Source organism: Mustela erminea, chromosome 10 (assembly GCF_009829155.1).
Source record: "Mustela erminea isolate mMusErm1 chromosome 10, mMusErm1.Pri, whole genome shotgun sequence".
NCBI lineage: Eukaryota > Metazoa > Chordata > Mammalia > Carnivora > Mustelidae > Mustela > Mustela erminea.
The window spans coordinates 97,946,886-98,065,254 of NC_045623.1; the positions used below are offsets into that span (position 1 = coordinate 97,946,886).

Here is a 118,369-nt window from a genome sequence, read left to right on the forward strand (position 1 = left end):
GGAGAGTTTCTGTACCAGTGACGCCCCCTGCTGGAAGGTGGGCGTATGGCACAGCGGAGCTCTGGCACACAGAAAGGAGCTCTCCTAAGGTTTCTGCCCCTGGAGGAACAGAAAGGGCTCCAGGCTCCAAGATTTCTAGGACCTGTCTCCAGAAAGTTCTTTAACCCCCAGTACGCCTCTCTCTAAGCTCACTCCCACTGTCCCAGCGGAGCCCTAGCACAGCCTCCCATCTGCTCTTAGGAGTCCCTCCTGCCCAGTCTCACGAAAAGCCAGAGATCCTACCTTCCATGGCTCCCTAGTGCCCAAGGAATCCAGCCAGAAGGCTCTCTGGCCTGGCCTCAGGCTTTTCTTGGCCCTGGCCCCCAAACATCTCCCCACCATGTACCCTCACTCACTGAGCATCCACACCCACCTTCCTTGGCTGTGCCCTGTCTCCCGCCAGCAATGCCCTCGTCAAACTCTTGCCCATCCCTCAGAGGTGAAATCCAGAGCCACCTCTTCCCAAAGGCCTTCCCCTCTTTCCTTAGCTTGATTTAAATTTCCCTCCTCTGTGAAGCAGTGGCTGTGCGTCCCAGCCCGCCCCCCAAGAGCACCTGTATCCCTTCACCTGGCAGAAGGCTCTCTCTACTGCAGACCACAGGCCAGGAATGCTCAGGAATCATCCCACCGCCACCCAGGTGCGGCCCTCCACCGACAAACACCCCAGCTCCATCACCCCTCTTGGGGACAACTCTGAGTTCATGCTCCACGCTACCCCCCAGAAACTCCCCCCACCTCCTGCCCCCCAAAACTGCAGTTGCCTACACCAGTAAATTGGACACCCCTTTCCCTATTGACTCCCTAACCTTTCCTGCTTCAAGTCCTCACTCCCCTACTGGTGCTTCCTGGGACAGCCCGTCAAATAAACAATTTCTATAGCAGGATCTGCTTCCAGGGAACCCACCCCAGGCCTGTGCACTCCCTCCACAGTACTCAGCGGATGGCTTTGCTAGAGCACCGGGCAGCAGGGGCCTTGCATGATGTCCACTAAAACCACAAGCAAGATGGATCGAGCACTTTCGACGTGCCCGGTCCTTTTTATGTATCCTCTCGTTTGCAGCTCACAACAACCTGGGAAGTGGGTGCCGTGGTGACCCTGATTTCACAGTTGAGAAAACCAAGACTCGGGTAAAACGATTTGTCCAAGGTCTCCTCAGCTAACAAGTGGCAGGGCTGGGATTTAAATCCAGATGGATGGATTCTAGAGATGGAGAATTTAGCCACGTGTGGGCTATGGCAGGAATAATGATAGCACCTGCCTCCACGTAGTTGTGAATGCCCGAGAAGTGTTCTTATAGAAAGGGCTGGGGCGGGGGGGCAGGGAACTTCTGTCACCCCTGCTAGATTGCTTATAAGGATGGACTGTGTCTATGGACTCACGCCCCTCCTCCTGCCCAGCCCAGTGACGATGCATACTCAAGAATGATATTAAGTGTTTATTAGACTGAATCAACAGTCCAGGCTCATAGGACCAAGGCAATAAGACAACAGGACAGGTGAAAATGTTGAGGCTCAGAGCGCCTAGCAAACTGTGTGACGTTGGGCAGGTCGCTGTCCCTCTCTGGACTTCACTCCCCCTTCTTGGGGTTGCAGTTGCCCGTGTCTAGGGAGAGGGTCCCTTGTCACTGATCCACACAAATGGAGTCCCTAAGCCCTAATTCCAGCCATCCAGTGGGAAGAAGGTACCGAAAGCTAAAGGAAGGCTCTAAGACAGAAAAAAGCACCTTCCTTCATCTGGCAGCGTAACACTGGCTGGTACCATGCCTCCCCTGAGAGAAACGTCCCGCCTCCCTGCTCCTAAAATGGGGATCTGGCGCCACCTCGTGGTCATCACTTCCTCCTCCTCCACCTTTTCCTTTATCTCCTGCCAAAGAGCCCACAGATGCCCTCTGGGAACTCCAGGGCATCCCACCCTCTTCACCAAATATTTACTATGCTTAGGCATGAAGGCACACCCCAGAAGAGAAAATTACGAGCAAGGGGGGCCACAGACCCTGCCTAATTGTTTAGAAGAGGCTAGACCAGCCCTTCCAACGGAAATATGCAAGCCACAAATGGACGTCTCATAGGCAAAGTAAAACTTTCCCAAAGTTACATTTTTTTAAAGTCAAAATAAATAGGTGCGAATCATTTTAGTAATATATTTTATTTAATCCAATAAATACAAATATCATTTGCACGTGTAAACAATTGTTTAAATCACTTTTTTTTTTTTTGCATACAAAGTCTCCAAAACCTGTATGTGTCTTACACTCACCACATGTCTCAATCCAGCCAGAAGCTGCCTGCCACATTGGACAACACCACAAATAGACTGAATCCGTTTACTCTGGTCCCTTGGTGGCTTGTCAGAGATCTGACCCTTTGCATACAACTTCTTTAGGATTTACCTTTGCAGCTTTGTTTCCAGGGTGTGGTGGGACTCATCCAAATTCTGTCCTAGTGAGCTGCGTTTGAATCTTAAGGACTGGGGATAGGATGCTGTGCAAGTCGTTTTACCCTTTGAAATGTACAACGAAGGTAAGAAAATACTTACCTCTGAGGTTGTAGCAAGAATGACTGGTAGGAAATCAATGCCCCATAGAGGGTGAGCTAATGCACCAAAGCCTTAGCCTGCTTTTTGGCACTGTGATGGTTAACTTCATGTGTCCATTTGGCTAGGCTGTGGCACCCAGTTGTTTAGTCAAACACCAGACAGGATGTTGCTGTGAAGGTATTCTTTTTAGATGTGATTAACATTTCAATCAACCATCTTTGATATATGTGCTGCCAAAGCGAGCACTCAATCAAGAGTCTTCAAGAAAAGCAGATCACCTCTGCACTGTGGGTGGGCCTCATTCAATCAGTTGAAGACCTTAAGACTGAGGTTTCTTGGAAGAAGTCAATTTGCTTCAAGATTGTAACATAGAGGGCGCCTGGGTGGCTTAGTGGGTTAAGCCGCTGCCTTCGGCTCAGGTCATGATCTCAGGGTCCTGGGATCGAGGCCCGCATCGGGCTCTCTGCTCAGCAGGGAGCCTGCTTCCCTCTCTCTCTCTCTGCCTGCCTCTCCATCTACTTGTGATTTCTCTCTGTCAAATAAATAAATAAAATCTTAAAAAAAAAAAAAAAGATTGTAACATAGAAATTCTGCCTAGGTTTCCATCCTGCACACTTCAAACTCAAGACAGTAACATCAACTCTTCCTGAATTTCCAGCTAGCCTGTGGTCCTGCTCTACAAATTTCAGAATTGCCAGCCCCAATAATTAGCCTGAAGCAAATCCTAAAATAAGTATCTCTTGGGGCTCCTGAGTGGCTCATTTGGTTAAGCATCTGACTCTTGATTTTAACTTAGGTCAGGATCTTAGGGTCATGAGATCAAGCCCCGCATCAGGCTCTGAGCTCAGCGGGGAGTCTGCTTAAGATTCTCTCTCTCCCTCTCCCTCTGCCCCTCCCCCTCTAAAAATCAATCAATCTCTCCCTCTCTGTCTCTCTCTCTGTACACAGACACACATTTCCATAGGTGATAGTAGCCCTGGAAAGCTTTCAAGTGTGGAGCAAGTCACACTTCCCTCACATTTATACCTATGGTATAACTACTTTGTTCAAACCACTGTATAAATGTAACAATGTAACTTCCTAGCCCTTCCCTTCTCCCAAGTGGAATGGCTTACAGGACTGAGGGCTGGGGCAGAAGTGAAAGTGATGCCCCATCCCAGAGCCCCTCCTTCACTGACCGGCCAGAGAAACCTTCCAAGAAAGTGGGATCATAGGATGGGCTTTGCCAGGGAAAAAGGGAATTGAGAGAACAAGGAAAAACCCAGGGTGTGGGGAGCTGCTCTTGAGGACAGGGTGGGGGAAGGTCCGCTGGGCACAGAGGAGCTACCTCGGAGGTGGATGGCCCATCACCTCCCCACTCTGACCTCCTATCAGAATGTCTGTCAAATTCAGCTCACGTAGTATCCAGCGTGATTTTCCTAAAGCACCCATCATGTCATTTGCCATGTTTCAAGGTCCTTGCAAGGCTTTCCTGTGATCTTAAGATAAAGAAAAACATCCTTCTGATGACTTCCAAGGCACTGTGTGACCTGGTCAGGGCCAGACCAGCCCCTGCCCTACCCAAAACTTGGCCAGATAGAACTCACTAGACCCTTGTGTGTGTACTTGCTTCTGTCTGGAGCACTCTTCTCACCCCCTCCTCCCCTGCAGCCCACCCTCTAAGTCTCTCCTGGAATGTCTCCCTCCCCTCATCTACAAGGCAGCCCTGCACCATTCCTCTGGGTCCCCAAGGCCCTGGCTCAGTGGCCCTTCCAAAACTTCTGTATAGAGGGGCCTCAGATCTAATCTGCTTGGATGGCTTTAGGGGGCCTAATGGTGATGTAGGGGAGCAAACTTTGTCACCCCAAAATATGCCATTTTGGCATGCTTGTTATTTTAAACTGGTTTTTTTTTTTTAAGATTTTATTCATTTATTTGACAGAGAGAGAGATTACAAATAGACAGGCAGAGAGAGAGGGGAAAGCAGACACCCCACTGAGCAGAGAGCCCGATGTGGGGTTCAATTCCAGGACCCCAAGATCATGACCTGAGCCAAAGACAGAGGTTTAACCCACTGAGCCACCCAGGCACCCCTAAACTGTTTTTTTTTAAGAATGTGCAAATCTGAAAAAAGAGAGAGAGAGAGAGAGAGAGAGAGAGAAGTTCTAAAGAATCAATAGAAGTTACCATTTTATCAAAGATATTTAATATGTATAAGGGAAAGTTCAATTTGTAGGGTGTCTCCCTCTCTGTACCAGAAGGAGGTATTTAGGATGACCCTAAATCTCTAGAAACTCTATCAATGTGAAGACATGGACTTAAATCTGCCTAAAAACCTGACCTCTTCTTGACTGTGCTTTTCCTGGTCACCTCCCATAACTGACTCCCTACCCCCAACATCTTCTTTCATCTTTAGCTGGAGATGGAGCCACTTCAGGAGTTACTCGGTTTCCTTGAACCTCCCCCCTGTATACAGAACTTACACATCCTATTAAATTTTGCTTATTTTTCTCTGGTTAATCGTTCTCATGTTGGTTTTAGTCTGAGACCAGCTAGAAGAATCTCAGAGGGTAGAGAAGTTTCCCCCTTCCCCAGCAGTGATCAAGGACACTCCTCTGCTCCTGCCCGCCCCTTCTCAAGAAAGGCCACAGCAGGGGCACCTGGCTGGCTCAGTGGGTTAAAGCCTCTGCCTTCAGCTGTCATGATCTCAGGGTCCTGGGGTCCTGGCCCCGAATCCTGCTCTCTGCTTGACGAAGAGCCTGTTTCCCCCCGCTCTTTCTGCCTGATTCTCTGCCTATTTGTGATCTCTCTCTCTGTCAAATAAATAAGTAAAGTCTTTAAAGATTTTATTTTTATTTCTTTATTTGACAGAGATCACAAGCAGGCAGAGAAGCAGGTAGAGAGAGAGAGAAAGAGAGAGAAGCAGGCTCCCCACTGAGCAGAGAGCCTGATGCGGGGCTCGATCCCAGGACCCTGAGATCACGACCTGAGCCGAAGGCAGAGGCCTTAACCCACTGAGCCACCCAGGCACCCCAATAAGTAAAGTCTTTTTTTAAAAATGGCCACAGCTACTTGTTTTTCTGTCTCAAACACCTGGTGCCCAGTACAGCCTGGCACACGGGGGCACTCGCTAAATACCACCCACGCCCTGCTCCGCATTCTTCCATTTGCTGTCTGGCTGGGTGACCTCTCTCCAATCTCTCCCCTTCTCTGAGTCTCCTGAGCTAATCAGAACCTTGCTTTCATCTGCAAACTCTGAAGTTCTGGACACCATAAAGGGGGAGGATTATAGCACCCTAGAAATGCATGCTCGTGATAAATTGCAGAGGTTTTTTAAGTTGTTATAGAACAGCATGTACAGTCCAAAATATGCATCTAGAAAATAACTGCCATCTATTAGACTTAGCTGGAGCTGGGCTCTGGTGCACCAAGAATGTTACTGTCTGTACCACCTCATTATTCCTTACAGCCCTGCCCGCTGAGTGTTGGGGTCCGTTATCAAAGAAACGAGAATGAGACAAAGTGAAAGTTATGCAAAACCTTATTCTATACCAAGCATTAGAAGTCAGACTGACCGGCCAGGGCCGCCTCCGAAGAGAGCGACCCCATCCCGATTTCACAGGCTGGTCTTATAGGGCATAACCGCAGACCCAAGGTACGTGGCTTCTATTGTTAAGGCGTTTGCTCCCAGAATCAATACCAGAACCATACCAGGAACTACGGGGGCGTTTATTCCCGGAATGAAGTCCGTGGATGTAAACAATATGTCTACCTAGGCAATATGGAGTTGCTCTGGCTAAGCAGGCCCTAATAGTTAAACAGGTTTTAAAATTAAATTTAACATTAACTTGTAATGTTAAAATTAAATTTTAACATTAAACTTAACACTGAGTACCACGAGCATCTCCTATAAGGAAGAAGCAGCTAAGGTCCAGAACGGTCCCCTAGCTAGCGAGGGGCAGAACTGGACTTGACCCCAGCTTTGCCAAGTCCAAAGGCCATGCACGGTCTTCACCGCCAGGCCAGTTGGTTCCCCTGCACGGTCTTCACCGCCAGGCCAGTTGGTTCCCCTGTGCAAATTGGGAATAATAATAGCTCCCACCTCATAGGGTTGTTGGAGGATTAAACGAGCTAAGAGGTGCAAAGCCCTCAGGGCGGCTCCTGGCAGAGCCTTAGGGCTCAGCCAGCATCATCACCCACAGCAAGCACCGACTGCCTCCGGGCGGGCCCTACAAGATCACACTCAAAAAAGGTAACAGTGGTATCTCTGGTCCTGAGGTCCTGGGTGATCATATCTTTTTTCTTTTTCTATACTAATCAGGTATTCATTGTATATTTCTTTCTTCTTAAATTCTTGCATAAATTATGTCCTCAGTGAGCTGTCCCTCCTCTCAAAGCAGGCTGTGATGTCTGAGTCACCTCCCCACAACCTGGCACAGGGAGCCCCCCCAGGGACAGGATCATAGCACGGAACGGCTCAGAGGAGCCCTCCCAGCCCAGGCTCTCCAACCACACACTTGGCAGGAGATGGAGTTGCGGGTGTGGGGTGCAGATCAGTGCCAGGAAGCGGCCCACACTAAGCCTCTTCTTTGTTGGCATTCCCCAAAAGACACAATGAGATGCCTTTGCAGCTCTTCCGGGCCCCAGGGGAGCGGCGGGAGCAGCCGTGATGCGTGAGACCTCCGGCCCCGAATCCCCCAACAGCTGTGACCACTTCAGCTATTTTAAACCCTTGGGCACCAGGAGGCTCCCCTCACACCGACCAGTGCCGTGACCCAACTGCAGGCCCTGAGCCAGGGGTAAGAACCCAAATGTGGGTCCACTGGGTCCAGGTTGGATTTTTGAAGGAGGAGGAGTTTCATCTTTTGACTGCTTGCTTTGTACCAGGCGCTGTGCTCGTGTTTCCCACACCTTGTCTCATTTAATGCCATCCTCACACCTATGCGAGAGCTGAGTCGTTCCCAGGCCCCCAAAGGGCAGGGTGAATTGTCCAGGGCTTCATGATGCGGTCCCCACAAAGGAACTAGAACTGGGGTTTCTTCATCTACCAATCAAGAGACAGCATTCCATCTCTGCCCTGACCTGCTCTGTCCCCCAGCCCCTTCCCCCATGGCCACACAAGTCCCTACATTGGCTCTGCCCCTCTTGGGAGCTGGGAGGTGGAGGGTGTTGGGGTCTGTTATCAAAGGAACGAGACTGAGACAAAGTGAAAGTTATGCAAAGCCTTATTCTATACCAAGCATTAGACGTCAGACTGACCCGCCAGGGTTGCCTCCGAAGAGAGCGACCCCCTCCCGATCTCACAGGCTGGTTTTATAGGGCATAACCGCAGACCCAAGGTATGTGGCTTCTCTTGTCAAGGCATTTACTCCCAGAATTGATACCCAGACCATACCAGAAACTACTGGGGCGTTTATTCCCGGAATGAAGTCCGTGGATGTTAACAGTATGGCTACCTAGGCAATATGGAGTTGCTCTGGCTAAGCAGGCCCTAATAGTTAAACAGGTTTTAACATTAAATTGGCCCTAACAGAGGGCAAATTCCTTAACATTTGTGCAGCTCCCTTTCTTCATCGGGAAAGTGGCGGGGTTATGGGGAGGGTACAATGATCTAATTCTAATACATGAAAAGTACCGCTGGGACAGCGCCCGGCATGCGAGAAGAATGCATTAAGGACCCGCTGTCATTCCTTCTCTCCTGGCAATCACCACCCCTTGCCTGATGTCATCACTCTCCTGCTCCAGTGGTGACCTGCCAGGGCCCCAGTGGGGGTGCGGCATTCCTCCCCCCAACTCCAGGGCCCTAGTTTCTGGGCGGGTGAGATGAGGTTGCCATGCTTCATGATCCCCAGGAAGGGGGCACCCTGGCATAGACCCTGGATCTGCCACATAGTAGAGACTCAAAAACAATTCTGGGAGAGGGGTGCTCAGACGAGAACCCCCCCTCAGGGGACCCTCCAAGTCAGCTCCCAGGTGCACAAGCTTTCCCCTCTTTGGCGGGTAGCTGCCCTCCAGCCGTCCCCTGAGTCTCACTCCCATCAGAAGTTACCAGGGTCTCTCTGGCTCAGTGAGCCTTTGGGGGCAGATGCCCCCCTCCCCAGCCCAACTCAGACCTTCCCCCTTGTCCACCCACATTCCTCCCAGATCCTGGCTGCCCGTGAGCAGCGGGGTTCTTCACCATCTCTTAGTCTGGGCCATCTCAAGAAGGCTGCTGGGGTCAGAGGCTGGGTGTGCCTCAGCTCTGGGTACTGGTCAGCCCCCACCGGCTCATTCAGGGGCACCCCATCCCAGGGCTCCATTCCCCCAGCAACCCTACCCCCTTCTCAAACAAGAACCCCCTCCAGCCTACTCCCTCCTTCTTGTAACCTGCGTCCACTCTGACCCCTCCTCGCTGAAGAAGTCACCCAGAGGCTCCCACTGCACACCCAGCCAGCGATGCCTTGGCTTGGCGTTCTGACCCTGTAGGCTGCTGGGTTCCCCTGCCAACTGCTCCCCGTTCTCCCTCACCGTAGGGGGTGGATGGGGACGTCAGCTTGTCTCTGGCTTCCTGGCTTTCCTCCGGACACTGCCTCTCCTCCCTTCCCCTTAGTCTGCAAACACCTCCTTTAGGAAAGCTCAGGTCCGGACCCCAAGCAGTGTGAGGGCGCCCACTCCCTCTGGGCTACCACCACTTCCTGTCCTCGCCCCTGTAACAGCTCCACGGCTGCATTATCTGCCCTGAAAAACTGGGGGCGCCGGGAGGGGAGCCCGGCCCTGCGTCCTGGCGCCCGGTAGCTGGGGGCCCACTGAAAGTATACGGAGTCAGTAAACCAGCCGTGGAAAGGAGGAAATGGGCAACCGCCGACTTCACCCCGATTACAGACCCGGGGATGGGGAACGCGAGTGCGCGGGCGATGGCGCGGAGGTGGGGGGAGCTGCGGGAAGGGTGGGGGCAGCTGCCGGAAGGGTGGGGGCGTGGCCACGCTTGACGGACGGGCCCGCCCTCTGCTGCGAAGCGGAGGCCAAGCGGCCGCCCGGTCCACCGGCCATAAATAGAGGCGAGCGCGCAGCCAGACCGCCGGCAGCTGGAGTGGGCTCACCTGCGGCAGGTGCTCCGGCAGGTGCTCCGGGCCGACGCGACCTGGACGAGCGAGGACCGGCACTGTGGGAAGATGCTGCGCGAGCGGACCGTGCGGCTGCAGTACGGGAGCCGCGTGGAGGCGGTGTACGTGCTGGGCACTTACCTCTGGACCGATGTCTACAGGTGAGTGGGGCCCCCGCGACCGCCGGAGACACCCCTCCCCCCCGCCGATCCCAGAAACCCCGAGCCCCTCCTCGGATGTGGGGACGCGACGTACTTCCTCCAGCGCGAGTTGCTGCTCATCTTGAGGCCCTTGTATCCAGAAATCCTAAGAAACTCACCCGGACGACCGACTGCCCCCAAACCGACAGCCTCCCCGAAGTCCTGACATCCTGTCACACACCCTAACACAGACCCCCTCCCCTGGACCCCAGTCTTCCCATGGTCTGTCCGTCTGCAGCCCCTCACCCAGAACAAACCGGGAGACCCCTAGTCTTTCCCCTCGCTTTCCCCTCAGCACCTCCCTTCTCCCTCCTAGGCGCTCCCCTTCCTCTCAGACCCTTCTGACTCACCACCCACCTCAAAGCAGCTGAGCTTCCTCCAGGATCTGCTGCGGGGAGGCGGGTACGGCCAGGGCCAGGCCAGAGGGGAGCTGCCCTGGGGCGGAATCTGGCCCTGGGGGTTACTCAGGCTCCAATTTCGCCCTGTGGGGGCTGCTGGTGGTTGCCTGTCCCCAGGCACTGGCTGTGAGCTCCATGTCCCTGAATGCCTTCTCCTGACTTCACGCTGGAGTTGGGGAGGACTTGGTTCTGCCAGGCTGCAGGGTGCAGAGGAAGGGTCTTTGGAAGAAGAGCGTCCCTGACTGCACCCTGTTCCCTCCCCCTCCTCTCTGGCCCCCAAATTTTGGCGGAATACAGGGTTTCTGAAATAGCAGGAGATAGGGTGGGGAAATTGAGGTCATGACCCTCCCCACTTCCCCCAGCCCCCAGGAAACAGTGGGACCCCATGGTCCCCCTCCTGTATTCTGTGGGTCACCCTTGCGAAGGTGTGGCTGGTGTGTGCAAAAGGGTGGAGGGGGAACCCTGGCAGGATCATTCCGTGAGCATTTTACCAGAGCAGCCCTCTCCTGTAAGCATGGCTAGAGTGGGACGGGCAAGCGCTGACAGGAGGGACCATGCGGGACTCTAAGGTAGGACCCCAAGATGATAACCTTGGGCGGGTCCCCTAACCTCTCTGTTCCTTGAGCTGAGCTGGAGCTGCCGATGTGTTTCATTTTCCCCAAATCATTCCGCCATCCGGAGTACCCGCCTCCCTGGGATCTTCGCCAAATCCCAGCCCTGCGTCTCCCCACCCCCCTCCCCAGCCCATTCTCGGTCACCTCCGGTGGCCCTGGCAGCCCTGCCCAGTCAGTCTCCTGCCACCCCTTCATTAGGCTCTGGCCACGCTGATACCATTAGGACCCCAGCCTCCTCCTGTGAGGACAGAGGGTCCCATCACCATGCAGACAAGGCACCCTCTCTGCTCATCGGCCCCTGGCCTCAATTGTGCACATGGAAACTTCAAGGTGGTTTCTGAGGGTCAAAATACAGCAGAGGACTGTGGTCCAGGCCTCGGTGGCCTGGAAGGGCTCCCCTCTGTTCCCCACCCCCAATCCTAAACCAGGCACTGCCAGGGAGCGGGCGGGGAGCCAAGGCACTCAGGTCTCTAAGCCTCAGCTGTCCCTATACCCGCCTGTTTGTTCACTGGAGCACTTTCGCTGCAGCCTGAAAGGCTGGCATGGTGGCTCTGGTGGGGGGATGGGGAGAAGGGAGGGGGGTCATCCTTAGGCCTCCTGCCCTCCCCTGTCCTGGCAGAGAGAGGCCCAGCCCCAGTAGGGAAGTGTGTGGGGGAGGGGTGGACCCACCATCCTCCCTCTGGCAGGGGGCAGAGGTGTGATGATCCCCTTTGTCCTTTCCCAAGAAAGCCCCCATTGCCACGATGACCCTCGTCCTCCAGCTGCCCTTCGCTTAAGACCACCCCCCCCCAGAGTAGAAGCTTGGTCTAGACCAGCACGGTCCAGCAGAAATAGCACGCCAGCTACAAAGAGAGCCGCAGGTGTACGTTAATTTCCTATCACCCACAATTTTTAGGATTCCAGTAAAGAGGCAAAATTAATTTTCATAGTATATTTTATTTAACCCAAGAGATCCAAAATACTAGCACTCCAACATCTAATCAGTTTTAAATGATTAAGGAGATAGTTTACATTGTCTTTTTCATACTAAGTCTTTGAAATTCAACGAGCGTTTTACTTTTTTTTTAAGATTTATTTATTTATTTATTTGACAGACAGAGATCACAAGTAGGCAGAGAGGCAGGCGGAGAGAGGAGGAAGCAGAGCCCTGTGGAGCAGAGAGCCTGATGCAGGACTCGATCCCAGGACCCTGGGATCATGATCTGAGCCGAAGGCAGAGGCTTTAACCCACTGAGCCACCCAGGCACCCCCAATATGTGTTTTATACTTAGGGCTCGTCTTGGTACAGACTCACTGAATCTTGGGCGCTCAGTAGACACAGGTGCCTGGTTGCCACCATCCTGAACAGTCCAGGCTGGGGTTCCAACCCTCAACACTAGTGCATTTGGAGCCAGATAATTGTTTGTTGCGGGGGGCTGTCCTGTGCAATGTTCAGCGACACCCCTGACTTCTAAACTCTAGATGCCTGTAGTAAGTCCCCTGTTGCTGTGACGACCTAAAATGTCTCCAGATAATGGCAGCAGCCCCCAGCAGGAGGACAAAAACACCTCCAGCTGCGAACCACTGGTTGAGTGGAAGGAAGCCTCTTTCAGAACGAAGGAGATGGGCTGTTACTCCTCCTGCCACTCCTAGTATCTGTGGTGATAAGGACTAGGGTCCATTTTAATAATAGCAGGGATTTTAGTGAGCCCTTGGAAACCAAATGCATTCTCTTGTCTCTTTCTCACCACGGACCTTGGGGGTCAGGCTGAGATCATCTCATTTTCTAGATGAGGAAGCAAGGCTCAGAGACGTGAGGCCAGTCGCCTGATGTCAGACGGGATTCGGGTCCGGCTCTGTTTGACTCAGAACCTGTGCTCTTACCCTCCACTGTATTCTGTGTGACTTTTAAACTAGCAAGTTGAACTGGGTGACCCTCTCAGCCAGTGTTTCTTCCTCCCTCCAGAATGCCTCAAGACCCTCCACCCACCCCCTTTTGACCCTGCACTTCCTACAGAGCCCTTCTGGACCCAGATACAGGTTCTGACTCTATATCCCACATGAGTCCTCCCCCTCCGCCCAGGGCCTCCAAGGAGAGAGACATCAAGGGACAAGGCCTTGTGGACCCTGGACCCAGCTAGTAAGGGAGTGTGTTTGGACCCCTCACTTCCCGAGTGACAAAAGTGAGTGAACAGGTCTCAACACCCACCCCTTCTTCCCAGGGGCTCGGGCCCCCTTTCCTGAGATGCATGCATGGCCCCCCTTTCCCACAGACACACAGTGGGGGCCACAGCTGTGGGTGAGGAGGCTACACGGGGGGGGTTCTCAGCAGACCCTGTGGTTGACCCACCCTCTCCCAGCCACACTGGCCCCTGGGGGTAGATGTCCTGACCCAGGCACTTTCTGCGTGCTGGTTTCTAGTGAGCTATAAGTAAATAAATGCACAGAAAAAGGAAGTCGGTTTTTTTCCTAGAGATTTACTTTGCAGTTGTTAAAGGTACTTGCTGTTTCCTTCTCTCCATCCCAAGCATCTTCTCTTAGATCTGGTACGTGTACGCCTTGCCCACACCATCTCCCCCGACAGTCCCTTGACTTGCCAGATGCTTCCTCACTGGGGCTGGCCCCGGTTCCCCTCTGCTTCGGGCTTGCAGCTGGAGAGAGCAGAGAGAGAATGGCTTCTCCATGTTGATTTCAACCTCCCCGCTCACCTCTGGTTTCCGTGAGGAGACACCCCCAGAGCCAGGAGGGATCAGAGAAAGGGCAGCCTTGGAGTCTGGTAACGGGGGTGATCACACTGTGCCTGATTGTCCCACTGACCCACAAACCGGGCTGTGTAGACAGCTCCTCCTCTCCCTCCCTTGGTCTATGCATCTGTCCAGGGGAGTCAGAGGCATACCCTTCTCTCTGGTGGAGAAAGGTCAGGATCTGTTTCCTAAAGCCTGCAGAAGCTTTAGGACACAGAAGACCTTAACAATGGTCTCTTGCCTCTGTGGAGCGTTCTCCTAATTACAACTGACATCAGGAAGAGATGGGGGGTGGGAGTGATTCCCCCGCCCCCTCCCGTGGGATACCCCAAGGCAGAAGCTGGCCAAGGGTACCAGGGCAAGAGACGCGAGCACAGTAAAATGCTGGGGAAACAGAGAGGGGTACAGAGATGTACCCCACCTTGGGGAAGAGCCTGGAGAATCAAAATTCACCATCTCACTCCCTTGACCCTTCTTGGACTTCCTTCTTGTTTCTTGGTTGGTGTGAGTGTTTTAGAAAGTATCCTTAGGACAAAGGCTAAGGATGGGGGGTCTGTGATCCAGTTAGAAGCATTAGAGAACTGGGGTGCCATGGTGTCCCCATCCCTGAGAGTGCCAGGCCCTGCCTCACAGATCCCATCTCCTGCCAACTACCCTACACACATTCTACTCTGGCCACGTTAATTTTGTGGATGCTATTAGCTCTTGACCACACTAAGCTCATTTGTGCCACAGGACCTTTGTACGTGCTGTTCCCTCTGTCTGGAGTACCATTCCCCAAACCTCTGCAAGCCTGACACTTCATCCACCAAGGCTTAGCTCACACATCACCTCCTCTGAGAAGCATTCTTCATTACCCTCATTTCATGACACACTATCTCAAGCCCCAAGCATTCTCTGCCTCCATGCCATTTTTCCACCGGCAGATCTTATTTACTTAATATTACTGGATAACATTTATTGAACATATATTCTGTATCAGACTGCGTTCCTAACACCTTCCATACTCATCTCACATGTATTTAATAATTTACATGTGTTTAAACCTCACAACAATTTTAGGAGTTAGCTACGGTTGCTGGCCCCCTTGGTTGGGGAAACTGAGATAAGGAACATTTGTCCAAGTTGGCACAGCAGGTAAATGATGGCACTGCCTGACCCCAGCCCCAGACTACTCTGCCTGGCTGCCTTCTAAGGACTTATGTTTGGGGTGTTTCCCCTCCACCCTGCCTTCCTTACTCCCCTGTACCTCCAGCCCTCACATCAATGAAGGCCTCCTTCACTGAGTAAATGAATGGATGGATGTGGCCAGTGATGCATGTAGATCGGCCCGTCACTGGGCTGAGCTCCCCACCCCCAGCCTCAAGGGATGAGCGCTGTTGGACTGGCCAGTGGAAGGTCAAGGGCATGTGGCCGAGCTTGGCCAGAGCAGCACTTGCTCCTAAGGAATAAGGCCAGATCAGGTGGCCTCATAAATTAGAACAGCACCCAGCACTCTCAACCCTAAAAAGGAGGTCTTGCCAGGAGCTGTTTTGCAGCTCTGGTTTCAGGCTAGTTCCTCGGGGGGAGGCAGGGTTCTAAGGAGGACCTGGTACCCTGCGTGTGCAGCCCACAGACCCAGACACAACTGGGGTCCCGCAGAGGTTTCCCTTCTTGCCCACGGGACCCGCCATCAGGTTGGGAGCAGAGTGGCAGGAGCTCACCACTGTGTCAACCCCCCAGCTGGACAGGGACACCTGTTAGATGGGGGAGGTAGGGGGAGGCCAGTTTTCAGAGGCAGCTCTGCCGGCCTAGCCCTGCCAGGCTCCATGGCCAGGGGCTTTGACTGGCCCAAGTCTGCCTATCTAGGTCACATGCCCAAGCCTTCGGTGTCCCTTTTCTGGGCCTCAGACCCCACCTTCAAAATAAGTAGGGGTCTCTAGAGGTTCCTTCGGGCTTTCCATTTGCTCCTCTCCTGAGCCAGGCCCAGGATTCCCCATCCCCTTCTAAAGGACCTTTAGGGAAGACTGTAACCTCTGGACCTACCCCCGGAAAGGGAGCAGCCAGGCCAGGGGTTCAGGGAGCTTGAGTTTGCATCGCACTTGGCCGTTACTGTCCCTGAGACTCAGATCCAGTGGTCACACTTTGCAGGTCTGGACACGCTCATCTGTGAAAATGGATGATACTGACACAGACCTCCTGGGGTTTCAAAAGGATGGGCGGAGAGAGATCACGTGGGCCAAGGGCTTAGACCAGTGCCTGGTGCATGATAAACACTCAGTAAGTCATTATCATGAATTAGTACTGGGATTATTATAATATTATTAAACCAGTGATGAGCTTTGGCCTCCAAGCATCCATAACATTCACAGGAGAGAAAAGTTGAACAACATTTGCATGAGGTGCTGTTTAAAGCATCAACAAAGTGGGGAGGGAGGGAGGACTCCTGGCAGATGAAATCAGGGAAGACTTCCTGGAGGAGGCGGCAACCAAGTTAAAGGATGGACAGGGGTTCACAGGGTGACCAGGACATACCACGCAGGAGCAACGGTGCCTGGCAGGACTGTTGGGACACATGCAGACAGAAAGGCAGAAAGGGCATAGACTCAGTGGCCTACAGTGCAAGGGTGAAGAGTGTATGAGCTCAAACCAGGGCTTTGACTGTGAGGCTCAGGTGTTGGGCTTTGTTACATAGGCAGTGGGGATTTTTTGAAGCTGTCTGGAAAGAGAGTGATCCCAGATTTGATTGTTTCTGCCCTAAGGAGAGGGGCCAGCTAAAAGCACCAGTGTCCAGGGAGAGAGGTGGCCGAGGTCACCAGGCAGAGAAGGGGACTTGCTGAAGGCAAGGCCTTTTCAGGGCAGCCACCCACGGGGCTCCAGATCTCTAGTCATGCCAAGCTGAGGCTTCACCTTCCTCCTCTCATCCGCGTCCTTGAGGGTGCTCACCCTGGGCTTGCGTGCCGGCTTGGCACCTGCGAACCCCTTAGACTCCTACAAAGACCGGAGGGCAGGATGTCACACCCGCGGCGCCAGGAGCCGGGTTCGCTGGAGCGGGGGGTGGGGGGGGGGGGTGGGGGGGGTGGTGATCCCTGGCTGGTGTTAACGAGGCCCAGGACAGGTGGAGAAGCTAGGAGGGCCAGACGCCAGCCAGAAGCAGGCACATCACACCCTCCAGCCTGGGGCTGAGTGGGCACCCCAGGCCTGCAAGGCCAAACCAGTAACCTCCCCACCGAGTGAATGAAGACCAGAGAGGCTGACTGGCTCCCCAGAGGCCCTGCGTGGGGCTGAGCAGCTGTTAGACCACAAAGCCTATTCCCCTGGGCTGGGCTCAGGAAGCAACCCTCTCCCACATCCAACACTGCGTTCCAGTCTTGCTCAAAGTTCCTTTGTTTACCAGCCATTTCTCTCCATTTCCCCAGCCACCACTTTGTCCCACACCACCATCCTGACTCACCCAGACAGCTGTGGGGTCGCCCTCTCCCTGAGTCCCCTTCTTCCGGCGTTGCTTTCCTGAAATGCTTTCCCCACTTTGCACCCTGGGTGATCTGTCCTCGGGGCAAGATCAGTCATGACTGCCCCCCCCAGAAGCCTCCGGTGCCCTCAGTGGGGAAGGCCAGCTCACCACCACAAGCTACCTCCCCTCCCCTGACCCGCCGCCCCTCCCCCCACCCCCCAAACTGCAGCCGCAGTGATCTTCCTCCAGTCCCTCCAACACACTGGGCTAAGATCTACCTCGGCCCCCACCCAGGTGGTCTGTGCCACCTAGAAATTGCTCCTCTTCCTCCTCCCTTTGTCCAGTTCACTGGTTCTTAAACTGTGGTCCCTGGACCAGCAGCCGTAGCAGCAGTTGGGGACTTGTTAGAAACACAGTCTGAAGTTGCGATGTTAAGACCATGCCTAAGGGGCCAGGCTTGGTCCTTCCCCAGGTCTGGTTTGATAAATGCTGGTGATAGACCACGTCTGATTTATATCCTGCCTCTTCTGTGGGAAGTGCCTGGGATTCTAGGGATCTGATCAACCTCAAGAAATGATAGCACATTCAGCATCATAGCTTTTGAAGATGACTGTTGTTAATTTGCCGTTAAATGAATTATAAAACTGGGGAAAGAAATGCAGTTTCTTTCCATGATGTATATGTACAGCAAGTCATCGTGTTGGACACTTTAAATATATATAATTATATTTGTCAATTGTTCTTCTGCAAATTTGGGGGAGAAAAAGAAAGGTAAACCTCATTTCCCAGGTCCCCACCCTGGATCAGCTGAGTCAGAGACAGGATGGTCCAGCAGCCTGCATTTTAACAGATAATCTGCATTTCCGATAATGCAGATGCACACTCCAAATTTAAGATCCGCTGGTCTAGTGAACTCTTGCTGTCCTTCAAAGTATAGAGTTAGACCCCAGCTCCAATGCCACTTCTTCCAGGAAGCCCTCCTTGACCTGCAGGCCGGGGCTTCATGGCACCCCATGCTTCTATGTTAGAGCCATTCTCACCCCCAAAACCACATCGTCAGCTGTGTAACCCACAGAAAGTTCTTCTCTTCCACTAGAACATGTACTCCATGGGCCCAGGGAACCTGTTCTCTTTTGCTGATCTGCCCCCCAGCACCGAGAACTGTGTCTGGCACTTAGGAAGTGCTCAGCCAATGCAGGTTGAGTGACCACATAAGCAAGCCCTGTTCTCCCAGTCCTTCCCGCAGGAAACACCTAGATTTACTGTGAGCCTGGACTGGGCCAGGGGCTAAAACAGGAAAAAGAGACAACCCCCACCTTCAAGGACCTACAAGGGGAAAAAACACGGATGGAGACAAATGGATTGAGCTGGGTCTTTAAGGAGGGATGGTGAGTCGTCTGGCAGAGAAGTCAGAAGTCAGGGAAAGGAAGGGTAGAAGGAATGATATTTGCCTGGGATAGTGCAGGCTGCAGAGGCTGGAGAGTCATGCTGAGACCCAGGGACGGAATGTCACTGGTTGGGTCCCATCTTTTACTGTATTGTCTGCTATCGAGGAGCCACTGAATATTTTCAAGCAGGAAAGTTGCCTGATTTCATTTTTTTAATCCCTCTGTGATACAGTTTGGGAAACCAAGAAGGGTGAGTTCAATCATTCATTTATTCCCACCAAAGAATATATGGAGGGTGTGGCCTTGTCCAGGGCACTGGGGTGCAGTGGTCGGCGGAACGGTTGTGTTCTGGGGACTGGCAGCCTGTCCCAGGCACGCTACCTTTAGCCTCCATCCCATAAGCTGGAGGTCCTGGCCACCATCAATACCTTCATTCTCTCCCTCATTACCATCCTGGGCCCCTCCCTGCAGCCCCCTGGGACCACTGAGCTACCCCCTAGCCCCTGGTTCTCGGGTTTCTGGGGGATGAGTTCTGAGCCGTTCTTCCTGGGGAGGGAGGCAGCCAGCAGGCTCTGTAGAGGACAATGGTTGCCTTTGTTGCTTCTGCCAGAGCCTCTCCAAGAATAGCTGTTTGCTCAGCTCAGAGCAGGGCTGGTGCTGGGGTAGAAGGGTGTGGGGCCCAGGCGCTAACCCCTGGAGCCTCTCGGGTCTCCTGCAGCTTCTCACCAGCCCAGAGGAAGGAAGGAGGCAGGAGGCATCACTTAAAGCAGCTATGGTCAGTGTCCCGTCCTAAAACGCATCCTGTCTGTGAGTTTAGAAAGCATTCTTTTTCCTAAATAGAACTGTATGCAGAAACCCAATCTGTGAAACCAGGTGACATCAGTGGCTCTACTTAATGGAGAGTGGGGACACAGCCAAAAGATCCCCAGCTTTTCCCTGCTTCCCTCCTCACCCCTTTGCCCAGGGCTTGCCCCCTCTGTGCTGCCCAGATGCCAGCCACCAGCCAACCTGGTGCCACACTCCCATGTCACACTTGGTGAAACTGAGGCAAAGTGCCTTGCAGATAGATAGAAGGTGGCAAACCACTACCGACAGGTGTCCAGCCTCTGATCAACCCAGTGGCCCCATGAGGAGCTGGGAAATGTAAAAAGGGGCAAATAGACAAGAAACAGGGTGGCTCTGGAGCTTTTCTTTCCACCTCCTCTCCCAGGCCCAGGTGTGGACTGCCAGACCCTGGTCCCCACTCTCCTGCGGTGCCCACCCAAGACCAGTGGTCTCTGCCACTGTTGGTAGCCTGGGTCATCAGAGAGACCCTGCGAGACTCACACTCATGGCCCCAGCCACTCCAGGGCTCTCACCACCAGGCCACATGGCTGAATGTCCAGACCAGTGGTTCTCAGAGTATAAGCCTGGACCAGCATCACCAACCATTCCTAGAAATGGTAGAAACACAAATTCTCAGGCCCCACTGCAGACCTGCTGAATCTGAAACTCAGAGGAGGGGCCAGGCAATCTGCATGCAGAAAAAACATTCCAGGGGACACTGCTGAGCTCGGAGAACCACTGGTGGAAACCTCTCCAACCCCTGGCCACAGCTGCCCAGCTGAACCTCCACCCGGCCAGCCAGACTCTCCAGGGAAAGGATCTACTAATCTCTTAACAACACCCACAGAAAAACCAAGCAAATAAACCAGGAGATTTAGACTGTACCCCTGGATGATTCCGATGCCCAAACATAGTGGAAGGCTATTCTGGAACCCAGGAAGGCACGGCCCTCCGAATAGCACGTGTGGCTTTGAGGCAGACACTTGTACCTATGTCTTATTCCCAAATCCCATGAGAATCCCACCTAAATCCATCTGAGCCCTCTTCAGCCTCTGGGAACCTTCAGACCAGGGGATGGATTTAGCAAAATTGTCTGCCCTGGGCACCTTCCCTCCCCCAGTCTACCCGTCCTTCCTGCCACCTCCGCTTAAACCAGTGTCTTAGGCAGTAACAAATACCTCGGGCTGGGTGGTTTAAACAAAGAAATTAATTTCTCACAGTCCCAGAGGCTGGAAGTTGGAGATCAGGGGCCCCTGTGGTCCTATTAGGGTGGGACCTCTTCCTGGCTCACAGGCAGCTGTGAGCTCACACAGGCTTCCTTGTAGCATGGGAGAGAGAATGATCTCTCTTCCCCTTCTTACAAGGCGACCAGTCAGATCAGAGGGGACCTTGCGATCATGATTTCATTTAGGCTATCTTCTGAAAGCCCTCTCTTCCAATGCAGTCATGTCAGGCGGGGTAAGAACTTTGGCATTTGAATTTGGGGGGCACACAGACGTGCCTACAGCAACTGAATCAAACTAGTCCGTTTCCTGCCCTGAAATCTTCATGGCTTTTCAAGAATTCCAAGGATACTAGGACGCCTGCGTGGCTCAGTCCTTTAAGCCTCTGCCTTCGGGTTGGATCATGATCCCAGGGTCCTGAGATCGAACCCCACATCGGGCTCCCTGCTCAGCGGGGAGCTTCTCCCCCAGCTTGTGCGCTCGCGCGCTCTCTCTCTCTCTCTCTGACAAATAAATAAAATCGTTAAACAAAAAAATAAAAGAATTCCAAAACTATCAGCCATTTGTAGATAAACCACTCCAGAGCCCCTAGGAATGACTCTCAGAGGAGGGAGTTCCAAGCTGGGAGAGGAACGTGTGGCCGGAGGGGGGGGGGGGTCCGTGTGACAGAGCCAGCCCATCGCTGCCCCTTGAGGACTCAAGTCCCAGGCTCCTCCCCTGGGCAAACCCAGCGTTGTGACACCTGCCTCGTGCCCTTCCTCTGCCTGCAGTTCACATCCTGGATCGGGGGTGGGCTCTGCCTTTGGTGCAAATTCGTTTCTTGGTCTAAGCCTCAGTACCCACACCCTTAGGGCCCCACATGGCGGCCCATCAGAAGCACCAGGAAGTCTGTTAAGAATTCAGATCCCCGGGCCCGCCCCCGAACATGCTGGCTGGGTGGATAGAAGTCTGCCCCCAGGGCTCTGTATTGCTACCCAGTGTCCTCTCCACTACGGGGTGACTGTGGTGCAGCTGGGTCCTTGGGGTCCCGCAGACCTGGCTCTCCCAGGGGTCCGCTGCAGCCCCGCCCCCCCCCCAGGAGTCTTTTTTGGAAACCCCTCGTCCCACCTGCCCTGGGATCCTCCCCGCACCATGACCCCCTCTCCTCTCTCCCCACAGCGCGGCCCCCGCCGAGGCCCGGACCTTCAGCCTGAAGCACTCCGAGCGCGTGCGCGTGGAAGTGGTGCGCGACGGGCAGGCCGAGGAGGTGGCGACCAACGGCAAACAGCGCTGGCCTCTGTCACCCAGCACCACGCTGCGGGTCACCATGAGCCAGGCGAGCGCTGAGGCCAGCAGTGACAAGGTACCCTGGCTGAGGATGTCCTCCAAGGGCGAGGGCAGCGGGAACCGGGGGCGGGGCTCAAGCAGCGTCACCCAACGCAGACAGAACAGAACGTGCGCCACATTTGTCACTGTCCCGTTCCTAGCATCCATTCTCAAAGAACAGAAAGATGCAGGCTGCCTCCATTTTTATAGTACGTTTTCCTTAACCCCATAGATCACGTATTATTATTTTGACATGATGCTAATATTCTAAAAAAAAATCCAAGAGATGCCCTATGTTCTTTTTTACACTAAGTCTGTGTCACGCTTTGAACACATCTCAGATCAGATTGGCCATGGGACACCCCTGTGGCTGGTGACTACCGGACACAGAGGCTCAGGGCCAGACCGTGGAACATGGCTTCATGGAATGTTAAGGCTGTGGGCTGCTGAGTGATATATTAGAATCACTGGAAGTTACAGCCCCAAATGTCCTTGGCCACCTCCTGTATTAAATGGGGTGCTGAGTGCCCACGCAGTAGGGCAATTTGCCCAGTGGTAAAGCTGAGACCTGACGTCTCTTCGCTGGGTTCTGTAGTTATGGACTTCCGATGCGCCCCATGGCAGTGATGGCGCTGGGCATTATTTAAAGAAAACTCCTCAGCCCTACCCCTGGATGCTTAGCAGGAGCAAGTCATATACCATGGCAGATATGGGAGGGCGGGTAGACAGCAGAATGCACCAGGACTCATAGGTAAGCAATCAGTACCCTAATGCCCTCTAAGAAGAGGGGAGCCCCCTATCTGTTGGAGAATTTGAGAGAAGCAGTCCACCAACCCAGGAATGCTTCCTGGAGGAGAGGGTTTGTGTGTTTGGGGAGAATTGGCTTGACAGGCTCTGAGGGGTGAGTCAGGGAAAGGGGTCACCGCAGATTTTCCTGCCTGTGATCTGTGATCTCTGCTCTTCTCTCCCTCCCAATGCACCCCCTCCCTGCCAAGGTCACTGTCAACTACTATGAGGAGGAGGGGACTATGCCCATTGACCAGGCTGGGCTCTTCCTCACAGCCATCGGTAAGTTGGTATGACTGCAGCCTGTGTGCTTTGCTCCCCGGGGAGGCTGACCCTGCTGCCCTTCTCAGCGGCACTTGGCCTGAGTCCGGTGCTGCAGACCTGACACTCGGAGCTTCCTCTGAATAATGCAGGCCTGAGAAGTGATGCCACGCGTGCCCAGGCCCTTCTGTCCTGGGGTGAGGGATGTCCTGCAGGAGGAGGCGTACCCTGGTCTGCTGGCACCTCGCCCCCCCTTGTCAGCATCCCCACCCCAGGCTCTGTGGGCCACTGAGAAGAAAGAGCAGAGTCTGTTCCTCCCCTGCCTCTCCCCTGCAGCCTGGAGAAGAGCTTGTCCGTCCTAGTGAGGGAAATGGCCAGTCTGCTCTGTCCCTAACAGTCCCAGCTACCCCCTTGCCCTCCCTAGATCCTGCCCTGGGAACACAGAGAGGCAGCCTGGTTCCTTAACTCACCTAGTCCTAGCCTTTCAGTTGGCATGGAGGACAGGGAGGCCCAGAGAGGTTAGGGAACTTGTTCAAAGTCACACAGCATCTCCCTGGCAGGTTGGGTCTGGGGCTCAGGACGATCCCCCTCTCGGGGCTCTTCCCATCTGCACAGCAACCCCCTGCCCGGGTTCGGGGGCTCGGGCGGTGTGGTTTTCTTCCAACACGCCCCTCTTCTGCAGGTGAGGTGTTACTTTTACATCTTCCTTTTCATCTTAATTACATAATGTTTAAGCCAGGAGGACATGTCAGGGGGTCGTTCTGTCTGTCCAGCCTTGACTCAGCATTGCTCGAGCTGCCCCACAGCAGGGCGAGAGAACTGCCAGCTGCCGAGAACCCGCTGTGTGCGGAGTGCTTTAAACATTGCAAAAATGTCTCGTACTTACTCAAAACCTACTCTGGGTCCTGTACGGTGCTGGGTGCTTCAAAAAGGAGGAGAAACACCCGACCTTTCTTGATTGCTGACTGTGTGCCCAGTTCCGGTCCTTCAATGTCATGGTCTCAATCTTCTCTTCCAACTATGGCCAGGATAGATAGAGGACTCAGAACCTCCCCCCAAAACAACCAACTGCCACTCAGCTTCTCCTCCTCCAACCACCAGAGGAGCAGCAATGTCCCTCCGCCCTCGGCTTCTTCCTCTGTGGGTTTTGTTGGCTGGTCACCCTGACCCTCTTTCTGCACGGGGGGAGTGCCCGGCCTGGGGCTGGGCTCCTCAGGACACCCTTGGGGGGCCCCAGAAGAGGGTCCTCATATGCACACATGGCCCCTCAGCGTCTCAGATGACATGCCCTGAGGAAACCTAATCCCACAGAGATGGGGACACCTAGGATGTAAGCAGGAAGGGCAGTGGCCAGTGGTCCCAGAGGGCTGACGCCACCATGAGCGAGTCTACCCCCAAGCCAGGCAGACAGGAGAGATGGCAAAACAGTGCCCCGTGAGGAGGCAGGACTGGACCCCCTTCTCATCCAAAGGACTGGGGAGCTTGTGTTCGAGGGAACAGCAGGTTCCACAGACCAGTAAAGCGTTCACCCCGCCCCCAGTAATAAGCCTGACATTGTTGGTGCTTGGCCAAGAAGAAAAAAATATGTGAATATTTATTTATATAAATATAAATAAAATAATTTGCCAACAACTATCACCATCATTGTAACATTTTTCACACTTAAAAAGTAGGCAGAGGAATCATTCCAGAGTAGAAGACAGTCCCTTAGATTGCCGAAATAAAGTCTTGTGGAAACCTCACCCGCTGAACTTACGTTTCCTGTTCTACCAGGGACCCTGGGGGAAATCGGTTCCCCTCAGGGCCCGCTGGTCTGTCTGACCCTCCGGGTCTTGTCCTTCTCAGGCATCTATTCCAGGGGCCCTGAGCCCCAAGCCCTGAGTAATCATTGCCCCTTCCTAGGGAGGGCACCCCAGAGGCAAGGAATACCCCAAAAGTTCCGGGATGGGGGGCTTCCCCCCCAGGGATATATCAGAATCCACCAAACCCTAGCTCTGCCCTGAGCCCCACACTCCTCACCTGCCCCGAGGGAACCACAGTGCCCTTGTGCACAGTGCTCACGGAGATCCGAGCATGGGGCCTGGGGCAGACACTCAGTCAATACTTGTTCTTCTCGCCCTTCTGCTTGGGGGAGCCACATTTTCCCTCTACCTGGGCAAAGCTGAAGAACCCTATTGTCCCTCAGTCTTCCTCCTGGGACTTGGAAACAAACCCATGGTGCCCTTGGCCAAACCAGGCCCTTGGGCTTGGCTCCCAGTCCTGCCAAGGACATGCTGTGTGACCTCACCAAGTAGCCCGCCCCTTGGGACCTCACTTTCTCCCAGCTGTAAAACCAAGGCTTTGAGCCCGTTGACGGCGCCTTCAAGACTCCGGGTAGGACTGAGTTGCAAAGTCCTTCCTGTGAAGGGGACTGGGGGAAGGGGGTGGTGGGAGACAGAAGAATGGTCTCCCTGTCTTGGCTGTGGTTCTGGCAACAGGAGCAGGCCATGAGCCTTGAGAATTATTAGCCTCATCCTAAGGACCTCATTTCTTGTGCCCCCTCCCCAGAGCCTAGGCTGATTGCCCTAGTTGGCTGTGGGGGAGAAAGTCCTGCTTCCCCACCACACCCCGTGCTGCCCAGTTACGTAAGAAGGGCAGGCATCCTGCCCCTGCCCCTGCCGCTGGGGTCCGGCAGCCTGCCAAAATGCTTATGCCTCTGTGTCAAGCCTGAAGCCTCGGTGTCTAGATTCTCAGGGCAGACTACCTTGAACTCAATCCCAGTGACATTTCCCATAAATCTGCCCCACACCCCAGGTGCCACCTGACCCCTTGGGGCTATTCTGGGGAGCTGAGGTAGGATTCTGAGCCTCTGGGAAATGTCATCTGGAGCCCAGATGCCCCGAAACAGCTGTCCTCACCCCCCTCCCCTACAGGGAAGACAGAGCTATCTCAAGACAGCAGAGCTCTGGGGGGGTCACGATGGCCCTGTCCTCTGTCCCTGCAAGGATCATCTCTGTGGAAATCTAGTTAAATGCGACATTGGAGGGAATGTTGAAGGGGAAAAGCCTGGGCGGTTGGGAGGTGGGTGATAAGAGAGCCCGATGACGTCATGTCTGAATTTTGTAACAGGAAGTCAGTGAAACTTGTCTGAAGTTAAAACTTGTCTCAAGGGAGAGCAATAAGCATAAGACTTGGTATTCTGGAGATTTCCTAAGGCCGGTGAGAGGATAGAATGGCCAGGAAACTGCTGTTTTTTAGGTGTTTGGTGCTATCTGCAGTTGGCTTGTTTTGTGTGTGGGTTGTTTTGTTTTGTTTTGTTTTGCATTTTGTGCAAATATTCCATCGATAAAATTTTTATTTTTTAAATTTTTTTTAGAGATTTTATTTATTTTTTTGAGAGAAAGAGAAGGAGCAGGGGGAAGGGGGTGGGAAGCAGACTCCCCGCTGAGCCTAGAGCCCGATGTGAGGCTCGATCCCAGGACCCTGGGATCATGACCTGAGTGGAAGGCAGAGGCTTAACCGACTAAGTCATATGGGCGCCCCTACATCGACAAAATTTTTTAATTTAAGGAATTTATCATGAAGTAAGACACAGTTAAGTGCTTTTTAATTTCTCTCCTGTGACCGACTGTGTCCATGGACCCACCAACAACCATGGTGTGCTGCCACCCTGAACTAAAGAACAAAGTCCCAGGGCTGCCAGGGTGGGGATGTGGCCAGCTCCCCTGGGAATGGCCTTAAGGAGAATAAGCCTTGGGTCTTTGAAGGCAGACTTGGCTTTTAGAAACAGCCCAAGGTGGAGATCAGCCTGAGTCAGTGGAGAGGAAACGGGCCAAGGTCAGGGGTCTGGAGTCAGAGGCCTGAGTGGGATGCCTGGTTCTCCACTCTCTGGAGACTTTGTGGGCATTTCCCTGCAGGATGCCTCGGTCTCCCTGTCTGTGCGGTAGTGGTAAGTCGTCTCTGCGGGTGTGACTAAGAGGAGAACACGCGATGGATGGGAGGCACTCTGCCTTGGGAGAAGGGAACTGCACCCACAGAAGAGATTGTTATCTGCAAAAGCAAAGACGGGGGGTTCCTTAGGGAGTCCAGGACTGTGGCTGGTTCCCAGGGAGGAGCTTCGGGAAGCCAACCTCCCTGAAAGGCAACACTCACTGGGGAGTGTCCAGTTGGAAAGTTCATGAAGGTCTGGAAGCCAAAATCAATACTGTTCCTTCATCAGAGCCTTCAATCTCTTTAACAGCAAGCAGCTGGCAGTACCTGCCTCCCCACTTGGTCTGGAGAATCCCTACCCGGCAACAGCCTCCAGGCTATCTATCAGCCCAGTTTGCTGACAGATAACGTCTCGGAGGCTGGGTTCGCTTACCTCTACAGTCGTGGCAATCATAATATTTATCTCATCGGACTGGGGACTCCAGGGTAGGCAGATGTCCCGAATGCCCACCGCTGGGTAGAGCGCCTGGAATGAGGGGATGCTTAGTGATGATTTATTGACAGATGGGCTCGATCGGACGAGCTTATCTAATAATCACGACCTATGGCACCCAACTGACAGCCGGGCTGCAGAGGCTGGGACGCTGGGGTGCTCCCTCTCCCAAAGGACCAAGCGCCCTGAGAGTTTCCCCTGTCCTGCCTCCTTCTAGACCCAGAAAAGCCCCATTCAGGGAATCAAGAGAGGACTTGTGTCTTATCGCCAGGGTGAGCCGCCTCAGGAAGGGTGACATCAGCAGCCCTTCCTGTGCCAGGACCCTCCTCCCCACCCCATCCAGGGACAGAGCGCGCCTGCCAAGGGGACAGACCAGGAATGCATTCACTCCCACCCAGCTCCCGCCTCTGTCCAAGTCATGCTTCGCGTGAGGCCGAGCCCACGGGGCATTTCCAAGACCTGGCCTCAGCTCATCCATTGTGTGACACTCCGTCACCTCGGGACAACTCCTCGGCTCTGCCCTGCCCTGTCCTGTTAGTCTCTAACTCGGGGGACCATTTGGCCTCCCAAGGGACATTTGGCAATGTCTGAAGACATTTCGGTTGTTGCAGTTGGGGGATGTCACTGGCATCTGGCAGGTGGTGGCCAGGGATGCTGCTAGACATCCTCCAATGCAGTAGAGGAACTAGGGCTCAAAGAGGCTGTCCAGCCTGCCCAAAGTCCCACAGCTTATAAGCAGAAAACCAGGGTTTGAACCCAGCACTGTCTAACACTTAATCTTGGGCTCCTTCCACTGCCCCACATGGTTTCCATGAAGCTGGTCCCTAGGACAGGCCTAGAGATACCAAATACCCCTTCCCCAAGAGAAAGAATAAACAGGGACCCCAGACTGAGACCTCTATCTGAGAGCCTGGCTTTCACAGGCACCCTCAGACCAAGAGGGATTGGAGACCCAGCTTCCCATCCAAGATAAAACCCTGACGGGAGGCGGAAGTTCTAGAAGAGATCACACACATGCATGTGTGCACACTGCCAGGACAGACGGAGAAAGGCAGTCAGGAAGGCCTATGAAAGTTTTCAAAATCTGAACTTCAGGTCAGGCCAAACGCAATGTGTCCCAGTTCCGCTAATGCCGCCTGTCCACACGGGGCACGTGACTTGGCGTCTCTGAACCAAGTCTCCTGGACCTGTCTCGTGGGGCTCATCCACACACCACCCAGAACCGTCTGCGGAACCATGAAGGCTGGGGGGATCCCTGCCCTACGTGATCGCCCCTCTCCAGGCCGTCATGTGTGAGGTTGGCACAGTATCCACTTACATCCTCCATCGGGCGGTGGGGGGCTCCCTGAGATGGCAGCAAGACCCTCCCCTTCCAGGGACCCAGGGCCCAAGCAAACGTGTGAGCTGCACAGGGCTTCCTCCCGGCCCTCACCCCACCCTGCCCTCTCTGGCAGGCTCCACGATTCATGCGTGTGTCTGTCCGCAGAGATCTCCCTGGATGTGGATGCAGACCGGGACGGTGTGGTAGAGAAGAACAACCCGGGAAAGGTACCGAGCTACCAGGGCAAACGGCCCCGGACTTGGTGGGGAGGCTCCCGGGGGTGCAAAGCAGAGCCCCAAGATGGGTGCTGCGGTCAGCCGCGGTCCTCCCTGCAAGCACGGGCAGCTCCCCTTTTACAGAGGAGGAGACTGAGGCCCAGCGCAGGCTCCCACACAGCATGCCCATGGCGGAACCCACAGAGGAGCCAAGGGCCTCACAGCCGCAGCTGCCAAGCACCTTCCCGAGTCGGTTCCCCGTCCACAGGACAGGACACCCGGTTCGTAGAGCTGTTGGACGGCGTCCTGCCACAGAGGAGGCATTCGCTCTTATGACTCGGCCTTCTTTTTCATTTTAAAACTGACCGAGGGAGACCCTCGGGAGCAGAAGGCCGCGTAAACCATTCTCGTTCAAGGCGTGTTATCTTTAAGGGCGCACTGATACCCCCTCTCTTGTTTTATTCACCCATTCATTCATTCATCCCTGCATCGGTTCCTATCTTCATTCATTTACTCCCTCTTACCCTGCGTTCCACACTCCCATTCTGCTCCCCTGCAGAAGAGCATTTTAATGGCTTTGGTGTGTTCCTTTCCATTCTCATGATTCTTGCAAAACACACCGTGTGCTTGGTGCACGTGTGTCTTTAGCCTGCGCAGCACAGTGTTCTCCGGCTCCTTCGGCTGTGGCCTTCACCCTCCAGCCAGGGTTTAAGCTCCACTGGTTTTGCTCTGTGTACATGCAAGGTTCCTTCTCCGTTCCATTTCCCGGCCTTCTAGATCACTTACATTGGTGGCTTATGTTACTTTCAGAATAACAACCCAAAGCCTGTTTTAAATTACATGTAGATGGATACTTGCAAAAGTTAAATGAGCACAGCCCAGGGAGAAGCCTGGGTCCCAGCAGCCAGCTGCAGACTCTCTGTACCTGTCTGTAGGTACAGAGACCTACAGGTGTGGGGGAGCCCCCTCTTCCCGGCTCCTCCATGGGACTCCACCTTCTGTAGGGCGCCCGCTGCAAGGAGATGCCGAGTCTGTGTCCATGGCCAAGCCACATGACAGCAGACTCCACGGAGGCCTCCACGGCACCCTGCCTCCCCCAAGCAGCTCTGCAGCCTTGGTGAAGTCCCACAGTCCTACAGGTCTAGACTTCCTTGGACTCTCTCTATCCAGGCCTGTGGGGCTTTGTATGCTCTCCCCTTGTCCCATAAGTATTTGTTGATGTTCCCGGACTGGTCAGGCCCTGGAGCTGTAGAAGGAAAGAGTAGAAGTCGGCTGCTGCCCTCCGGGAGCCCACGGTCCAGGGCAGGAGGAGGGAAGAGGGGCCACATTAAACAGAGTGACACAGGTGACCGTCTCATCACAATTGTCCCAAGCTCGCCTCCAAAGGGAACATCTGTGGGGCCCTAAATGTAACCCCAGTGCAGCTGCTCAGGACTAGAAACTTAGAAAGTCTTCCGGAAAGAAGGGGTGGTCCTGCCAGGACCCCAGGAGTTGTGGGGTTGGTCAGGCGAGGGGAGACTGACAGTGTCGGGAGCACAGGACCTGTGAGGGCACCTGCCTGAGAGGTCCTGAGTCTGTATGGAGGGAGCAGAGCGAGCCACAGGAAGGGGGATGGATGGAGAGAGGGCCGGCCTTACCCTGCCTTGCAGCCCACAGTCAGGGATTGGGGCTTTATCCTAAGTCAACAGGGAGCCCCGGACAGGGCTTACAGCAGGAAAGCAACATGATCTGGCTGGAGCTTGTTCTAGTAAGGCCCTGGCTACAGCGGAGAGAACAGATCACCTTGCAGGTCCCGTTTGGAGCACTCAGCATGTCTGGAAACAGCTGGGTGTCCGTCCATCCAGGCGTCTCCCCTCTGATCCCCCCCGGGGACTCCAGAACCTGTCGTAGAATGCGAGCCTCCTCATTCCTCCGGCCGCCCTCCGTCTGCCTGCCTCCACCCCTTCCAGACACAGGCACACCAGGCTTGAGGCTCATAAATGCCCAGTTCCCATCTCTGTGTCTCCTTCTGCCACCATCCTCCTCCTGAGCTTGTCTCTGGTGCCTGCACTGAGCCTCTCCAGGCATGAGACGTGGGGTTCACATTTGCCACGTCACCCCTGCCTCGATGCATGGTAGCTCTGTTTATCCTCATCCTGGGACTGTCTCTTGAGGGTCCTGTGGGGTCTGCAGCAGAACTCGAATCAGCCAGAAGGTAGACAAGAAGGTGCTGAGCTCTTTCCCTGACATTGCAGGCATCCTGGACCTGGGGCCCTGAGGGCCAGGGGGCCATCCTGCTGGTGAACTGTGACCGAGACACGCCCTGGCTGCCCAAGGAGGACTTGAACCATGAGAAGGTCTACAGCAAGGAAGGTGCCAGAAGGACCCACGCTCGGAATGGGTGGGGGGATGGGCAATGGAAACACACATGCTCAGTCCTGGGCTGGGCCAAGACTGAGGCAGGAGTGACCTTCAGTCTCCTGGGAATGGTGGACTCCAATAGCCACTCTTGGGGCACCTGGGTCACGCAGTCTGTTAAGCATCCAACTCTTGATTTTGGATCCAGTCATGATCTCAGGATTGTGAGATCAAGCCCTGTGTCCAGCTCTTTGCTGGGTCTGGAGCTTGTTTAAGATTCTCTTCCTCTCCCTCTGCACATCCCTGCTCTGCTCTCTCTCTCACTCTCAAAAAAAAAAAGAATCCATTCTTGCTAAAAAACAGAAAACAAAACTATTAACAAGGTTCAGTGGGAACCATGGTTTTGTAACAAGAGTTACACGTACACAAACACATAGGGAAAGGACTGGAAGGTAATGCCCGGAAAGTTCCACAGGTCATGGTATTAGAGAAGACAGCCTGTTGTTGTGCTTCTCTGTGGTTCCTACAATACACATGTGTGGGGTTTTCTGTCCTGATTGGAAAAGCAACCATTATTCCTGAGCTCACATTGCAGCTGCCTGTCTCTTAATTCTAACCTCCTCTGTATCCCCCGCGCCAGACCTCAAGGACATGTCCCAGATGATCCTGCGGACCAAAGGCCCTGAGCGCCTCCCCGCCGGATACGAGATAGTTCTCTACATTTCCATGGCGGACTCGGACAAAGTGGGCGTGTTCTACGTGGAGAGTGAGTGACCCCGGTTCAACCCCTCTGGAAGTTTCTATCCATTTGGTGCTCACTGAGCTAACTTCCTCAGGGCCCCCGTTTGCCCTCCTGCTCCCCAGAGCACCCCACCCCCTGCACCAGCAGCCATGACCTCTGCAGGTGCAGGTGACTGGAGAGGGCCGGGACCCGCTTCTTAGTAATGGTCCCTGGGAGCACCGTTGCTGTCCTGTGAAGTCAGGAGGCCCCAGGGATAGGCCTCTCCTCTCTCAAAGGAGTTGGTGCTGATGGGGTTTATGCACAACCCAGAGCCCCTCTCTCCTCTGGATGGTGACAGGACATCCTGGGCCCCAGCTGTGTAGGGAACATGCTTCTGCCACAGAGCCAGTCCTCACAGCCCCCTGCTCCGGTTCATGCCTCCTGTAAACACGTGTTGAGCCCCCTCCGCACCCGGCACTGTTCTCAGTGCTGGGGTCCCCTGCAGTGAGCTCTGCAGTCACACCCCACGTGTGTCTCCCTCTGCCACCATCCCTCTCCTGAGCTTGGGGGAGGGGATGGTCTGGGCATGATAAGGAACACAATGAGAGAGAATGACACCCACCAAGTACTAGGGACTTTCGGGGGCAGAGGTGAGGGATCGCAGGCCCTGGGCCGTCCAGAAAGGCCTCTCTGTGCAGGTGACATTTGAACTGAGGCCCAAATCCACAGTGACAAGGACCCAGACATTCATGAGCTGAGGAAAGAGTGTTCTAATTAGAGGAAACAGCACACACAAAGCAGAGAGGAGTGGAACCAGCTTGGAGTGTTAGAGGAGCAAAAGGGAGAGACCAGAGGTGGGGGATGTGTTGGAGTCAAGGTCAGCAAGCTGGACAGGGACCAGGGGCATGAGGAGCAGGCTTGGATTTTATTCTGAGAGCAGTGGAAAGCCATTAGAGAGTTTTAAGCAAGAGACTGTCAAGATCTGATTTATGGATTAAAAAGCTCTCTCAGCAAAATAGTTAGCTTTGCCATTTGCCATGATGCAATGCATCATGGCATGCAATTTGCGAGGTGGGGTTTCCCCTGTGTGCCCAGCTGTCTGGGGCCCAGGATCTCTGGCCTACCTCTGGGGACCACCTCTGGACAGGCCTGCTAGCACCAGGACAGTCGCCATGAGGAGCTAGTCATGGGAGCCCCAGACCCTCACTGCAAGGAGTGATTGAGCCCGGACAGCAGTGGACAGCTGCCACCCAAGGCCAGTCCTGATCCACCCTGGGCCTAGCAGTGGCCTCCCCGAGATTGGAATGTCCCCAGAGTCAGGCCGGCTCTGCTGCCCCAGGGGGCCGGAGCTGTTGATGTTTGTCCCGTCCAGTCCAAGGCAATCGCAGAGGATGGAGCTGGTGGCGCGGCAGGAGGGAGTGGTACAGAAGAACCCCCACCTGCTCTTCTCGACCGTGACATTCAACTGGGACATGCAGTGTGCTGCTAATAGTGGCACCTGGCCATTATCTAGAGGGTGCTGCTCATTAAGGGAGTGGATTGTAGTCTGGCCCCATAATCTCATCCCTGCCCCTCCGTTGCCATCCGAAATGGGCCCTGAGCAGACAGACGCCCTGAGACACTGCTGTTCCCCAGTCTGCCTTATAGGGCTGCTGTCCTGTGGGGCACAGGAGGCACCTTACTGATGCAGTGATGAGTCTAAAATAGTTTTCCCATGAAATATGGAATCCTGGAAAGAACGGAGTGGGGAGTAGGATGGGGAGGGGGGTTCTCTGTCTGTGGCAGTTTCCCTTTCTTCTGTGCAAACATTTCCAGGTTTCGTCAAAATCTGAGTACACCTATGCGGGAGAGTAGGCCGTATTACACAAATGTTTCATGTCACTTGGGTCCCCCAGGAGCAGGGAGCTGGGCTGAAGGCCAAGGGATCCTTAGAGGGAGCTCTGGTGCCTGGAGGGTTCAAACCCTGCATCTGGACAAGTCTACTTATCAGTCTGTGACTTGGGTTCAGCTGTGATGTGACATGGGGATGATGGGGGGGGCATGACAGTCCCTGCCAAGGTTGGTTACTAAATAAGGACCATGTGTGAGACACCCGGTGCAGGAGCGGGCCCATGGAATGCCCTCTAGAGATGGCCCTTGTTGGTTTGGCTGGGATCATTCTGATGATTATGAATTAGAACCCTTGCAATAGACAGAAGTCCCCCGTGCTGTTAGGAAGACACTGATGTCTGGGTTCCAGCCTCAGATTCTGCCCCAGGATCCTGAAGTCGGGGCCTGACTTCTTCCAATAACAATACAGTGACCAGCTTGTCCCCGTTTGCCCAGGACTTCCCTGGCTGTCACAGTGAAAATCCCCCTCCCTGGGAAACCCGAGTCCCAGGCAAACCAGGACGGTCGGTCGCACCATCAGTGAGTCTCCTTGGGCACTTGGGAGGTGGAATGGCTCCAAGGTTACCAGAAGGGTTTTGCCAAACCAGACCACGCGCTGGCCGGTAGGGCCAATGCCTGGGGCCAAGGAGAGGTCAGGGTGGCTGGCAGGCCCAGCGAGGGGCATGTGGGCTGCTCAGAGAAGGGCATTGTTGGTTTCTGCAGGGAAAGATGGCCGTGCTCGGGCAGCCTGTCCCAAGCTGGGGGCGGGGGGAAGCAGGCTCCTTGGGACAGTGGCTGCATTGTTCCCAGGACCGAGTCAGTCCTCCCGGAGCTGGCCCAAGCACCAGAAAGAGATACGTGTGTAAATCCCAGGCCACAGGAGGGAGAAAATCACCTGCAGAGGAGTGAGAACGTGTCCTTCCACCTGACCCAGCCTCCTGGCCAGACCCTTTCCCTCCCCAGGCCCAGGCAGATTGCCCCACCACCTGGAGTCCTGGGGAAGCTTTGGAGGTTTCTGCAAAGACAAGCCAGCTTCTGGGCCTGAGATCTCTCCCCTGAGCCTCAGCGCAGGCAGCCTGAATGCCTGGAAGAGAACTTTTTAATTACAAAGATCCTTCTGGATATATTCAGCAGTTAGGATCTACTGAGGGCGCACCCTGTTGTTTCCGAGTGAGAAGGACTTCATCTTCTCCGTCAGCTCCTTGGCACGTCCAGGGTCTCAGCCTGTCGGCCTCATTTCTTGGGCCCAGCCAAGGGGAGGAGAAGTGAGGTATTATTTCTTTGCCTTCTGCTCATAAGCCGTTCAACATAAAGGCCATGAGTTTTGCAGAAAGGGGCGTGCCAGCTCGGTTCAGGCGCTTGTCTTACACTACGGGTCCCGACTGTGTTAATGATGGTCACCCATGGTTAACAGGTTTCCCTAAGTTTCTAATGCTGTGTCATTCTATCTTGCAATGACCTTGTGGCTAGGTGATATTAGCCCCACTTAACAAATGGGCAAACTGAGGCTTGGGAAGGTTAAGTGAATTCCCTGAGGTTTTGCGGCGTGTAAAGCCTGGATGGTATTGGAACCCAAGCCTCTCTGACTCCGGAAGTCATAACCAGCAAGGTCACATGCCCTCAACGAGATGTATAACCAGGGTCCCCCTGAGCACATTGTCCTACATGAGGAGCTGTCCCAAGCCCAGGCTTCGGAGTTTCCTCCTTTTAATCTGCTGGTTTTCAGCATACACCCTGTTTGCACGAGGACCGACCCACGGGTGACTAGTGATTAACCATTACCGTTGTTGCTGGCAGTATGTCCTAAGCTGAGCCTGATTCTGCCCTTCCAGCTCTGCGGGGCATAAAGAAACTCCTTCTGGAACTACATAGGGTTCTGCCTCCATGCCTGTGGCAATGCAAGTATCTGTCTCCTCGCCTCACCGTACCCCACCTCTGCCACCCCAAAGGGCATCTCAAAGTCTCCCTTCATCTGCTCACATGCTCCCCGTCCTGCCTTCCTTCCCCCCCACTCCCCACCCCAGTAACCTGCCCAGAGCTCTCGCCCATGTTACCACACTCCCCACGTCCGCATTGTCATCGGCCGAGCACTGCTGTTGGACAGACAGAAGTCTAGAATCTTGCCCACCACCCCCCTCCCCCAGAGGTTGCCCATGCTGGGAACAGAGTAGTAATGCTGCTCTGGCCTGGAAATTCTCCTGTAGGGAGTGGTGTGGAAGACACCGTTCATTCCGTAGACATTGACTAAACACGACCTGTGTGAGGCTGGCACTGGGCCCAGCCAGGCCTGTCTCTGCCCTCAGGAGACAGTCTCTCAGGGCCGAGAACTAAACACTGAGATCAAATCCCCTCAGAGGGGCTGTGATGGGCAAGGAGGAGACGTCAGAAGCTCCACACGGACCCCGGCTTGGTGTCTGGAGGGTCCGGGCGTAATTCCCAGAAGGGACCCAGTCGAGGCCTGGAAGGAAAGAACAACTCTGCCCAGCGGAGGGAACGGCACTGGAAAGAGCTGGGGGACGCCAGTGGGACAGACAGACGCACTGGGGAAACCTGCCTTTCCGCCCAGCCACGAGCCAGTACAGCCGGACACCATGCGTGCAGCTTTACGCCAATGTGACTTTCATCACACGGACAGGAATCTGGGATATAAATGGGCACCTTGGGGTTTTGCGTATAAAAGGGGAGGGGAGCTTGGGGTTCAGAACTGCACATGAATTTGAGCCCCAGCTTGGCCACTTGCTGGCTATATGACCTCCGCAACCCATTTCTCCTTTCTGAGACTCGGTTTCCTCATGTGTAAAGCAGGAACGTGCTGTCCTTCCTCAGCACCTCTCAGTGCTCGGTCATCGCCTGCTATCAGAGCGCCTGGGCCATTCCTGGGCGTCCGCCCATCTTCTAGATGCCGGAAGCTAGAGAGGTGGTCCGGTTCGCACCGCAGGCGAGCGAGCGGCCGTGCTGGGACGATGACTGGCGCCGTGGCCCTTCCGGTGGCATTTTCTGCTTGTGCTTATCTCCCTGTGCCTAGAGGACGAGTCACTCTGCCCTCTTGTCCCCTGCCCCACGGACAGCCCCCTGACAGAGGCGGGGGCCTGACATGAGCCCCTCTCCCTCCAGACCCGTTTTTCGGCCAACGTTACATCCACATCCTGGGCCGGCGGAAACTCTACCACGTGGTCAAGTACACGGGCGGCTCGGCGGAGCTGCTGTTCTTTGTGGAAGGCCTGCGCTTCCCCGATGAGGGCTTCCCAGGCCTGGTCTCCATCCACGTCAGCCTGCTGGAGTACATGACCGAGGTGAGGGCTCCCAGGCAGCCACCATGAAGGGCCGTCCCTGGGGACCAGGTGGGAGTCTTTCCAGCCAGTCTCAGGGGTTCCCATGAGGCTCCAAAGCACTGGGGCGGGGGTGGGGGTTGGCCAAGCTTAGAGACCCACCCACCAACCTACCCGCACCTGCCTGCCAGGCTCCTCTGGGCTGTGCTCTAGGAGTCCTCCTGCGGGCCGTACGTGCTCCCCGGGACCCCCCCGAGGGTGAGGTTTTCTGGCGTTCCCCACAGTGGTGTGGTTTGTCTTCCTCCCTGCAGCGCTGTGGTCCTAGTTCTGAGGCACAGATGCCCAGGCAGGAAAGAAACGAGGCCATACACTTGAGGTTTTCCCTCCCCAGACTGACCGTTGACCCTAACTGTGGGTTATACCAACTCTGACCACAGGCTGAACCCATCCCCCCAACACTGCGGGCAGACATGGCACTCACCATTGTTCTTGGTTTGGGGAAACTGGACGAGAAGGAGAACGTCCGCCCCTCTAGAGGGGAAGCCCCCTCACTTAGAGTGTGTGCTGCTGACAAGGCCTCTTCTCACAAAGACTGCAGCCCCAGACTCCCACCTCTCGGGCCCAGCCCACTTTGCTCAGATATAGGGAGGGACCTGGCTGCCCTCCTCGACACAGGGCCCCCTCCCCATTGTCACTTCCAGAGTACTGGGGGCAGGGCACAGTGGGCTCTGTAGAAGAAGAGGCTGAACCTAGCTTACATTTATGAGAATGGGCTCTGGAGTCTGACTGCCCAGTTCCAAGCCCAGGAGACATTGGGCAGCTAGCTGAATTTGCTCCCTGTGCCTTAGTTTCCCCATCTGTAAGACAAACGGCAGAAATTTCTGCTTCCTGGGGTGGTTGTGAGCATCCAAACTTGTAAGAACTCCTTCACAAAGCATCCTCAAGTCCCTCAGAAGAATAAAGGCAGGAAGGGTAGCGCTAACAGGACGGGACAGAGAAGGGCTTCTGCCCCCATCTGTGCCTGGAGTAGCCTGGCCATCGGGGCCTCAGACTGGCCCCTCCAGCAGGCACCAGCGGAGACTCACAAGGCAGACCCAGGCAGGAAAGGAGAGCCAGGGCCCTAGTCCCACCTGCTCCCACGGTCTCTGCCAAGGGCAGGTGCCCATTTCCTGTAGCTGTTCAAAGCCAACTACACAAAAGAACCCCAGAATCGACTCATTTTCCCTCAGGTTCCAAGCAAGCTTCCTGAACCTTTACTTAAAGAACCATCTGAACATAGAAAAACTCCCCCGAGAAACATGAAAAATGCTTCACCTGTAGAAAAGGGCAAGGTCCCAAAGCAGAGACAGAAGAAGGCGTGGCTGGCCCGGCCATCCTGTGGGCAGGTTTCAGGACGGGGACTTTGATGGGGCAAGACCCAATAGGGGTTGAGAGTATTAGGGCAGCAGCCTGACCACCTGGGTTTAAATCCAGGCTCCCCTCCTGACTAACCACGTGAAAGAGGTCTGTGACTAGAAGCCTGTGACTCAGTTTCCCTACCTGTAAGACACGGGTTATGGTAGTATCTTCCCCCTGCAGTTGCTGTGAGGCAGAAATGAAATGGCATGTGCGGCACTAGCCCAGGGCCTGGTATACCACAAGTAATCAATAAATGTAGTTTTGTCATCAGATTCACCCACTTTAGGAAGCAGACGTGAAAGCTACCCTGACCAGACTTTCTGGTCCCCTTCCGTCTCCCACGTCCAGGAGATTCCCCTGACGCCCATTTTCACGGACACCGTGATATTCCGGATTGCTCCATGGATCATGACCCCCAACATCTTGCCTCCCGTGTCGGTGTTCGTGTGCTGGTAAGCTATGGCCAGGACGCAGGGAGGTGGCACGGCCAAGTGGCTAAAGCTGGGGCTTTACGGACAGACAGCCCTGAGTTCAGAGCCTGGCTCTGTCCCTTACCCCCTGTGTGACCTTGACCAACTCCCTTGACCTCTCTCTGCCTCTGTTTCTCTGAAATGCTGACATCACAGCATCACTGTGGGCACTAAATGAAGCAGGTCAAGTATTAACCCACGGTCCTGGCTCTTGGGTATGCTATAAAAATAAGGTCTGTCACTCCTTTTCTCATTCTTGGCTTGCATCGTCTGCTTGGGAACCTCCTGTGCAATGGATATTCAGCTCATCTTATGCAGCTTTTTTTTTTTTTGAGCAGCTATTATGTGCTAGACATCTGCAGCAAGATGAGAACCAAGAGAAAGTGCCCTACAGGTGGCTGCTGGCCATGATGAGAGGGCCCTGAGGCCCTGGGCCCATCCCCCTGCCTCTGGGCTAGACAGAAATTTCCAGAAAGCTGGGCGGGTTGGGGGGTGGGGGAAGAGTGTCCCTTCTCGTTCGTGACCTTGGCAAATTCCATGGGTGGAGGAATTTGTCTGACCTTGGCTCCAGCAGCCCTCGCGAAGGTGACTAGGAACCCATTTGTGGCCTCATCTTCCTAGCACAACCCAGAGGTGAAAGCTGCTTGTTGCCACCTCAGTTGGACTGGCCCTTGACCCTCCTCACCCTTCCTCCTGGCCTCCCTCTCTTCCCCAAACTTCTCAGCATGAAGGACAATTACTTGTTCTTGAAAGAGGTGAAGAACCTGGTGGAGAAAACCAACTGCGAACTGAAGGTCTGCTTCCAGTATATGAACCGAGGGGACCGCTGGATCCAGGTGAGGCCCTGCAGGCTGGGAGGGATGTGGTCCAAGGCTCAGGCAAGAAGAGTTGGATTAACATCAGTACCCTGGCACCCAGCAGCTCCATGGATTGGAATTCTTCTATTGGGTCCTACATGCCTATGTGCACAGAGACAATTTGTAGAGACAAATGCAGCATTGTTTCTTGAAGTAGCAAAAGACTGTCCCCAAGAGAGACTGGGTCACTATATGAGCAGATGCCTTACCATGGAGTACTACACAGCAGCAAAAAAGAAGCCAACCTAGAAATACAGAATGCACTTCCAATGGAGATGTTACTTGCAGGAAATGTAAATAGGATGTTATTGATTATGTTTTAAGAAATGGGGTTGATAGGAGTCAAACATGCTTGGAGCAGGCAGAGACTATTTGGAGAAGGATATATAAGGAACCCCTGCCATCGCTTGCCAGGAAGGAGAACTAGGGAGGCCGGCTCATCTGACGGCTCTCCTTGGTGTCCCCACAGGATGAAGTTGAGTTTGGCTACATAGAGGCCCCCCACAAAGGCTTCCCCGTGGTATTGGACTCCCCCCGAGATGGAAACCTGAAGGACTTCCCAGTGAAGCAGCTTCTGGTGAGATGCTGAGGGCCACCTCAGGGTAGGGGGTTGGGGAAATGATCCTGGGGACTCTTACAGGGCAGAGTGGGCAGGAGACCTGGGGGCACCCTTGACAAGTTAGTCTATTGCCCAGCACCTCCATCTTCTCATCTGCAGAATGGGTCAGTTGGGATAGTGACCTCCATGGTCCTTTCCTTGGAGAGTTTTCTCAGAGGAGAGCATGACACTACCCCATGGCCTGGCACACCACAGGTGCTCAATAAATGTACCATTGTTATCAGTTTCACCCACTTTGGAAGGCAGGAATGAAAAGCACCCCGACAAGACTTCTCAATCCCCTGGGTAAAAAATTTACTCATAAGGGACTTTTCTCCTAGGAAATGGAAACTTATGGGAAAGGGGCAGCTCCTGCTCTTGCCCCTGCCCCACCCCCACCTTGCAGAAAAATCAGTTTCAAAGAGGAAAGTTAGAGTTAAGCCATTGTCAAAAATTATGGTTCCAACTTCAAAGCTCCCTGAAGCTGCAGGTTTCAGTCTGTGGGTTTGTTTGTTTTTTTTTTAAGCAATCCAACCCCCTGATTCTAGAGTCCATTACCACTCCCACTGATGCCCTTAGCCACTGGTGGAGTGAGGGCAGAACCAAACCTCCTTCTTTTGTCCTCACCTTCCACCTTGAACAGGCAGGGGAGGCGAGGACAGAGCACGGAGCAGAGACTGGGATAGATCAGGGACTCTTCCCAAGGTCGCACATGGGACAGCTTCCGCTAGAGTTGGAAACATTCACAGGCTCACCTCTACTTCTTGAGAACTTAACCTAGGGCCCTCACCACAGGGAGACGGTGCTAGAGCCTGGCCTGGCATCTTGTCCCACTCCTTGACCTGAGGCAAGCAGCTGAACCTCGTCAAGCCTCAGTTTGCTCATCTGTAAATGGGGCTAGAAATGGCATTCCTCTCACAGAATCATTGTGAAGATTGAAGGCAACTAGAAGGCATCCTCCTACTCCTAATACAGTGTTCCTTATTAGCTTCCCTTCTGGTTGTCATCCCACAGCCCTGGACATTGTCCTTGGTGAGGACTGTCCACTTCTTCCCACACTGGGAGGGGTAGAGTCAAGCTGGTCTTCAGCAACGGTGGCCACAGGCCTGAGAACCACGGCCTCCCAGCTCCTGCCCTCACGGTGTTCCCGGGCTGTCACCTGCCTTTAATGTTCCAGGCAGGCTTGGTGCCAAGGTCCACGGCTGCATTGTTCGTGGGGACCTGGGCCAAGCTCGGCTTTGTGCTGCGTGCCTGCCTGCCTACGTGTGCCCTAAAGCCCAGCTGCCCCAGCTTCCGGCAATGCACACCTTGCCATCTGGGGCTCCCGGGTGAGAAAGCGCTAAGCTGTAGACATCCACGCCACTGGGCATGGCTGTCCCTTGAGCCTCTCAGCTGGGTGAGGATAAGCCACATCTTCCCACCCCAGGGGATTTTTTTACCAAGAAGTTTTGTCAGGCAAGCTTCGTTCCAGCCCCAGTACAGGTTCCCAAGCAAGGGCTCTACTGTTTCATCAAAAAGTCCTGAAAGGAACCTTAAATTCAAGGGTCCCTGGGGTTATATTGTGCACCAACTCTCGTTTCCTGGAGCTCTGTTCAAAAAAGGATTCTGAGGCTGTCTCTAGGCTCAGGGGAGAGGAATGGGTTGGTCTATATGTTACATATCTGCGATACTTGCTTGAATCGGTCAGATGTTCCTAGGTAAGGCTGCAGGGACACACAGCCCCCAAACTGTAGGGGCTGACAACAGCAGAGGTCCATTTCTTGCTGCATCTTGCACAGATGCCTGGTTGGTGTTCTGCAGCCCTGCTTCTGAGTGCCTTCCCCATTCCATAGCCCCGGCTGCAGGTGCAATGCTAGCCTGGGAAACGCCGTTCTCCTAGCACAAGGAGCAGAGAATGATTTGGCCTTATGGCTTCTGCTCTGAACAGGCATGCGTCACTTCGGCTCACATTTCACTGGCCAAAGCCAGTCACGTGACTGAGTCCAATGCTGGGTGTGGAATTCTGTTCCTTCCGCCGGGAGATACCACCATGCATACCAGCCATGGCTCAGGATGCAAAATCCTCTTTCCTTGGAGAGGGCAGCAAGTCTCTGGGCACAACAATAGAACCTACAGGCCTCCTTCTTCTACAGATGGGGAATCTGGCTCCTCTCCTACAGATGGGGAAACTGAGGGTCAGATAAATAAAGAGATAAACAGGGATGTCAACGGCACAAAATGAGAACCAGCCCTGAAGTCACCAGTGTGTCTCTGTGTTCAGAAACAGAGACGCATGATGAGACCCAGTGCACACGTGCACTAATACGTACTTATATACCATGAGGCAGGCCCACCCTCAGCCAGCCTGCCCACAAACTCAGCCTCCCTGTGTCTTGCACCCTGCTCTTCAGTGGGACTAAGAAGACCACTAGAAACCAAGTGCCCACAGTGCCAGCCCAAAGGTAGTGAAACAGTAGTCCTCGTTGGCTAGCTGAGCTGGGGTTAAGGACCTCTGGCTACAGGAGACTAATGATGGGTGTGTGCTCCCTGCCCAGGGCCCAGATTTTGGCTACGTGACCCGGGAGCCCCTCTTCGAGTCTGTCACCAGCCTTGATTCCTTTGGGAACCTGGAGGTCAGTCCACCAGTGACTGTGAACGGCAAGGCCTACCCCCTGGGCCGGATTCTCATCGGGAGCAGCTTTCCTCTGTAAGAGAGTTGAGGGTGGGGCTCAGGGGGTTGGGGGCGTGGGGAGATGTTACTCTTTCTCTTTAGGAGTAGCCTGGGCTGTTCACACGTGGAGAGATTATCTGGGAGAATGAACCCCTTCCACGACTCTTAGAAATAAAACCAAGTTAGCCTTTATATCTTAGTATGACTTAGGATCTAATATAAAACTAAATAGCTCTTCCCAAAATGGGAGGTTGTATAATGAGATTATAAGCCATGAAAGGAAGGGACGAAGGAGTCCATAAAAGGTAACTGAAAGAGGCTGAGTGGGAAGGTAGCAACAAGTTCTTGGGGTTGCCCATACACCAAAGAGGGATGAGAAGACATGGCCCTGCCCCAAAGTGTGAGTACTTGGATCTTGGGCCTGTCCACAACCCTGTCACTCCCTCCCCCAGGTGACCCACTTCCCAATAAAAAGGCAGATTCTTCTTTGGTCAGGACAGTCGCTAGGAAGACTGAATACTATGGGTCCTCATTTCACAAAAGGGCTGCCAGCAACCTGCATACATGAGATCAGCCAGGATTTGGGCACCAAGTCCCTGTGAGCTACAACAGGGGATACTCTACCTTCTGGGAGGAGGCCAGTGCCTGTTTGCCCACCACCTCTCCTCCCTCCACTCAATAGTCAATCATCCATTCCTCTGGTATTTTCCATGCCCTAGCCAAGTGTCAAGTGTGAGCCATGGCATTCTAAACCTGAAGTCCAGCCCCCACCTTCAAGAAAACAGTGGAGATCACAGACATGAAACAGTCGGGGGCAGGGGGATGACCATATAGATGATAGAAAGAAAGGGAGCCGGGGAACCCAAATAGAGACAAATATTTATTGAGGACCTTCTCTGTCAGGCACTGCTCTGGGCTCTAGGGATACATCAGTGACCCAAGCAGGCAAAGCCCCAGATCTTGGGAAATTTTCAATCACAGTGGGAGGAGTACAGAAAATCAACATGGAAGCCAGCAAATGAGACGCTTCTGGATGCTAATAAGTTGCAATGAAGAAGGTAAAATAGGGTTCCATGGCAAAGAGTGATGGGGCAGGTGCACTTTAGTTTTTGTGGTTTTAAGGAAATGACTTGGGAATCGAGACTTGAATGAGAAGGGAGCAGCCATGGGAAGATCAGAGGGAAAGGCATTTCATATAGACGGAAGAGCAAGGGCAAAGACTTTGAAGGGCTAGCTAACACGTAGGAAGTAGAACAAGGAGGAAGGGAGGGAGAAGTGGCAGCAGGTCCAGGCAGGGACCAAATCAGAGAGGAATTTCTTGGCCACTGGGAGGGCCTTGAGTAATAGTCTAAGGGCACTAGGGAAATCGAAGACCTCAGAGAGTCTAAAAGTCAGGAAGGACTTCCTGGAAGAGGTGTCACTTAAACTGATTAAAGGTAGAAGTTAATGTAATAAAGAGGCATATGGGCTCGGGCAGATTTTGGAACCATATCTGTGCCCTAGCCCCCTCCAGCAGTCCAGGCAGGGCCACTGAGCACAGAAGATGGTCTCTTTATGTCAACTGACACCCTCAGGATCTGAAAAAGCTGAAGGCTGGGCTCCATGCCATTCATACAGACCATGGCTCCAGCTTATGCCTCCTTTTTTCCCCCTTGGGCTCAAATGCCTTCTTGCCTGCACCAGGGTCTCTCCGCCCTGTGGTTCAGGCTCCTTCCCCTGACTTTTGCTGATGCCACCTAGGATACAGGCTGGGTTGCAGAGGCTGAACTGCCGCAGACCCTCTGGTGAGGCAGGCACAGTGGGAGATCTGAAGAGTGGCCTCCTCCCCACCCCTACCCCCAGGTCCGGCGGTCGGAGGATGACCAAGGTGGTGCGGGACTTCCTGCAGGCCCAGCAGGTGCAGGCGCCCGTGGAACTCTACTCAGACTGGCTGACTGTGGGCCATGTGGACGAGTTCATGACCTTCGTCCCCATCCCGGGCAAAAAGGTGAGCTAGTCCCTGAGTCTAGAGTGAATAGGGTGATGGCGAACCCATGTACTACCAGCTCTTGTCAGCAGGGGCCAGGATCTACAGGTAGTGGACTACATGCATAAAGGAAGAAGGAAGTAGGCTCAAGTCGGTTTGCCTGTTGTCGCTGTGGCGCGTAAATGTTTAATCCGATATACCAAAATACTAGCATTGCAACAGGTCATCAATGTACAAATATAAATGAGAGATTTTACGTTCTTTGATCCATACCAAGTCTTCAAAATCTGGTGCGTATTTTACTCTTAACCACACATCTCAATTCAGATTAGCCACAATTCAGGAGTCCAATAATCACGGGGCTCGTGGCTACTGTATTTGCTGTGATGCTCTAGAGAGCTCTGGGGTATGGGCCTGGGGCTTTTTCATTTTCTGATGTGAAAGAAATGGCTGCAACTTCATACCCTGGAAATGTCGTGTAAATGGCCTGTCCTCTTAGCCCCTTGGAGATGCAAAGTTCCACCCTGTCCGAAGACATTCTGGACTCTGAGCTTTGACGTGAGGTCATTGCTGAGGTGGAGGAATTTCTACAGCAGGAAGGGCAAAAAGTATTCCCCCAAAAGAGAGAAAGCCCGGCCAGGCCTCCTTGTCCCTCAACACTGGGAGGCCTGAGACAACAGGCAGACAGGGCTCCAAGTCCCTGGTCCCTTCCCCGCTGCTGACACGGTCCCTCTGGACGTCCTCTCGCAGGAATTCCGAATGCTCATGGCCAGTACCGCAGCCTGCTACAAGCTCTTTCGAGAGAAGCAGAAGAAGGGCCACGGGGAGGCCGTCATGTTTAAAGGTGAGTGCCCGTGGGGCCTTGGCAGGGGGTGGGTAGCTGAGCCCCCAGAGGGATGCCTGGGAGGATGGGGCAGGGGATCGCTTTGCCCCTGAGCATCCAACTCCCCTTCCCTGGGTTCCTGGCCCACTCCAGCCTGTGAGCTCACTGTGGTGGGAAGCAGCGGTGGCCTCTAGTGACCCTCGCCATGGTCAGTCGAACCATCATTATCAGCAGCAGGGCCAAATGCTTCTCCAGGACCCAATGGCACCAGACACAAAAGAGAGTTAATTGACATGTGATCTGTATTCAAGGAGCTTGAAAAGGAGATAGAGAAAAACAGACACAACGCAGTTTAGGGACAGGAAGAAAAGGGAGCGTACATAGACATGAGCTAGAAGCAGACATCACCACCGTCAGTCCCAGAGTGAGAAATTACCTGCTTCGTGTAGACATTCCCTTCACTGGGCCAGATGGAGACGGGAATTAGGTGTGCTCTTAAATGAACCACGGAAAGAGGGGAAGCTGATCAGACGGAGACGGTGAGCCGGGTTAGAGAGGCCGTGACAATTTCTTCCTTACATGTTTTTCTTAAATTATTTTATGTCACTTTTCAGGTTGGTATCTCCAACCTGCCTACTCCCCAAAGTCCCATTACTAAGGCTGGCTGATACTTACATACATCCCTGCCTGCTGGATCCGAAGGCAGTGTTCCTGGTAGTTTCTGGTGTCTAGAGCAGAGGAGGTCAGTTTAAGCCCTCCGTCCTTTTTTGATTCCCCGCTGATGGGAAGTCTTTTCTTTGGATTAGCAGGCATGAGTCTGGATTTTCTGGAGGCCCCTTTATATATTAAACATACTCTAAAGCTACGCATAGGATATAGAAACCCTTCTCTTTGTAGAGATAGGTCCAAGTGGGGCATGGAGCAGCAGGGGCGTGACAGCCCCAGTCTCTTTGCCACTGACACCCTGCAGGACTGGGAAGGGCAACGGACCAGCAAACTCTTTCCAGATCAGGCAAAATGGAAAAAAAGGAGGAGGTAGAAGAGGAGGAGAAGGAGAAGAATTATGATTAATAGCTTGGGCTCTGAAATCCGACTGTCTGGTCTGCATGTGGGCTCTGCTACTAGCTGTAAGACCTTGGACAAGTCATTGAACTTCGCTGTGCCTCCATTTACCCATCTTTAATGCTAGCAGCTACCTCATAGAAATGTAGGGATGATTCCTGAGTTAATCCCTGTAAAATATCTAGAAGAGTGCCTGTCACACAGGAGGGGCTGGATGAGGGTTAGGAATTGCTAATCAGACCAAAAGCCAGGTGTGGACCAGGAGGCAGGTGCAGCAGTGACCAGGGCAGGGGCTGAGCATGAGGCAGTTCTGGAAAACAGGAAGGGTGACCTCGGGGTACCTGCTCTGCCACCCCACCCCTGGTCAGCTGCTTGTCCTTAGAAGCAGGCTCCTGGGAGGCCCAGGTACTTGTGCTACCCCACCCTCTGGCCAGAAAGAGAGCAAGACGCCACCACCTGGTCTCTGGCCTAAGACACATAGCCGCCCTGGCAGAGGGGCCTGGGTTCCCGGGGCCGGCCCTCCTGGGTCTCAGCCTGTCCTGGCTCCATCTCCCTCCTCCCCGCAATTAGCCCAAAACCTGGGGGCTTGATAGAGGGGAGAATGCAGGCTGGCTACCTGAGGCTAGACTGTCCCCTGTGACCTCTGACTTCCACAGGCCTGGGCGGTATGAGCAGCAAGAGAATCACCATCAACAAGATTCTATCCAACGAGAGCCTCGTGCAAGAAAACCTGTACTTCCAGGTAAGAGCAGAACAGGGGGCCCTAGAAGGGACAGGGTTGTGCCCAGTGACACCACTCACATCCTCACGGCTTCTAGAGGGAATGACCAAGGGGTCATGGCCCATGACAGAGGGAAGAGCCTCCATGAGCATTTGGTTCAGCCTCCTTCCTTCACCCCCGTGTAAAGCTGGGAGCTAAATGGAGGGGCAAAGGCAGGGTGTGCAGGTCAACAGAGGTCAGAAGCAGCCAGGAGACCAGGGAAGGAGAGCATAGCAGGCCGTGCCAAAGAGCCAACGGCTCTATAAGGCTAGAGCCCGAGACATCTGGGGGAGACACAGCCCTTTAAACTATGATGTGGGAGCACCTGGGTGACTCAGTCAGTGAAGCATCCGACTCTTGATTTCAGCTCAGGTCTTGATCTCAGGTTCATGAGTTCAAGCCCCACGAGGGGCTCCATGCCCAGCATGGAGTCTACTTAAAAAATAAATTAATTAGGGGCACCCGGGTGGTTTAGTCGTTAAGAGTCTGCCTTCAGGGGCGCCTGGGTGGCTCGGTGGGTTAAAGCCTCTGCCTTCAGCCCAGGTCATGATCCCAGGGTCCTGGGATCGAGTCCCACATTGGGTTCTCTGATCAGCGGGGATCCTGCTTCTCCACCCCCCTCCTCTCTGCCTGCCTCTCTGCCTACTTGTGATCTCTGTCTAGCAAATAAATAAATAAAATCTTAAAAAAAAAAAAAAAAGAGTCTGCCTTCGGCTAAGGTTATGATCCCAGTGTTCTGGGGTCGAGCCCTGCATCAGGCTCCTTGCTCAGCGGGGGGTCTGCTTCTCCCTCTCCCTCTGCCTACTTGTGCTCTCTCTCTGTCAAGTAAATAAATTTTTTAAAAATTAATTAATTAAAATAAAATAATATGACTCAAGCTACAGACCTGCCCTCTAGAAAAATTAAGTGTCGGTATATGCCCTGGATTTTTATTTATTTTAGGGGATCAGAGTCTCCAGAAGTTTGCCATGAACAGATTGACCTTCTGAGTCCCCGTCCCATTTCTGTCTAACAGCATGATTTCTGTGATCTTCTGTCCTGCTCTCTCTGTCACCCCTGTCACCGGACCCTGATGGGAGGGGCACTGGAGAGGTGGCGGGGGGCGGAGGTGAGCACTGGAAACCTCTCTGGCATGCTGGGGCCCAGGGTCTGCTGCTGCCAGAGACAGGAGCAAGGTGGACAAAGCGACAGGAGTGTCCCCTCACTCGCCTGCTCTCCGTCCCCTCTCCCCCAGCGTTGCCTGGACTGGAACCGTGACATCCTCAAGAAGGAGCTGGGGCTGACGGAGCAGGACATCATTGATCTGCCCGCCCTGTTCAAGATGGACGAGGACTGCCAGGCCAGAGCCTTCTTCCCAAACATGGTGAGGCACTCGGGACCCCAGACTTCACCCAGGCCGCTGAGGGGCAGCCAGATCAGAAGGACCCCTTAGCTGAGGCTGTTCCCTCAGGAGGTCCAGGTGCCCGTCCTGGCTGAACTGCTGGGCGTCCTCGCCCACCCGCCCCAAGCCCCTCGTCCTCACTGGGCTGCATTCCCTCCTAGGGGTGAGACGCTCATCCTAGCTGCCTCCCTGGGGTCCTGAGATATCCTTTCCCTTAGCAGATAGCAAAGTGCTTTCTAAGTTAAAAAAAAGCCTTTACAGAAAGGAAGGATGCTTTTCATCCTAGCGGAGAGTCTTCTGTGAGACGGGGGAGGTTAGAACACATGCACAGGTACACACTTGCACGCACGCACACACCAACACAGACACGTATAACCACGTGCAGGTACCTGTACACAGCATACATGCGGAGGTAGGTCACCTGGTTTTCCACTTCAGCTCTACCACATAGGAGCTGCTTGGCCCCCTCTGTGCCTCAGTTTTCTCATCTGTAAAATGGGGATGATCACAACATCTACGTCACAGGGGAGTTAGGAATGCCCAAGAGCTTGGAACAGGGCCCCGTGAGTAGTCGGTGCTCATTAAACGGGAGCTGTTGCCCACGCCCCATCACAGGTGAACATGATTGTGCTGGACAAGGACCTGGGCATCCCTAAGCCGTTCGGGCCCCAGGTGGAGGAGGTGTGCTGCCTGGAGACGCACGTGCGCTCCCTGCTGGAGCCCCTGGGCCTCTGCTGCACCTTCTTGGACGACATCTCAGCCTACCACAAGTTTCTGGGGGAGGTGCACTGTGGCACCAACGTCCGCAGGAAGCCCTTCTCCTTCAAGTGGTGGCACATGGTGCCCTGAGCAACCGGGGCGGGGGCTGTGCTGTGCGGGTCTCAGCCCATCAGTAACCAAGATTGTGGTGGGACCAGCCCTCATGGTTCTTATGATTGCAAGATGTTCTTCAGCAATAACGGTCAGGAAACTTTGGGGGGGGAGGGTGGAGAAAAGGATGATTATTTCCAGGACCTGGAAATTGCACGGCACACCTGGGGCCACACAGCAAAGTCGCAGAGAGAGAGAGACAGCCCAAGCCTGGGGTTCTGCTTTTTGGGCAGTGGAGGGTGGGGGCCGGGGGTTTTGCCACCGGCGGGGAGTGGGGTATGAGGAAAATCGAGGGGCTCAAATGGTCAGCTTTAGAAACCAGCCAAGATTTCTAAAACGAAGGAGCCTGGGGCAGGAGGAAGCCTGGCATTTTATCTAGTCCTGTGGCTGGCAACAAACATGCTTATTGGAGATGGCTTTCTTTGAAGTGGATACCTCGCAATCAAAGCCCAAGTGAGGCACTTGCATTACCAAAAAGAGAAAACACACACAACTGGGGCCTTGGCACCTCCCTCCTTCCTTCTCTAGACCCCTGGAACCGCCCCCCAGAGCTTCCCCCTGCCTGCAAAGGACTTGACAAGGACTAGACTGTCCCCACCAGGCCTCCAGGAAAGGGGAAGGGACCTGAGACATCTGTGCCTTGCCATCTCTCAGAAGGGCCCCAGCGTCCACCAAAGTCACCCCCGATGAACCTCAACTTGGTACTTCCTGAAAAGAGCTGTGCCTTTGGCCAGCCTCTGTATAGCCCTAACACGAAAAACCAAGAAACAAAAACTCTGTACCCAAACCATTCCCCAAAGAGTGCTTAGTCTCTTGTCCAAAATTGAAGGAGGGGAGAAGGGAAGAAAGTTCTGGAAGCTCTGGGATCACCAGCTCTGGCAGCCATGCTCAGAAGGTCAAGGTAGATCCCATGGAAAGGGACCCTGGGACCCCCAGACGTACTTTGAACTGCCGTCATCATTTCAAGTTTCCCACTCCCTTGGAGTGTGCAGGGGGCTGCCTTCAATTATTCATTCCTTCCCGGCCTCTCTCAGACCCCTTGGCTTCCTCTCTTCAGTGTAGACATCCCTGACTAGCTTCCCCATTCCCTGAGGGTCCAGTAATTTAGCTTAGAACCTTCCCCAGAAGTGGATTTTCTCAGACCTCTCCATTTCCAAGATGCTCCTTATACCTCATCTTTCTGTTGGACACTCGTTCTCCCAAACGCTTGTGAGGCTCCCCCCAGACCAGCATCCTTGAACCTGAGAGTGCCGTGGGTATAGATGCCTGGGCTCAGCCTTATCCTTCTCCTGCCTGGTTCTCCATTCCCCGGGCAGTCCCTGGTCTCCCTCCTCCCATGCCTCCACTTCCTATTCCCGATCCTATCCCTCCAAGCAGCTAGATGGGGACTGGTTCGCCACCAGCCAGGCTCAGACCTGCCCCAGGTTATAATTAAAGACCCGCCATTCTCCCCAGACCTTAGACCCGACATCTAAGGACCTGGGCCGGCCCCCAGCCCAACGGCCAGTTCTGGGCCAGCAGGTGGCCTTAGACACAGACTGTCTATCCCATGGAAGTTCACCAGCACATCCTCTCATCTTCACATAACCAGATTAATTCCCTGTCTCCAACCCAAAAGACTCAGTTTCCACTAAAAAAAGTTCCTTGAGGGCCAGCTGATGTCGGGAGAATAAGTGAATTATAATCCCACATTGTGGGTTAAAAAGAACCAATTTATAGCCAATGAGACCATTATAAATTTGTATTCTTGCGAGAACAGGATTTTCTTCTTGGGTTATTTCATTCATGCATTCAGCAGACGTTTCTTGTGTGTCTACTAAGGGCCAGGCACAGTGCTGGGCTCTGAGGATGTGGTGATCCCTAGCAGGCTGGACCTGGTCCCTTCCTCCTGGAGCCGGTCAGTTCTCAACATGCCATGTCCACATCTAAATGGCCAACATTTGCCCTTTCAGTGATACGCTCTTCCAAAGTGGGAACCCGCTATATTCAGGAAATGCCCGGGGGCACAGACCTTCCAGCAAGTCACAATTTTGGATGAAGGTAGAGGGTTCTTTTCCAACCAGACCTCCTTTTCCACCCAGCTGGGCCAGTACCCACCCAATAGATCAGACCCCAGAGCCTTTAGAAGCTGTTGTGCTCCTGCCTTTGGGGGCCACAGCCCCAGACCTCTGCAACCCCAGAGCTGAAAACACCAAGTGCCTATTCGAAAGTGTCCATCTGGAGACTTAGAGTTTGTCGTGTGTGTGTGTGTGTGTGTTTGTGTGTGTGTATGTGTGTGTGTATGTGTGTGTGTGTTTGGTTAATGTGGGGTTTGGGGTTTTCTTTCTTTTTTTTTCTAGCCTACCTTTAAGGGGAAGTGAGCATCTCCCATGTGGAGACAGTGTGTGTTTATAAATGTTTCTAAAGCTCTCCCCATCGGTAAGTTGGTAATTTCTGATGATTCTGGAGCCCCCAGGACTCAGACACCCATTCCCATCTTGCTTGCCCCTCCCACCCCGTGTGACTACCCTCAGCGTGCACAGCTCCCCCAGTCCCCATGAACTCATTGCTCTTCCCCATCCCCAACTTTCTATAAATGTAGACCTAAGATACAGTTCTGTGTTGCAAAACTCAGCTAAGTTCCTGTTTCGACCTTTATTTTGAAATAGCTTATGTAAGAGGGAAGGGGAGGTGCCATGAAGATGGCAAGAAGCAGGGAAGTTTCAACTTTCTGGACGAGAGACCATGACAGAGATCGAAAGATGTTTGGGGAAGGGCCTAATTAAATAGCAATAAAATAAACCATCAGAGGGGAAGTCATGTGTTGGTGTGATGTTCATTGTTGCCTCGGGGACACGGCCTGGAGTGAAGCAGGCCAGACAGGGGCACTCTTCTGGACTTGTAGCCACTATTCTTCTGGGCACAAGGTCAGGGCTCAGCAAAGGTATCTCAAGGGTTTGGAATCCCCCACACATTCAGTGGATGTGTATTCCATGGCCACCCCCAAGGTCAAGACCAATACCCACAATAAAGTCTGGCTGTGTTTTTCTGGTGGTGTTCTGCAGAAGGAGATCTTGAAATGAGCAACTGAGAACAGGTGATTTGTTATTTACTAAGTGCCTCCAAGAAAAACCAGGAAGGGAGTGAAGGGAACAGGACAGGGAAGGGGAAGAAGCCAGATGAGAATGTGACTTGAGGTGTAGCCTCAGCCTGATCACTGGAAAGCCCTGGAGCATAAGTGCAGCTCCGAGCTGTCCCACCTGGAGGCAGAGTTTTGTACACCTGCTCTAGTCAGTTGTTGGCAATGGGGACTTTGGCTCTCTGAATGGGCAAGGGGGTACCAGTAGCAATCAGAGCTGCAGTTAGCAGCAAATTCATGGGAGCTGGGGTATGGGCTCACAAGCAGAAGAGGACCTGGTAGGGCACCAAGAGTGTCTACCACTCTGGACCATATCATGTTCTTATCATATGGAATTGTTACATGAGGACATTTGTGATTTGACTCCTGGTATAAAAATCCATACTACACAGCCACGGTCTAACAGGGTCTTTGTAAACAAACTCTCTGAAGCCCTAAAAATAAAGCCACTTAGTTACTTCCCAAGCCTGGAAACCACTCCTGAGCTCTTTGCATCCCAAAGGACATGGGGGCTTCTCGTCCCTCAGCCCCGTCGGACTTCTAGACTGATGTTTTGTTGAAGCTATCTTAAGGAGCAACTGCAAAATGGAAATCACTAGTTCTCATACTCCCAGATTTAACCTGTGGGTCCAGCTGTCTGAGGTCACACTTCCTTTTTATACCCAACTAAGGTGGCCCAAGCCACAGCAATGGCAATCTTCACTGGGGTTTCCACATCCACCAATTTCTGAGACTCCCCAAGGGATGCTGGTGTGTTAAACCCAGCCCTGGTGGTGCTTTCATATCTTGGCCACTCACCTAACTCAGGATGGCTGGAAGTCACCCTGAGACTTCTAGACTTCTAGAACAGCACTTTCCAACAAAAATGTAATGCAAACTATGCATGTAATTTTAAATTTTCTACTTATAGGACATCTTCATTCAGATTAGCCACAAGGAGCACCCATGTTTGAAAGCACAGTTCTAGAATCTTCTCTGCCAGGCTGAGCCCATTTATAAGAGTAGGCACATTCCTTAAATCCCCAGAGTCCAGCAGTCTGACGGCAATGGCTAACAGAAGTTTATTATTATAATACCAAAAAGAGAAGCATAAAATAGACATCAGCCCTCCCTGGCCCCAGTGTGCAGAGCCTTACTCCTCCAGAAGGTCCTCTTGCCTGAGCTGTGGCTGCTGCCATGTTACCAGATTTGGCCTTGCCCTCAGCAAGGGGAGTACCTTTGGGAAGGCCACCTCTGCCCACTGTCAAGATGAGAATCCCCATCAGCGCCATGGAAAATAGAACAGCCTCACTTCCACAACTCAACCCTGCATCTTCCTGCGAGACATTGTCTGCAGGTCCCGGGTGAGTGGAGTCAAGGTCCCCATTATCTCAGCCCCTTCATTCCAGATGGGACCTGATCCATACCTCAGTAGAGCCAAGAGCTTGTGGAAGTGGGGTCCCTCCCCCAAAATAAAAAGAGCAGCCAGGGATGAATTCTGCCTGCCCAGGGGGACATATCCAGGATCCTCACCCAAGCGGCGTCAGGTCCAGGGGACTGAGGCAATGTTTTTGGTAACTCAATACAGTGAGTGACATCAAATGACAGCACGTGGTATCTCTTCCACCAGCTGGACAGCCAGAATAAGGACATGCCCAAGCAGAAAGCTCAGCTCTGCAGCCTTGTCTCCAGGCTAGCTGTTGTGAGAAATCTGCCTTTCCATTTGAGCTTCACCTCTGGGCATTCCAGGCTCCTTTTGAGCCCTGATGGCTGAGAAAGCAAAAGTCTGGGCTTCTCTAGCTAGTCTAAAAAGAAAGTACCAGGTTCAGGTCAAGCCTAACTGTGCCTTGGCCCCTCATGCTCTATAAGCTAAGGCCCATTTTGTCCATCGTGGGTATGCCTCCAGATGAACTTTATGGACCTGTCTCTGACTTGCATTCTGGAACTCTCCTTACACGCTATCCTGCTACTGGAAATGTTATAAGGCTTACTCTACTTTCCTCCCGCAATTCCTAGCACATAGCGCTCAGCAAAGACCTTTTATTTTTTTTAAGATTTTATTTATTTATTTATTTACTTACTTACTTATCTGAGAGAGAGACAGAAAGAGCAAACGCACGGGGAGGAGGAGCAGAGGCAGAGGGACAAGGAGACTCTGAGCTGAGCACAGAGTTCCACCCAAGGTTCGATCCCACAACTCTGAGATCATGACCTGAGCTGAAATCGGGAGTCAGACGTCTCACAAACTGAGCCACCCAGGCGCCCCAATTGCATTTTGAATGAAAGAAAGAAATGTCTGTTCGGCTAAGCAACGGAAGCAGAAAGATCAGCCCAACCAAGTGGGAGGTATTAATAGCCACCATGTCTTAGGCACTGACTACGTGCCAGGCACCTGCCTGCTTGAACTATGTGAAAAAGCCGTTTTGAAGGTCAAAATGATCAAATAGAGACGATTTCACATGATATTTCTCGTTCCTCATCGCCTCTGATTCCCCCCTACCACAGAGCCGCGAGGTTACTATCCCCACTTTACAGATAAGAAAACTGAGGCTCAGGGAGGAAGTAATTTGGCTCAAGTTTCCACAGCAGGAAGTAGCGGAACCAGGATTCCCACCAGGGTGACCTGACTCCAGAGCCCACACGCTGAACCTCTGCTCTGAATTACCCCGTCTGAGAAGCAGCTTCCTAACTCGAGTCCAATGGGTCATCAGCTCATTGATTCACAAATGTTTCTTTCACGCCAGTCATTTCTTAGCGTGGCCCATTAGAACCGTACGACAAGAATGTCCCACCACCCGCAAGCTTCTGTCTGGGGATTAGAGGATTCCAATAAATCCCTCAAAGGCACCAGAGCCCAGGGTGAAATGGCCTCTCCACAAAATAGTGTGTTCTCTCCAGGCTTTAGCTCAGAGTAAGAGGGCATCTCCAAATGAGATGCAAATTACATTCATTCATCTGCCGTCTCCATTCTTTTTTCCAATTTACAGTTACTGGAAGCATCTATCGTGCGTAAAACTAAAGTGATCATATGATTTCACACCTCAAGCAGAGTGAAAGGGGGCGCTACTAATAATTTCACCGGATAGCAGTGCATGAAAAATGAACCATCCTGGGCAAACCAGGTTCTCTCTCCTCCTTGGAAACCCCTATGCATGAGACATGATCTGAACTGAACTGATAGCCAAGTCAGGGTGACAGACAGGAGGCAGACTGATGGAATAGAGACTTGATGAGTATTTGCTGCATGGAGGAGCAAAAAAGGTACAAAAGCCTTTGGACTCACACACACGCTCGCACGCACAATTTTTTCCAGCTAGGAGAGTGACCAAGGGTGGCCCTCGTGTTCATTAGGCGAGGATGAGCGTCGACTGAGTGTAGGAATGGATGACTGGTCAGAGAAGGGAGCACTGCCAAGCTGAGCAGAGACACAAGGGGGAGTAAATGTGTGCCATGTTTCAGAAATGGTGATCATAGGGGCGCCTAGGTGGCGTAGTCGCTAAGCGTCTGCCTTTGGCTCAGGTCATGATCCCTGGGGTCCTGGGATCGAGCCCCACATCAGGCTCCCTGCTTGGCGGAAGCCTGCTTTCTCCCTCTCCCACTTCCCCTGCTTCTGTTCCCTCTCTTGCTATGCCTCTCTCTGTCAAATAAATAAATAAAATCTTAAAAAAAAAAAAAAAAGAATTGATGATCGTAGTGAAAGTCTAAGATATAGACTAAAGCCTGCTGAAAACACAAGGGTTTGAGCAATGGGGACCCCCTGAAGATTCAGGATAGCTGCAGCCACGTGATCAATTCTGCATTTTAGAAAGAGGACAATAACATATATATTTTTTTACTGCTCTTAAGCTAATAGGAAAAACATTTTTAAGAAACTACCTGAAGAACGATCAAACCATGGTACATGCCTGCATTGACACATTTGGGAGTACATAGATGAAATAGATCAGTGAGCACTGACATGGAAGGAGTTCCAAGACATTGGGGTGCCTGGGTGGCTCAGTCCATTAAGCACCTGCCTTCAGCTCAAGTCGTGATCCCAGGAGTGGGATCAGGCTCCCTGCTCAGCAGGGGAGTCTGCTTCTCCCTCTCCCTCTAATTGCACTCTCTCTCTCAAATAAATAAATAAAATCTTTAACAAACAAGAAAAAAAAAAGAGCTCCAAGACAGAACATTTGATGTCAATATTAAAAAAAAAAAAAAAAAAACCACCAAGCAAAGCCATGGATTTCTTTAGAAACATACATATGTATATACATGCAAAGAAAAAGATATGAACGCAATCTCATGAAACTGACAATAGTAATCACCTCTGGAAAAGGAAGTGTGACTGAGTGGATTTAAACTTTATCTATGTTGCTTGAAATTTTTACTTCCCGAGAATTTAATTACATATGTATTTTAAAAATTTTTTAAAGCTGCCTGAAACCCATGTCATCATTTTTATGCTGAAGTCTTTCTATCCTGATTAGCATAATCTCTCTTTTTTTTTTTAAGATTTTATTTATTTATTTGACAGGCAGAGATCACAAGCAGGCAGAGAGGCAGGCAGATAGAGAGGTGGAAACAGACTCCCTGCTGAGCAGAGAGCCCGATGTGGGGCTCGATCCCAGGACCCTGGGATCATGACCTGAGCCGAAGGCAGAGGCTTTAACCCACTAAGCCACCCAGGTGCTCCTAGCATAATCTCTTTTATTCCACTTTATATTCCCCCAGCTGGGCTTCCCACCACAGTTTACGAATGACCAGCTCCTTACAGATACTAATTCATTTACTCCTGCCTGTGAGGTGACTGATTCTTTTTCCCCATTTTACACAATATAAAAGTAATGCACAGAGATAGTAAGTAACTTGCGCAAGGTCACACAGCAAAAGACCGATAAAGCAGCATTTGAACCTCCAAAGGCCTGCACACTTAACCACTCCACCTCCCTGCTCTCTAGAAGGTAGAAATTGCTTTAATTTTTTGCACCCGTCTGACTGGTTCTGTTCCCAGGGAGCCAATGTCTAGTCACTACCAATGAGTATTTACCGCTATGCATTTTTCACATTTCATTGACACAACTCCTTCTCTGATAGAAAGGGGTACTCAAAATTCAGATTCAGCTGGAAAGGGTATTTTACCCCGGACTGTGTTTACAAAGCACACACCCAGAGGATCAAATTAACTGCTAATTTGAGAGTATGCTGGTGATGTGGCAGGCAGACGGGAGTGAGACAGAGGTTAGCGGGGTGGGTGAGCTAATTGTGTGTGTATGTGTATGTGTGGTGTGGTATGATGCTATAGGGCCCAGAAACGTGACAGTCCCCAGAAGGCTTTGGGCCATTTGCTAAGTCCCAGCAGCTGAGCTGACTTCAGCAGTGTGAAACGCCACCCCATCTGGAGTGGAGGTGGCTCGTGACTTTTGCTCCGGGAGTTCCATAGAGACTGCTCATGAAATTGGAGAAGTCTGTAGCATATGATGGTCCCCATCCCACTCAGAATATTTTGAGATGTCTAATTATATGGTGGGGTTTAGAGGGAGGAGGGTTTAGATAAGCCCTTTCTGAGGGCAGGTTGAAAAGGGCTATTAGGGAGCTGTGGACAGTTCCATGAGGCCGCGGCTCCCTCTGCAGGTGGTCCAGAGTAGCTGCAACCACCAGGATCCCCGGAACCTTGGGGAGCCTGCATAGAGCCCAGGCATCACCCTAATGGAAGACACTGACCTCCTAGCTGTATGACTTAAGTGAGTTGTTGACCCTCTCTGAGGCTCAGCTGCCTCAACCACAGAGGGAACACAAGCAGGGGGAAGAGCCCGATGCAGGGCTTGATCCAGGACCCTGGGATCATGACCTGAGCGGAAGGCAGATGCTTAACAACTGAGCCACTCGGGCGACCCCTGCCTCAACTTTTTTTTTTTTTTTTAAGATTTTATTTATTTATTTGACATACAGAGATCACAAGTAGGCAGAGAGGCACGCAAAGAGAGAGAGGAGGAAGCCGGTTCCCCGCTGAGCAGAGAGTCCAATGTGGGGCTTGATCCCAGGACCCCAGAATCATGACCTGAGCTGAAGGCAAAGGCTTTAACCCACTGAGCCACCCAGGTGCCCCATATTCCCTGCCTCAACTTTAAATGAAAGACAGAAATCCCTACCTCATGGGGTTGCTTTCATGATTAGACAATGAAAATGTACCCCAGGTGTTTGCAAAAGGTCTGATACACAGGGCCCGTGAGTCTGCCAGACGTGGCAGCTGACCTGGAGGCCATGCTGGGGGTGGGTGGTCGATTGGATGTGGCAGGCCGGAGAGTCGAGGTCACTCCAGATTTCTGACTTAGTGTTGCTGAGAAAAGAGGAGCTGTTAACGCCTCAGGTGTTACATATGATTGGGGACAGGTTGCGTTTCAGAGACCACTGGGACACCCAGATAGAGATGCTCAGGGGACAGCTGGATAAAGGGAAGAAGTCAGCTAGAAATGAAAGAGAGTCCATTGGTCAAAGGCAAACGAAATCCCAGATTTTGGATGAAAATGTTCTTGAGTGCCACCACAGAGATTAACTGGGGTGAGGTGGGTTTTTCTCAAAAACAAATAACTCTCCAAGGCAACAAAATTATCTGATATTTCTCCCCTAGATCTTATCTGATAAATCTTCCCTAAATCCTTGGCCCTCTGGCTGGGGAGGAATCTAGCCAGGTTGCCCTAAATCACAAGACCCTAGAAATATAGTTGATCATACAAATGATAGTTGATACACCAGAATGGTTTGGGTTTTAATTTTTATTTTTTAATTTTTTTTTAAGATTTTATTTATTTATTTGACAGAGAGAGATCACAAGTAGGCAGAGAGGCAGGCAGAGAGAGAGAGGAGGAAGCAGGCTCCCCGCTGAGCAGAGAGCCCGATGCGGGACTCAATCCCAGGACCCTGAGATCATGACCTGAGCCGAAGGCAGCGGCCCAACCCACTGAGCCACCCAGGCGCCCCTATTTTTTAATTTTTTTAAAGATTTTATTTATTTATTTAACAGAGAGAGACACAGCAAGAGAGGGAACAGAGGCAGGGAGAGTGGGAGAGGGAGAAGGAGGCTTCCCGCCAAGCAGAGAACCTGATGGCGGGGCTCGATCTCAGCGTGACCTGAGCCGAAGACAGACACTTAACGAGTGAGCCACCAGGCGCCCCTGGTTTTAATTTTTACTCTGGACTGGAGCTCCTGACGCAAGATTCCCACCCAACCAAGATCGCTCAGCTTTCCCATTATCCAAAGACTAAGAAAGTCTATAAAATGGGGGTAGTTCTTCCAACCAAGAAGGGTTGTTATGAGGACTAGAAGACTATTTATGTAAGCAAATCTGTAAGTGATGGAGCTCCGCATAAACTTTAAGCACGTAGCCGACTGTTGAAAAGCAATACTTCACTCACTAGACAAATGGAAACAGACAAACAAAAAAACCTCAGGTCTTACCACGGGGACACTTTAGGAAGATCTGTCAGGAGCAGGCCATGAAAACTTCTAAGCCCTGCAGCTGTGCCTTTCTAGAATCCCAAAGTTCAGAGCGGAGGTGCAGCCGTCCAGGAATTTATTCCTCCATAACTCTGAGCTCCCCAAATCCCCATGAAGCCCGGGAATGGTGTGACTGAGGGCACGTGGGCCCCTTGGCACCAAGAGCCCCTCCATAAATCAAGGTCTCACTTCTGCTGGCCTCAGTCTGCTTTTTGCAAGGTGACCTGGGCAAAGTAAAAGGGTAGTCGCTCCTCTAGGAATAAAATCTGCCTTCGAGATGAAAAAATCATGAAAAAGTCAACAGGACCAGTTCTCTGGAAACATATTCCTTGGAAGGAGAGGACGCTCTTCCTTTATCTCAGAAGACAATTCAGACAGGAGGAGCTAGAGAGACAGTGACAATCTTCCCATGAATTCACCCAGGTTGGGTGGCCCAAGAGGCCTTGAGGCAGACACAGAGGAGCCCTGTTCCTGTGCCAGGTCAGCCCCAGTGAAAAGTTAAAGTGACCTCAGCCCTGTCAACAGTTACGCTCCAGATGGCCCCCACCCCACAGCACCCCCAGGCAGCCTCCAGAATCACAGAACCCTACATCAGCTGGCCCAACACCCTGGTGATATGGGCAAGGGAACTATAGGCCAGAGATGAGAAGGGACTTGTTCAAGGTCACACAGGCTTGAGAAGTTTGGAGGTTAGACCCAGGGGTCCAGGCTATTTCATGTGGCCTCACTACACCCCTCCTTTTAATGAGGCCACAGACCAATGTAGCCAGGTTCTAGTTCAGGGCTCCCTTAGCCCCAACAAACCAATTTGTCTGGCCTTCTTAATTTCCCCAGTCACATCTCAATGATCTGTGAGAAAACCAGAGACTGTCAAAAGATGCCCTTCATATGTTAGAAAGAAGCAGGCAGAGAAGGGAAAACTTCATTCCTGACAAACACTGATACCTGCAAAGCCAACTGCCTACCTAAAGTTTGCCAGAGGTGGCTCAAGAGACCAAGCCACTTGGAGGACTGAGGTACTCAAGCCCCCAGAGGGAGGCAGGCTCTGAGATGAACCTCGGAGAGGTCAGGGAAAGCAGCTGAGAGGACGGAACTGAAGACGGACACACACGGACTTCTCCCATAAGACTACTGGCAGACTTAAGTGAGATGATGGAGCCCAGCGCTAGACATATCGCGGGTGCTCAATCAGTGGTTTCTGGTGCTATATGGCTAAGTAAGCCACCAACGGCTGGCTCCCCTCTCCCCACTATTTTACAGAGAGCAAAGCTCGCGAGCTGAGGCGTGAATGCCTGGTTGCGTCCCTATCCCACAGTAAACCTGGTGAGGGCAGGAGCTGTGCCTGACTTGCTCACTCACAACAGCGACCCAGCGCCCAACACAGAGCAGTGCTGCTGGTGTATCTTCAGATGGACGGATGGATGCGTGGGCGGATGGACGGACGGGAGGGTGGATGGATCGGTGGGTGGGTGGGTGTGCGGGTGGATGGATCGGTGGGTGGGTGGGTGGATGGATGGATGTCATCTTTGACATCCCCTCGTTTCTTTCATCAATCCTCCCAGTTTGCCTGGGACTGAGGAGTTTCTCGGGATGCAGGACTCTCGGGATGCAGAAATCAGGACAGTCTCAGGCAAACACACTGTGTCTGACAACTGTCTGACTAAAGCCAATAAGCTCATCACTAAGAGATGAGTGGTACCACTGACAATTCTTCAGGAAAGAAAGGAGGCTAACACCGAGACGGGACTCAGATCGGAGGGCTCCTCCCCACCCCACGGTCTTAGCCCGGGTTCTTACAAACACCCTCCCTTCCAGACTCCGCCCCCTGCTGGGAAGGTCACCTTTGGAAGGCGGGAGGCCAAGTGGGCATGCGCCGCGCACGCACAACTGCGCATGCTCGCGTTTTCTTTCCCCGCCTTTCCTCCGCCCATTCGGGAAACAGGAACCGCCTCCCACTCGACGGCTCCAGCGCGGCTAGCGGGTCCTGGGTGGACGCCGGCGGGGCGCCGCGGTGCTCGGTGGGACGACGGCGGAGAGCGACCTCAGGGTTAAGGGGTGGGGCGCGACGTCAGAAGCCAAGATGGCGGCGGTGGTCGGAGTCTCCTTGAAACGCCGGTTCCCGGCTGCAGCCCTTGGCGGAGCCTGCCTGCAGGTGAGGTGCGGGACGGGAGGGAGAGGGCAGGCAGGAGAGGGATGGAGGCGGCTTGTTGCTCAAGGGTCCGTGAAGGTTGCCGAGGGAGCACAGCGCAAGACCTCAGGGAAGGGGAGGACCCGCTCCCGCTGCGTAGTGCTCGGGTCTGGGCCTAGAGCATCCCTGTCCGTTATCCTTCTGCGCCTAGCCGCAGCCTGGGAGGTTGTCAAGGCGGAGACGGTTTTTTTTAAAGATACGGGAAAAAAGTTCGGAGAGGTGTCTCGAGTTGCCCAAGGTCACATGGCAAGCGAGTAACACTGTTGGAGGCAGAATTATAATCCAGACCTTTGGGCTCTAAGCTCTTTCTGTATCTTCAAACTAGCCACTGTGGGAGAGACAGACCTGCGGGAGTGGGAGGGATGGGAACTGGGAACGGAGGTCTCTCCTCCAGCGTGCAAGACCGAGGGCTCAGTAAATACGGACTGGGCCCTTCCTCTGGCGGGGGGCTGCGGGAAAGACTGGGTGTCCTCCTCTCAGTGTCTCTTCAATGTCTCTGTCTCTAAAGGGCATACAACAATACCGAGCGCGAGTTTTGGCATGGATCTCATAGGTACAGAGCTTGGCGCTGCCTTCCTGTATTTGTTTATATTACTGGGTGTGCAGTGGTACGTCTCCCCACACCCCCCTTGTATGGTCAGGAAACCACACGCTTCTGATCTGCGTTCTAAATGGGGCTGTTTGTAAGGGGGAGGGAAATTGCCATTGCACGCATTAAGGGACGAAAAATTTACAAATTCTTTTCAAGTCTGTTTCCTCCTCTGGGCTCCTCCACAACCCCTGCAGGGTGGGTAATTAACAGTTCTTACCTCCTCAGTTTGAAAACTGAGGCCCCAGAAAGAAAATTGTACTTGTTCAGAATATCATGGCCAAGAACTGATAGACCTAAATCCAGGTTTTTTTTAACATGATATGAGAAAAACTCCTGGCACAGATATGGACACAGGTGAACCATGAATTACTAGTTCCTTTCCCCTTCTTGCGCTTAGGTGAGGATATCTCCCTCTAAATACTGCTCTGGCCCTATCAGACAGTGTGTATGGCCTGTCTTCTGGTACTAGCTCTTTCCAGTATGCTGGCTGTGAACTCAGACAACTCATTTTATAGGCTCTCTGAAAAGGGGAGATAGGGAAAGAGGACCGCCTACCAGAGCCTTGAGTTTGAGCCCTCTGAGCGTTAAATTGATGACTAATAATGACCTTGTTTACCAGTTCCTTTTATAGTTGCTGAGCAAGCAGTGAGGTTGTGAGAGCCCCACCAATGAGAAGAGTTCTAAGGTCCCTCTTACATGAATGAGTGAGGAGAAGGCTAATTTCATAGGTCAGTTTCGTAATTCCAGGTGAGGCCGTTGCAGGGTTTCCTGAGGGCAGAGAAATTGAAGAGTCCCTCCTCTCCAGCTCTTAGGAATGTGCATTCGTTCCAGTAAAAACCACCTCAAAGAATCCTATAATCAGGAGCACCTGGGTGGCTCAGTCGTTAAGTGTCTGCAGCCAGAGGCGGTTTCTCCCTCTCCCTGCAACTCCTCCTGCTTGTGCGCGCGCTTGCTCTCTCTCTGTCAAATAAATCTTTTTAAAAAGCTTAAAATTCTTTTTAAAAAGAATCAAATAATGAGCTTGGTGTATTATCTAAGGTGATACTCAGGTTCCTAGGACTCTAAGATACAGGATTTCCCTTCTGAATATCTTTTATGCATTAGTCTGCTCCCGCGAATCATAGGTCTTGCCTGTAAGTGTTTGGCTATAATGTGTTTATTGATTGTGTTGCCTTATTTCTTCATCTAGATTGTGAACAACGTTAGGGCAAGTAGCGCCTTCTCTCATTTGTGTATCTCATTGCGCTCAGCACTGGCAGGTCTTAGGATACCTGTCTGCCCATCAGAATGATACAGTAACTGATGATATTGCCAGTGTTGAAAAGCAGAAATTATATTATGGTCTGTGCTAGCCACTTGACCCTCCAGTTTAATCTTACGAGGTAGATATTAATATTCCCTTCTCTTTATACAAAAGAGGATATAGAATCAGAGAGGTTCAGTAGTTTACCAAAGAACACACAGCTACTAAGTGGTAGAGCTTGGATTTAAACCAGTGCCACTCACACATTTTGGAAACAAGCCTGCACCTTCTGTTTTACTCAGGCTTATGCAGACTTCTTTCTCTTCCTCCTCTCCCATTTCCACATCTTTCTTTTCCAAATATTTGTCTGCTCTCTTGAGCTCTAAGCCTGTTCCTTAAGGAAGGTTTCCTAAAGAAATAAGCAGGGACGCCTGGGTGGCTCAGTTGGTTAAGCCTCTGCCTTCAGCTCAGGTCATGATCCCAGGGTCGTGGGATCGAGTCCCACATCGGGCTCCCAGCTCCACTGCTTCTCCCTCTGACCTTCTCGCTCATGCTCTCTCTCACTGTCTCTCTCTCTCTCAAATAAATAAATTTTTTTTTTTTTAAAGATTTTATTTATTTATCAGAGAGAGAGGGGGAGAGAGCAAGCACAGACAGACAGAATGGCAGGCAGAGGCAGAGGGAGAAGCAGGCTCCCTGCTGAGCAAGGAGCCCGATGTGGGACTCGATCCCAGGACACCGGGATCATGACCTGAGCCGAAGGCAGCTGCTTAACCAACTGAGCCACCCAGGCGTCCCCCAAATAAATAAATTTTTTAAAAAAGAAAAAAAATAACAAGCAGCCTTTAGCATGATCCAGAATTCACTCTGTTCGTCCTCTTCAGTCTGGTTCAGTCCTGTTGTTAATTGTCTTGGCACCTTCCTTAAATCAATTACACACTATGGAGTTAATCTTACATGAGATTGTCTAGAAGGCCATGCTCAGCCGTGAATACTCAGTTTTATAGATCAAGGTAGAAATGCCTTTGAAGGATCCTCTTTGAGCTTGTAGTGTAAATTGCTGGAGAGACCACAAGGAAAAAAAGAAACTTAAATTGCTCCCAGCTCCGCACTTCTGCCCATGTATATCCTTTTCTTCATGTTACTGTGGGAGAATTGAGCAGGACTCCTATGGCTAACCCTTCATTCGCGCTCTGTATCCCATCGCTTATTCAGAGGTAGTTCTCCGGGGAATCTGCCCTTCCCTTCACTGGCAGTGTTTCCCTCGCCAACAGATCAGCAGCACGCAAGCATGCTATAATCTCTCCTATTGTTTAAAAATAAATAAATAAAAATCCAGCTACCACCCCATTTCCCTGTTCATCTTTATACTGTGTGGCTTGAGCCAGAAACTGGAGTCGTCCTTGCTCTTTGCCACACTCTCATATCCAGTCTCTGAGGAACTCTTGTCAGTTTTCTTAAAACCTATTCAAGGGGCGTCTGGGTGGCTCTGGGTTAAGCCGCTGCCTTCGGCTCAGGTCATGATCTCCGGGTCCTGGGATCGAGCCCCACGTCTGCTCAGCAGGGAGCCTGCGTCCTCCTCTCTCTCCCCGCCTGCCTCTCTGCCTGCTTGTCATCTCTCTGTCAAATAAATAAATGAAATCTTAAAAAAAAAAAAAAAGCCCTATTCAAAACTTTACCTCTTCTGCCATCCACAGCCACCAACCTAGTTCAAGCCATTGTCATCTTATAGCTGATGACTGATTACTGCAATTCTTACCTAGTTTTTTTGCTTTCGCCTTTGATTGATTTTCATAACAGAAGCCAAAATGATCCTTCCAGAGCTTAAGTCTGACTCTGTCACTCCTCTGCTCGAAATCTTCAGTAGTTCTCGTCTTAACTCAGCGTAAAAGCAAAAATCTTTACAAGGCCAGGGCACCTGGCTGGCTCAGTCGGTCAAGCATGCCACTCTTGATCTTGGGGTCATTTGGACCTAGAGCTTACTTAATTAACCAAAAGTGGGGAGCACTTGGGTGGCTCAGGTTATTTGAGCCTTGGACTCTTGGTTTCAGCTCAGGTCATGATCCCAGGGTCATGAGATGGAGCCCACATGGGGCTCTGCCCTCAGCATGGAGTCTGCTTGAGGTTTTCTCCCCTCTGCCTTTCACTGCACATTCTATCTCTTTCTCTAAAATAAATAAATAAAACCTTTAAAACTAATGTATGTACTCCAAAGTTTGAATCTCAAATATACAACCCCCACCAAGTACATTTAAAGAAATTTGCTAGGGGCGCCTGGCTGGCTCAGTAGAGCGTGTGGTTCTTGATCTCAGGGTCATGAGTTCAAACCCCATTATGGGCATAGAGAAACAAAACAAAATAAAACAAACAAATAAAAAAAAAAAAAACAAGACCTTAGAATGTCCTTTGTGATCTGGCTCTCCTGGTAACTTCCTAATTCCCTTCGCCATTCCTGCCCCTCTCCCTCACTCCGTTCCCAACTACATTGACGGCCTTGGTGCTCCTCAGACAGTTGCCCACCCCAAGAGTGTCCCCTCTGCCCAGTTTGCTCTTGCCCTAGGTACAGGCATGGCTTGCTCACCTCCTCCAGGTGTTGCTCAGCTGCTACCCTTTTTTTCTTTTTTTTTAAGATTTTATTTATTTATTTGACAGATAGAGATTACAAGTGGGGAGAGAGAGGAAGCAGGCTCTCTGCTGAGCGGAGAGCCCGATGCAGGGCTCAATCCCGGGACTCTGGGATCATGACCTGAGCGGAAGGCAGAGGCTTAACTCACTGAGCCACCCAGGCACCCTCAACTGTTACCTTTTTAATGAAACCTTCTCTGGCCACCCCATTTAGAACTGTAGAATTCCAGCCAGGACCCCCCATTCCCTCCTTTTTATTGTCCCCTTCCACCCCCCATTACACGTACCCCCAGAGCCCACATACTGTCAGTGTTATCTGTGTGTGCCCCCGGCCCCTGCAAGCTCCGTGAGGATCAGAATGTACGTGTATTTTGCCCTTGATCCCCAGAGCCTAGAACAGTCCCTGGAACACGGAAGCCACTCTGTAATTCTTGATTGAGTAAGTAAACAAATGAATACGTCTGGGCCTAAGAACTTGCTAATTTTATAAGTTTAGTGTTCTTAGATTTGTTTGTGAAGATGGATTATCTTTTCGTGCTGTTCTAGCTCAGATTCGCATTTTGCCCCAGACAGAATGGGTGTAGGGTGGAACTTTGGAGTCTAAGGACCTGAGTTTGCATCCTGGTTCTTTTGTTGTATGATTTTTACTTTCATTTTTTAACTGAGAATAATAAAACTTTTTTGTTGTTGAGATGTGGTAAAGATTAGAGACAATTTAGTACATTTCACACGCGGTAAGGGCTCAGGGAATCGAAGCTTCCCCACCCCCTTCTCCTAGGACACCCGTGTAACAAATTTTTAAGATTTCTCTATTGCACGAATTTATTTGTTCTTATTGCAGCTGCCATAGTCCACCATTCCTTCACTATAGAACTACAGCCTCCTCTGGTGGTTTTGATTTCCATATCTTCTCTCCTTCCTCTTGGCCCTCCCCCCCTTATCCTACTGAGTGTTGTATAAAATATACAAAACGAGTTTAAATTAGTTGTTTAGAAAAAATCAGTAATACTTTGGGATACCCCAAAATTTATGTTGGGGCTCATTGCCTTATGGTAGTACTCTGTTTTGATGCCCCCCCCCCCGCATTGTTCTTGTCTCACATCATTCGTAGGACAAGAATTTAAATGATCTGGGGGGGGTGGACCCTAATCACATTGGGGAAGATCTGCATGAGCAAGCCTAGACCTTTGTATTTTGCAGAGCGGATATGAAGCCGACTTAAGTATCAGAAGTGTCAAGGTGAGGACCTGTGGCTGGTAATGGCCGTCACCTTTGATAAGCCTTTATGAGAGTGAGACTGAGTTTCCTGGGACCGGGTGACTTTGCCCTCTGACAGAACTATTAAAGCAGCCTTCACAGCCATGGAGCTGGAGTTGGCAACTCCAAAGTCCCAGCTTCTTTTGAAAGTTCAAGCTTTACTAATGTTCTGGCCCCCCCCCCAAAAAAAAAAAGAAAAAGAGTTCTGTGTTTCAAGGCATTTTGTCCCTCTTTCTCCCACCACCTACCACAGGGAGGGCAGCCACCCATGTCACTGTCACATAGCCCAAGTTACCTTCCAGGGCATTTATCCCAGAGAAATGGAAACATGTTCACAAATATTCATTGTAACTTCATTCATGTACCCAAAAACCAGAAACAACCCAAATGTCCTTCAGTGGGAGAATGGCTACACGAGTGGGAGTCCATCATACCATGAAACGCTACTCAGTAGTAAAAAAGAAACACTGCTTGGATGAATTTCCAGAGAATTATGTTGAATAAAGAAAAGCCAATCCCAAAAGTTTACATACTAGATGATCGCATTCATATATAACATTCTTGCAATGACAAAATTACAGGAATGGAGGTGGATTAGTGATGGCTAGGGGTTTAAGGAGTAAGGGAAGGAGGCCTGAGGGCTGTGGGTGTGGCTTTGAGAGAGCAGTCCTGGGGGTCTTTGTGGGGATGGGAATGCTCCGTGTCTATCAGTGTCGATGTTCTGGTCGTGGGTTGTGCTGTAGTTTTGGGCAGTGTCTTCATGAGGGAAATTGAGTAAAGGATTTGAGAGATCTCATTATTTCTTAGAAACACATGTGATTCTGTATCTCAAAATGAAAAGTGCAATTTTTTTAAAAAAGCAACAAATCCTGGACATACACAACACTGAATTGATCCCAGAAGCATTATGTCAAGCAAAAGAAGCTAGACCCAAGATTCTCTGATTGCATTGATGTGAAATTCTGTAACAGACAAATCTGTAGTGATAGAAAGCACATCAGTTACAAGGGATAGGGTAGGGCACTGATTTTAAAGGAAAACTAGAGAACTGTCTGGATGGATGGAAATGTTCTGTCATAATTACGGTAGGAGTTATACCACTTCATTAAAACTCATCAAACTATACACTTAAAATGGTAAAATTTAGGGCGCCTGGGTGGCTCAGTGGGTTAAGCCGCTGCCTTCGGCTCGGGTCATGATCTCAGGGTCCTGGGATCCAGTCCCGCATCGGGCTCTCTGCTCAGCAGGGAGCCTGCTTCCCTCTCTCTCTCTCTGCCAGCCTCTCTACCTACCTGTGATCTCTCTCTGTCAAATCAAATAAAATCAAAGCTTTAAAAAAAAAAAAAAAAGGTAAAATTTATTGTAATGAGTTATATACCTCATTAAATCTAACCAAAACAAGGTGGAGGCACTAAGCAAGCAGAAAGCTGATGGAGTATCTCGAGTGATCTTTTCACTTCCTCCACTTTGTCTTACATGCCACAGGGTGGCACTAACCGCATGTTCTGCCATTTTACAAAATGGAGTGGGGCGGCAGGGGGCGGGTGCCTGGCTGGCTCATTCACCCTTGATCTCCAGGTTGTGAGTTCAAGCCCCCTGTAGAGCTTAAAAATAAATAAACTAGAATGGACTAGAAGAGAATCCTGCCTTTAATTCTTTAAAAAGGGGGGAGGGGGAGAAGATGGAGTCCCTAATGGGAGACATTCAGTCGTAAAAATGACTTTCCTTTTACTGCTGATCCGAGTCAGGTTGGTGATAAAGGAAAATAGTACTTGATCTTCACTTTCATTCTCATATTTTCTCTGTGTTTCCTTTTCTCATACTGAGAGCTGATGTTCAGATTTTCAGCCTCACCTAATTCAGGACACTTTTTTGCCAGTAGGTAAGACCATCACGTTTCTTGTAGTCACACAGTTAACCTTCCCAGTTTCATCTTTTTTTTTACCAGCTTTTAAGAGAACTAGCTGGCCTGGGAGATAGTCTGCATGTGTCTGCGTACAAACCGGGGGCTCAGCTGCTGGTTGCTCTTTGGACTGACAGGATCTGACGACCGACCCCCCCCCCCCAACCTCGCTGCTTCGCATGTAGGACCCAGGGGACTTGCCTGGTGTCCTCCACTTGGATGAAAGATTTTCAAGGGCTATGCGGTGGGGACAGCATGTTTGTATTAGTTTAATGCTCAAGTTTTGCTTTTTTCTTTTTTCCTTTCTTAAATTTATTTTAAGTTCCAGTATATAATTTTTTGCATTTTTCTTCAGTTATTCCTAACCATAAATTGAACTGCTGTACGCAAAGACTTGGACCAGGCATGCTGGGAGATGTAAAATGTAACCTGTTCCGTGCTCTGAATGGTTAATTTTATGTGTCAGCTGGGCCACAGGGTGCCCAGGTAGTTGGTCCAACATTCTGGGTATTTCTGTGACGGTGTTTTTGGATGAGTTTAACATTTAAATTAATAGACCTGGGTGGCTCAGGTCATGGTCTCAGGGTCCTGGGATCGAGCCCCACATCAGGCTCCCTGCTCAGTGGGGAGCCTGCTTCTCCCTCTCCCTCTGCTGCTGCTCCTCCCTTTGCCCTCTAACTCTGCACTCTTTCTCTCTCAAATAACTAAAAGTCCCCCTTGGATAAGGGTGAGCCTTATCCAATCAGATGAGGGCATAAGTAGACCAAAAGGCTCCTCTTCCTCCAAATAAGAAGGAATTTCTCCTGCCTGGCTGCTCTCCAACGGAATATCAACTCTTCTTGGGTCTTAAACCTGCTGTCCTTTGAGCTAGAACCGTATCATCAGCTTTCCTGGCTCAACATGGGCCTCCAGGCTCGGGCTGGATTTATATCATTGGCTCTCCTGGGTCTCCAGCTTGCCAGCTACAGCTCTTGGCACTTATCCTCCATAATCATGAACCAATTCCTTATAATAAAATCTCTTCTTATAAATATGTATAAGTATATATTTTTTCATACATATGTAGACATGTATATGTATATGTAAATACACATACTTCTGATTCTAGTAGGAGAACTCTAGTATACATGCCCTCAAAGAATTTAAGACATAAAAAGACAGAACTGAGAAGAGACCTGCAAATGTTCACAGATAAGCGGGTAGGACAGTATTTAAGAACCTGGGTCCTGGAGTCAGACAGGCAGACTCGGGTTCCAGTCATGGCCACTCTCATCAGCTCATCATAAATAGTGGCTTTAAAAATGAGTATGAATTTAAATACAAAATTCTTAAGCAATAGCACCCTTTTGGCAAATACGTTCGTAGGAGGAAGCTGTTCCGGTGTAGGAAGGAAGGAGTCAGACCAGGCCTCTTCACCCAACCCTCTCGTAGCAGTCCCTGCAGTGGCACTCCAGGGTTCTGGGCTCTTGGTGCGAGAGCCGCTGGCAGAGACGGAATGTCCAGGAGATGGAATAGAATCATCCTAGAGAACAGGACTCGGCTGTTTGTTCCCTAAATGTGTTCTCTCCTTTCCTGTGCCCTGAATGTTTGTGTTTCCCCCAGAATTCATACCTGGAAACCCAACCCCCACTGTGATGGTGCTTGAAGATGGAGCCTGTGAGAGGGCATTAGGGTTAGATAAGGTCATGAGGATGGGGCCCTTAGGACAGGACTGGTGCCCTTAAAAAAGAGGAAAAGACAAGATCTCTCTGCCGCATGAGGACAGGCAAGAAAGCAGCCATCTGTAAACCAAGAAGAGGGTCCGCACCAGACACCAAGTCTGCCTGACACCTTGATCTTGGACTTTCCAGCCTCCAGATCTGTGAGAAACAAGTGTTGTTTAAGCCACCCAGGCTTCGGCATCTTGTCACGGCAGCCCAGACTGACGAGGACACCTAATCCAAAAGCACCAGCATCTCATTTTGACAACACCAGTAGCTTTCTGCTGGTTTCTCTACGTGTTGTCTGACAGTTCTTCCTTCAAGCCAGGGATAGTCTTCTCTGAAATAAACATGATTATGTCTCCCACCTGATTGTTTGTGCTGGCCTCTCACTCTTAGCATAAAATCAAAATCTTAACCTCACATCTGCCACCACCATCCTTATTCAAGCTTCCCTCGCTCGGACTTCTCTAGGGTCTCCCAGATGTGCTGTGCTCTCCCCCATCCGGGCCTCCACACGTGTTGTTCCCTCCGTTTATACACCCCACTCCTTCCCCTGATCCCTACGCATCGGGCCACGGCTTGAATATCCCTTATGGGGACTAACCCAATCTCGTCCTAGCACAAGTCTGCTGTGTTCTTCCCTCTTTATACTGTATTAAGAATATTTAATTTCTCTCTTGCTGGGGCGCCTGGGGGGCTCAGTCAGTTGAGCATCTGTCTTTGCTCAGGTCATGATTCCAGGGTCCTGGGCTCGAGCCCTGCATCAGGCTCCTTGCTCAGTAGGGATTCTGCTTCTCCCTCTCCTCCATGCTGCTCCCCTGTCTGTGCAGTCGCTAGTGTGTGCACACGTGCTCGCTCGCTCGCTCTGTGTCAAATAAATAAATTAAATTTCTTTCTTGCTCATACAGAGTAGATTCTGTGAGGGCAAAGACCGTTTCATTATGTGCTGCTTCACCCGCCCCCGGCACCTTGTCTGGTATGTGCTAGGTGCTTATTAGTATTTGTTGGATTATCAAATGACTCACTGCCTTTCTCAGGAAGACTCTTACCAGGAGGTACCTTGGTGGCTCAGCTTGTGGTCTCCGGGTTACGGATCAGAGCTCCGCGTTGGGCTCTGTACTCAGGGGGGAGTTTGCTTTAGACTCTCCCTCTGCCCTTCCCCCTCTGTGCATACAGACACTGTGTGTCAGTCATGCGTGGGCTTGTATCCAGTGTGGAAGTTCATAGTGCCAGCTACGCACAGGATTTATCTTGCAATTTTAATATTTTTTTTACTCTTGCTGAATTTTTCAATTGCAGGCCTGCCGGGGGGCCCAGACAGCTGCCGCTGCAGCTCCCCGAATCAAGAAATTTGCCATCTACCGATGGGACCCAGACAAGACTGGAGATAAACCCCGTATGCAAACTTACGAAATTGATTTGAATAAGTGAGTATCTGTGTGAGAGCTAGGTATTTGATAAATGGAAGTGAACTCTTGATCTGATTGAGGGACATGCTTTTTGCATCCTTGGAAGGTTTAAAAACAGACCATTCGGTAGTCTGGAATTTATCCTCTCTTTTTCAAATAAGAATGAGGTGCGTGTCTGATTCAGAAAGATAACCAGGGACTCCTGGAAGGTTCAATCAATTAAACATTTGACTCTTGGTTTCAGCTTAGGTCTTGATCTCAGGGTTTGGAGTTCAGCCCCCCATGTTGGGCTCTACTCTGGGCTTGGAGCCTACTTAAAAAGAAAAAAGAAAAAATTAATACCAAGAACAACAACTTTTTGAAAAATGTCTTTCCTTTCCCCAAATCGGAAGACCACAAACTCCTAGGAGTATGGGTAGAGTGGGTAGACACCACAGATTTGGCTGGAATGGTGATAGGACGAGAGGGATGTAGCGAAAATATTAACAGTACCTCTATTATTTTTTCCATTTCTGTCCCATCAAAGCGCCACAAACGGGGGCCTGGGTGGCTCAGTTGGTTAAGCAACTGCCTTCCCGCTCGGGTCATGATCCCAGAATCCTGGGACCCCAGCTCCATGAGGAGTCTGCTTCTCCCTCTGACCTTCTCCCCTGTCATTCTCTCTCTCACTCTCTATCAAATAAATAAATAAAATCTTCAAAGTGCCACAAACTTAGTGGCTTAAAACAGCATGGGTTTATTATCTCCCAGTTGTGCAGGTTAGAAGTCTGGTGAAGGTTTCATCAGACTAAAATCAAGGTGTCAGCAGGCCATGTTCCTTTCTGGAGACTAAGGTGAAATCCATTTTCTGTTTTTCAGGCTGTTGGCAGAATTCAGTTCCTTACCATTGCAAAAGCGAGGTGCCTGTTACCTCGTTGGCTGTAAGCTTAGGGCTACTTCCAGCTTTTAGGCCTCTTTGCTCCGTGGTTCATAGTCTGGCCTCCAGAGGCCCCAACAGCAGCTTGAGTCCTTCCTCTGTCTCTGAGGTACTGTCTTTAATCAGTTTCCACTCTGAAGGATCTCCACAGGTAGCCAAAGGGAAGGAAGAGGAGTGAACTGGGGCTCGAGCTTCCCACTGGGCCCCCCACCCAGCCCCCGCTCCTCTCCCCAGCATAACCAGAACTTCTCTATTTTATGACCTCTTTCATTTGTCAGTGAAGAAGTATTTTATTCCTGTTGAACAAAAGCTTCCGTGGCACCAGAAAATGGTTTGAAAACAAATACTATGCACACTTTTCTTTGACTCTGTATCAACACATAAGTTCTTGATATATAACCTTGTCAAGCAGACAATTACCAAATATTCAGCAACCAAAAATTATACGTAAAATTCAAAGAAAAGGAAATTATACAGGGCACTTTTTTTTTTTAAGATCTTTTATTATTTGACAAAGCGAGCACATCAGGGGGAGGGGCAGAGAGGGAGAAGCAGCCTCCCCATTGGGCAGGGAGCCCAACATGGGGCTCAGTCCCAGGCCCCTGAGATGATTACCTGAGCCAAAGGCAGGCGCTTAACTGACTGAGCCACACAGGTGCCCCCCAGGCCAATTTTCTGTCCTGATACAATAAAACTAAAAATTCACATCAGAAGCACAAGACTCTGAACTACTTGAAAATTAGAAAGCACTCTTTTAAATAACTGCTTTATTAAGGAACAATGTAAAATATTGTTAGCTGCTTGGAAAATAAAAGCATTGCAAATCAAAACTTACAGAATGAGGCTAAAACTGGATGAGTTAAATTCATTAGTAATTTTTAATGATAAAATTTTTTTTAAAGATTTTAAAGATCACAAGTAGGTGGGGGAGCGGGTTGGGAGCAGGCTCCCTGTTGAGCAGAGAGCCTGATGTGGGGCTCGGTCCCAGGACCCTGAAACCATGACCTGGGCCAGAGGCAGACCCACTGAGCCACCCAAATGCCCCAAATGATAAAATTTTAAAGAGGAATTACATTGACTTCCAGTCAGAGAAGAGTAGCTTTCAGCAGATTGCCCTTTCCCGGACAGTAGCTGTAAACTTTGGAAAACTTCGGACAAAACGTCTGAAGTAATGACCTGTGGGCACAGGAGAAACCGTCACCGGCAGATACTAGGAGGGCAGGCCATTGGTGCTTGGAAGAACAGAATGCTGCTGGGCAGATGAACAGGTCTTTGGGTGCTCCTTCCTGAGGGCAGACCCCAGTTGATGTGGCGGTACAAGAGTAAAAATTAAACCAGACTTAATGACTGAAAAACGGGAAGGTACGCTGTATGGCTACTACAACAGCCAGGAAATGGGGCGGGGCGGGGTGGCTGTTCTGTTTATGGACTCTGTCCAAGTTGGGAGTTCAGCCCATATTGTTGCTTAAAAAAAAAATTGGGGGGCACCTGGATGGCTCAGTTGGTTAAGCAGCTCGATTTCAGTTCAGGTCATGATCTGGAGGATGTAGAATCAAGCCCCATGTCAGCCTCCACGCTCTGCAGAGTCCGCTTGAGATGCTCTCTTCTCTGCTGCTGCCCCTGCTCTTGGGTGCCTGCTATACATAAATAAACAATCAGGGGCAGGGCGCCTGGGTGGCTCAGTGGGCTAAAGCCTCTGCCTTCAGCCCCAGTCATGATCCCAGGGTCCTGTCTGCTCAGCGGGGAGCCTGCATCCTCCTCTCTCTGCGTACTTCTGATCTGTCAAATAAATAAATAAAATCTTTTTTAAAAAGATAAATAAAGGGGCGCCTAGGTGGCTCAGTGGGTTAAGCCGCTGCCTTCAGCTCAGGTCATGATCTCAGGGTCCTGGGATCGAGTCCCGCATGGGGCTCTCTGCTCAGCAGGAAGCCTGCTTCCTCCTCTCTCTCTCTCTGCCTACTTGTGATCTCTCTCTGTCAAATAAATAAATAAAATCTTTTAAAAAAAAAATAAAAAGATAAATAAAATACGATGCAGGGGCTTCTGGGATGCTCAGCCATTGAGCATCTGACTCTTGGTTTCTGCTCAGGTCATGATCTCAGGGTCCTGGGATGGAGCCCCACTGGGCTCCGTGCAGGGCATGGAACCGCTTGGGATTCTGGCCCTCTGCCCCCGCCATTCCCATACCTATATATTTAGAGATACAAAAGCGAGGAGAAAATTCTATGTATTCATGAAACCTCAGGAAGGGGTGTGGTCTTCTTAGATTTAAAAGTATCCTAAGAGGAAGAGGTCAGTTTAACGATGTAAGCATTTAAATCTGTGTTTTGAAAAATTGCCTTTTTCAAATTGGGTAATTTGAAAATTGGGTAATTTGAAAATTGGGTAATTCCACTATCCAAATTAGAACTCAAATAGCCAGTTGCTGGTTGAGGGCTGTGTGAGGGAGGGGGAGGGTTAGCATCAGATAACAGATTTGTGGTATATATTTAGGTCTTGTCCAGGCTTTCTGGCTCCCAAAACCCTTGTAAATCCTAAGAAATAAGAGCTACAAGGTCATCTTGTATTATTATAATTTGGTTTTGCTCCCAGTTCCTGAAATAGCTCTGGATAAATAATAAAGGTAAAGTGGGTGGTCCTTTGTTATTCATAACAAGCCCCTTTTGGCCATTGGCATTTATGTTAATGAGGTGGTTTCTCAAAATCTAGATAATCTCCTACTTCAGTGGGAGGAACCAATCCTCTTTGGAAGTTTGGGTCCCTCACCCTACCCCTTGACCTGGGAAGAGGGAGGAGCTAAAGGTCGAATCACTTAAACCAATAGCCATTACTCAGTTGTGCTGAGGCACTGAAACATTCCTAAAATTCATGAAGTGTGGGGTTCAGAGAACTTGGGTGGGTGAACTCGTGGAGTTGTAGGGAGAGGGCGTGGCTCTGTGCATCTCTTCCATTTGGCTGTTCTACTAAATCATAGTCTAGTAAGTTAACTGTTCTCTTAAGTTGTGTGAGCCTCTGTAGCGACCAAACGCAAGGAAGGGATCGTGAGAATCTCTGATTTGTAGCCAGCCATTCGGAGCACAGGGGACACCCTGGACTTGGGAGAGTCTGAGGAGGGATCTGACACTGTCTCCATGGCGGCAGACTGAGTTCCAGTGTGGGACACCCAGCTCATGTTGCATGGTTGCTCGGTTCCAGAAGCTACATATTTGGTGAGCAGGTGAAAGGTTCACAGCTTTGAAAAAACTGCCTTTAAAAAAACGTTCCCAGATCCTGTAAGTAGAGGGGCAGAGAACACAGTGGACAGTTTCCGGCATTGGTTGACCAGAAGGAATGTGCCACGCGGGCGTGGGTTTTCATGTGTTCTGTTCTCTGGTGCACCTCCAGCATCCCGACCAGAACCTGGCACAGAGCAGACTTTCAGTTAACAGTGAGTGCAGAAAAATCTCTGATTTTATGACATAATTCAGCCACTATGATTTTCAGAGATCTCCCATCAAAAACACTGACAACACTTCTCCCTCCTCAAATATCAGAGGTTGTTAAGGTCACAGTTCCTGATCTTAGCAAAGATAGGGCGGTGGGGTATTTGCACGTTGCAGATAGACTGCCGACAGCAAGGTAGCTAATCTCATCCTGGTGATCATTTCACAACAGACACGCCCAGTTCTGTGCCTCACTCTCCTGGTAAACACCTTAAATCCACACCTTGGCCTTGAGATCAGTAAAGCTAGGGGAAAAAAGTCCGGGTCATGCTAAAGGCTGTTTGGGGAAGGGGGCGTGTGTTTTTAAATGCCATGCCTGGGAAGTACACGGGGCAGCGGCCAGAAACAGGTTTGTTGAGCACTGGTCTGTGTGCCAGTGAAAGACCCGCGGATCCCCTTACCCAAGAATTCAACACTGCCACAGGATGCAAACAGCAAGAGGTTCTTTATTGTAGCGCGGGCGCCTGCGGGTGGTCAGCAGCTCCTGCTAGCTGAGCACACCAGGCTGGGGTGGTGCAGGATTTTTTTTTTTTTTTTTTTTTTAATTTATTTGACAGAGAGAGAGATCACAAGTAGGCAGAGAGAGAGAGGAGGAAGCAGGCTCCCTGCGGAGCAGAGAGCCCGATGTGGGACTCGATCCCAGGACCCTGAGATCATGACCTGAGCCGAAGGCAGCGGCTTAACCCACTGAGCCACCCAGGCGCCCGGTGCAGTATTTTTATAGACAGATACAAACAAGTTTTGGGTGGGGCTGAGCTGATTGATTGATAGTTTGAACAGGCATACTTGGTGTCAGTGGATTGGGTCAGGGGACCCGCGCGCGAAAGCAGACAAAGCAATCTTACAGAAGCAGAACTGGCCGGTTAGCCCACGCATGCGGGGAAAAAAACACTATCAGGATATTGAAGGCCTGGTTACTATCAAGCCAAGGCCACTTTCCCTCTAATGAGGCACTAACATAAAGACAATTGGGAGTCTCCTGGTGAAATGTTACATTCCTGCTATCAAACGTAAGGTAACTTCTTTGTTGTAAATCTCAAGGACATTTGCAAACCACGGGAGACTCCTGTCTTGCAGGGTTGTGATCTCAGCAAGTTAACTATTTATCGTTTTATGGCAGGGGTGCCTGAGGAATGCTACACATATGGAGGGGAGTGGGTGAAGGGGGGGGTGCAAGGCGCCAGCTTTTGCTTTGTCCTCAGCCAGCCTCTTGCTCCTTAGAGTTGAGGGTTTAAGCAATTTTTCATTTCTTAGCAGAGCATTAGAAGCATTATTATACAGAAGCCAGAAACAGCTGGGTTAAACACAGATTTTTGCTATTCGTTATCCTGTTATGCTGCTTGCTGACTCCCTTATCTATGGTCAGCTGGCCATAGTTTCTTAGTTAGCATAAGCTGGTTATAAAAAGAATGTTAAAACTTATAGGCTATAGTATAGTTCTGACCTGGGGTCCTTCACCAGCTACCATGAAAAGTGCGGCTTTTTAGGTATTTTTCGAACAAGCCTGTGACGTAAAGATCAGTTCCATTTTACGGATAAGAAAGAAGCAGGCTCGGGCGCCTGGGTGGCTCAGTGGGTTAAGCCGCTGCCTTCGGCTCGGTCATGGTCTCAGGGTCCTGGGATCGAGTCCCGCATTGGGCTCTCTGCTCAGCAGGGAGCCTGCTTCCCTCTCTCTCTGCCTGCCTCTCTGACTACTTGTAATCTCTGTCTGTCAAATAAACAAATAAAAATCTTTAAAAAAAAAAAAAGAAAGAAAGAAAGAAAGAAGCAGGCTCAGAGAGCTTGAGCCGTTCCACAGAACTGCACCCTCGAGGATAATAGTTGCGTTAAACTGAGCAAATGGAGCAGGCGCTCCCCGCCTCATCTTCTCCCAGGTCCGTTCACCCGGCGTAGTCCTGTGAGATGCAGCTGCTGCTCTCTGCTTTGCAGGTGGGGAGCTGAGGAAGGGGTTTGCTGAGAACCTGGTAAGTGTCCAAGCCTGGACACTGCCCGGGCTCCCAGACGCCAGGCCTGCTCTGCAGCATCCAGGCACAGTGCTGCCACCCTTCCCACCCCCCGCTCACTGCCCCCACGTGGGTGGACACTCGCAGCGCTGTCGAGTTGGGAGACTGTCTCCTGTAGCTTTTCTTTTCCTAGAAATGCATACGCGGTATGACTCCACCATGCTGAAAATGCAAAGGAATACACCAAAAAAGCGTGGAAAAAATTGAGTGTGCCCTGAGAAAACCAAATGGATGAGAAGAGCAGCTACTGTGTGCAGCATCTCAGATCATACTGGACTGCAGCAGGGACCCTGAACTTCCGTCAGTACAACTGGGGTGTTCTCTTATTTCCGGGCAGATGTGGTCCTATGGTGTTGGATGCTTTAATCAAGATTAAGAATGAAATTGATTCTACCTTGACCTTCCGAAGATCATGTAGAGAAGGTAAGCATTTCCTTCCTCGTTAGGCTTCAGATGCTTGGGCTCTGGTCCGGGGCCTTCCATGACCGGCTGGCCTTCTGCCAGGGGACCTTGCTGGGCATTGCGCTTCCCTTTCCTTGGGTAAATGCGCCAGATATTCCAAGTGTAGTACGGGTTCCGGTTTCTGAGTTTCCTTCCCGTCCGGAGCTTCTCCCGCCTGCTGGCAGCCACCAGGGCACCCCTGCGGAGTTCATTCACGGGAGGGGGGTGGGGGGAGACAGTGGAGAGTTTCTCCTTGGGGTACAGTGCACCCTCCCAGGCTCCCAGCATTATGTGTGTCCCATGTGTATAGAGCAGCTGCTCAGGAGGACCCTTCTGGGTGGGAACAGTGTTTCCCGCGGTGTGCTGCTGGTGCCACAGGAGCTGAGTGCAGGCAGTGTTTTTCATGGCAATAGCTGTGTATTTAGGTGACATGTTAGAAAAATATAATTACTAATGACCATGGAACAGTGATCTAGTTTTTTAATACAAGTTTAAGTAAAAATGAGTTGATTCTAAGAAAACTCGTAAATAATCCTTCAGCTGTGCTCGGACGTAGCAAAAATCACAGAGGGATGGCACCAGGGCTGACAGGTCCTGACGGCCATAGAGCCCCGTCAGTGTAGCAGGCTCTGTTCTGTGCAGTGGACAGGGCTAGACCAGCACTATTAGCATTTAGGCCCAGGGAGGTTAAGGGACTCCAAAAAGCACGCAGATAGTGAGGAGCCAGGAGTCAGCCAGAGTTGTCAGATTCCGGAATTGCGCTTAGGCGGTACACTCTGCTGGCTCTCCAGGCTTGCAAAACCTGGGATCAAACCAAACAGGGTCGCTTGAGCCACGACCAGTAGGAAGCTTCTTCCTGAACTGACCTTCCAGAAAGGGAAAAATCACTATAGGTCTTGGCCTGTCACTTTTTGCCTGTGTTCTGCTGTATACATTTCAAGTATTTCAGTCCTGCTAAGACATCTGCTTTGATTCAGCTAATTGTAGAGGATGAGAGTTAGTGTACCAAACTCTGACAGATAGTATGATAGTCGTGCTGAGTCCTGCTGTTAGAGAACCCTCGGCTGTAATTAAATACCAGCCTTCCCATGTATGTCCTGGCAACGTAGGAAATAGAGATGCTTTTCAGTAACCTTTCCCATAAGACTTTTTCAGAGCCAAGAACATAGGATGTGACCCATCTGGACTAAAAAGTATGAGGCAGAATTACTGATTGCCACTCCTTTTTATTCCCTCATTGACTGTTACGAGAATTTCCATGGGAGCCTTTTTCAGAGAAGACTCACTGGATTTTTTTTTTTTTTTTTAATTGTATTTGATTTCTTACAAGAGCATACTTCTCTGGTTGGATGCTGGGCACACGTAAATATTTTGATAGCATTCAGTCTCCTGGGAAACTTTAGGAGTTTTTGCTTATGATGGGTCTTTGTTGTCTCTTATACACTTACACTAAGATTTACAGGAGGGTGCCTGGATGGCTCAGTCGGTTAAGCATCTGCCAGCTCAGGTCACAATCTTAGGGACCTGGGATCGAACCCCACATCGGGCTCCTTGCTCAGCGGGGCATCTGCTTCTTACTCTCCCTCTGTGCTCTCCCTCTGTCTCTCTCTCAAGTAAAATCTTTAAAAGAAAGAAAAAAAAAAAGATTTACAGAAGAAGAGGGGGTGGTCTTCCTAAAATGATAGCCCAGTGCAGGTCTCACAAGTAATCACATTTCTGAAAAAACGGCTTCAGAAAAGTGGGTTCAGATTGCTTGGTCCTCTTTAAACTCTGAAATACCGAGGAACTTCCCATATACGGCAGGGAAAGTGTCATTTTCAGGGTCCTTGGTCAACACCTTATTTTTGCTTGGTTTGTTTTGCTTACACGTAAGTGAGTTCATTCTTCTCCCTGGCAAGGCAGTGTTCAGGCAGTCTGTGGGTGTCGTGTCCCCAGGGCAGCTGCTGTGCTGCTAGTTCAGTGGGGACGATAGAATAAGAGTTGTGTGTGGGTTATCTGTGTCCAGGCCTCAGCTGGAAGATGACCAGCACAGAGTCAATTTCCTTGTGGGTCCATTCTGTCACAGTTTGAGGACCAATAACAGGCTTTTTAAAAAGGGGTTGGGGTGCTGATTTATTTCCGAAAATGCATGAGGACTGGTGTGGGAAGTCCGTGATGCCCACAGTGCCCCGATCCCCTTCTGTCTCCAGTACCGCCTGTAGCGTGTAGGTTCCACAAATGGGTTGCCTCATGGTCACAAAATGGCATTTGGCGCTACTGTCATTAGATCTGTATTCCAGGCGGTAAGATGGAGAAGGAAAACGCCACGGGGCACCTCGGCCACTGCTCCTGATGGTGGGGGAACGACATTGCAGAAAAAGAGTTTGAAGCTGGATGACAGGCCCTGGGTGAGGAAGTGCTAAATGCGTTCTCTGTCTCAGGCATCTGTGGCTCTTGTGCCATGAACATCAACGGAGGCAACACTCTGGCTTGCACCCGAAGGATCGACACCAACCTCAGCAAAGTCTCAAAAATCTACCCTCTTCCGCATATGTATGTGATAAAGGACCTTGTTCCCGTGAGTTTCTGCCTCCCCCCATCCCACTCTCTCCCCCACTCGCCCCACCCCATTTTTTATTTTGGGGGGAGAAGGGAAGAGGTGTGTGTGAGGGAGAGATGTGTTACCCTTCGCTAGGGCAGGCTTTCCTCCTGAGTTTAACGAAGGAATTTGAATGGTAGAAGATAAACAGGCCTAGAAGATTCTCCAGCCTCTCGTTGGAGAGGATTGTTGGGGAATAACAGGGCATAGGATTTTAGAGCTGGAACAGTCCTGGAATCAAGAATTTGGCCGTTAACTACAAAGAATTCATGTGGAAAATACCAGCGGGGAAGGCACCGGTTGTTGCACGTACTTCAGTCTCTGCCTCCCCGTGTGTGAGCGCCTTCCCCGACAGGGCTGCGGGATTGCATGGTTTCCCGAGTGGGTGGAGGAGAGATTGCCCAGAAGCGAATAACGCCTGTGACTGTTTCTCCTCCTGTCATCTTTGCGTGGGTCCACGCCAGGGGCAGAGAGTCAGACCTCTGCTGGTGTGGGATGGGGAAGTGGGCCGCGTCGCAGAAACAGGGTGAAGACGAAAGCTGGGGAGTGATAGTAGACTCTGACCCTTCTTTTCGTTGTCTTCCTCTTAACCTCAGGACCTGAGCAACTTCTACGCTCAGTACAAATCCATCGAGCCTTACTTGAAGAAGAAGGACGAGTCCCAGGAGGGCAAGCAGCAGTATCTACAGTCCATAGAAGATCGTGAGAAACTGGTCATTAGTCCCCATTTATTGTCTTGCCTTGCAAGGAAGCGTGGCTTGGGGGGATGGGGTGGGGAGTAGCAGCACAGGATGCTGCAGACCTTTTATGGAGTGTGTTCTGGAAAGGAACTGCAAGAGCATCTGTCCGAGGAGACCCCGTCCTCTCAGGGCCGGGGGGTCATGTGATCCCACAAGGGCCCCCCGTGGACCAGGGATCCGGAGCACGGCTGCCCTGCCTGGAAGGGCAGATGATTACCATGTTGCAAGATGGTTGTTTCAGGGGAAACCTGTATGCAAATTATTGGGTCTTGCCGAGGCGACAGCTCTGTCAGAGCTGCTCTTGAACAGAGTGGCCGCGTCAGACACGTGCCGGCCCCTGGCAGTCGTGCTCCAGGCTGTGTCAGGTGGCCGCCCATCGGGCGCTGGAACCATGCCGTGCTTCCCTAATGCCAAGTGTCCGGGGGATTGCCGGGTGGGGCGGTGACGGCCTGTCACTCTCTTGGCGCTCGGGTGTCCAGGCTGGGACGTCTTAGAGTGAACATTCTCAGGTTTTTGGTCCCGTTCTCCGGCCCTCCTCTGGAGAAGCCTCTGGTTTGTACCTGCAGTCCTGGCACTTCCAGTGTCCTTGTGGGGAGGGAGCAGTGGGAGGGACACCCAACAGCATGGACAGTGTGACTGCACAGAGCCAAGGGGACCGCGTGTCTGCATGTCCTGCGTTCCTCCGGGGCAGCGGCGGGGTCTTACTCCTTCCTGAGTCCCGAGGCCCTGGCGCGGGTTACTTATGGGTACGTGTTAGGCACGTGGATGAGTAAACGCCCGGTACCTTCTAGACGTCAGATGGTTGAGGCCCTCTCCTCTTCCCTATGGAATTAAGACAGGACAGTCCTTGTGGGAGTGCCGGCGGTCTGGGTAGAGCGGTGCGGCGCATGCAGCTTTCTCCTGTGTCGGGAGTCCCTTGTCCTTGGGACAGCGCTCTGCCCGGCAGTCCTGACTCGCACAGAGGGTGTGACTGCGCAGGGCCAGGCTGGGAACTGGTCTCTCTGGGCCACCTCACCCCCCTGCATTCCTCCGGTAGGCAACCCCAGCTAGGATCCGCCTGCTGGGTGCACGGTACGAAGGCACGAAGAGTCTCCCTGAGCACGTTTTCTACATGATCCAAGTTTACACCTTGAAATACCAAAAATTTGTTAAGCGTTTTTCACTTCCTTAAATGAGTATGCTGAGCATAGCTTTTTCTCACAGTTTTAAAAGACATAATGGTCACTGTGGGTGATTGGAAAATACAAGTAACTATTTTTAAATATAAATAATCTGTAATATTCCAGCACCCAAGGATAATGTCCATGGACAGATACTTTTGTTTTTTTCTTTTATATGCTACATTACATTTTTCTGTAGCTGGGATCAAATGTAAATATGCCTTTGTGTCCTGCCTTTACTTTTGTCACTGTGAGCATTTTCCCATGTTCTTAGAAATTCTTCATAAGCATTTGCCCAGACGTTGCTTTCTGCTACTTCAGTTGAATGCACTGTGCATTAAGTAACGTCCACCTACTATTGCACAATGAAATTCTCTCCAGTTGTTCACTGTTACGAATAAGGCTGGATAAACATCTTGATCTTTCAAGTTCTGGCCAAAAATGTGAGTTCCTTTTCTTGTTAATAGGTTTTTCTGTAAGTGGACCAAAGAATATGACCATCTTGAAAGATCTTGAGCCTGGCGCCCTGTGCTTTCTAGACCAATGGGGAAGTGTACGCTCCCACGTGCTCTCTGAACAGAACAGAGATTTTGTTAAAAAGACTCGTGGTTACAGTCATGACTGTCAACTCTGTGTCATCTGTTACAGTCAGAGGTCACTGTGCTCCTCTGTCTTGCTGCTTTTAATCAGTTTCTGGTTTTCACAAAATTAGAATGTCTGGTTTTTTAGAACTGGCTGGACAGATTCAGTCAGCATGGCAGGGTTCTAGTGCAGGGAGGTATTCCAGAGTTGGACCACTTGGGTCGCATCCTGCAAGCCTGGCTGCTTGCAGCTGTGCGACGCTGGACCGATAACCTAACCTGTCTGCAACTCCAGTAGTCCTCACGCCGTAGCATAGGGTTGTTGGGATGATCAGATGAGGGAAAGTGAGTATGGCACAGGGGGCTTATTTAAGATACCGTCCCCTTGCCAGCGCAGGCAGAGACCAGGGTAGACTCCTCAATGGCCCAGTTAGCAGGTCCTTCCTCATTGCTCCCAGCGAGCGTTCTCGGTGGTAGGGTATTTGGGGTGGGTTGGTTGGTTTTTTCATGGTTTTTTTAGACAGTTGAGAGGTTAGTGTTTATTAGAGAGAAAGTGCCAGCTCTGGGTTCTAACCCAGCAGACACGTACATTCAATTCCAAGACATTTTCCATGAACCTGATAATCTCCGCGAGCCACCCCTAAGACTTTGCCAGGGAAACTCACACGCAGGCGGGCGCTTTGTTCTCACCTCGACCCCAGCATCATGATCTGTCACCTGGAGACGTGGCCGTCTCGTGCGCATCCTGACTGCCCTTTCCCCCGCGCGCAGGACGGGCTGTACGAGTGCATCCTCTGTGCCTGCTGCAGCACGAGCTGCCCCAGCTACTGGTGGAACGGAGACAAGTATCTGGGACCTGCGGTTCTCATGCAGGTAAGGCGCTCCCTTGCTGCCCTACGGGGACTTGACGCTGAGGCGGCCTGGGCGCCTGGCTGGAGCAGTCGCCAGAGCAGCTGACTCTCGGCTTCAGCTCAGGTCCTGACCTCAGGGTCCCGAGCCAGCCCTGCGTCGGGCTCCACGTGGGGGGTTGAATCTGCTTCTCTCCCTCTGCCCCTCCCTCCCCACCCACCCCCAAAAAATAAATAAATCTTTAAAAAAAAAAAAAAAATTGAAGTCCAAGAGGACAGTATATTGTTGGAAACCAAGCATTCCAGCGGGCATCCATTACAACCAGGACTGTCTTCACTTGGCTTTCAGTAAATCTTCGCCTGCAAAATAACTCATTCTGTGTGCTGCAGGCCACCCCAAGGGGTGCTGGCGTGCTTTTTGATAAAATAGGCCTTGCAGGTGTTTAAACGTATCCCCTATGCAGCTGGCTCTTGCCTACCCACTCGCCCACCACCCCCCGCAGACCGCATCTGTCGGGGGGCCACCCAGCACCCTTGGACAGGGGTGTCTGACATGCAAGCAGGGGAGAGAGAGTTCTTGGAGGGGCAGCTTCCCAGCTCTAAGGCTGGAACTGGTTTCCAGGCTAATGAAAGCCTGGAGTCCTGGGCTTCAGGGTTACTTGACAAGAAGGCAGCACTGCTCTTCCGTGCACGTGCGAACGTGTGTAGTTCACTGCAGAGAAACTGCCTTCGTTCCCAGAAAGCTGTGCTTTTGCAATCTGTGGTCAGTGCTTTTCACAGATTCCCAATTCGAAAAAGCAAGTTTTCATTTCTCATCTTCCCACGAAAAGGGAAGTTTCAAGCTGTGTGACTGCTTAGCAGTATTGATTTCCGTCCACACAAAAGATCGAATAACGAGGCGCATGCACAGTGGGCCTCTGCCCCCCACGCTGTGAGTTGCTGGGGAACGGAGCGGCCCCCGCATCACTGCGCGAGCAACCCGGCCTGCCTTTGGCCATTGCGAGCCAGGCCCCGGGGGCAGACTGACCAAGAGACGGATGGTCTCCTGACAGATCTCCTAAGTCATGAGTCTACTAGAAGACCTGGGTTGGTGCTGTGAAGACAGTCACGTGACACCGTCCCTGCCTTCCCGCACTCAGAATCCGGGCAGGAAGCCAGTGAGCACCTTGAGATAATGAGACGACGCCTGATGACGTGTGATGAAGCGCCCGGGTACCCGGGGTGCTGCGCCCCGTGGTGGGGGGCACCGTAGTAGAGAGCAGTTCTCGAGGAGGGATGCTCCCTGACAGATGGCAGGAACCAGGCCTCTCAGCTGAGGTTCCCTTTCTGCTGCTCCCCCCGGGCTCTGAGCGGGCCGGTTGGGATGGCAGCGTGGCTCATGGCCCCCCTCCCTAGGCCTACCGCTGGATGATTGACTCCAGGGACGACTTCACCGAGGAGCGCCTGGCCAAGCTGCAGGACCCGTTCTCCCTGTACCGCTGCCACACCATCATGAACTGCACCAGGACCTGCCCCAAGGTATGCAGGCCCCAGCCCTGCCTGCGGGGCTCCGGGAGAGGGGCTGGAGAACCATGTCCCCCCAGACGAGCTGAGCTGTGAGGACCAGACTGGCTCGGGCCCTCCCCCTCCGGAGAAAGGTTTCCTTGCGGGGCACACACAGGCCTGGGGGAGTCGCCACGCCCCAGGAATCCACAAGCAGGAACCTGTCCTCGCTCTCCCTGGCTGGGTAGGAGCCTCGAGAGGTGGCAGAAGGCGGGTAGCTATGGGGACTGGATCCCTGCTCCGTGTCGCAGGGTCTCCGCTCGCAACGCTGCTGCTAGCGTGTCATGCTCTCACAGCAGCCCCTTTGTCCCCGGTGTCCCTGGGTCAGGGCTCGCTCTCTCCACACTGTCCCCAGTCCCGCTCATCCTCCCCTTCCTGCGCTCCCCTTGAACTTCGGCTTCCGCCACTGCCCATCTCTCAGCCTGCCTGTGGAGCCTGCACGCCAGCAGGATGGCCCGCTGTGGCCTGGCTGCCCCCCGCTCAGGTGCCGACCCTGGTCTGCTCAGTGGGCAGGAAGCGCCCAGGGCCACGCGGCTCCGGACACGGCTGCCCTGTGAGCAGAGACGGGGGGCAGAGCGGGGTCCCTGAGAGAGGCAACGAGGGAACAGGCAGCAAGATGGAAAACTCTAGGGTGACCAGTTGGGAATTTTTAAAAAGGAGGTGGGGGGAGATAGCATAGCTTAAACAGGAAATGAGACTGGGTAATTCCCTGCTTTTTTGCCTGGAGACTGTTTCCAGGGCCCCCTGTCTCACGGTGCTTCTCATGACTGGCCAGCAGTGGGGCCTGGGGGGGCCCCTGGTGAGGGAGAGCACAGGCTCCGGCCTGGCATGCGTGAGCCGTTAGTAGCTGGGCCCACACACGGGAGCCCGGTCTGGGCTCCGGAGGTACGTTCCCGGGCAGGTGCCTTCGCAGCAGACAGGGACAGAGGCCTTCCGTGACCTGAGGGACTACACGAGGCCTGGGTTGTGTGAGCTGGAAGGGTCCCTTCCACAGATGGGGACGCTGAGCCCCGGGCACGGGGGGTGGGCTGCCAGCCACCTGCTGAGGTCGCTGTTGGGGCAGGGCCAGGAAAGCAGCCCCCCAGACTCCCTGACCCGGCTCCTCCTGCTGCCCCAGGTGTGCTGGTGGGCACAGACCCCCGAGGTCCAGCGGTAAACGGGGGTGGGCAGGGGCGCCACGGAGGCCCTTGCAGCGTTTCCATGCTGTGCACGAACGCACGCCGCTCCTGTTCCGTCTCACACTGCCTTTTCCCCTTAATTCACTTGGGAGACCATTCTGGAGCAGTCTTTGAAGAGTGTCCTCACTCCCTTTCTCTCTGAAGTTCTCGTTTCTTTCTCTTTTTTTCCTCCTTACCGCACACTTTTTTTCCCACCACAGAAGTGCTTTTTTTGGCGGTTGAGTTGCACAGACAAAAGCTTCCCAGCTGGGTGGGATGAGGCGGTCACTGGTATAGACTATGCCGGAGTGAGGGAGAGTAGACGGCGTACCGAAGCTCCACATCGGCCTGCGGGTCTCCGCGGAAGGCATCCTGGTGCGCTGGACCACACCACAGCGGGCAGAAGGGGGTGGTGGCCTTGTGCGGGGACCGCAGGGCACATAGCAGCAGCCACATAGCCCAGGATGGGGGGCTGGGCCTGACCATAGGGCATCAGGCCCTGGGGAGTCTGTGGGCAGGGGGTTCCCAGGGCCAGGCCTGGGGGGAGATCTGGGCAGGACCAGGGGGCCGAGCTGGCTTGGTCTCAGGCAGAGCTGGGCGCTTGGCAGCAGGGAGAAAGCTGTTACAGATGTCCCCTCTTCCTCCCCTCCTTGCTCAGTCTTCTCTGTGTGCGTGTTGACGATGTGTGTGTGTACAAACTCGGCCCTGAATTTCTTGCCCCTCAGAGGGCATGGCCACGTGTCCTTGGCCAGTTCCTGGGTGTTAGAGGCGACAGACTTTGCTTCCTGCTCGGGATCTTCACGAGCGGTCTTCTGGGCCTCTTCCCACACCCTTAAGCGTCAGGGTTAGAGCTGTCCTGCTAAAACACAGCACTCTCTTCTAACCTCCGAGGAGCCCTTGTCTGTTTTTCACATCTTCACGTGTCTGCCTACCTGTAGGCGGTCAGCAGGTCTGCACAGGGTTTCATTGTGGTGCCTCCTGCAGAACCAGTGCCGGCCAGACGGCCAATAGCGCTTGGGAGGGGCCACCCACAAGGCTCGGGTCACCCAGGAGGGCGCGTGTATGCCCTGGGCAATGTGTAAGGATCCAAGGGCAGCTGGCTGCTTGGGACACTGGCCATGGCCGTGGAAGAGCCACCCTCTTCTGGATGTGTGTGCACACGGTGGGGGGGGGGTTGTTGTCAGCCCTGGGCAAGGCTCTCACCACCAACCAGGAGGCCAGTGCAGGTGAAAGCAGGAGAGCCCTGAGCCCGACCCCCTGGCTTTGGAAGGGTGAGGTTTGCATCCACCTTGCTTTGTCCCTGTCCCACTGGGGAGTTTGCCCAAGGTGCTGGGTTCTTCATTCGGCCTCGCTGACCTGGTGGTATCAGTTCTCTTCTCTTTTCTCAAGGGGCTGAATCCAGGCAAAGCTATTGCTGAAATCAAGAAAATGATGGCCACCTATAAGGGGAAGAAGGCGTCCGTGTAACTGGTCCCACACTCAGCATGACAGCCAGCTCGGCTAGACGTGCTGTATCTCCAGTCCGAGTCCCTTCAGAGGTCTTGGTTTTCCATGAATACAGCATGTATAATAAAGATTTTAAGAAATAAATAAATGTTATTCTACTTTATTAACAAAAAAGCAAGCCTGTTCCTTTTACTCCCTGAAGAGGAATGCACGGGCGCCAGAAGGAAGAGTCCCCGTCCTCGGAGAGGGGCCGGCTCCTGCTGAGCCCCTGGGGGGTGGGGCGGGGCCCGTCTGCACCAGGGAATGTGCAGGGGGTTCCCTTTGCCCCTTCCCGGCTCCACACCCTTGGGTGGGTTCCTCTAGTCTCGCCGTTTGTCCCCCGTTAGTCCGTCTGTACTGGGAGGTGGGTGACTGGCCGTCTCACCCACGGCTGTGGGAACAGACTTTCCTGCCTGCTCACTGTTGGCTCTTGTCCTTATGCAGACTCCGGGATTAGAATTACCGAGGCGAGGTTGGCTGCCTCCCAACACGGAGCAGTGACCGGGTCAGCTGTGACCTTGAGTTCCACGGCTGACCTCCAGGGGCCTCTCTGTCATGACAAATGGGCACACAGAAAGCTTTCCCTTCCAAATCGGTGTGATATGGGGCAACTGGGTGGCTCAGTTGGTTAAGCGTGGAACTCAGGTCATGACTGCAGAGTCGTTAGATCGAGCCCCATGTCGGGCTAAGTGTGGCATCTGCTTGGGATTCTCTCCCTCCCCCACACCCCTGACACATGCGCTCCGTCTCTCTCAATAAAATCTTAAAATCCTAGGAAAAAAGCAGTGTGTGATCTAACCTGTCTACTTCCATTTTTCCTTGTTTACTGCAGTCATATCCATGTAACAAACGGACGTCCTTAGCCATCGTTAAGTGCGCTGTTAGCGGCATGACTTACGTTTGCATCATTGTGTAGCCACCCCCGCTGTCCAGACCTCTGTGTCCTGCAAAACCGGAACTCTGTGTCCTGCAGAACTCGTCCACATGAAATGACTGCCCCGCCCCGGCCACCACCCTTCTACTTTCTGTTTGCAGGACTGACACTCCCTCCTGAGAGGGCAGCCAGGCAGTATTTTGTCTTTGGTAAACACTTGATTTAGCATAAAATTCTCAAGGTTCCTCCGCGTTGTAGCCTATTGTTAGAACCACTTGCCTTTTTTTTGTTTTTTAAGTTTGGGGTTTTTTTTTTTTTTTAAGCTTTTATTTATTCATTTGACAGGCAGAGAGAGAGGTGGAAGCAGACTCCCCGCCAAGCAGAGAGCCGGATGCGGGGCTGGATCCCAGGACCCTGGGACCATGGCTGAGCCGAAGGCAGAGGCTTTAACCCGCCGAGCCACCCAGGCGCCCCTAAGTTTTTATTTTTAAGGAGCACCTGGGTGGCTCAGTCCATGAAGTATCCAACCGTAGATTTCGCGCCTGGTCATGGGATCAGGACCTGCCTCGGGCTTTGTGCTGAGCCGGGGGCACTGGAGATTCTCACTCCCTCTCCCTCTGCCCTTCCCAACCCGCCCCGACCCTGTGCATACTCAAAAAGCAAAAATTAAATGATCTCTATACCACCGTGGGGCTTAAGCCCACAACCCCGAGATGAAGAGTCACATGTCCCTGGGCGCCTGGGTGGCTCAGTCGTTAAGTGCCTGCCTTCAGCTCGGGCCCTGATCGCAGGGTGCTGGGACGGAGCCCCGCACTGGGCTCTCCGCTCGGCGGGAGGCTGCTCCTCCCTCTCCTTTGTGTTCCTCCCTCACTGTGTCTCTCTCTGTCAAATCAATAAATATTAACAAAAATAAAAGTCACATGTCCCACCAAATGAGCTAGCCAGGTGCCCCTGAACTTGCTTTTTCAGGCTGAAGAATCCTCCCTTGGGTGTGGACCCCACATTTTGTGGACTCATCCATCCCGCAGTAGACACTTGGGTTGCTTCCACATCTTTTAGCTGTTGTGAATAACAACAACCTTCTGTTTTCACCCCACAATAACGGAGGGCCTCTTTTTTTTTTTTTTTTAAAGATTTTATTTATTTATTCGACAGATAGAGTTCACAAGTAGACAGAGAGAGAAACAGAGGAGGAAGCAGCCTCCCTGCTGAGCAGAGAGCCCGATGCGGGGCTCGAACCCAGGAACCTGGGACCACGACCCGAGCTGAAGGCAGAGGCTTTAACCCACTGAGCCACCCAGGCACCCCACGGAGGGCCTCTTTGATGCTAATAAAGATCTACCTGTGTGTGTGATTTAAATTCCGCTTGAGCCTTTCGAACCCCAGTTTCAAAGCTCTGTGGCACAGGTGCACGGTGACCGACCCTCCTCTCCCTCGGGAGCACGCCAAGGTGGCTCTTTTCGCCCACAGCAGTGAGATCAGCGGGGAAACAAAGGCCCTTTGCGTTGCCCTTGCGAGGCAGGCGGCTAAGATAAATGTCTGACTCATCCGGGGTGAACCTTAATGAGCGTTTCTGGCTTTAAGAAGGGACAGCTCAGAAGGACTCGTCTCCATTATTAGGAGAGTTTAAGTGCTAGGGGTAGAGATGAGTAAGATGTATTCCCTGCCACCCAGGAGCCCAAGTCACCAACTTAAAAAGGAGCAGACACTGATTCATGAGAAATTCAGAACAGGGTCTCTGCCCTGAAGTGTCCAATCTCAAATTCTTGACCAGTCCTGGAAGACGACATGGTACCCCGTCGTCAGGAAGTGGGAACCTAAAGACCCCAGCAGCCCCCACACCTTCCACGCCCGCTCACACTCTCCGCCTCTGACGGCGCTGGGAAGGTCCCAGTTCTTGGATCCACATATGATTTGACTTTGCCTCTCGTGCCTTGTTGGGTAGAGAAAGAGGGTTTTTCTCATGCATGACGTCATGGCTTGGAATGCCAGCTCTGCGCCACTGGCTCCGGGGACGAGGCAGTGTCCTGTCCTGGGAGCTGCCACCGCTGATCTGCTTCTGCACCTGGCAAATCCATGACTACCAGCCACTGTCACCACGTTTCAGACTGGGGTCAAATGGGAACACGTGACCCACCCATGGTTGCACTTACTGCTTATTTAATCTTTCCCTGGATTTTGAGCAAACGTTCCATCTCAACAGTCACAAAGACTTTTCCAATAAAAACCATACTTGAGTAGACAAAGGGTATTTTGTCCCTTATGCTACTTCGGTGGCCCCAACCGTGTCCAGTCAATGTGCCTTCATTCACAAAAGTAATATTGTGGAATTCCTCAAATTTCTCTAAGACAGGACCCAGCCATCTTTTCTTCCCTGGTCTTTGGGCAAGTTGAACTTCTGTGCCTCGGTTTTCCTATCTTTAAAATGAGAATTAATAGCATTCACTGCTCAGAATTGTGGTTCAGGGGCACCTGGGTGGCTCAGTGGGTTAAGCCTCTGCGTTAGGCTCAGGTCATGATCTCAGGGTCCTGGGATCAAGCCCTGCATCAGGCTCTCTGCTCAGCAGGAAGCCTGCTTCCCCACCCCCACGCCCGCCTGCCTCTCTGCCTACTTGTGATCTCTCTCTCTGGCAAATAAATAAAATCTTTAAAAAAAAAAAAAAAAAAAAAGAAGAAGAAGAAGAACTGTGGCTCAATTCCAAATGAAAAAATAATAAATGTGAGTTCTCAACCCCCCTCCGAAAAGTAAATATGTGAGCTGATAGATGTGTGAACTCAGGGAAGACAATCCTTTATACCTCAAAAAACTCGAAAAAAAATTTTTAAATAAATACGTAACATACTAATTTCCAAAGAAAATAAAGACAAACGGGAAAGCATCTAGACTGCGGTAGAGCAAATGCTCCAGAAACAAAATTGAGCGGATTTGTCTTAAATCCCGACGGCGTGGAAGGCCCCCTCAGGGTCACAGAACCACCCAGGACTTCCGGCCAGAGCGAGGGAACTCCCGTCTAGAGGATGGTTTTTCTGAGCGCTCGTTTCTGGGGTCACACTGACAGCTCAGAGTGCTGCGACAGACCCCAACACCCAAATTTTCTCAGATCCTTCTCCTTGCCCAGGAGACTACAACACAAATTGCTGAAACCACCCCTTTTTTGTGTCCAGACAGGCATCATCCTGTCATGGGGTTTGTTACTAGAAGAGAAAATCCACTTTTGTTGCAAAAATCTAGTGAAACTGGTGAAATGGAGAAGTAAGGCAATGCTCCAGAAAAAACGGGTTCACACTAGTGACTTGACAAACCTTTGGCCACTTGGACCAGGCATATTTTATGTCCTTCTCTGGGGGACCCCCAAGGGAGCCTCCACTTGAAGGAAAATTCCTTGATGGGTTCTAACCCACAGGTGACTGGAGCCCAACCCACAGACCACACAGAGGACCACACTGCGAGAGCCACTTCCCCAAAGGTAACCCCAGCAGACGGCAGGACCTTCCACATCCTCTGTGGTTTGGAAAGAAGCTTCCTCTGTCCTCCTGTGGGTCGAGGCAACAGGCAGGGCAGCAGGTGCGGCTCCTTCCCAGATGGCTTAGAGGGCGGAGCCTCTTCAAAGCCCAGCCCTGGGGACCAATCTGGCACACGATCCCTGAGACCCTTGTCTTATGAATCATCCAGCCCAGCACCAGGAGCTAGAGAAAGCGACCAGCTTCCCCCAAGCACCTGCTATCTCCTTCTACCCTCTGAATGGCTTCCGTCTTCCACAGCAGGAGAGCGGCTCAGTGAGAGAAGGTGACTTTTTAAAGCTCATCCAGCTAGAAAGCACCCGATGCGCATCGTAACCCAGGTCTCTGGGGCCACAGCCCAGCTCCGGTCCCCGCACCACACTGCCTCTTGGCAAGGCCATCCTAGCAAGCCATTTCTCTGAACCCAGCCATTCTGCTTGCTGTGGGGGGTCTGGGTTCCCCAGGCAAGAGGTCCATCAGGCGTGAGGCTGGGCTCTGGAGGAAGACATGGGGACTCGGAGAAGTCACCTGCCCACACTACGAATCTCATCAGCAGATGACACAGCACTTCTCAACGGAGGGAAGCCAGCCACACCTCCAGGTGGTCTAGCTGCCGGAGCTCAGCAAGCAGCTCCATTGTCCCCCTGTCCTCCCGACCCCGCTCAAAATAGAACCCTGGGGGACGCCTGGGTGGCTCAGTTGGTTGGACGACTGCCTTCGGCTCAGGTCATGATCCCGGAGTCCCGGGATCGAGTCCCGCATCAGGCTCCCAGCTCCATGGGGAGTCTGCTTCGCTCTCTGACCTTCTCCTCGCTCATGCTCTCTCTCACTGTCTCTCTCTCAAATAAATAAATAAAATCTTTAAAAAAAAAAAAATAGAACCCTGGGGGCGCCTGGGTGGCTCAGTGGGTTAAGCCTCTGCCTTTGGCTCAGGTCATGATCTCAGGGTCCTGGGATCGAGCCCCACATCGGGCTCTCTGCTCAGCAGGGAAATTGCTTCTCCCTCTCTCTCTGTGCTACTTGTGCCTCTCTGCCTACTTGTGATCTCTCTCTCTGTCAAATAAATAAATAAAATCTTAAAAAACAAAACAAAACAAAAAACAGACCCCTGGAGCGTCTCCAGTGCCACACTCCTGCACTCCACATGCCACCCATCAGAAAGTGCTGTCAGCGTTTGCTCCTTTAGCAAATGTCTGCATGCGTTCCTGCCATGTATCTGGTACTGTCAAGGCCTTCCCTGCTTTCCCTTCTGGAGTCTATCCTGCACCATTGCCCCCGCATCAAAGTTCTGGCTCCTTCCAGCCCTTTCCATGACAGCTTATTATTTCTGGAGTTTTCCTCTGCCTGCCTTTGGCTGCTCCCGGTGTCTGGCCCATTCACCGTCCTGTTCTCAGCTCCTAGAACAGTGTCTGGCATAGTGCAGGTCACGCTGGACGGATGATGAATAGGACCAGTCCTATCCTGGCCCTAATATGATCCTTCCCTGATTTGCCCCAGACCCTGGGGTCTTGGATTCACAGTCGGCCTTTGGAAGTCCTTAGTCCAGAAGCCACCAACCCCAGGTTAGGGGACACTGTGTCTGCACCTGTCAGGACAGGGCAGTGTGCTCCACACTGCATACAGGGACAAGGTGTCCTCCATACGTCCCACCTGTGCAGGGGTACCCGCAGTCACGCTGCGAGGCTTCTGGGAGCTAGGCTATCCCTCCGGCTCTCCCTCTGGCGTTTCAGATGCCTCCCATGCCTCACTGCAGAGGCTCCCCGTGTCCAGGCACATGTCGGAGTCTGTGAGTGTCTGCGCAGGTGTCTTCCTTCTTTGGCGTTTATCAAGCCGTGCCAGGTGCTGTCCCAAGTGTTTTACCTTTTCCCTCACGTGAGGCTCACAACTCTATGAGGCGGGCATCGCGGATGTCACTGCCATCGCCTAGGTTAAGAAAGGAGGCCCAGAGAGTTAGGTGACTTGCCCAAGGTCACACAGCCTGGAAAGGTGGAGGCCAGCCGAAAGCCGTAGGCAGACCTCTTAGCTACCGCGGTAGGCCGCTGGGGCTGACTCCGGTCTACAGGGCACCGAGCGGCGCTTGTCTCTGTGCTTCTGAGTGTCACAGCGCTGTTGTGTACGGTGCGTTGTCTCTACGTGTCACCTGTGTGTGTGACTCTGTATGCGTGTGTGTGTCCGAGGGCTGCTGTCTCATAGTGTGTGTCTGTGTGTTCTTGTGTCTGAGGGATGGGAGTCGCAGTCCCGGAGCGCGCCGCATCCAGGGTGTGTCTGTCGCCGGCGGGCGGCGCAGGCGGCTCGGACTACGAGTCCCGGCAGCCCGCGCGCGGGGCGGACGTGGGGCCGCAGTGGGCCGGGCGGGGCTTGGCGGCGCGCACACCCCGACTGCGGCACCTTCCCAGCCGCGCCAGCCGTCGGCTCCAGCAGGTGCCCCCGGCCGCCTCGCGCCCCCCGGACTTCCGCCCCACGCCCCCAGCCTCCTGCTCCCGCCTCGCGCCCCCGCTGCGGGGCATCGCGACGCCCGGGCCGGGGCCACGGGCCGCAGCGCCGGGGCCGGCGATGAGCGCGAGGAGCCGGCATGAGCGCAGGTGAGTGCGCAGCTCGGGCCGCCCGGGCCGCCCGGTACCGGGCGCGGTTCTTGGGCCTCCCGTCGTCGCGCCACGCGCCACCCCCACCGCAGGCTCGCGGGTCAGGGGAACAACCCTTGGGGGCATCCCCGCGCTCGTCCCCGTCCCCGCCCCCGTCTGGGGGAGTGGGCACGGGGCGTTCCCAGAGAGGACGGGAGCCCCGGGTATGGCGGGGCTTGGAACCGGCCCCTCCCCGCCTTCCTGCAGCCCTGGGCGCTGTGCAGGAGGGTGATTGGAGGTCCGCGGAGAAGGGGCGCGGGGAGATGCCCCACGCCCACTGGACTCCTTCCCGCAGTGACAGATGTCCAGGTCCGGGAAGAGCCATGGAGGCCGCTGCATCCGCAGCCTCTGGGTAGTACTCCCCTTGGATGAATGAATGAATGAATGAATGGGGGTTGGAGAAGCCAGGGCTCCCGGATCCCTGAGTCAGAGTGTCCCGGATGCAAGTGCCACTACTGATCTGCCTCAAGCCCCCAGAGGAAGCCTCGCAACACCCAGGTGTGAGGGCCACACTCTGCATGTTGCCCAGTCCAGACCCTGTGTCCCAGGCCCACCCTTTTCGGAGTCTAAATCCCACGGGCTGGGAATGGAGCCCGGAGACCTCTCTTCTCCAGGAGGGTCTCATCTCCATGGCAGTCACTCAGACCCCAGACCTCAGCAAAGCGCCCGCCGAAGGTTGAGCATCATCTACAGAGGCAGACCCCTCAGTTCTGCTCTTTCCCTCCCCGTCTTCCACCTCTCTCCCCCAACCCAACCCGAAGCTCAGTGTGCACCCTGGTGAGGGAGGGGGGAAAGCAGAGGAGAGAGGGCCTCTGAACTCCAGACCTAAGGCTCAGGTTACTACTCACAGGTTGTTCCTCACCCCCCTAGCCTGGCAGAGGAGAGGAGCCTCTCTGGCTGCAGGGGAGCACAGGCAAGGGAGGAGGCTCCCCTGCCACCCTGGGCCACTGCCAGGTCAGCTGCAGGAAGCTGGGCTTCCGCAGGAAACAAGAGGTTCTCAGATGGCTTTGACTGCAGCCCCTCCCCTCTGCAGTTGGTGGCATGGCCTCCGGGCTGTGGAGTCAGGGGAGGTTCAAGTCTAGTCTGGACCACCCGCAGCTGTGCGACCGTGGACCTATTAAGATGTGCCTCCTGGTAAATGGGATCCAAATCCATACTTTTCACGGGGTGGCTGTGAGGATGAACTAGGGAATGTGTTCATTCTGACCCACTCACTTCCAGCTTCTCCGCTTTCCGGCTGTCTGACTCTGGGCCAGGTACTTGGAAGTTCCGGCAGTTTCCCCTGCTGTCGAGAGAGCTGATTATAGCCCCTCCTCGGAGGGTGATGGGTGATCAGTCCCTGTTACTCAGAAGAGCAGTGCAGTCAGTGTGAAAAGTATTCTTCTTCCGCCTAGCCGGCTCGGCAGCCAGCCTGAGCTGGTGTTCCTGAAATATCAGACTCAGTCCTGACCTTCCTGCGCCATCCCTGGGGCCACTGAAATGTGCCTGGAGACAAACCAGCACTTCCTAGTGTTTTGACAGGGGTCATCCCGCAGGAGAGAGAGAGCGCTGAGCTTTGACCTTGCCGAGAGATTAGTTTTCCACAGACGTGACATCCTCCTTCAAGCCCCTCTTTTGTCCTTCCCCCCAAGGTGGACTCGGAGAGCATGCTCCCTAAAGAAGTGAGGGGTGTGTGATAGGCTGCAGGACACGGTCCCAGAGGGGACACTGTTGAGATCGAGGAGGAAGCAAGCAGATGAGGGTGGCACAAGGGACTTCCGGCAGGGCGCTTCCCGAAGAGGCTCGCCCCTCAGCATCTGGCTTCTGTGAGCGAGGTGTGCAGGTGTGCACACATTGGGGCTCATTTAGTAAATGGTTCCTGAGACCCAGCCACGTGCCAGGTACTGTGGGCAGGATGGGGACGCCTGGTCCGGCCCAATGGCATGATGGCTGCTGGTGGGTGTGGCCGAGGCCACACAGACCCTTCCCAGCTGTTAGACAAGTTGGAGGAGCAACTGCTTCTCCAAGACTCAGTCTTCTCACCTGTAAAATGGGATAAATGGCAGGGTGGTTGCAGATTGGCACGACCGAAGCGACCTGCTTCCAGGGGCCCAGCATGCCATGCAGGCTTCTTCCCCATGCCCTGCCCAGCAGCAAGCCGGGGAGAAGCCACCGAGGGGAGCAGGGGCACGGCGGTGGACTTGGACGGGCTGATGGGGACATGGAGGAGAGCCTGAGAAATGGGTCAGAGCCGAGCCACACCTCTGGCAGGGAAGCCAGCGGCTGCCCGTGAAACAGGCCCAGGCCTCTGGAGCATCCGCCTCCCCTGGGGCGGCCGCCGCTCATACCTCCTCGTGTGCCAGCTGCTCGGGGGTCTGCTCCTAGTGAGGGGAAATGGAAACCCAGAAATGTTAAGGCACTTGCCTCCCAAAACACAGCTTGCCTCTAAGAGAACCAGGGGCCCAGCGAGGAAGCCGTGAGGATGGGGGTGCCGTGGTTAGGAGCGTGGACCTGAGAGCCAGGCTGCCTCGAACCAGATCCTACCACTCACTGGCTCTGTGGCCCTTGGGCCCCTGGCTTCACCTCTCCCGGCCTCAGTTTCCTGATATGTACAATAGGGATACAGGTAGTACCTTCTTCATAGAGTGTGGGTGAGGAATAACTGAGTTGATGTATTGAAGCCCCTGGAACAGCACCTGGCCTGTGTCAACCCCTTAGAACCCCAAAGCCATGGAGACCCCCAAGACCAGCCCTCAGGGCCAAAACACGACCCATTATGCCCTGCTCGTGGAGCGGGTCTCTGGGGCCGGTGGAGGACTCTGGAAGAAAGGACAGCTGGGACTCCACTAGCAACTGGGCCACCGCAAGAGACGTCTGTGGCTTTTTGGTGGCAAGGACCTGAGAATCCAGCTTGCCAGGCTGTGTCACTTGCCCTGAAGGCCTGCTGCTCTCTCCCCCAGGCAGGGAGCCAGAGCGAGTCACCCCCTCCCAGGCTCCCGCAGCTGGCAGAGGGCCCTCTGCTGTGTGCTGTGCGCAGGCCGCTGTCAGGAAGGGAAGGAAATGCTTCCCTGACAAGCCACGCTCACAAGCTGGATGGGGCCAGGACCCGAGAGTTGAGAGGGGTCCCGGCGTCGGGTCTGTCAGAGCCTCAGGGAAGAAGGCGGATCTGGCCTGCCACTCCCGCTACCAGCCAGAGAACCCCCTGGTTGCAGGCTACAGGGGTGTGTGTGTGTGTGCGCGCGTGCGCGTGTGTGTGTGTGTGTCTGTGTGTCTGTGTGTGTGTCTGTGTGTGTGTGTTCTCACCAGGGACTGGCCTCTTCCTGGAGCTGGTGGCTCTGTTTGTTCTCTGAGTCACCCGAGAGGACTGGGAGGGCCTGGCCGGAGGCGTGGCTTGGGCTGTTGAATCATGAGTTCAGAGAGGTCTGGGGAGGTGAGGCCATGAGCCCTGGTAGCCCACTCGGCCCCCGTAAAGAGCAGGATCCGGCTCCCAGGTCCTGGCCCCCCCATTTACTGGGTGGGGTGGGGGGGTCTTTGTCTCTCTGAGCCTCTGTTCCTTCATTTGTAAAATGAGAGAAAGGAGTCCCCCTCCTCGTATTGCCGGAGGGTTAAATGAGCTAATTCGTCTGGAGGCTAAGAGTGGGTCTTGTCACTGGGAAGTGCTTAATGGCTGTTGGCAGCTCTGATTACGGTCATTACCGTTGTAATTATGGTCACCATCGTTATGTGGAGATGTGGGGACTGTGTGGGGAGAGCACAGACTCTGCCTGGTCTGATGGGGACAGGAGGCCCCAGTGCTCAGGCATTCCCCGGTGGTGCAGCAGAAGGATAAAACCAACGTTGGAGTCCACCCGCCTGGACTTGCATCCTGACACGGCCGTGTCCTTGCTGTGTGATCTTGGCCAAGTTGCTCAACCTCTCTGAGCCTCATTTTCTTCTATAAAAAGGAGATAATAATGGAGTTCATAAAAAGGAGATAATAATGGAGTTCATGCGGCAGGGTTGGTGTGTTAACCGCATTTAAAAGGGCCAGGAGCAGAGCCTGCTCACAGTGGGCTTTTGGAAGTGTCCTGAACGCTGCGGGGAAGCCCAAGTGTTTGGGAACAAAGCAGCTGAGGGGCTGGGGATGTTGTGACAGTGGCAGTGGCCTGGGACACTCTGGGCTTGTTGGTGGAAACTTTTAGGTCAGGGCTCTGCAGGGCCCTGGCTGGGGAGGGGAAAGGGCAGGAGCTCAGAAACCTGGCGCCTGCCCCCACCTGCCAGGCGCGCCCATCCCTAAGTGAAGCCAGAGGCTCCTGTGAAGCCTGTAGGTGCCCAGCACTGCTGCCATCACTCCCAAAGTTCTGGGGATGAGCCCAGGCACCTGCGGGTGTCTCAGGGAATAGTGAGCCCAGGTCTTCCATAGCCCCAGCACGCTCACTGTCCGCCTGCCCTGCCAGGACCACAGCTCTGCCTTAGGGGAGACAGGAGGAAACAGAATTTCTGCAATAGAGCGTCAGTTTTCTGATCTGTACAATGGGGGTGATAGGCCTTACCCACAGAGGGTTAAGTAAGGAACCCTGGTGCGTGCTCAGCTGGGACATAGCGGCTTCTGTCCTCGGCTCACCCCTCCCCTCTCCCCCCTGCCCCTCCACACTGGCTGAGCTCCTCCGTCCCCCATCCCACCTTGAGAGTGGGGGCCCCTTTCCTGGCTGCTGTCAAAGGCAGGCCTGACATCTCCTCGGTCCAGACTCGTCTTCTCAGCATCTCCTTGCTGCCAGGACTCTGCTGGGCACCGGAGTTGAACAAGGATAAGCAGCCCTGATCTGTGCCCTCTGGGTGGGGCCCGGATGCAAAAGTGGGCCTTAGAGCTCCCAGGAAGCAGATAGCTGGGTGTGTGAGGGCTGTGGAAGCTCAGGGCGCTCACCAGGCCCTGTCCACCCACACCCACACCCAGCCAGGGATAACCAGACACACAAGGGAACAAGACACTGTGAGCGAGAACCCCGGAACAGTCAGATAACAGACCCGTGAAGCCTTGAGCCATTGAGTCTATCAGACCAGTTTATAAAGTTGCAGTGGTTTTGGTTTTGGTTTTGGTTTTTATTTAGATTTCATTTATTTATTTGACAGAGAGAGCAAGCAAGAGCCCCAGAGCACAAGCAGGGGGAGGGGCACAGAAGCAGATTCCCTGCTGAGCAGGGATCTCTGCATCTCAGGATCCTGACCTGAACCAAAGGCAGATGCTTAACCTCCTGAGCCACCCAGGCGCCCCCTAGCGATGCTTTTCTTCTTTTTTACTTCAAGTCTTCCTTGGTCCTGCCAGCATTAGCAGAAATACAGAGGTCATGGTTTTCCATCTAAAATATCCCGTGGTGGCGCACCTGGGTGGCTCAGTGGGTTAAGCCTCTGCCTTCGGCTCAGGTCATGATCTCAGGGTCCTGGGATCGAGCCCCGCATCGGGCACTCTGCTCAACGGGGAGCCTGCTCCCCACCCCCCCTGCCTGCCTCTCTGCCTACTTGTGATTTCTCTCTCTGTCAAATAAATAAATAAAATCTTTAAAAAATAATAAAAATAAAATAAAATAACCTGTGGTCTTCCCGCTTGCCTCATTCCCATAGTGTTCCTCTCCCAAGTGTAAGCCCATAATCACAGGTGAAGACCGCTTTCCTGGCCATGACCTCGTTCTAACGGCCAGCTCCAGCAACAAGCTGGGGTCTTCAGTCTTCAGAATCAGGCACCACCGGGAAACATGGGGGCAGCCAGGTCCCAAGGTGGTTGTGTCCCTTCGCGGCCGTGGCCCCAGGATCCTCACTCAACCAGAAAAGCACCACTTTGGTTCCTGCCAGAACCTTTGTCTCACCCAGCTACAAATACCACTGTCTTGAATAGTCTTATAGTCCCTTTCCTGGGCTCTTCTGCATCAAAGATTTGACCGCCTTTGGTCCTGGTACCGACACCTGAAGCTTTTCAGGGCAAGGACCCAAAACACTGCAAAGACCTGTGCCACCTGCCACCGCATTTTTCCAGTTTGCGTGTCCAGACGGCTCCCATCTGCCTCTCAGTGCTGGTCCTTGGTCTCAGCAGGCTACTTCTCAAGAGCTCTGCTCTGATAACTGTAGGCAAGACCCCATCAATGGAACCTTTCTGCTGGTTTCTGGGAACATGCCAGGTTTTTTTGTTTGAGAGAGAAAGAGAGAGTGCGGTGGGTGGGGAGGGCAGAGGGAGAGAGAGCCCCAAGCAGGTTCCACACCCAGAACGGAGCCCGACACAGGGCTTGATGCCACGACCCTGAGATCATGACCTGAGCTGAAATGGAGAATTGGATGCTCCGTTGGCGGAGCCACCCAAGCGCCCTGCGTGTCAGTTTTAAGAAAGCGCTCTCTCCGAACCTGAGAAACGGCAGGCAGTGGGGACTGTCTTTTCCCCAAATGTTGCAGGTCAGTTATAGCAAGCAGGACAGCAACGTCCAGAACAGTCCCCGCTGGCTCCTTCCTGACCACCGCTGCTGCGCGGAAGCCACCGCAACTTTGATAGGGGCCACAAAATGCCGATGCTGATGCTAATTTTGTTTGAAGACAGGAGAGAGGGAGGAGCGCCCCCCACCATGACCTCTCTCCTTTGTGCCCACAGACAGCAGCCCTCTCGTGGGCAGCACGCCCACCGGCTATGGGACCCTGACGATAGAGACATCTGTAGATCCCCTCAGCTCCTCAGTTTCATCCGTGGTAGGTGGGCCCGGAGCCCCTGCACCCCCTGGGCCCCGCCCCCCCACCTGGCCCCGCCCCACTCTTCCTCCCAGCCCTCGCCCCGCCCCGCCCCCACAAGGCCTGTCTGTCGCCCCGCAGAGGCTCAGCGGCTACTGTGGCAGTCCCTGGAGGGTCATAGGCTATCACATCGTGGTCTGGATGATGGCGGGGATCCCTTTGCTGCTCTTCCGCTGGAAGCCGGTGTGGGGGGTGCGGCTGCGGCTCCGGCCCTGCAACCTGGCCCGCGCAGAAACACTCGTCATCGAAATAAGAGACAAAGAGGTGAGGCGGCCTTGTGCTGGAGAGAGTGGCGCTGGGGCAGGGTCGGACAGGGTGGGGGTGGCAGGGGATCAGGCGTGGAGTCGCAGCCCCATCCGCCCACTGACTTTCTGTGGGACCGCATGCAGGCTGTCATTTCTGGATCTCCGCTTTCCCATCTGAGCAGTGGGCAGAAGGGGAAGAGGGTGGCTCCTAAGGGGATCACCTAGGTCCTTGATCCCGGGCAGGGGCCACCAGGTGGCGGGGTGGGACGTGGGAGCGGGGGAGTCTCTCCTAGTAGCAAGTCCAAACGTCTGTTCCAGGATAATTCGTGGCAGCTGTACACTGTGCAGGTGCAGACTGAGGCCGTCAGCGAGGGCAGGTGAGATAGCCCCGTCACCCCTCCCAGAAGCCCCTGCTCCCCGCTCGCTCCTGTCCACAAGCCTCCGAACAAAGGCAGCAGTGCCTCCCACCCCGGGGCAGGGGCTGAGGCTCCACGGGGTGGGGAGGTGCTGCATCAGCTTCCAGACCTCCCCAAGCATCTCCGTACTCCTCCCAGCCTGGAGCTGCCTGCACAGGGCCCGGAGGACGGCCGGAGCCAGGCGGCGGTGGGGACGGTACCAGAGGGTGCGTGGAAGGACACTGCCCAGTTCTGCAGGAGCAAAGAGGCAGTGAGTGGACAGCTGGGTTCTGGGCAAGTCCTTAACCCTCCCTGGGCCTCAGTTTCATGCTCTGTACAATGGGAGGGTGGAACGCCACATTCCCCGGGCACCTCCAGTTCCATTGTCCCCAATGTCCCCAGTGTCCAGGATGCTCACCCGACCACCTTAACACACCCAAACCTCCCTGCCTCTTTCCCGTGACTCTGGCCTCTTCCCCCGCTCTGCCCCCGGCCCCCCTCCTCCTGCGGCTGCCCCCAGCCTCCTCTCTCTCCTGCCCAGCACCGGACGCTGCGGTACTACCTCTTCAGAGGGCAGCGCTACGTCTGGATCGAGAGCCAACAGGCCTTCTGCCAAGTCAGGTGAGGGTCAGGGCTGTGGCCTGGCATGAGCGCCCCGCTCAGCCGTGCCCCTGCGACGCGAGCCAGTCACTGAGCCTCCCCAGGCCCCGGGGTCTTTGTCTGTAACCAGGGCATAGAGAGAATCCCTGCCTCCTCAGGCTTTTTTGAGGGGGCAGCACGTAAACACATAAGCTTCGCCCAAAGTTTGGCTCAGCCTGGTGGAAACGCTGACTCAGACCTCAGGCTCTGGACTCGGACCGTCCGTCTGGGGGCTCGTCCCTGCTCTGCCGCCTCCCAGGTGCTTGGTAGACGGAGCTGCGTCTGCAGAGGTGGGTGCCACGGGGACGTGGGGATGCACCAGCCACGTGCTTTGTGTGGCTTCTCACCCCCCGCCGGAACCCTACGTGGCAGGTGCTGTCACCATCCCCGCGCTGCAGGTGAGGCAGCAGGCGCAGAGAGGTTAAGTCACCTCCGGAAGCATTGTCGTTGGAGAATCCCCCTGTCGCTCAGTAACAGCGATTCTTGTCACTCTTCGTTATTCTCATCCTCACCCGGTGTTCTTCTGCGGCGAGGTGGTTTGGGGCCCGATCAGACGGGCAGGAGAAGGTTAAACCCAGAGTCAATGAGGGACTTGCCCCCACCCCCCCGGCCCAGGAGCTCAGTGGCCCAGAAGGGGCCTGGAGCCCCGAGTCCCATGGGGCAGGGAGGCAGCGTCGCCCACATGAGTTCCCCGCCCCCGCCCCGCCCCCAGCCTGCTGGACCGCGGCCGCACCTGCAACGACATCCGCCGCTCCTGCTCCGGCCTCAGCCTCCAGGACCAAACCGTGAGGTGGGCACCGCCCCGCACACGTGGTCTTCCGGTCCCCTGCCATCTCCGGGCCTCGGCTCCCCGGGCGGTAAGATGAGGAGCTCTGTCGCGCTTGGAGGGTCCGGCTGCCGCTGCGCTCTCCATCTCTTCGCCTGGCCGCTTCTCTTACAGGAAGACCGTCTACGGCCCCAACGTGATCAGTGTCCCGGTCAAGTCCTATCCCCAGCTGCTGGTGGACGAGGTAGGGCTGGCCCTGGGCCTCGCCCCAGCTCTGGCCTGGCTTGACTGTGTGACCTTGGCCGGGGGCTTGCTGTCTTAGGGTCACTTGATAGGGACTCTCCCCTCCTCCACAAGGGAGAGTCTCCTCAAACCCAGGCGCATCCACTCAGCCCAAGGAATTGGAGGCTGGGGTCTGGGCTGGTGCTGGGAGTGGAGGCCAGGAGGCCAGGCCACAGAGCCCGGGCCTTGCTGCCCCTGAGCCACCTTGACCCTCTGGCGGCCACACAAGTAGAGGCACTCAGTTCACATGCTAAGATCCCAAGCTTCAGAGGGGTGATGTGGCGTAGGGGACAGAGAGGAGCCAGTGACGCAGACACCCTAGAAGACACTGGGCATCCCAGCGCTCTGAGCCAGAGGCAGACGCCCACGAGAGGGAGACTGGCTCCTGGAGTCGGGCCTGATGGGAACCCCAGGCAGCCCCTGGGGAGCTGTGTGGTTCGGGGCCAGTGACTGGAGGAGCCTTCTTTGCCTCAGTGCTCTCATCTGTAAAATAGAACTTGGAATTGTCATCACCACCGGATGACCCTTAGAGGACGGGCTTAGCGGGGGCCTGGCATCTACATGCCTGTGTCCTCTTCAGATCCAAGAAGCCGGAGGCTCCAGGGATGTCTGGAGGGGCTTAGCCACCCCGGGGACGCGGGCCCTGATGCTGCCTCCCCGCCCCTCCCCCAGGCACTGAACCCATACTATGGGTTCCAGGCCTTCAGCATCGGGCTCTGGCTGGCCGACCGCTACTACTCGTACGCCCTGTGCATCTTCCTCATCTCCACCGCGTCCATCTGCCTGGCGATCTACAAGACCAGAAAGGTGGGTGGGGGCGGGGCGGGGGATGGGGCAGGTGGGCCCCCCATGGGGCCGCCGCCTGCCACTCCCTACGTGCCCCCCTTTGCCCACAGCAAAGCCAGACTCTGAGGGACATGGTGCAGCTGTCGGCGCGAGTGTGTGTGTGCCGGCCCGGGGGAGGTGAGAGCAGGGAAAGGGAAGCTCCAGGAGGTGGCTGGGGGTACCCTGGGCCGTGCTGAGGCCCCCGCTTGCCTGCAGAGAAGGAATGGGTGGACTGCAGCGAGCTGGTACCCGGAGACTGCCTGGTGCTGCCCCAGGAAGGCGGGCTGGTGCCCTGCGACGCAGCCCTGGTGGCCGGCGAGTGCGTGGTGAACGAGAGCGCTCTGACAGGTCAGCGGCCGCCCCCAGCTCCTGCCCCTGCCATCAGGCCCCTGGCCTCGCAGCAGCACTCTGAGGTTCTTTGTCCCCTTTTGCTCTCTGGAGTTGCTGATCCTACACCCCTCGGGCGCTCAGGGCTTCCGAGAAGTTGAGCGCTCCTGCTCCCGCCCCTGCCCCTGCCCCTGGTGTGTTGCTTTGAGTTATAAAAATAATACTGCTTGTTATAAAATAATCTCAACAGAGTAAGAACGTCTTCCCCACGCCCCCTCCCCTGGCTGGGTGCAGGCGTGCGCACCCACACTGTCGGGCTCCCCCTGGTACCTGGCTGGCACACCTCTTTCCGCGTTGTCTGGCTGTGTCGTTATGTCCTTTGCCCTGAGCCTCAGTGTCCCTTTCTATAAAATGGGGGCAGTGACTTCCGCACGTATGGTTACAAGAGTTAAGTGTGCTTAACCCTTGTCTGGGTGGTGGGGAGGGATGGCGTGGAGGCCCCTCACGGGCTTCCTACCGCATCCCTCCCAGGGGAGAGCGTCCCAGTACTAAAGACAGCCCTGCCGGAGGGACCCGTGCCCTACTGCCCAGAGACCCACCGGCGGCACACGCTCTTCTGTGGGACCCTCGTCCTGCAGGCACGGGCGTTCGTCGGACCCCACGTCCTGGCAGTGGTGACTCGAACAGGTGGGGGTCAGGGAAGCAGGGAGGGACAGGGAGGGATGCCGGGCTCACGACCCTGGGCAGGGCAGGAGAGTCCCACCTCCCAGCTTGGGGTTGGCCGGACGACGTGGTCAGGGATGTGACCAGCAAGTGGGAGCCCAGCCCTTAGGACAGAAATAGCCCTGTACGACTCTGAGAGGTTCTTGTCACGTGGGGATGGGACCTAGTGTCCCCCAGTCTGAGTGTTTCAGCAGAAGCCACATACCTGGATTTTAAGTGAAACCGCCCACTTTATAGATGGTGTCCAGTCATTCTGTTTCCACTAAACCCCGTGAGGGCTGGGCAAGGTGTGTGGGCCATCATGAGTCACCCCAGCCTGGATGATTTCTCATCCCAGGAGCAGTGTCTCACAGCCCCCAGGTGTGGGGTAGGGCAGGGGCTGGGAGGAGGGCCTGCCCTGACGCTTACCCTCCCCACTCCACCCCTCCCCGGCTCCTCCCAGGGTTCTGCACAGCAAAAGGAGGTCTGGTGAGCTCCATCTTGCACCCCCGGCCCATCAACTTCAAGTTCTACAAACACAGCATGAAGTTCGTGGCTGCCCTTTCAGTCCTGGGTGAGCTGGGGGCCCCCTGCCTCCCTTGGCTGGCCCCACCCCCCAAAGCCCCGCCCCCAAATCGGACTGAGTCCCCTGCTGTTCTCCCCAGCTCTCCTCGGCACCATCTACAGCATCTTCATCCTCCACCGCAACCGGGTGAGCCTCGGGGCCCCGGGGAGGGGCGGGGACCACCGGTGGGGACCTGGGCCGGCCTGGCCCTTGGTGCTCACCGTGCCTCCTGCCAGATGCCGCTGAATGAGATCGTGATCCGGGCTCTGGACCTGGTGACAGTGGTGGTGCCCCCTGCCCTGCCGGCCGCCATGACCGTGTGCACACTCTACGCCCAGAGCCGGCTCCGGAGTCAGGGCATCTTCTGTATCCACCCGCTGCGCATCAACCTGGGGGGCAAGCTCCAGCTGGTGTGTTTTGACAAGGTGGGGGCCTCAGGGCGGGGGCCAGGGACTCTACCACGACCAGGTCCCTACACCTGTATACCTCAGCTGGCAACCTTGACCGAGGGCAAGCTCGGTACCAGATCCTGTCCTGGGGCGGAAATGCTCAGAGACCCCGCCCCCTGCCCCCTCCCACGCATGTCCGGCTCAGGGTCTGGCAGACAAAGCCCAGACCATCTGAGGTCATTTAGTCACTCCCTGGGGCTTCTCTCAGCACTGAGACCCAGCAGAGACCCCCACAGGGTGATGTCACCCCCACCAGAATGAGTGACTTGGGGGGCACAGGGAGTTGCAGGTGGTGATGGGTTTGGAGAAGGAACTGAACAGGGTCACGTGAGAGGGTGGTACCGTGGGTCACGTGAGAGGGTGGTACCATAGGGTCCCTCCCTTCAGGACATGGCATCTAGGAAGGCTCCTTGTGACCTCGGGGCAGGGGTGGGGGCTCTTCCTGGAGACTTGAGGCAAGGGGAAGCAGGGGCTGGGGAGCAGTCAGCCTGGCTCCTTGGAGGAACAGACCTGGGGCACAGCGAGCAGGGGGTAAGGGGCCAGGCCGAGGCAACTGGGGCCCTGGTCAGGCAGAGGCTGGTGAGCCCCGTTGAGGAGTTCGGACCTTAATGATTCTGAGGGCACTGGGGGCCACAGGGAGTTTTGAAACAGTGTGGCCAGGCCTCCTTCCTGGCTTCCCATCAGACAAGTGATGGGGGGGTAACAGAGTGGTCATGGGTAGGAGCCCAGAGCAGGGCCAGAAGACTTCCTGGAGGCAGTGGTGCCATACAGGAGGTGGGGGTTGGGGAGGGCCACCCTGGCAGAGAGACCGCTTCTGGCTCCTGCACAGGCTCCCCGGCTTCCCACGGCCCCCACCTGGCCTGGGGTGGGGGCGCCCCACGCAGGCACACACAGCTCCTCCCGGGACTCATCACTGGCCTATCCCTTGCCCCCTGCAGACGGGCACCCTCACGGAGGACGGCTTGGATGTGATGGGTGTAGTGCCCCTGAAAGGGCAGGCGTTCCTGCCTCTGGTGCCAGAGCCCCGCCGCCTGCCCATGGGGCCCCTGCTCCGAGCGCTGGCCACCTGCCATGCCCTCAGCCGGCTCCAGGACATCCCCGTGGGCGACCCCATGGACCTCAAGATGGTGGAATCGACTGGCTGGGTGAGGAGGCCGAGCAGGTCAGCCCCTGGCTCTGGGCAGCTGGGCTCTCACTGGCCCCGCCTGGTCCTCATGCCAGGACGTTGGGTGGCATCATTGTGCCACCATCATTAACAACAATGGCCCGGGCCACGTGGGAGCCCCCACCTGGTGTCTGCGCTCTGCAGTGCAGGCCTTGGCTCGCGCTCCCCTGGAGCCCTGGAGGGAAGCTTCCAAACCTGCCCCAGAGGGAGGAAGCAGAGGCTGAGGGAGAGTCGGAGTGACTTGTCCAAGGTCCCCCTGCAGCTTGTGAGCGGCAAAGCCAGGGTTTGAACTGGGGTCCTTCCGACTCCACAGCCCGTGACTTCCGCTCTCCCACGAAGGAGGGCTTCCAGGAGGCTAACTTGAGTCTCCCGCCGCCTCCCTCGGTGGGCCCAGCCACTGCCATCCCGGCGGAGGCCAACCTTCCCTGCCTGCCTCCCAGGTCCTGGAGGAGGGGCCGGCTGCCGACTCGGCCTTTGGGACGCAAGTCTTGGCGGTGATGAGACCCCCACTCCAGGAGCCCCAGCTGCAGGGAGTGGTGAGTCATGGTGGGGTGTGGGGGGGAGGGGCGGGCTCCCTGCGCCGGCCCTTCAGCTGCCCCCCCATCTCTGCAGGAGGAGCCCCCAGTACCCGTCAGCATCCTCAGCCGCTTCCCCTTCTCGTCAGCCCTGCAGCGCATGAACGTGGTGGTGGCGTGGCCTGGAGCCGCGCAGCCCGAGGCCTACGTCAAAGGCTCCCCTGAGCTGGTGGCAGGCCTCTGCAAGCCCGAGACAGGTGAAGGGGGCAGGCCGCTGCGACCCGAACGGGGTGAGCCCCCGACCCTTGTCCCGGTGACACCTGCCTCTCTCCGCAGTGCCCCCAGACTTCGCCCAGAGGCTGCAGAGCTACACAGCTGCTGGCTACCGCGTGGTGGCCCTCGCCAGCAAGCCGCTGCCCGTGGCACCCAGCCTGGAGGCTGCTCAGCAGCTGACGAGGTGGGCTATCCCCCACCCCCTGGGGACTGGGCCTCTGGCCCTGGCGTAGCCGGAGCAGGGGGGTCCTCTCTGCTAGGAGCCCCCAGGGTGGCCGGGGACAGGGGCAGGGTGTTAGGGGAGAGAGCCTTGCCCAGAGGCAGGGACAGGGTCCTGAGCCACCCTGTGACCTCCGACCTGGGTCCGCCCACCCTCCAGGGACACCTTGGAGAGGGAGCTGAGCCTCTTGGGCCTGCTGGTCATGAGGAACCTGCTGAAGCCGCAGACCACAGCAGTCATCCAGGCTCTGCGGAGGACCCGCATCCGTACCGTCATGGTGACAGGTGCCTGTGGGCCACAGGCTGGCTTGGGAGGGTGGCATTCCCCTCCACCATCATGGACAGAGGCACCCCTTCTTTTCGGATCCCTGCCTCAGGCCAGGTCCCTTCTAGATGTCTCATGGGTCTTCACGGGATCCCTCCCAAGTGGCCCTTGTCCTTCCGCTTGATAGATAAGGACGGTGAGGCCCCGGGGAGTAGAATGACCTCTAGGCACCCCCCAACCCCTGCCTTCATCCTCCCTATGCACCCCCCCACCTCCCCACCCCCAGGCTAAGCAGCCTGGGGTCCAGCCTCTTGCCTGCGATGACGTGGCTTCTCTGGGTTCCAGTGCCCCCTGTAGGAAATGGGGGGAATTATGTCACCCTGGAAAGTGGTGACAGTTTTATGGAGCAAGAAAAAGATTCTAGCTAGGGTGACGCTGAGGGGCCTGGTGGGTCTGTGTCTTTCTCCTTGTCCTCCCCACTCTGGAGTGCTTGCACACACCTTCCAGAAAGTCTTGCAGCACTAAGTAGGGTATGTGGGACATTAGCCCTGATCTCCACTTTCTCCTAAGTCCTTCGATGCCTGGTTTTAGAGGTGATGAAGGCGGGTTCAGAGCCGTTGATGAACCTTCCTGAGTCATGGCAGACAGCGTGTCTGGCCTCAGTGTTCCCATCCGTTAAGTGTCAGGGTGAGGACAGCCCTCCCGGACAGCAGCTGGGCCCTGACCTTGTCCCCATGCTCCTAGGGGACAACCTGCAGACAGCAGTCACGGTGGCCCAGGGCTGCGGCATGGTGGGCCCCCGGGAGCATCTGTTTATCATCCATGCCACCCCCCCGGAGCGAGGCCAGCCTGCCTCCCTTGAGCTCCTGCCGTTGGAATCCTCCGCAGCTGTGAACGGGGCTAAGGTGAGGCTGAGCCAGGGTTCCAGCCACACGCCCCACCAACAACCCCGCCCTGTGCTACCTGACCCCGGCCCCAGTGCTCCGGTGTGGGCAGGGGAAGCTGAGCTGAGCTTCCTGGGCCCCCAGGATCCTGATCAGGCCTCCAGCTATACCGTGGAGCCGGACCCCCGATCCAGCCACCTGGCCCTCAGCGGGTCCACCTTTGGTGTCCTTATGAAGCACTTCCCCAAGCTGCTGCCCAAGGTAGGGCTGCCCTCCCTACCCCCCGAGCACCCCCTACCCCCCAGCACCCCTGGTCGTCCTAAGCCTCCCCGTGCTCCGCCCCCTCCTCACAGCTCCGACCCCCACGTGGCAGCTGCCTTAGCCTCTCCCTCCTCCTGTGCTCTCAGGTCCTGGTCCAGGGCACGGTCTTCGCCCGCATGGCTCCTGAGCAGAAGACAGAGCTGGTGTGTGAGCTCCAGAAACTCCAGTACGTACCAGTAGGCGGGAGGTGGGGCTAGCGGGTCAGGCTGGGGGGATAGGGATGGGGGTGGGGGTGCCCACGTCCCACCGCAGGCTTCAGGAGTCATCTTCACCCTCGGGAGGACCCCAGCAGGCTCTCCCGGAGCCCCTGCGACATCCCGGGCCCCAGGCGGGCTCCAGACAGGCCGCTCCTCTGTGCAGGTACTGCGTGGGCATGTGCGGGGACGGTGCCAACGACTGCGGGGCCCTGAAGGCGGCGGACGTGGGCATCTCGCTGTCCCAGGCTGAGGCCTCGGTCGTCTCGCCCTTCACCTCAAGCATGGCCAGCATCGAGTGTGTGCCCATGGTCATCAGGTGAGGTGGGCAGGGGCCGGTGGGGGGTGGGGGTGCCCTCGGGGCCCGTCAGCCAGCCTGGGCCCGCTGACGCCCCAGCCCTGCACCCAGGGAAGGCCGGTGTTCCCTCGACACCTCGTTCAGCGTCTTCAAGTACATGGCTCTGTACAGCCTGACCCAGTTCATCTCCGTCCTGATCCTCTACACGGTGAGTGGGGCAGAGCCCGCTGCCTGGACCAGGCCCAGAGACGGGACACTCAGCCCCATGCCTGGAGCCCAGCAGCTTCTGGAATGGATGGTGTGGCCTCAGATCCCGCTCTGCCACGCTCTAGCCGCGTGGCTTGGACAATTCCTGAGCCTTGGGTGGTGGCACAGAGTAGGTCCTCAGAAACAGGGACAGTTGTCCTATGCTAACATGTCATCCCTGTCCTCAGGAGCTCTTGTCTGCGGGGGAGACCGAGACAGAGCCCAAGCAGGGACGGAGGCAGGAGTTGCACAGAGCCAGGGCCGCTGCTCCTGTCCCACTGTCCCATCCGTTTCCCCACTCGCTCTGGTCCAGACTTGGTCCATCGCGTCTACTCAGAGAGTATCTCCCAGCTTTGCTCTGAGTGCACGTGGCTTGGCCCCATGGAAAGCAGGCGACGGGGTGGGGTGGGGGGCAATGCAGATCTCGAGCTGGCTGGCATCTGTCCCTGCCTCCACCAAGAACTGTGTCCTCTGGTGACCAGAGGCCCCGCAAGGCAGAGCCTGAGCACCCTCCCACTGGGAGCTTCCTGTGGACAGGAGGAACTGACCCCATTAGGTTTAGGTGTCCGAAGGGTCAGCAAGAATGGCTTCTCCCTCACGCTGGAAGGGGGCTCCCTGAAGCCAGCACGCATCTCCCCCATCAGACTCGATTTCCCCAGAAGCAGGAGGGCGCTGCCCACCCCGTCCCCAGTTGGGCTGCTGGGCAGGAATCCGGCCTTCCCCATCAGACTCTCGAGGGCAGGGCCGGTGCCTCCCTGCCATCTTCCCGTGCCCTCCCTCCCCTGCCGGCAGATCAACACCAACCTGGGGGATGTGCAGTTCCTGGCCATCGACCTGGTCATCACCACCACAGTGGCCGTGCTCATGAGCCGCACGGGGCCGGCACTGGCGCTGGGGCGGGCACGGCCACCCGGGGCCCTGCTCAGCATCCCTGTGCTGAGTAGCCTGCTGCTGCAGGTGGCCCTGGTGGCCGGCGTGCAGCTGGGGGGCTACTTCCTGACCGTGGCCCAACCCTGGTGAGTAGGGAGCCCGGCTCCCAGATCCCCCACCCCAGCCCCCGCCCCATCCCCTGCGCATGTGCTGCCTGACCCCCCATCTTCGCACTGACCGCCCCCCCCAGGTTTGTGCCTCTGAACCAGACCGTGCCCGCGCCAGACAACCTGCCCAACTACGAGAACACAGTGGTCTTCTCTCTGTCCAGCTTCCAGTACCTCATCCTGGCTGCAGCCGTGTCCAAGGGGGCGCCCTTCCGCCGGCCGCTCTACACCAACGGTGCCACCGCGAGGCTGGGCCGGTGTGGGTGGGGGAGGGACGGGCTGCGGTGGCCTGGGGTGGCGGACTCTCCCCTCCGGACATGCGTGGGAGGGGGCAAGGGCCCCCCCCCCCCGCCTGATGCGCACCCTCACCCCCAGTGCCCTTCCTGGTGGCCCTGGCGCTCTTGGCCTCCATCCTGGTGGGCCTCCTCCTGGTCCCTGGCCTCCTGCAAGGTCCGCTGGCGCTGAGGAACATCGCCGACACCTGCTTCAAGCTGCTGCTGCTGGGCCTGGTGGCCTTCAACTTCGTGGGGGCCTTCATGCTGGAGGTGGGGCTCACCCTGGGTTGGGGAAGGAGGGGGGTTTCAGGGATGGGCCACAGCCGCCCTCTGCACCCTCGATGTCGTCCGCAGAGCGTGCTGGACCAGTGCCTCCCGGCCTGCCTGCGGCGGCTCCGGCCCAAAAGGGTCTCAAAGAAGCGTTTCAAGCAGCTGGAGCGGGAGCTGGCCGAGCAGCCCTGGCCGCCGCCCACCGGGCCGGTGAGGTAGTGCAGGCCTCTCGGTCCCCGGACACTGGACACTGGACTTCCCTGCCTCTGAGCCACCACCCGGGATGCATCTCCAGAGACGCCACTGCCGTCGCTGCCGCGGCCCGGAGGTTGGCAGACGTCATCCTCCTGCCCCGAGTCTGCCCGGCCCAGCCTGCCCTGCCGTCCGCTGGGGAAATGCTGTTGTTGCCCCCGACTTCAGACGCCCGTGTAGAGATGACAGCCGCCAGCCCGCCTCGGGGCCGCTGTCGGTGTAGCAAATAAAAGTCAAAATATTTTCCTGGTGCAGCCTGTCTCCCACGTGGTGCCACGGACTGGGTGTCTGGTGCGGGGAGGCCCCAGTGCGTGTCTGCTCCTGGCACCCCTGACTTTTCAGATTCTGGGCGACCCCCTTCTCGGGGCCTCCGTGTGTTCATCGGACAGACATGGTGTTTCCGGGTTGAGCGCATGCCTGGTGCCCCGTTAATCACCTTGTGTGTGGCGTCCTTCAGTCCTTATCACTAAAGCATCAGTCTCATCCCCATTTTACAGATACAGAAACTGAGGCTTCGAGGCCACACACTTAGTCAGAGGTGGGGCCAGATCACTTGGACTCCAGCATCCAGGCTCCTCCATCCTGTGGGTCAGCAAGAGAAGGGCCATGCCTCCCACAAGTGCCAGTGCCTCCGAGGCTTTTAATGGGGACTGTTCCCTTCTGCCCCCCCACGCCCCAGATCCCGGGACAAGTTTGTGGTCTGATTCCTCTCTCGGATGAAAATCCGGGCTCTGAGCCCACATCTCCCAACCCGAACCACGTGCCCTGTCCCCCGGGGAAGGGTGGGTGCTTCTGACCTCATCCCACCAGTGGGACACTGTCCAAGCCCCACTCTGGAGAGGCAACTTGGTCATCTGGCCTGTCCATGCAGGCAGGGCCAGAGAGAGCAGGAAAGAAAGACTGCTTCCTGCCCTCCGGACACCCCCGCCGAACTTATCGCCGGAAGTCCTGGTGCCAAACCTGGCCTGCCCTCGCAGGAGCTCGGTCAATGTGGAATCAACCCGCAGAGAAGGGATGGGAGGTGTGAAAAAGCAATTTACAGTACGAGGCGTGTCCACAGACATGCACCGAGCATGGCGGTGTCAATCAGCAATAGTTCAGGGTGGTAGGTGCTGGGCAGGGGGAGGCTGGAGGACACCGGGAAACGCCTGGGTTTGAATCCCTGCTCTACCCTTAGCCAATTTAGTCACGCATTTATTGGGCAGTCATGTGCCCGGTACAGGTGCTACCACAATATACTAGAGACTTGGTCTCTGCCTGTGGACAGCGTGTAACCTGGTGGGAGAGGCCAGCAGGGAAGGAGTGAGCCTCCAGGGTCGTGGCAAGAAGAGTACCCACACCCACTACCCCCCTCCTCGCATAGCTGCCACCTCTGCTTGGGTCCTTAGGGCCAGGGGATGGGGGAGAAGCAGCAGAGAGTATCTGGGGGCCAGGACACGAGAGTGGGGAGTTCAGGGGCCTCTGTTTCCTCCTCTTGTTGAGTGAAGGGAACAGCCTTTCTGCAAGGTGGTTTCCCCTCCTCCCCTAGTGGACTCGGGCCTGGCAGCAGCTAAGGGGGGGCAGGGAGAGCTGTGCTGGCCCCCAGGGCCACAGGGCTCCAGGTAACAGAAGTCCCTGCTATTCTGTAATAGACCCTGGAGAGGGGGTGGCAGATACTCATTCATTCATTCATTCATTTATTCCTTTGACAAACCAATGCCAGGGAACAAAGGATGCTTGGGACATACAGAGTTTCTCTCTAATAGGCTTCGGAGTTTAAGGGACAGGCAGTTGTGGGGTGCATGACTGGGGGGCAAGAAGATCCTATGTTCTCCCAGCCAGAGCTGCCACCTCAGGCCGAGGCTCCCCTGGCAAGTCAGGGAAAAGGTCTGCCCCAGAGGCAGGGGCCAGCACTGTCCCCCACCCCAGCCAGTAGGCCCCAGGAGGACTGAGGGTATATTCATTCATTCCCTTAATGTTTACTGAACAGCAGCTCTGCGCCTGGCACTGTGCCTAATGAGCATAAACAGAAGATGGGCAAGAACAGACTTTGTGGCTGTCTTCATGTAGCCCCCAAGCTCCCATGGGAGAGGAGCAGAATTCAAATGGCCACGGACAAAGCGCAATGGGACAGCTATGAGTCACAAAGCAGAAGGTGCTTAGGGGCCGAACAGGAAGAAAAGGAAGGCTCCTCTAAGGAAGGGAGGGTTAGGTCTATCCCCTAGGATTGGGGGGGTGGGCCTCATCAGTGTTGCAGGAGGAAGAAACAGCTTGTGCAAATGTCCTGGGGCAGGCAGAGGAAAGTGTTTAGGGAGAGACGGCCAAAAGGCCATGTGGCTGCTGGGAGACCAGGCAGGGAATGAGGAGGCAGAGCCAGACCAAGATGAAGGGTGGGGTCCTGGGGGTAGGAGGTCACAGGCAAGTTTAGCTTTTTCCCCAGATACCCTGGGAAGCCAGCAACAGGCTTTAAGTAGAAGGGGGCCAGCGTCTGCAGTGGGTCAGGAGGGCAGGGCCCATGTGAGAAGGCCTTGATTAGAGATTATTACAGAGTCCAAGCAAGAGCAAATGGCGGCTTCCCCCACAGTTGGGACCAGTGCGCAGGATCAGTGACTGGGTGCTGAGCTTGGTGCTGGGCTGGGTGCTGGGTTGGGTGCAGGGGTGGGTGCAGGGGCGGGGAGCAAGGAACCCTGAGGGATGGAAGGATGCTGGACCTCTGCCCAGAGGGGGACCTCTTGGAGAGCCAGGCCTGGGAAAGGGTCAGGAGGGATGAATTTGGACTCGGATCTTCCCTGGATCCTTGTTGCTTTGGGGACATTCCTGAGGCCAGGCCTGGTAGCCTATGGTCCATGCACAGACCTCAGTGCTGGTTCTCCAAGCCAGCCCTACCCTGGAGCTGGCTGGGGAGATCCAGAAGGCACAACCAGAGAGGCAGTAGGGAAAGCAGGTCAGGAAGGCTGTCCTGGAAGCGAGGAGAAGCCAGAGGGGACAGCTGCGCGGCTGCGGGTGAATCCCCTTTAGGGGACTCAGTTTCCTCCTCTGTGAAATGGGGTAACACGTCCTCCAAAACCCACCTC

General features: G+C 53.9%; 3 protein-coding genes, 1 non-coding gene and 1 pseudogene across 6 annotated transcripts; 4 read left to right on the plus strand and 1 right to left on the minus strand.

Annotated features, from left to right (window-relative positions):
• The first annotated feature begins 9,586 nt into the window (after positions 1-9,586).
• Positions 9,587-50,603, plus strand: PADI2 (peptidyl arginine deiminase 2). Its single transcript, XM_032302050.1, has 16 exons — positions 9,587-9,797; positions 21,599-21,782; positions 22,741-22,813; positions 28,681-28,742; positions 30,965-31,082; positions 31,708-31,833; positions 36,772-36,950; positions 38,673-38,776; positions 39,519-39,630; positions 40,121-40,228; positions 42,784-42,935; positions 44,742-44,886; positions 45,616-45,709; positions 47,407-47,492; positions 48,745-48,873; positions 49,507-50,603. Exons 1-16 carry the CDS (start codon positions 9,706-9,708, stop codon positions 49,738-49,740), a joined length of 1,998 nt encoding a protein of 665 aa, XP_032157941.1. The 5' UTR covers positions 9,587-9,705; the 3' UTR covers positions 49,741-50,603.
• LOC116568379 lies at positions 17,422-17,505 on the plus strand (annotated as a pseudogene).
• An 11,700-nt stretch (positions 50,604-62,303) lies between the features above and the next one.
• SDHB (succinate dehydrogenase complex iron sulfur subunit B) lies at positions 62,304-90,312 on the plus strand. Its single transcript, XM_032301519.1, has 8 exons — positions 62,304-62,487; positions 73,146-73,273; positions 79,994-80,079; positions 82,518-82,654; positions 83,272-83,388; positions 85,928-86,029; positions 87,400-87,522; positions 90,093-90,312. The coding sequence occupies exons 1-8, from the start codon at positions 62,416-62,418 to the stop codon at positions 90,168-90,170; spliced, it is 843 nt and encodes a 280-aa protein (XP_032157410.1). The 5' UTR covers positions 62,304-62,415; the 3' UTR covers positions 90,171-90,312.
• A 6,578-nt stretch (positions 90,313-96,890) lies between these two features.
• Positions 96,891-115,570, plus strand: ATP13A2 (ATPase cation transporting 13A2). 3 transcript variants are annotated; one of them, XM_032301738.1, is made up of 29 exons: positions 96,891-97,145; positions 103,774-103,868; positions 103,989-104,171; positions 104,471-104,529; positions 104,707-104,818; positions 105,089-105,168; positions 105,899-105,976; positions 106,127-106,196; positions 106,907-107,041; positions 107,131-107,197; positions 107,276-107,407; positions 107,918-108,073; positions 108,552-108,662; positions 108,754-108,800; positions 108,890-109,078; positions 110,041-110,247; positions 110,708-110,803; positions 110,880-111,039; positions 111,119-111,239; positions 111,435-111,559; positions 112,284-112,444; positions 112,568-112,684; positions 112,831-112,910; positions 113,105-113,257; positions 113,348-113,444; positions 114,275-114,498; positions 114,603-114,754; positions 114,895-115,064; positions 115,149-115,570. In XM_032301738.1, the coding sequence occupies exons 1-29, from the start codon at positions 97,136-97,138 to the stop codon at positions 115,281-115,283; spliced, it is 3,522 nt and encodes a 1,173-aa protein (XP_032157629.1). In that variant the 5' UTR covers positions 96,891-97,135; the 3' UTR covers positions 115,284-115,570. The 3 variants fall into 3 exon arrangements, with proteins under 3 accessions (XP_032157629.1, XP_032157630.1, XP_032157631.1); XM_032301739.1 differs by having other exon boundaries at positions 106,934-107,041; XM_032301740.1 differs by lacking the exon at positions 107,276-107,407.
• On the minus strand, positions 103,555-103,685 carry LOC116568391. Its single transcript, XR_004276598.1, has one exon. It is a non-coding gene; the product is annotated as a small nucleolar RNA SNORA16B/SNORA16A family (small nucleolar RNA).
• Positions 115,571-118,369: the final 2,799 nt, after the last annotated feature.

Excerpts from the sequence above, each read along its gene's own strand:
- PADI2 (XM_032302050.1), top strand. The coding sequence starts at position 9,706 with ATGCTGCGCGAGCGGACCGTGCGGCTGCAGTACGGGAGCCGCGTGGAG. Across the intron at positions 21,783-22,740 it reads CTGAGGCCAGCAGTGACAAG|GTCACTGTCAACTACTATGA; the intron begins GTACCCTGGCTG and ends CTCCCTGCCAAG. Across the intron at positions 31,083-31,707 it reads GAAGGTCTACAGCAAGGAAG|ACCTCAAGGACATGTCCCAG; the intron begins GTGCCAGAAGGA and ends CCCCCGCGCCAG.
- SDHB (XM_032301519.1), top strand. The coding sequence starts at position 62,416 with ATGGCGGCGGTGGTCGGAGTCTCCTTGAAACGCCGGTTCCCGGCTGCA. Across the intron at positions 73,274-79,993 it reads TACGAAATTGATTTGAATAA|ATGTGGTCCTATGGTGTTGG; the intron begins GTGAGTATCTGT and ends ATTTCCGGGCAG. Across the intron at positions 80,080-82,517 it reads CCGAAGATCATGTAGAGAAG|GCATCTGTGGCTCTTGTGCC; the intron begins GTAAGCATTTCC and ends TCTCTGTCTCAG.
- ATP13A2 (XM_032301738.1), top strand. Across the intron at positions 112,685-112,830 it reads TCCCCAAGCTGCTGCCCAAG|GTCCTGGTCCAGGGCACGGT; the intron begins GTAGGGCTGCCC and ends CTGTGCTCTCAG. Across the intron at positions 113,445-114,274 it reads CCGTCCTGATCCTCTACACG|ATCAACACCAACCTGGGGGA; the intron begins GTGAGTGGGGCA and ends CCCTGCCGGCAG.